Source organism: Choloepus didactylus, chromosome 13 (genome assembly GCF_015220235.1).
Source record: "Choloepus didactylus isolate mChoDid1 chromosome 13, mChoDid1.pri, whole genome shotgun sequence".
Taxonomy (NCBI): Eukaryota; Metazoa; Chordata; class Mammalia; order Pilosa; family Megalonychidae; genus Choloepus; species Choloepus didactylus.
In genome coordinates, this window is record NC_051319.1 from 96,263,124 (window position 1) to 96,407,302 (window position 144,179).

Genomic DNA, 144,179 nt, shown 5'->3' on the forward strand with positions numbered 1-144,179 from the left:
TATGGATTTCTGAAAACCTGCCCGCTTCAGCGAGGCAATAACAAGGCTCACCTACTTGCTCATAACCAACCCACATCCTTCTTTAAGGTCCGCTCCCCGGACAGGGGCATTCAGGTGGAAGGCGCAGGAACTAGGGTTTCCCGTTCCAGCTCACCACCCTGTGTAATCTTGGGTGACTGCCTCCTCTCTGGGTCTCAATTTCTCAGTATACGCTTGTAATCGTTGAAGCCGTTGCAACTCCGGCGTTCTGAAGCCTGGCTCCTAGATTCACTTCCTTTCGGTTCCGATTTCCTTGAAGGTCCCAGAAGCTGGGGGGATAGCGACGACTGGTCAAGCTGCAGTGCAGCCGAGGCACAACCAAGGGGCCCCAGGTTTGGGCAGGCTAGGGGCGGCGCGGCCACTTACCGGCATGACGAATGGCTGGAGGAGCGGAGTGTCCCAGACCTCAGGTAAGCTTGCTGGGACTGCGCTTCCGGGTGTGCGCGCCAAGAGGAGACGCCCCACTTGGCCAGGCCCCGCCCCCTCCGGGGCTGAACCGCCGTCTGGCTCCGCCTCTTCCGCCGGCTCGCGGCCGGGAGGCGCCCGACAGCAGCGTGGTGTGCAGTGCTGTCCTGACTGGCGGCAAACGCCGGGCCGCGTCTGGTTAGAAGCTCGCGAAGTGGTCCCTGGCCATTTTTACAACGCCTATTCCATGTCAGGCCCTGTAATAGGTGCTGGGAATGCCAAGGCATCGCAGTGACAGGACAGATCCCGTTCCTCTCTAAATACACGCATAATACACAATCTCATTTATTCATAATACATAATCTCATTTACTCAGTCAGTATTTTTGAGAGTACTAACCATGGGCCAGCACTGTGTTAGGCATCCAAGGTGCAGTGGTGGAAAACAGCGTAACGTAGTAGGGAGCGAAGGAAGCAGACAATGATATTGCAGCCGTGAAGGAGCTATGATGGGGCATCATGGAAGCACAGAGTAAAAGGTTCCTAATTTAGACTGGAGTGGGGGAGGGAGAGGTGGTTCTTGGAAAGGGGAGGCTTCTGGAAGATGTAATATCTGAGTTGAAGGGGAAGAGTACAAGACTGATGTGGAAGATGAGCTATTTAGGAGGAAGGAAGGTATGGGGAACAGTGTTTTAGGCACAGGGAACAGCATGAACAAAAACTAGAAGACAAAAGTGGCAGGCTTGGGAGGCAGAGATATTCAGACTGAGAGGTAGGCACGTATAGGCAAACTAGTTGAGAAAGACAAAAGAGACCTACAGCTGTATGTGGGGACATGGAGGCAGACGTCTCTAGGATACTTACAGAGAAACAGGAATGTGAAAACCTGAAACTTCACACACATACTCCCCTACACACAGACTACCAAGGTGGCTCTGTCCTTGGAAATATCCAAAGAGCTGCCAGAGGGCTCTCAGTCTAAGTTAGTAGTTTCAAAGATCTCTCATCAATAGAATTGCTTAGAAACTTGTTAAAAATTCAGATTTCTAGGCCTCACCCCAGATACGCTGCTGCCTCATTTTTTTTATCATCATTTTATTGAGATATATTTACATACCACGCAGTCATACAAAACAAATCGTACTTTCAATTGTTTACAGTACCATTACATAGTTGTACATTCATCACCTAAATCAATCCCTGACACCTTCATTAGCACACACACAAAAATAACAAGAATAATAATTAGAGTGAAAAACAGCAATTGAAGTAAAAAAGAACACTGGGTACCTTTGTCTGTTTGTTTCCTTCCCCTATTTCTCTACTCATCCATCCATAAACTAGACAAAGTGGAGTGTGGTCCTTATGGCTTTCCCAATCCCATTGTCATCCCTCCAACTGTCTTCGAGATTCATGGGTTCTGGGTTGTAGTTTGATAGTTTCAGGTATCCACCACCAGCTACCCCAATTCTTTAGAACCTAAAAAGGGTTGTCTAAAGTGTGCGTAAGAGTGCCCACCAGAGTGACCTCTCGGCTCGTTTTGGAATCTCTCTGCCACTGAAGCTTATTTCATTTCCTTTCACATCCCCCTTTTGGTCAAGAAGATGTTCTCCGTCCCACGATGCCGGGTCTACATTCCTCCCCGGGAGTCATATTCTACGTTGCCAGGGAGATTCACTCACCTGGGTGTCTGATCCCACGTAGGGGGGAGGGCAGTGATTTCACCTTTCAAGTTGGCTTAGCCAGAGAGAGAGGGCCACATCTGAGCAACAAAGAGGCATTCAGGAGGAGACCCTTAGGCACAAATATAGGGAGGCCTAGCCTCTCCTTTGCAGCAACCGTCTTCCCAAGGGTAAAACTTATGGTAGAGGGCTCAACCCATCAAACCACCAGTCCCCTATGTCTGTGGTCATGTTAGCAACCATGGAGGTGGGGTAGGCGAATACCCCTGCATTCTTCACAGGCTCCTCAAGGGGGCACTACATCTTTTTTTTTTTTCCTTGTTTTTCTTTCTTTTTTTTTTTTTTAACTTTCCCTTCTTTTTTAAATTAACTGTATAAAAAAAAAGTTAAAAAGAAAACAAACATACAATAAAAAAACATTTCAAAGAGACCATAACAAGGGAGTAAGAAAAAGACAACTAACCTAAGATAACTGCTTAACTTCCAACATGTTCCTACTTTACCCCAAGAAAGTTACATAATATAGCAACATTTCTGTGAACTTGTTCCTACTATATCCATCAGAAATTAACAGAGCATAGTCATTTCTGGGCATCCCCAGAACGTTAAAGAGGTTATCTGTTCTTCTTGGATTACTGTTCCCCCTTCCTTAATTGCTCTCTACTGCTAGTTCCCCTACATTCTACATTATAAACCATTTGTTTTACATTTTTCAAAGTTCACATTAGTGGTAGCATATAATATTTGTCTTTTTGTGCCTGGCTTATTACGCTCAGCATTATGTCTTCAAGGCTCATCCATGTTGTCATATGTTTCACTAGATCGTTCCTTCTTACTGCCGTGTAGTATTCCATCGTGTGTATATACCACATTTTATTTATCCACTCATCTGTTGAAGGACATTTGGGTTGTTTCCATCTCTTGGCAATTGTGAATAATGCTGCTATGAACATTGGCGTGCAGATATCTGTTCGTGTCACTGCTTTCCGATCTTCCGGGTATATACCGAGAAGTGCAATCGCTGGATCGAATGGTAGCTCTATATCTAGTTTTCTAAGGAACTGCCAGACTGACTTCCAGAGTGGCTGAACCATTATACAGTCCCACCAACAATGAATAAGAGTTCCAATTTCTCCACATCCCCTCTAGCATTTGTAGTTTCCTGTTTGTTTAATGGCAGCCATTCTAACCGGTGTTAGATGGTATCTCATTGTGGTTTTAATTTGCATCTCTCTAATAGCTAGTGAAGCTGAACATTTTTTCATGTGTTTCTTGGCCATTTGTATTTCTTCTTCAGAGAACTGTCTTTTTATATCTTTTGCCCATTTTATAATTGGGCTGTCTGTACTATTGTCATTGAGTTGTAGGATTTCTTTGTATATGCAAGATATCAGTCTTTTGTCAGACACATGGTTTCCAAAAATTTTTCCCATTGAGTTGGCTGCCTCTTTACCTTTTTGAGAAATTCCTTTGAGGTGCAGAAACTTCTAAGCTTGAGGAGTTCCCATTTATCTATTTTTTCTTTTGTTGCTTGTGCTTTGTGTGTAAAGTCTAGGAAGTGGCCGCCTAATACAAGGTCTTGAAGATGTTTTCCTACATTATCTTCTAGGAGTTTATGGTACTTTCTTTTATATTGAGATCTTTGGTCCATTTTGAGTTAATTTTTGTGTAGGGGGTGAGGTAGGGGTCCCTCTTTCATTCTTTTGGATATGGATATCCAACTCTCCCAGCCCCATTTGTTGAAAAGACCATTATGGCTCAGTTCAGGTGACTTTGGGGGCCTTATCAAAGATCAGTCGGCCATAGATCTGAGGGTCTATCTCTGAATTCCTCAATTCGATTCCATTGATCTATATGTCTATCTTTGTGCCAGTACCATGCTGTTTTGGCAACTGTGGCTTTATAATAAGCTTCAAAGTCAGGGAGTGTAAGTCCTCCCACTTCGTTTTTCTTTTTTAGAGTGTCTTCAGCAATTCGAGGCATCTTCCCTTTCCAAATAAATTTGATAACTAGCTTTTCCAAGTCTGCAAAGTAGGTTGTTGGAATTTTGATTGGGATTGCATTGAATCTGTAGATGAGTTTCGGGTAGAATTGACATCTTAATGACATTTAGTCCTTCCTATCCATGAACATGGAATATTTTTCCATCTTTTAAGGTCCCCTTCTATTTCTTTTAGTAGAGTTATGTAGTTTTCTTTGTATAGGTCTTTTACATCTTTGGTTAAGTTTATTCCTAGGTACTTGATTTTTTTAGTTGCTATTGAAAATGGTATCTTTTTCTTGAGTGTCTCTTCAGTTTGTTCATTTCTAGCATATAGAAACATTACTGACTATGTGCGTTAATCTTGCATCCTGCTACTTTGCTAAATTTGTTTATTAGCTCTAGTAGCTGTATCATCGATTTCTCAGGGTTTTCTAGATATAGGATCATATCATCTACAAACAATGACAGTTTTACTTCTTCTTTTCCAATTTGGATGCCTTTTATTTCTTTGTCTTGCCGGATTGCCCTGGCTAGCACTTCCAGCACAATGTTGAATAACAGTGGTGACAGCGGGCAACCTTGTCTTGTTCCTGATCTTAGAGGGAAGGCTTTCAGTCTCTCACCATTGAGTACTATGCTGGCTGTGGGTTTTTCATATATGCTCTTTATCATGTTGAGGAAGTTTCCTTCAATTCCTACCTTTTGAAGTGTTTTTATCAAAAAGGGATGTTGGATTTTGTCAAATGCTTTTTCAGCATCTATTGAGATGATCAATTGATTTTTCCCTTTTGACTTGTTAATGTGTTGTAATACATTGATTGTTTTTCTTATGTTGAACCATCCTTGCATGCCTGGAATGAACCCCACTTGGTCGTGGTGTATGATTTTTTTAATGTGTCTTTGGATTCGATTTGCAAGTATTTTGTTGAGGATTTTTGCATCTGTATTCATTAGGGAGATTGGCCGGTAGTTTTCCTTTTTTGTAGCATCTTTGCCTGGTTTTGGTATTAGATTGATGTTAGCTTCATAAAATGAGTTAGGTAGTGTTCCATTTTCTTCAATGTTTTGAAAGAGTTTGAGTAAGATTGGTGTCAGTTCTTTCTGGAAAGTTTGGTAGAATTCCCCTGTGAAGCCATCTGGCCCTGGGCATTTATTTGTGGGAAGATTTTTGATGACTGATTGGATCTCTTTGCTTGTGATGGGTTGGTTGAGGTCTTCTATTTCTTCTCTGGTCAGTCTAGGTTGTTCATATGTTTCCAGGAAATTGTCCATTTCTTCTACATTGTCCAATTTGTTGCCATACAGTTGTTCATAATATCCTCTTATACTTTTTTAATTTCTTCAGGATCTGCAGTTATGTCACCTTTTTCATTCATTATTTTGTTTATATGGGTCTTCTCTCTTTTTGATTTTGTCAGTCTAGCTAGGGGCTTGTCAATCTTGTTGATCTTCTCAAAGAACCAACTTTTGGTGATATTTATCCTCTCTATTGTTTTTTTCTTCTCTATGTCATTTACTTCTGCTTTAATCCTTGTGATTTCTTTTCTTCTACTTGGTTTAGGATTGGTTTGCTGTTCATTTTCTAGCTTCTTCAGTTGATCCATTAGTTCTTTGATTTTGGCTCTTTCTTCCTTTTTAATATATGCGTTTAGTGCTATAAATTTCCCCCTTAGCACTGCTTTTGCTGCATCCCATAGGTTTTGGTATGTTGTGTTCTCATTTTCATTCGTCTCTATATATTTAGCAATTTCTCTTGCTATTTCTTCTTTAACCCACTGATTGTTTAGGAGTGTGTTGTTTAACCTCCAGGTATTTGTGAATTTTCTAAGTCTCTGATGGTTATTGACTTCTAATTGTATTCCATTGTGGTCAGAGAATGTGCTTTGAATAATTTCAATCTTTTTAAATTTATTGAGGCTTGTTTTATGTCCCAGCATATGATCTATTCTGGAGAAAGTTCCGTGAGCACTAGAAAAGTATGTGTATCCTGGTGATTTGGGATGTAATGTCCTGTAGATGTCTGTTAAATCTAATTCATTTATCAGATTGTTTAGGTTTTCAGTTTCCTTATTGGTCTTCTGTCTGGTTGATCTATCTATAGGAGAGAGTGATGTGTTGAAGTCTCCCACAATTATTGTGGAAACATCAATTGCTTCCTTTAGTTTTGCCAGTGTTTCTCTCATGTATTTTGTGGCACCTTGATTGGGTGCATAGACATTTACGATTGTTATTTCTTCTTGCTGAATTGCCCCTTTTATTAGTATGTAGTGGCCTTCTTTGTCTCTCAAAACATCCTTGCATTTGAAGTCTATTTTATCTGAGATTAATATTGCTACACCTGCTTTCTTTTGGCTGTAGCTTGCATGAAATATTTTTTTCCATCCTTTTACTTTCAGTTTCTTTGTGTCCCTGTGTCTAAGATGAGTCTCTTGTATGCAACATATTGATGGTTCATTTTTTTTGATCCATTCTGCGAATCTATATCTTTTAATTGGGGAGTTTAATCCATTTACATTCAATGTTATAACCGTGAAGGCATTTCTTCAATCGGCCATCTTATCCTTTGGTTTATGTTTGCCATATTTTTCCCTTTCTCTATTAATATCCTTTATTGTACCCATACCGATTCTCTTTAGCACTGAACCTTTCTCCAAGTCTCTCTGTCCTGTCTTTGTTTCTCTGTCTGTAGGGCTCCCTTTAGTATCTCCAGTAGGGCAGGTCTCTTCTTAGCAAATTCTCTCAGCATTTGTTTGTCTGTGAAAAATTTAAGCTCTCCCTCAAATTTGAAGGAGAGCTTTGCTGGATAAAGTATTCTTGGCTGGAAATTTTTCTCACTCAGAATTTTAAAAATATCATGCCACTGCCTTCTTGCCTCCATGGTGGCTGCTGAGTAGTCACTACTTAGTCTTATGCTGTTTCCTTTGTATGTGGTGAATTGCTTTTCTCTTGCTGCTTTCAGAACTTGCTCCTTCTCTTCTGTGTTTGACAGTGTGATCAGTATATGTCTCGGAGTGGGTTTTTTTGGATTTATTCTATTTGGAGTTCGCTGAGCATTTATGATTTGTGTATTTATGTTGTTTAGAAGATTTGGGAAGTTTTCCCCAACAATTTCTTTGAATACTCTTCCTAGACCTTTACCCTTTTCTTCCCCTTCTGGGACACCAATGAGTCTTATATTTGGACGTTTCATATTATCTATCATATCCCTGAGGTCCATTTCGATTTTTTCATTTTTTTTCCCCATTCTTTCTTTTATGCTTTCATTTTCCATTCTGTCATCTTCCAGGTCACTGATTCGTTGTTCAACTTCCTCTAGTCTTGTACTATGAGTGTCCAGAATCTTTTTAATTTGGTCAACAGTTTCTTTAATTTCCATAAGATCATCCATTTTTTTATTTAGTTTTGCAATGTCTTCTTTATGCTCTTCTAGAGTCTTCTTGATTTCCTTTATATCCCGTACTATGGTCTCATTGTTCATCTTTAGTTCTTTGAGTAGCTGCTCTAGGTGCTGTGTCTCTTCTGGTCTTTTGATTTGGGTGCTTGGGCTTGGGTTATCCATATCGTCTGGTTTTTTCATATGCTTTATAATTTTCTGTTGTTTTTGGCCTCGTGGCATTTGCTGAACTTGATAGGGTTCTTTTAGGGTTTGTAGACCTATTGAAGTCCTTATCTCTAATTTATCAGATCTATAGCTTCGTGGAGTACACTTTCTCTAACTAACCAGCAGGTGGCGTCCACGAGCCACCTGTCCTCCACAAGCCAGTTCTCCCCTGCTTAGCCTTTTTGGTGAGTGGGGGAGTGAGTCTTGTGGGGCCCAATTGGTGTACCAAGCTTGCATGTGTAGTTGGTGTTGCCTGCCCTGTATGTGGGGCGTGTTTCTGGGCAGTCGGGGAGGGGGGGTGGCCCTAACAATCAAATCTCCCTGGTGATCCTAGAGTTTTAAAGCTGCTGCAATAGTCTAATCCTTCAGTTCAGTCCTGCCACAGTTTGTCTCTACCACTGACCCACAAGTCCTTGGTATTGGCATATGGCTTCTGAGACTTGCAAGTGGGCCCCTCTTCCAGGCTGTGCACCCCGGGTCCTCTGTTGAGGGATGACTGTGCTATGTCACAGGTGAGTGCCGTCCCCCCAGGGCAGTTCTGGGCTGCTGGGCTGTGTAGGGAGGCTCCCAGTCTGCTCAAATGATGGCTGAATGGGGCTTTGTTAATTCACACTGCTCCACCTTCCCAACTCTGGGACAATCAGCTGAGGTTGCAGGGAAGGCTAATGTCTACGCCCAGTTTTGTGGTGTGTGCCTGTTATTTGAAGCACTTCCGTCATACTGGGTTCTCTGGGGCGGCTCTGGGCTATGGGGCTGGCGATGGGCAGGAGTGTTTCCTGTCCACCAGGATGGTGGCTGTGAGCGGACACCCCCCTTTTCTTGGGAAGTTGTGGTGTTTAGTGAATTTTCTCAGCCACTGGATTATTGCCTTTTGTCTCAGAGCTCTCTTAGTTCTGCTCTTGACTTGACCTGCCCAAATTGAAAGTCTTTGAAGCTTTCTGTATTGGGCTTCTTAGAGTAATTGTTTTGGAAAAAGAAAAAAGGATTAAAAAAAAAAAAAAAAAAAAGGGCCCTCCTCAGAGATCTAATGGGTTATTGAAATGCTAAGAGACAAAGCAACCAGGGCCATTAAGGAAAGGTCCACAGGGCAGAGAGATCAGCTTTTCTTCGGGATTTACATATGCGCCTCAGGGCCCTTCCCCTTTCTATGTTCACCAGAACTCCAAAAATCCTCCGCTTTTATTTTGGGGTTTTTCGTGTTGTTGTTTTTTTTCTATGCCTGTCTCATCTCTGCTGGGCTGGCTGCTCTCAGATTCTCTGGTGTCTGGTCTCAGTCTATCTATGGTTGGAGTTTGGATCAGTAGAATGAGTTTCCGATAAGGGCTGCCACTGCAGTTCTCCCTTCTCCTTCCCGGAGCTGACAGCCCCTCCTCCCATGGGACTGAGCCTGGCAGGGAGGGCGAGGGTCCCCTGGCCGCAAAAACTTACAGATTTCGCTGATCTCAGCAGTTCGACATTTTCATGAGTGTTGTATGAAGTATGCCCAAAGACAGATTGCTCTGTGGTGTCCAGTCCATGCAGTTCCTGGCTTTCTACCTACTTTCCTGGAGGAGTAACTAAAATATACAGCTCACCAGTCTGCCATCTTGCCCCGCCTCCCTGCCTCATTTTAAGGCATATTTTTAGTCTGCCTCCTCCCTTTTGTTTGGTGAGCCCCTAGTATAGGAAAACTATAGTTTAATACAGGAAAGTTTTTTCAGGGAGTATGCTGGTTATTGATTTATTGCCACTTAGTTCCAAATTCATCCTTTTTGTCTGCTCTGTGAAAACAGATATGGGCCATTTAAATTTATTTTGTCCATTTCAGCTGGCAGGATGCTAAACATTGTCAGAGAAGGCTCTGGAGAGACGCTGGAGGAAGAAAGCGTTTTCCTTCCTGTTCCCGCTGTGCTGATTCACCAGGGTCCTGCAGTATGTGTGGCTCTCCCAGCTCTTGAGATTGGCTTCTTTGGTACCAGGATCCTGCTTGTACCCCTAGGGACCAGCAGCAGCTGGCAGTTGGCAGTGCCCCACCCATCCCACCTCAAACCCTGGTAGAAGTGGTTTGGTAGCAGAGTGCCTCCAGTGAAACACCTCTTGGTAAATAGTTTTCTTCAGCACCCTAGACAGTAGATTCTTAGCAAGTTCCAACAGCACGGCAGCAGAGTGACTTCTCTGTCATTCAATGGACCACAGCTGTGCCATCTCCAACATGGGCTGGAGCTCAGCCTGAGAGCAGGTGGGAAGGGAGGCAGCTCCTCCTTGGGTGCACTATCTCAGCCCTATGGTTAACAGCTGCTCCTTGTATCTGCTATTCTTATATTTTTTAGAGTTCTTTTTGTTTCTTATTAGCCAATCCCTCATTACTACAGCCTCCTGTTATAATAAATCTTAAAACTTTCCCTGTTCAAATTACTATGTGGTTTCTCTCTCCTGATTAGACCCTGACTGATATAGGGAGTGACAACAAGCTACCTGCTCAGGTTAGGGAAGAGGATAATGGTTGCACCCTTGGCCCAACTTCAAGGAACACAAAACTTCAGAAGGGACAGTCTAGGCCGGGACTTGATGGGGCTGAGTTTGAATCTCAGCCGTATCATTTACCAGCTGTGTTACTTCAACTCTCTAAGTCTCAATATGCTCACTTATAAAATGGAAATAGTTAAGGTGACTTACAATTTTTTATTCAAACCTTTTTTTTTTTTTTGAGACTGAAAGAGGATGTCATTAGTGATTATGCCAGGACAACAGGCATATGCTATGACAGTTGCAGGCAATCAGGACATATGTTACTTCCAAGGAGACCTACTTTGCAGCATCATTGGGAGGAATAAATAATGTATGTAAACTGCCTTGTACATTGGTTGGCACATGGTAGACAATAAAAAATATTAAAACTCTTTTTCCAATTCTAGAGCCCCTGCTGGCCTACCCGGCATGGGGTCTTCCCCTATTGGCAAAATGCTCACCCCTTAACCCACTGCGCTCTCCCCACCTGTCAGGCCATTTCATAAAGCCAAAAGGTCCTTTTTCCTACTCTCTCTAAGGAGGTCTCAGACTACATGTTCCTATATCCATTCTTCTGTAGGAAACATGTGGATGTGGGATGGTGACCATCATTTTACTCCAAAAGGAGATTTTTGTGTCTTTGTGGGAGGAAGGGAGAAAAGAAGAGGGAAGAGAGTACTACAGGACTGGCAACCTCAGGTCGCAGAAGGCAGGGCTGAGAATCTTGGTAGCACTGGGGGACAGACATGCACTGGGACTGGGGATGGTGAGAACTCTGTGGAGGGGGGGGGCAGGGAGAGGAAATCCTTCACAAAAACAAAAGCAACAGTGCCAAGGCAAGCCATCCAAGGCAGAGAAAGAGTGGGTAGCTCAGAAAATGGGGCAGTGGGGAGTTAAGCAGAGAGAAAGCAATTTAATAAAGCAGCAGCATCATGGAAACCCATTAGAAGTGGCAGATGAAGGCCTACCACAGGGAAGAGGAAAATGTACAGGATTGTAGTTCCTATATAAATAAACACATATATTCCATGTATTTGAAATAAAATTAGACTAAAGATGAACTATTTCAAGTGTTACTAGAGGTTATTTTGGACAGGTACAGGATCAGAGGCAAAATTCCAGTGTACATACTGTTTAAAAATTTTCAGATAACACAAGAGGAATCACAGTGAAAAGTAGGTCTCCCTCCTACACTGATCCCCCCCTTTCTTAAACAAAAGTCATAGAATATATATTGTTTTGCACCCTGATTTTCTTACTTTCCAATTAATCTTAGAGATTGTTTAATAGTACCAATCTCCTTCATTCTTTTTAGTATCATGTAGTGTTCTATTATTCAGTTGTCCTATAATTTATTTTGCCAGTCCCTATGGCAGAAACCATTGGTTGGTTAATCCAATACCTGTTACCAATTTTTCCTCTCAGTACTATAGATGCCGAAGTCTCTAAATATGCTTTTCCAGCCTCCATTGCAGCCAGGTGTGTACATTTGCTATGGCTCTGGCCAATGAGATAAAAGTAGAAGTCTGCCAGGAGGCTTCTGGGACAGCTCTTGCTTTCTTCACAAAGGAAACAGAAAGCACCCCTTTCTCCTTTCTGCCTAGAACACTGATGCAATATCTAGAGTGGTGGCCACCATCTTGCAACAATGACAGAAACACCAAGAGGATCACAGAGATGCTAGTCCTGACAGGTGGGCACTGAAGCAATGCCAGCTCAGCTTGTCTCCAGGTTTGCTATGTGAGAAATACAAGCTCGTCTTTGTTTCTGCCACTGCTGGTCATGCTTTCTGTTACTTGCCCCTGAAAACATTCCTTACTTGTGTAGAATTCATTACTGATGAATGTATATGTTGCTGCCAGTCTTTTACTGGTATTAATAAAGATGCATTGACAATCTGTATACATACATCTTTGCTTAAAATTTTATGTAGGGTAAATTCCTCAATATGGAATTGCTGCTTGTTTTTAGTTTTGATAGCTATAACCAGATTTCCTCTCAAAGAAGTTTTATCAATTACATTCTTACAACCCAATATCAAGCATCCTTATCTTCACCCATTACAATATTACAGGTGATTTTTGTTTCCTTTTTATACTTGGCCATAATTTCTATAATGAATATGTATTAAGAAAAGAATCACAAGGAAAAATATTTTTAAGGGACAAAGTTCAGGAATTTTGAGTCCCAGCCCTGCCCGGCGGTCTCATTAATAGCCTTATATTCTTGGGTAAAGTCATTTCATCACTAAGCCAGTGGACCTATGAAATGGGCAGATGGGAACAGAGCCCCTGCGCTTTGTGGCCGACAGTGTTGTGGTGAGGTTGGGAATGGATAGATGGTATGTTCTCAGACAGTGGTTGGTGCCTTCCTACCTGCCGACTCCTTTGGTCTACCCTTTGGCAGAAGCCGGGGAGGTTAGTCCTTTGCAAAGAAAGGCCTCTGTAGCTACTACTACTCACTTCAGGAAATCAGGTTTTTTTCTGTGTTGTAACAAATACATACTAGTTGCCTCACTGCACGCTCCACCAAGGGATCCTTATTCTAGGATCAAAAGTTCTGGGGGTGAAAGGGCTCTCAGAGAAGCTAAGACATGAGAAGAGAAGGGCTTCAAAGTCTAGAGCTTGGGCTACAGGCTTGAATGGACAGCATGTTATACAGAGCTGCAAACTAAGTCTGGCTTACGGGTATATTTTATTCAAAGCTCAGAGGCTTAAAACAACATTGTTTTACTTCTCATTCATGTCATATGCCCACTGCAGGATGGGCAAGTTGAAGGAGAGACTCGGAGCAAATTGTTTTTGCTCAGGGACTTGGGTGGAGGTAGATTTACCATATGGCATGACATGGAATTTGGTGGCAGTGGTGGGAGGAAAAGACCTCAGCAAATAATCACCAGCTCCTAAGGACTTCTACCTGGAAGAGATGTATCACTTCTGCTCATATTGTTTTGGCCAAAACACGGCACATGGTCTATCTTTAAAGAGGGCAGGAGAGTGCTCCCAGAAGGAGAAGAAATAGCAATGTCAGAAAACAGCTCTGACTGCCCCAGTGACACTTTAGACAAGGAATGCACTCTTCCCCTCCATCCCCCCAATTTTATTTGAGATATATTCACATACCACACAAACCAAAGTATACAATCACTGAAAGCATGCACTCTTTGGGCCACCATAGTCTCCAACAATTTTAAGTGGACTCCCAAAACTTCAACCAAAGGTCAAACATTTGTCACGCTGTCTTCTCATTCTTTTATTCTCTACCAGACCACTCTAGGCTTTGGGTTTATAAGCTGTATTTAATGAGACAACCCAGACCAACCTGAGTTCCATCCTAGTTGTTTTGGGCATTTAATGTCTCTGAATCTCAATTTCTTCACCTGTGAAATAAGGAAAATGATTAGCCCTAACTTACAGTGCATTTGTGATAAATAAGACAATGCCCATAAAGTATTCAGCTCAGTGCCTGGTACATAAATAGCACTCAGAAGCTACTCTCAGGGTTATGACAAGTTAATTTTTTTTTCAATTACATACTTTTTGAAAACTTTCCTAAGGTAAAATTTTTAAACAGTACAGATAAAGTCCCCTTCCTAGTCCTCATATCACTTTTTTTCCAGAGGTAATAACTGTTTTCAGACCTTTTTCTATGCAATTACAAACATTAAACACTGATTCATATATTTGTTGGTATCTTTTTAAATTCGGGTTTATTGAGATACATTCACATACAGTACAATCATCCACAATATACAATTAGTTGCTCACAGTACCATCATATAGTTGTGCATTCATCACCACAATCAATTTTTAAACATTTTTCTTACTCAAAAAAAAAATAAATAAAAATAAAAGTAAAAAAGAACACCTAAAACATTCCATCCCCCATCACACACTATTTTTCATTTAATGTTTGTCCCCATTTTTCTACTCATCTCTCCATAAACCGGATAAAAGGAGTGTGAGCCATAAGGTCTTCACAATCACACAGTCACACCATGTAAGCTACATAGTTATGCATTCGTCTTCAAGAATCAAGGCTATTGGGTTGCAGTTTGAAAGTTTCAGGGATTTCCTTCTAGCTATTCCAATACACTAAAAATTAAAAAGGGATATTTATATAGAGCATAAGAATGCCCTCTAGAGTGACCGCTCGACTCCATTTGAAATCTCTCAGCCACTGAAACTTTGTTTCATTTCAGTTCCCCCTTTTGATCAAGGAGATGTTCTCAATTCCATGATGCCGGGTCCAGGCTCATCCCCAGGAGCCATGTCTCGCATTGCCAAGGAGATTTACACCCCTGGGAGTCATGTCACACGTAGGGGGAGGGCAGTGAGTTTACCTGCTGAGTGGGCTTACAGAGAGAGGAACAAAGGGGTTCTCTGGGGAGAACTCTTAAACAAAATTATAAGTAGGCTTAACTTTGTTTTTGCAGTAACAAGTTTTGTAAGGGCAAGCCCCAAGACGGAGGGCTCAGCCTACTAAATTGGTAGTCTCCAATGTTTGTGAGAGTATCAGTAATAACCCAGGAGGGGAAATCTGTTGGTATTTTTTTAAATGTACATGATATCGGTACATAATTTGCGAGATGCTCTTTTTAATTAGCGACATGTTCTAGAGATCTATGTTTGATATATATAATATTGTAAAACATAAATGTGTAAATATACATATATACATATACACAAACTAGCTCAATCTTTTGTTTCTGCCTAAAATTCTCTAGTATGGATATATTCTAGTAAATCTAGCCATTCCCTCATTGATTTGACATTTAGATTATTTTTCAATATTACAAACAATGCTAGGAAGAACATCTTTGCTCTCTGTATGCATGTGGATGTGTTTAAGTGTGGATACCAAAAAGCAGAATTTCTGGCTCATAGGGTGTGCGGATTTTAAATTTTAATAGATGCTTTCAAATTGTCCTCAAACAATTGAGGTTTGGCCAATTTATATTTTCTACTAGCAATATGATGAATGATTATTTTTCCACACCCTTGCCAACATTTGACATTAGCAAACTATCATTTTTTGTAATTTGATGGATACAAAATTATTTTCTTTTCACCTTGATTTCTCCATCTGTTGAAATTAATTGTTGTGAGGATTCATATATTTTATTCTTGTTCCTTTCTTCTTCATTGGGCTTTGGGTTTACAGTGGTATAAACCTGATTTTAAATACTAATTCTACCACTGCCAAGTGATGTGATCTTGGGCCAGTCTTTTAACTTTTCCAAGCCATAGTCTCTACATCTGTAAAACAGAGCTAATATTTTACAGAATTTTGGAGAGGATGAATTGAAAAAAATGTGCCTAGCACAGTGGTGCTTGAGACATATTAATATATGATTGTTATCTGGGCTTCTGAACCACAGGAAGTGAGGCCTGCAGTATGCAGGTAGTACCAGAGTATGCTGGAAAAGCCCTTTGCAGAGCTTTGGCTGTAGATCAGGATTTGCCATGGGCTCCAGAATCCTAATATCACCTGGAAATTTGTGTATACAGCATTTCCCTGTGCCACACGAGAAGGCAGTAGCCTTGTAGAGGTTTCTGAGGAGGCAACACCTGTTTCTCTCCTATCCTTCCCTGGGTAGGATTGAGGAGTGGGTAAGAGAACATGAACTTGAGGTTAGAGTCACTGATCCATTCCTAACTAGGCAAACTTGTGCGAGTTGCTTAGCCTGTATCTGTACTTTAGAAATGGGAAATAGGGCTGTTGTGAAGATTAATCCTTGTTAAGAATATTAACCAAGGGCCTGGTTCATGGTGAGTACTCCACAGAATTTGAGGAAGTGATGCCTTCACAGACAGTCAGTGCCAGAGGAGGAAGGAATCCAGCTAGGCATGTATTTCTAAGCTAGTAGAGGGTCTCTTTGGATCTTGGTATGATTTTTGTACAGTAAGGAGTGAAGAGAAAAGATCTTAGTAGTCAGGGGTGGGAGGGAGGCAGATTAAAACTTTGATGCCTCATTTTTAGAACCCCTCATAAACATAATGAGAGGGTAATGTGGCATTCCACCTGGTTGGTTTGTTTTAAAGATCAAAGTTTCCATATTTGCAGTTCCTCATGCCAATAGTAAAATCAGTACTTAACCTTAAAATTTTTTCTTTGAAAAACATATGCACGTGGCAAAAAAAAAAGAAAAAAAAAAAAGAAAAAAAAAACTAACAAAATACACACAATAAAAACTTACCGTAACAAAGCTTATAGAATGAAAAGTGTTTCTTCTTCCCTGGCCCAAGATCACCTCCCTGTTAGCAATCAGTAACAATTTCTTGTGACTCCTTGCAGACATAACCTATGTAGGTATAGCAAAACCACAAAGGAATAAATAACTATAGTGATACAGTATATCTTAATAGAAACAATCACCTCATAGCTTCCTTCCCCTGTTTACACAAATGGTGGTGTGCTATTCTCATTTTTCTGTACTTCGTTTTCTTCATTTGTTGCTTTCTCTCGGAGATCATTCTATAACCATACGTATAGATATGCCTTGATTCCTTTGTGGTTGCATGACAGTCCATTGCAAGAGTGTACTGTATTGTAGTATTATATCTACACCAATAACACATTGCTAGACATTTGTTTTTTTTCTTGTCTCTTTCTACTATAAATAATGTTGCATTGACTGTTACACTGAGTTCTTACTCACAGGTGAGATTCACGCATATGCATGCACATTTTTTTTTTAAATGCAATTTTATTGAGATATAGTCAGACACCATAGAAACTACCCAGACACACATTTTAATCACCCTTAGCAAACTACCAGCTATGTTTGGGAAACACTGATCCAGATGATGTTCTACAGGTCATTCCTTGCTTAATATCTCCCACCACCCTTCCATTTCTGGGTCTTACACATACTTCCTTTTACCCTGATTTTCAGAGCTTTGGAGAGGACTGGCAGAAAGAGAAGGGTGAGGAAGTGTATTGGAAGGGTTTGTAGAATTTGCCTGGCAATGGAGAAAAAGACCTGAAGGAGGCTTGAGACCCTTCCTTAGATGATTTAAATCAGTCTCTTAGATGAGGATTTCTCAACCTTGGGCTCTATCCAGTAGACGTCAGATTGTAAATTTTTGCCAACGTGGGCTCACTAGAGTTTTCAGTTTGGAGTCATTTTTGTAAAACGCAAATCTTAGTCTACCCTTTTCAAAATCCTCCAGGGGCTCTCCACTGCCCTCAGAATAGTCCAAATTCCTTGGCATGAGTTACATGATCTTAGAAGTTCCTTACTCCAGAAAACTTTAGCCACTTCTCTCCTCTGGGCTGATTTCCCTCCTGTGCCCCCATAGCCCCGTGACGCCCATTCCTTCCTTTTGGGAGTCCCCGTACCAAACGCAGCGCCCCAGTCTGTTGAATGCATGAGGGTAAGCAGGGACAGCGACTTCATCATCTCTGACCCCCAGTCCATGGCGCTCAATAAATGCTGGATAAGCGAGGCTGATGCGGGAGTGGGCCCTTGGAGGACCAGACCCCCAAGGAGGGACCTTTTCACATATCTCCTGGAGCCTTCCCGAGTTTCCTTTCTTCACGGCCATGCCGGGCCCTGGAAGGTCGAGAGGGGACTGACCCGAGTCGAACAGGCTGCTGCGGGCGCCCTTTTCTCCTAGGCTCAGCTCAGCCTTCTTTCCTTCCACAGAGACGCCCAACGTGCTTCATTTCCAACTTTCTTAGCAAAACTTAACGGGAGACCTTCCTGGATGGTCATATGCCATCCAGGAATGAGAAAGGACCGAGGCGTGCCTGTGTTCAATGATTTGGAACCCAAGATATTTCCATATAAAATGCTCGTGGTGACCAACAGGGCACACAACAAAATACTAAGACACTCAGAATGGGACAGAACCAGGCTGGAGCGCCACTTAGCCCCTGAAGTACTCAGGGAGATCTTTGGAATGTCCATATAGGAGTCTGACGATTTATCTTTTAAAAGAGCACCGACATGAAGAAAAAATAAAAATTTCTCCAGCCCCTCCTCTCCTCGCCCCCCGCAATTAGAAAAGGAATGACAATGGTGGTGACGCACAGGATGTTGCATCAAGATCCCAACTTGATCGGAGAATTTGCAAACTACCGTTCCTCAGCAACGACAAAAAGGGAAAAAAATCTGATTAAAACACCCATGAGCCTCCTATTGGGCCGATCAACAACAGCACTTGCCAAGAAGCAACGGGGCAGAAATCTATGTTCTCAAACTTAACATTTTTCCATGTGACCTTTTGCATTATCTTACGTACACAACAGGAGTTACTTTCTTCTTGTTTTCCTTTAACTGTTGTCCAATAATTATGCCGACGCGTGTCCTTAAAGTGTAGCATGGAAATAAAAAAAAGTTGTAATAAAAAGGGAAAAAAAGACTTAACCAGAAACTTTATCACTTTGTTCCTCTACTATCGAATAGTGCGCAAAAGACGGAAGAGGAGACCTGGGGAACCGCACCGTGCAATGAGAAAGAAAGGAAAGAACTTAAGCCGGAGCCAGGAAAGGATTCCAACCGCGCCGGAGCGAACACACCAGCCCTGGGGCTTGGTCTCCTTGGAGCAGTCCAACCCCTACGTCAATCAGTTCCTTCCGGCGGTGCGATTGGCCGGGAGCTTCAGTGGCCTCCCCAGCGCCCACCTCCTAGTTGCTTGGGGTTTACTTCCCCAAAGTACACGGGCTCCACCTTGTGGAGCAACCGCTCCTGCCTGGAAAACGGATCTCCGCCCGGAGGAAGATGCTTTAACGAATGAGAGGAGCTCCCTGCATTTATTGGCTACTATGGGCATCGGTCAAATAAGTTCCCACCCTCCTTCCGACTTTACCTTTTAGTTATTGGTTTCTCTTAGTGCCAATCCGTTACTAGGGAAACGGGATCCTTACCGTCTCATAGGCCTGAGTTAAAGCCAATCAAGAGCCACGCCTTCACCCTGAGTTTGTACCCAATTGTGGTTCGAAGAGCCCAGAGGACACATTAAGGATTGGCCATCAGTTCGCCCGAGCTGGCCGCAACAAGTTAGGCTGAGTCGTGCTTATATAGACCGGCGGCCGAGCGCGCGTGTGTGCGGACGCAGTTGCGTGAGTGTTTTTTTTTTGCTATCTGTTCTCCTGTGGAGCAAAGCTTGTTCCTCTCCCACTCAGCCGCACAGGTACACCGGGGTGTGGGCGGGGCTGGGCCGCCCGAGGACGAGGACGAGCCCGGGCGGTTGTGAAAGGGAGAAATGCTAGTGGTGCTTGCGGCGGCCGCACAAGGCACGTCCCCCCCACCCCAACGGCCGCCGAGGCGGGCGAACGGGCGCGCGGCCTCCCCCCGGTCCCCCCCCCCCCCCCCGCCTGGCGCGCGAGGCCGTGCCCGCTGCGTGCGCGTGCCGTGACCAACGGCCACGCGAGGCGAGAGCGAGCCGCGGCCGCCGCCCCGGCCCAGGGCCATCTCGGGGGTCCGGGCCCCGCGCGGCCGGGGAGGCTCTGCGAGCCAGCGAGCCAGCCTTTCCCGCCCTCTCCCCCACGCGCTTCCTTTGGCCGCGGGGCACAAACTTGGCCTGGCCCGGGAGGAGGCTTTTCTTTAGAGGTAAGGGCGACGCTAAGTGCAGTAACCTGCGAGGCAGAAGTGCTGCTGCTCTTTGGTTTTATAAGGAATAACGAGGGAGCAGCCGCGTGTATGCACAGCGATCACAACTCGTATTCTTTGTAAGCCCTCGCTGTGTGCCAGGCACTGTTCTGAGCAACTCGTATGCATCTCGTTTAATTCTCACAACGACCCTCCGAGGTAGGTACAATTATATTCCGCAATTTAGAGCGGACTCTGAGACAGAGTGACACGGTCGGAAGCACATGGGTAGGTATTTATTTGAACCTAGGCTGTGTGACTCTTTAGTTTTGAGCCCATTTTATTCTTTGCCCCAGTGTCCTTTACGGTCCCGAGGCACCTTTGCCCCCAGTACACTGGTCACTGGGTGCAGCATCAGTCTCGAAAGGCCAGCTGCCGAGAAGGCTGCGGCGGCATTTTTTGCCAAGGCCGCTTGCGGGCTTTCAGGAAGACAGACGAGGGCTGGAAGTGGTATTATGACAAAGAAAAGGGGTCTGGGCCTCCTTGCTACGTGTGTTCGTACAAATAGCTGATAGGTGTACAGCCCTTTTTAGCTTCTGGAAAAAGTAGGAAAAAGTGAATAAATGCAAATCAAGGTGGCCTGTGTTCCTCATCAGGTATGAAGCGCATAACGTGGTAATGGGAAATTCCCGCCAGCAGGAAGTTAGACTGATAAGTAGACCTTGAATCCTTTTTTTTAAAGTCGGAGCAAACTTTTAAGAAAGACCTTGGAGAAGATAGTTTAACTTCCTCGTTTTATAGTTGAAGAAAATTACATTCAGAGCGATGAGTTTCAGATTTCACTAGCATGTGTTTGTTAAAATTTGAAATAGGAATGGAAAGAATGGCTCCCAGTGACAGGATGAATTTGAGCTCTATGGAGCTTATAATACTAGATGAATTACGGGTGATTGAGATGTGTTGAAAATCATACCCTTGTGGCAGTTGGGATTCTTGCCTGCCTCTGTTCAATTCAGTTATTTAGTATTTACCCTGCTGGGCTCGTATATATGCAAAAAAATAGAAGCCACCTTCCTTACTGTCTGGGACATGAATTTATATTTTTCTAGTAGATATCATATTTTAGATTTTTATTTTAAAGCCAATATACTCCTGGGCAATGAAAGAATAAATGTTCCTAAGTTGCAGTTCCAAATCATTACTTTGCATCAGAAATGTCTACTTAAGACAAAACTACAGTAAAAGTTTTGGGACTAGCTCTTCTGAGCTAGTTTTGAATTGAATGGCTTTCAAACTGTTCTGCTTGCTCGCTGTCTCTCTCGCTCTCTCCCTCTTTCCCTTTCTCTCTGTTTCCCTCTTTTATTATTCAAGAGATGTATGTATCTTGCTGTATTTGTCCAGATAGTTTCCGGATTGGCATTTTAAATAAAGGGTTTTTGCAGTCAGAGGGAACATATAATGCACATTCTTGTGAATAAATTAAAAGCAAGGAGGAAATTTAATATTTTTCTCCATGGAAATGGAAACTGTTTCTCATGTTTCTTAATAAAAAGTAGCAATAGATAAAGGATCAAAATAATACCTGGCAAGTTCTTTCCTTTCCTTGGTGTTGCCAAAAATAACAGATTGCCTTAGATTATAACATTGTTTTATTTGGAACTTGCTTTTATGTAGCAATGCCTATAACCTACATTTAGAGAGCAGTTAACTATGGAATCAGTTTTTTTAAGACAGGTTAAGATGTGCAATTTGAGTTTGTTATCCAATGTTAAAATACTATAATGACCTACATTTAAACTACTAAGTTTGAGTCCAGTTAATTTTATTGCTGCTTGAGATGAAATATATGAGACTGAAATTACATTATGCATTGAGGGGAAATTTTGTTAGTTTCTCCTTCAAGTATTAAAAATACTTGGCTTCAGATGAATGGTTGCTAGGTGGGCAGGAATTTAAAAAAAAATGTGATCTTTTACAAATTGGTACCCCAGTCAATCTGTTCTGCATTAATTTATCAAGGACAGGTGAATTGAAGCAAATTGTGATAATACAAGACTTGGGCCTCCCTATTTCCCAGTCAAGTCATAGGATACTGTTGAGAGTTAAAAAATCCTTTTTTATCTGAGCTTTTGTACCTCCTCTAACAGGTAGAAAAGTGTAGGCAGTTCTTTGTCCTTTATTTAACTCACACCTAGTTGCTGGTCTCAGCTGACAGCCTGCTAAGGGGACTTTGGGAGATTTGGTAATGTTGGTAACCTACTTAGCAGCATAATTTAGAACTCTTAGATGCTTTTTTTTTTTTTTGCAATTTACTTTTTTGTTTGTTTACTTGTTTTAGTATTTTGTGTAGAAAGCAAGGGGTTAGCATAAAAGGCAGAGGTTAGCTTTTGATTTTTATAGGTTTGGGAATTATATATGATTCTTAGGAGGGTACTTGGGGGCCAGTGTTAAAAGATGAAATTTAATATAAAGCCTGAGTTTGTGGTTTTTTTTTTTTTTTTGGTGCTAGTTTAATAAAACTGCTTATTACTCGGTCTTTTCCTAATATTTTGCAATTAGGGTGGTTTTTAAAAAATAGTATTTAGGAATTCTGATATGCATTGTAGGTTGTTCATTTAAATATGTTGTGCTTTAAGGCTTCCTAGAATCAAAAATATTATTAACTTGTCTTGAAACTATACAAAGGGGGATCATTGTCAAAAGTAGGTAGGTCTTTCTGAGTAATGCCTTTTGAAGTACAATACTGTCCTTCCAGGCTATGTGCCTAGACACCCGATCTGGCTTTGGTTGGAGAAATCTGACTTGCAAGGTGGGAGACAGGCTAGGAATAATCTGCAAGTGAAAACTCGAGAGTGGGCTTTACAAAGCAGAAAGCACTTTTAGAAAATGCTTCTTACAAACTGTGGCCTAGTAAGTGAGGTCTTTAGATGACTGTAAGTGATAGATTCCCCCTTCTGTCAGGGGTCATATTGTAGTATTAGTTAGCTGTTTCTAAATTTATAAAATTAATGATTCAAGATGGTTCATAGAAAGATCTGGCTTCCTGGGTGGGCCACACTTTGTAGGGATGCAATACTTGGTAGCTGGTAACTTATATGGATATATATAATGCATTATTTGTCTAGCCCTTTGCATATTTTAGGAGTTCTTTCACACATTTTAAGTATTCTCCTGTCTTTGCTGATAAAAGAACTGAAACCCTAAAAGCTTAAGTGATTTGCATGAGGTCACAAAGGTGCTGGGAACAAGACCAGACCCCAGATTTCATCTTTGTAATCTTTCCGAAAGATTAATCAATTTAAACAGCCTTGTATAAAGTTTGTAAAAGCATCTTAGTATGTTACTGTAGACAGATTTGTGTTATTTCCTTATTCAAAAAACTGAGGGATTCAGAATCTATAGAAGGCCTAAGTGTGACTTCAACCTTCCCTTCCATGCTTCTCCCATACTCTATATGCCTGTATAGGCTTTGGTTCAAGTACATCCCATGTTTATGGACCCTCTGACCCTCTGACCTTGCCTTTAGTTTCCTGTTGTGTATCCACCTGTGTCTTTTGGGATCTGAAGGATAGTAAATTCATGTTTTTAGGAATTTGATAGATGAGGTGTTGGTATTAACTGTAAAGTATCTTTTCATCTTGATTATAAAGAACATAGGCTTAATTATGTTTAAAGTCACTACTGACTGGCTTTTAACTTCGGGGCAGGGAAGGGATACCAAAAAACTTAGAGAAATGATTTTTAGACCCGTGTGTCAAATTGTATAGTATACTAGCGAATAGTGAATTTTGTTTTCCAATTCTTGTCTTGAAGTTTTTTTTCTTTCAGGAAAATTTTTAATTTTAAAATAATTTTACATTTACAGAAGAGTTGCAACAGAGAGGTCTTTTGTATACCCTTCACCAACATTAGCTTCCCTAATGTTAACATCTTAAATAATCATGTACATTTAAAAAAACTAAGAAATTGACATAGATAAAATACTTTTATTAAAGGAGAGACTTTATTTGGATTTCTTCAGATTTTCTGCTAATATCCTTTTTCTATTCCAGGATATGACATTACATTTAATCCTCATGTTCTAACATGTCTACTTAGTTTCTTATGATCTATGATAGTTTCTTGGTCTTTCATGACCTTGATACTTTTGAAGGGTATTTTATACAATGTCTCTCAATTTGGGTTTGTCTGATTTTTTTTTTTTTTTTTTAATGATTAGACAGACTGAGGTTATAGATTTGGGGAAGGAATATCACAGAGGTGATTTGCCTGTCTTAACACATCATATCAGGGGATACATAGTATCATTACCTGTTGAATTTAACCTTGATCACGTGGTTAAGATTGTGGCAGGTTAGTATTTTTCCCTTTCCGTACTGTATTCATTAGAAGCCAGTCCATATATACCTAAGGGGTGGGGAATTAGTTCTGCTTTCTATGGGGAGGAGAATTAAAGAATTTGTCAGTTGTTGAAATTAACAGGTATTTTTTGGGGAGGAGGAGGGATACTTTGAAGCTATGCAAATATCCAGGTTCCCCTTAAAGTTTCCCCCATCAATTTTAGCAAGATCAGTGGATCTTGCTTACAGCTATTATTACTGTGGTGTTATAATGATTCTATTTCCCTCGGTCCTTCTATATTTAAAATTTTTCTTGAAGGAAGATTTGTTCCTTTTTCCCTATTAGTTTTTTAATTCCCTATTATCAGGATGGACTCGTGGATGTTAATTTTATTGTTTGATTTGTAATCCAGTATTATCCTTATTTTGTTAAAATTGTTCCAGTTTTGACTCCTGTGTCTTTTTGATATGCCCTACCCTTTTTTTTTCTTCTTCTTTCTCTTTTGAAAGTATTTTTTTTCTTACGTTACTAGGTGCTCCAGCATCATCTTCTATTTTGCCTGCCATAGCCCTAGAATCAACCATTTCTCCAAAGAGCTATCAGGAAGAATTTTGAAGGGAGGGGACAGGTGCTAAATATGAAGAGTTTGGGAAACAGTTTATCTGCTAAGATCCAGTGATGATGATAAAGCTTTTGCTTTGATCACAGATATTGACTTCTGTATTACTCTTATAGGTTATTCAAGCCATCAAATGAAAGTTTCTCTGGTTCTATGAAAATGCTTCTGTTTCTCCATAATTTAAAGGACCTAATTTCATAATACATTTAGTGTCATTGGGAATGCTAGAAAAAACTGTTTAAATTAATAGAAGAAGAAAATTGTTTGAATACATGGATTAACCCTGACAATTAAATGTCTAGTTTTGGGACCTCAAGTTGTACACACAAACCCTTGCTTTTAATTTTTTCTTAGTGTTTTTGCAAATTTATAAAATAGAGCAAAAAGACCACTTAAATAACTGCACTCAGAATTGACAGTTAACATTTTGCATCATTTTTTTTTTTTTCTTTTTTTTTTACATTTACAAGTACAATGTTTACTCTATTACATCAAATTTAAAATACAGGTGCTCTAATGTTTTAGTTAATAAATGGCATGTACAAATTGTAAAATGAACAATTAATATCTAAGATTGCATCACTTTTTAAAGTTTCATTCCTTGTTTCCTACAGGTGTTCCCAATCCTCAGACAACCTTTATCCCAACAAGTGTGCTTTCCAGACTTTTTTTTCTTGCAATTTTATTGAGATACAGTCACATATCATAAGATCATCCAATGTGTACAATCAGTTGTTCACAGTATCATCATATAGTTATGCATTCATCACCACATTCAGTTTTTGAACATTTTTTCATTACTTTAAAATAAATAAATAAATAAAAATAAAAATAAGAATTGAAATAAAGGTAAAAACAAACAAACAAAAAAGAACACCCAAAACAACCGTTGCCCCCAATCCCTCTATTATTCATTTACTCTTTTGTCCCCATTTTTTCTATTTGTCTGTGCGTACACTGCTTTCTAGACTTTTAATGGTGGGTTTAAAAATTTTTTAAAGCAGATTTATAGAGGTATAACTGGCATACAATAAACTGCCCATATTCAAAGTTTGTGATCTGATAATTTTCATATTGTGTATATACCCATGAAACCATCACCGCATATGTAGTGAACTTATCAAAAGTGTTTAAATGCCCCTTTATGTTTCTGCTTTCCTACCCTCCCAATTCCTCCCCTCTATGAAGTCCTTAGTCTGCCTTCTGTTGCTGTAGATAAGTTTGCATTTTCTAGAATTTTTATGTAAATGAAATACAGTATGTGTTCTTTTTTCTTTTATCACTCAGCATAACAATTTGGGATTCATCCATGTCATTGTGTGGATCACTATTCAGTTTTATTGCTGAGTATTGACATTTTATAGCTATATCACAATTTGTTTATCCATTCACCTTTTGATGTACATGACGTATGTTTCCAGTTTTTGGCTATTACAAATAAAGCTGCTGTGAACTTTGTATGTAAAAAGTCTTTGTATGGATATATACCTTCATTCCTCTTGGGGGTAACTAAGAGTGGAATAGCTGGATCATGTGGTAGGTGTATGTTTAACTTTTTAAGAAACTGCCAAACTGTTTTCCAAAGTGATTGTACCATTTTACATTCCTACCAGCAGTGTATGGTAGTTCCCATTTTGAGTTAAATGTTATATATGGTGTGAGGCATGAATCAAGGTTATGTTTTTCTGCATGTGGATATCCAGTTGTTCCAGTACCGTTTGTTGAAAAGAGTATCCTTTCTCCATTGAATAGTCTTTGCGCTTTTGTTGAAAATCAGTTTCCCATTTATGTATGGGTATATATTCCTGGAGTCTGTTCTGTTCCATCAATCTACTTGTCTATCTTTGCATTCAGGCTAATTTTAAAAATATATTTATATTTACATATGTATCCATGCCTTGTGGATACAGCCAGACAAACATATTTAAAGGGCATCATACAGTACATATTCAGCAATTATCCTTTTTTCTTTTTAAGAAAACTGCTGACTTCTCTACTATACATAGGGTTGATTATATGTCCTGGTTTGCTGAGTATGCAGTCCCAATTCACTCAGTTAACTTGGTATAATAGATAGTGCCACTTTCCATCTCTGAAGCATCTGTATGGTTGTCCTAGGTATATAGAAGTTTCTATGATGTGAATAAACTTATCCATTCCCTTTTTGGTGGATGTGTAGGTTGTTACTGGCCTTAGATTTTAGAAATAGGACTTGCAATTAATTTTTCTTTCCAAGTCTCCTTGTGTATGTGGGTGAGTTTCTCTAGGATATTTACCTAGAAGACAATTGCTAGGTTGTTCATCAGAACATTTTTGATATCATTAGATAACTGCAAAATTGTGCCCCACCATGGTTGTACCACTTGACACTCCCTCCAGCAGCCTTGCAAGTTCTTTTCCCTTCTTTGATTATGTTTGGTATTGACTAAGATTTTAATCCTTTGGGATATTTTTTAGATGAGAAGTGGTTAAATTTTAACTTGAATTTTACTGGTTTCTTAGTGAGTTCAGCTATCTTCCATGTTTATTGTCCGTTTACTATTTTCCTGTGAACTGCCTGTTCTACTTTCTTTGCCTGTTTTTCTCTTGTATTGTTAATTTTTGTTTTAGTGGTTTGTAAAGGAGTTCTGCAAATATTCTGAGTACTAAACCTTCATTAATATGATGCTGTAGTTTTTCTTATTGTAAAACTATAGATGGGCTATTAAGGCATTTTGCTTTTTTGATTTATTAGAAAGAGTGTTCTCTATTAAAAATTCAGAGGGAGTGTGGTCTGCCTTCATGTTTCCCTGCCCATTGGCCTGTTAAAGTTGGAGCGTAAGTGCTCACGGCTCTTGAGACTCAAAGGGAGCATCTTGAAATTCTCAGTGAACTTCAGCAAAGTTATAGATGGGAAATTTCTTTAGAGTTGGCATGCAATCTGGAAATTTGAGATGAAGTGGGAAATTTGAAGGTAATGGAGTATTTCACAGCTTAAAAATCAGGGTCATTCCAGCAAAATTAAAAAGAAATCACTGATTGTGTTATTAAACTGTGCAATTGTCATTGACAGCATCTTCATGCCTTATGTTTTCTTAAAATAGCACTTAGTGAAGGTGTTATGTGCTTTTCAAGTTAGGTAAGAATAGTGTAACATATGACATTTCTTCTTTTTTTTCTGTAAAGTAAGCTACCTTAAATCCATATCATTCTTTTATTGTTGCTTGGAGGGGTCCTAAACTCAATGTAACATGATACTGTTAGAAAAATTACAGTATTAACAAGCCAAAGTGAATTCCTTCCTAAAATTGGAGGACTCAGAAACTATTCTGATATACTACTCTAAAAACACAGAGTAAGTAAATAACTTGGTTTAAATCAAATTTAAAGATGAAACTCAGAACTTCTTAGGAGGATTCTTAGCTTTAAGCCTAGACATTATCCCTAACAGTTGGGACAAAGTACCCAGACATAGAAAACTTTCTGCTACCATGAAAAAGTTGAAATTACACCAACCACACCTGCTGCTAATAAATACAAAGAGATATTTTATTGCCTGTGGATCTGTTTATTAGGTACTCTGCTTGTACTAATTAAAATCATACAGAGCAGGATTAATTCATGAAAAGTTACACATCTAAAAGGGATTTTAAGATTTCAGGAGAGCTAAAATTATTTGGTAACACTAGCTATTGGATGTTGATTCCCTTTGTTATGTTTTGTTTTTTCTTTCCATGTCTTTTATTCTAAACTTTTAATATATGTTCTTCTCAGGACATTTGGTATAGATTCTTCCAGACATTTTTCTAGTAATAATTAATCAAAATTTATGTGTTATGTTTTTCTTATAAAAAGTGGGCTCTCAGTATATATTGCTTTGCAACTTTTCCCCACGTAACATGTTTTTGTGTCTTTATAATTAAATTACTCTTACTCTTTTAATAGTTACATAGTATTCTCTTGTATAATGTTCCATATACATGATAAGGGAACATTATAATTTTCCATATTACAAATACAGCAACAGTGAATTTTTTGTATCTTATGTATAATTATATAATTTGTGTTTATTAAACATGTTTTCTATATATATTATTTTTGTATGAAATATTCCGTAATATAAAATTACCCTCCCCCCAAAACAAAACAAAATCAATGAAGTGGTCAGTTCCTGTAAGTTTTCAGGTTTCCAGTTCCTAGTGGTTGGAATAAAGCCAGTTAAACATTTGATTGATAATTTCTGTTTGCTTTTTCCAAATATGTTATAACCAATAAAAACTGTTTCAGAACAATGTACTTCAATTCAGCACTTATGTGCCTAGCAAAAAAATAAAAGACATCATTCAGCAGTGTTTAATAGAAAAGTAAAACTTTTATTTCACTTTTTTTTTTTAAGAATGCAGAAACTTTTATGAGAGCATAAACATACCTAAAACTATTGTAGCTCCATGATGTATCCATTTTAAGTGCTAATATATTGAGATGTGCACTGCAGTTTGGGCAGTTTACATTCTGTGGGCACACAGGCAAGGCAAGGGCTTCCTATGCACCAGTCATATGGGTGAACTGTTGCAGTTGTGACGTCAACCTAGAACTTATCTAAAAAGGTAAAGTTTTGTTAATCCTTGGGATTCTGTAGTCCAAGGTAGTCTGCAAATTTTCTTGTTCAGGAAATAATCCATATTTGTTTTGCTAGCAAAATAAATAAATACTCTTCTGGGTGATGGAAAAGGGTGGAATATGGAAATGCTTTCTTTTAATTTCTACTTAATTTTAATATTAATGGTAATAAAAGCAGCTGACTTATCCAATGCTTACTGTCTATGAGGCACTAAATTCTTGGAACAAATATGATTTTAATTTTACAGATAAAAAACTGAGGTGCAGAGAGGGATTGAGTTACTAGCCAAGCTGGTGAATGGTGTCAGAGACTTTTTCCTGGTAGGAATTGGCTGGAGCGATTTTTGGGGTTTCCTTTTGTTGCATTTCAAATATTCACTGCTTTAAAATGAAATACCCAATTTCAGAGTTCATTTGTTATATTTTATTTGTTCTGACAGTAGCCTGGTTAAAACTTTGTCTTAGATTTGGATGGTTCAGTTGGAACTTGTAAACTGAAGGTCATGTTTAATACGTTTTCCTCAAACTGACTGTTTTTTTCCTACCTTGCTTCTTCAAAAACTGTTCTGCGCTTTGTCTTTTCCTAACCTTAGCATATAGTAGCTTTTCACTATCTCTTGAAAAAATGTTAGGAAAATATACGGAAAAAACATTTTTAAGTGTCATTTTCTCTGTTCCTTTCATAGAGTACAATTTTTTGATGTTACAACAGTCTCAAATATTGGGGGGTATCAAAACTCGAATGTAAAATTTGAAGGTAAATGTTCTTCAGTAATGAGTGATTTTTATTTATTTATTTATTTACTCACCTTCCCACCCACCCACCCAGCCACCGTTCAATTATTTCCATGCCCCATTTCTTAAATCTTTATAGCCTGTAATGATTTCAAATTGGGCTAAGCTCTTTTAGGAAAGGAAATTTTGTGTTGGAACTCTTATATATAAAAAAGTGGAATTGGTTTGGTTTCAGTGAAGTAATAGGGGATCTGGAAATACAGGCTAGATGACTGCCACAATCCTCTGTTGTCTAGCTGTTGTCTTTAAATTCTGAAGAATCTAGAATCTTTAAGAACATCTGAAATTACCTTCTTTTGGACCAATATCCACGGAAAGAATACAGCGATTTTTATTCTACCTCACATAGTCTACTTTTAGTATATCAGTTATACAGGGTCTCAGGATCCTGATATATCCTCTTAACAATGTTTGCAGGCGGGTTACTCTCTTAGCATGACGGGGAAGCTCTTTCATATTGATCTAGTTGCTATAATGTGGGAAAAATGAAGAATACACCTTGAAGTAATTTCTTAGTTTTGAGCAAAGCAAGTGGTAAATGGGCAGGTATGAACGGGGGAGTTTATTCTTTTCAAAAATAATGCAAAATAGCACCAGGTAGACATGTCTCCACAAATTTCTTCTTTAGACATTGATCAGCCAAACTCAATCCATTTTGTCCATCCTTTAAAAAACTGTGAGGGGAGAAACTAAGATGGTGGCTAGGTGAGACAGGGCAAAAAAACACCTCTGTGAAAAAACACTAGATAAAAACCAGGAAGTGACCCAGAATACCGGTTACCGCGATGTGCCAGCTGGACGATGTCTGCTAGTACCACAGGGGCCGTATACTTGGTGAAACCGGGAGTCTGCATTCTGAAACGAGTGAGTAAGCTGGCTGGAAGACCCACAGCTGTGCGGCGGTGTAGAGAAGCCAGAGGTTCGCTTTTGGAGACCGACTGGTTCTTTTAAAAAAAAAAAAAAAGGGAAAAACCCAGGAGCGGCTGCAGTTGTGACAGTGGGAACCACGCAGTAAAACACAGCAAGAAGGGTCTGGGCCAGCCTCTCGGTGTCTGGCCTGGAGGATAGCCCGCTGCAGATACCCTTGGGGCCGGGGGAACAGAGGGGAGAGCCGGAAGCTGAAAGAAACCCCACGGCTAGCAGCTGGCTCCCTGGAGGCCTGGATAAACTCCTGCCCAGGGCCGTGCACACAGCCCAAAGCCCTGCCAGTTGTCCCTGCCAGTTGTCCCAGAGCTGGAAAGGAGGAACTGTGCGAGGAGGGGGGGATTGAGATGCCCCGTTTGGCCATCTTTGCATCAGGCTGAGAGTGCCCATGCACGGCCCGGCGGCCCGGGGCTTCCCTTGAGGGACGGCGTGTACTGGTGATGTAGCACGGCATTCCCTGGAGGATCGGAGCTGGGAGGAGGGGCCCTCTTGGAGAACCCAGGGATGCTACGCCAAGTCTGGTGGTTTGTGGGACAGCGAGAGAGAGGTCTGGGGCTGAACTGAAATGAAGACTTAGATTCTTGTGGCGACCTTGAATCTCTGGGAATCTGGGGAATTTCAGTATTAAAGCTGCCCTTCCTCCCTGGCCACCCGGACACACGCCCCACATTCAGGGCGGACGGCTCCAGTAACACACCCAAACTGAGTTCTCCAACTGAACCCACAAGAATCATTTCCCCACACACTGCGGGAACAAGGTTAAGAACTGACTTGAGGGGTATAGGTGACTCACAGATGCCATCTGCTGGTTAGTTAGAGAAAGTGTACGCCACCAAACTGTGTTTCTGAAAAATTAGATTGGTATCCTTTTTTTACGACTTGAAAGAACCCTATCAAGCAAAGCAAATGCCAAGAGGCCAAAAACAACAGAAAATCTTAATGCATATGATAAAACCAGATGATATGGAGAATCCAACTCCAAACACACAAATCAAAATACTGGAAGAGACACAGTACTTGGCACAATTAATCAAAGAACTACAATTGAGGAACAAAAACATGGCAAAGGATTTAAAGGACACCAAGAAGACCCTAGAAGAGCATAAAGAAGACATTGCAAGAGTAAATAAAAAAAATAGAAGATCTTATGGAAATAAAAGAAACTGTTGGCCAAATTAAAAAGACTCTGGATATTCACAATACAAGATTAGAGGAAGTTGAACAACATCTCAGTGTCCTAGAAGTCCACAGAACAGAAAATGAAAGAACAAAAGAAAGAATGGAGAAAAAAAAAATGGAAATGGATCTCAGGGATATGATAGATAAAATGAAATGTCCAAACTTAAGACTCATTGGTGTCCCAGAAGGGGAAGAGAAAGGTAAAGGTCTAGAAAGAGTATTCATAGAAATTTTTGGGGAAAACTTCCCAAACCTTCTACACAATATAAATACACAAAGCATAAATGCCCAGCGAACTCCAAATAGAATAAATCCAAATAAACCCACTCCAAGACATATTCTGATCAGACTCTCAAATACTGAAGAGAAGGAGCAAGTTCTGAAAGCAGCAAGAGAAAAGCAATTCACCACATACAAAGGAAACAACATAAGACTAGGTTGTGACTACTCAGAGGCCACCATGGAGGTGAGAAGGCAGTGGCATGACATATTTAAAATTCTGAGAGAGAAAAATTTCCAACCAAGAATACTTTATCCAGCAAAGCTCTCCTTCAAATTTGAGGGAGAGCTTAAATTTTTCACAGACAAACAAATGCTGAGAGACTTTGCCAATAAAAGACCTGCCCTACTTCAGATACTAAACGGAGCCCTACCAGCAGAGAAAAAGGAAAGGAGAAAGAGATACAGAGAATTTTAACAGGCATATATAGTACCTTACATCCCAAATCACCAGGGCACTCATTTTTCTCTAGTGATCATGGATCTTTCTCCAGAAGGGACCATAAGCTGGGACATAAAAAAGCCTCAAGAAATTAAAAAAAAAAAAAAAATTTGAATATACTCAAAGCACATTCTCCAACTACAATGGAATACAAATAGAAGTCAATAATTTTTGAATTGTAACTTCACTATTTACTTCCTACATGATATAAAATACATAAACTCTAATGACAAATCAGTGGTTTTGAACTCAATGTAAAATATGTAATTTTAGACAACTATATAAAGGTGGGGGAAAGGAGTAGTATAGGAACATAGTTTTTTATGTCCTATTGAAGTGAAGGTGGTATCAAAGAAAAACAAGATTGTTACGGATTTAAGAGGTTAATTTTAAGCCCCACAGTAAGCACAAAGAAATTATAAGAGAATATGACTATAGAGATGGAAAGTAGAGTTTGGGTTAAGAGAAATGGGGAAGGGGCAATGGGGAGTTAAGAAATGAGTGTGGGGTTGCTGTTTGAGGTGAAGGGAAATTTCTAGTAATGGATGGTGGGAAAGAGCATTACAACATTCTAAAGGTGATTAATCCCACTAATGGAATGCTAGGGAGGGGGTGGAATGGGAAGATTTAGGCTGTATATATGTTTCCACAATTGAAAAAAAAAAAAAAAAAGACAGTCTAAATAGATGACAATTGAATGCCAAGGATGAACCTGGATGGGATTGGAGGATGGAGGACAGGAGGCTCAAAGGGACACAGTTGAGACATAAGGAAAAGGAAATATAGAATATAAGCTTTGTATCATTGTTGAATCTCTTGTACTTCTTAGCTGTGCTTAATGGGATTGCATAAAAGAATGTTCTTGTTCATGGGAAGTGTATATGTGAATTATAGTGTTTGTTCAAGGATATGTGCAGCTAGCTCTCATGTGTTCAGAAGACAGAGCAGTTGATTATGGATGATGGATAGGGAAGGAGGGAGGGAAAGAAATAGCGATGTGACAGCATGTTAAAGTTGGTGGATTGGGCTATCGGGAGCGGGGTCAGAGTATGCTGGAGTTCTGTGTATGGGGTTAGTATTGTTTTTGCAACTGTTCCTATAACTTTGAATTTATTTCAAAAAAAAGCTGTGAAATAAAATTTCTCTACTTTTTCTTTTATAGTGTAATTAGATCTGTACATATTCCTCTGTTTGCCTTTATGGTTAAGTTCAGAATGGTTTTCTCTCTCCCCTCAAATGAGAAGTTGGATTATCACATACTAGATTTTATTTTCTCCAAAAAAATTTTGTGACAATGGCTAACAGTAATTACTGTGTGCCAGGTACCTTTCTTAGCATGCAAATGTATTGGCTTACTAAATCTGCATAATTTTGAGGTTTTATGGATTATTTTGTTGAATGTTTTGTAAACTTAATTTTTTCCCATCTAATTTTCAGATTATTTTTGGTCCTGTCATAAAATTAGCTCAGGATGTTTAGAATTTTTAGTTTTGTGTTTTCTTTTTTAAAGAGATTAAAATTTGCTCTTGGTTTCACTAAAAAAATGTTTTTGTGTTGTTGCATGTCAAAGCTGTATTTAAGATTCTTTATTCTTGAATCTTTTATTGCCATAAATAAGAATGTGTTTGTAATCCTTACAACAGGAACACTCTTAATTTTGTTTAATATTTTAAGAAAATTATGGGGGGTAATGATGAATTCTTTATAGTGATTTTTTCCCCATGTATTCATTCATCTGATTGCAATAAATTTAAATGTATAAAACCTTACCTGGGCCATGTAGATTTTGTTTGTTCTTACAGAGTTTATTCTTAAAACTATTGGTGGCATCCTTTTTTTTTTTTTTTTTGTTTTTGAGTTGGGTTCAGCTAAATGATTAAAATTTCCCCCCTTCTCTTCTCATTTCTCACCACCCCCCCCCCCCAAACCTCTGTCCCCATGTGTTATCCTTTTGGTTGGTCGTAACTGACTTTTTTTTTTTTTTTTTATTCCCAGGTTGAATTGACCAAAGCAATGGTTATGGAGAAGCCTAGTCCCCTGCTGGTCGGGCGGGAATTTGTGAGACAGTATTATACACTGCTGAACCAGGCCCCAGACATGCTACACAGGTAAAAATAGCATCATCAAATGCTGTGTTTTGGTATGAGGGTACTTATCTTCCAGTTGTTTTTTTTTTTTTTTTTAATGTAAACTTTGTTATTAGAAAAGTTGTAGGTTTATAATCATGCAGAGTTCCCATGTTCCCTTGCTGTTATTAACACCTTGCATCTGTACCTTTGTGAAATTTGATGAAGGAATATTATTATAATTGTATTATTACCCATAGTCCATGGTTTAATTAGGGTTCACTGTTTGTGTTATACAGTCCTATGCATTTTTTAAAATTTTTATACTAGCAACATTTATAGAACCTAATATTTTTCCCTTTTAATTCAAATATTTAATTCAGTGCTGTTGTTTACATTTACAATGTTGTCTTACCATCACCCCCATCCATTACCAAAACTTTTTCTATTATCTGAAGTAGAAATTCTGTACAATTAAGCATTAAATTTCCATTCCCTACCTTCACCCTGGCCCCTGGTAACCTATATTCTATTTTCTGACTATGAATTTGCTTATTCTAATTCATATCAGTCAGATAATACAATATTTGTCCTTTTGTGTCTGGCTTATTTCACTCAAACTTATTTTAATCACATGCCTCTTAGGATTGTTGCATAGTAGTGTTTTGCACATAAGTACCAATAAAGGATGATGCTACCATTGTGTAGTTATTTAAAGACTATATACAACTAATGTAAAACTTTAGACTTGTTATGTAAACATCTTCAGAAAATAATATCTGAAAATGTAAAGGTATAATATGCATCTTTAATTTTTGCTTTTTTTAGTGAATCATGCATTATTTGGTAAGAATGTTTTGTAGTAAATTAAGTCTGTTCCTGTAATAACATTGTACTTTTGTGTTGATGTGCTTAAAAATTTTAAGTATCTTTTTAATAGAAATGATGCATGTTTATTGTAAATTAAAATTCAGATTACAAGGCACATTTATGGATTGGAAGTCTCTAATAATACCACTTTAACAAATTTTTGATGTATATGCAAATATGCTTTTTTAATGTAATTTTATTGAGATATAGTCACATACCATACAGTCATCCAAAGTGTACAATCATTTGTTCACAGTATCATCATGTAGTTGATACTATATATCATCACAATCAATTTTGGAACATTTTCATTACTCCCTCCCAGAATAAAAATAAGAATAAAAATAAAAGTAAAAAAGAACACCCAAAACATCCCATACCTCCATACCCCCCATATTGTTCATTGACTTTTTGTCCCCGTTTTTCTACTCATCTGTCCATACACTGAATAAAGGGAGTATGAGCCACAAGGTTTTCACAGTCACACAGTCACACTGGCAAATACATTTTTAATATACTGTCTTTTGGCTTTTAATGTGGAGTCATCTTTCAAGGATAATACATGTACCACATAATTTTTTATTTTTTAAAGCAGCTTTATTGAGAAACATTCACAAAGCATACTGTCCATCCAGCGTGTACCATCAGTAGCTTTTATTGTTATAATTGTAGTTATAGATTCATTACCACAGTGAATTTCAGAACATTTTCATTACTCCAAAAAGAAAAGCCCACGCTCCTTAGCAGTCACCTCTCAATCCCTGTATTCTTCCCAGCCCTACATAACCAATAATCTAATTGTCTCTGTAAGTTTTATTTTTTTTTTAATAAGGTAGGTTGTAGGCTTAGAGAAAATTGATGTAAAAAATACAGCATTCCCACAAATCCCTTTGTTATTGACATTTTACGTTAGTGTACCTTTGTTACAGTTGCTGAAAGAATATAAAAATATTACTGTTAACTATAGACCAAAGTTTATGTTAGGTGTATATTTTCCATATACCACCCTATTATTAATACCTTGTAATAGTGTTGTACATTTGTTATAATTCACGAAAGAGCATTCTTATATTTGTAGTATTAAGTACATTGTCCACAACAGGGTTTAGTGTGTTATATAGTCCCATGTTTTACCTTCTAACTTTCCTTCTAGTAACATACATGACCCAAAACTTCTGCCTTTCACCCACTTTCACCAACGTAATTCAGTGCTGTTAGTTACACTCAGAATAATATGCTAGTATAGTCACTGTCCATTTCTCAATGTTTTCAATCAAACTAAATAGAAATTCTTCGCAAATTAAGGATGGGCTCCTGTTTCTCTACCGTGATGCTATCCCCTGATAACCTGTATTCTAGATGAGTTTGCTTATTATGATTAATTCTTATTGGTGAGATTTTACTTTATTTGTCCTTTTGTATCTAGCTTATTTCACTCGACAGAATTTCCTCAGGATTCATCCATGTTGTCGCATGCATCAGGGCTTCATTCCTACTTACAGCTGAATAATATTCCATTGTATGTGTATATCACATTTTGTTTATCCATTCATTGGTTGATGGACCCTTGGGTTGCTTCCATCTTTTGGCAGTTGTGTATAATGCCTCTATGAATATTGGTGTGTAAATGTCTGTTTGCGTCCTGGCTTTCAGTTCTGGCTATATACCTAGCATCAGGGTTGCCAGATCATGTGGCAGTTCTATACTTAGCTTCCTAAGGAACTGCCAGACTATCTTGCACAGCGGCTGCACCATTTTACATTCCCACCAGCAGTGATGAGTATTCCGATTTCCCCACATCCTCTCCGATACTTGTAGTTTTCTGTTTTTTTTTTTTTTTTTAAATAGTAGCCAGTCTAGTAGCTGTGGAAGAGTATCTCATTCTAGTTTCAATTTGCCTTTCCCTAATACTTTTGTTAAGCATCTTTTCATGTTCTTTTTAGCCCATTTATATTTCCTCTTTGGAAAAATGTCTACTCAAGTCTTCTGCCCATTTATTAATTGGGTTGTCCTTTTATTGTTAAATTGTAGGATTTCTTTATATGTTGTGGATATTAGAGCCTAATTGGAAATATGGTTTTTAAGTATTTTCTCCCATTGAGTAGTAGATTGCTTTTTCACTTTGTTGATGAAGTCCTTTGAAGCACAAAAGTTTTTAATTTTGAGGAGTCCCATTTATCTATTTCTTCTTTTGTTGCTTATGCTTTGGGTGTAAAGTTGAAGCACCCATTGCCTACACAGGATCTCGAAGATGCTTCCCTTTATTTTCTTCTGGAGTTTTATGGTCCTGCTTTGTGTATTTAGGTCTTTGATTCATTTTGAGTTAAATTTTGTGTAAGGTGTCAGACAGGGGTCTCCTCTCATTCTTAGAGTATCTGTCCCAGTTCAGTACTTGGTAGCCCTGTCAAATTGGCCATAAATGTGAGAGTCTATTTCTTAATTATCAATTCGATTCCATTGATGTATATATCTATCTTTCTTTATGCCAGTACCATGCTGTTTTGACCACGTAACTTTGTAATGTGCTTTTATTTATTTATTTATTTATTTTGGTCTTTATTTTATTACTTATCTGCCTGTACACTGGGTAAAGGGAGTGTCAGTCACAAGATTTTCACAATCATATGATCACACGATAAAAGTTACGTAGTTATACAGATATCAAGAATCAAGGCTACTGGATTATAGTTCAACAGATACAGTTATTTCCTTCTAGCTATTCTAATACACTAGAAACTAAAAGGGAATAGCTATATAATGCATAAGAATAACCTCCAGAATGTGATTTCTTGACTCTATTTGAAATTGCTTAGCCACTGAAACAGTATATATTTCTTTACACTTTTGGTCAAGAAGGCACTCTCAATCCCACGATCCAGAACCAGGCTCTTCCCTGAGAGTCATGTCCCACATAGCGGGGAAGGAAGTGAGTTTGTCTGCGGAGTTGGCCGAGAGAAAGAGGCCACATCTGAGGAAAAAAAGAGACACTCTGGGGGTGACTTTTAGGCATAATTGTAAGTAACCTTAGCTTTGTCATTGGAGAGGTAAGTTTCATAAGGACAAGCCTCTAGATTGAGGGCTCAGCTTATTAAATTGGGAGACCCTATTGCTTAAGAGAATGGCAGAAATTCCCCAGTTCTGGTTCATTCATATCTCTAATTGAAGTCTGATCTCTTTTTCAGCTTCTTTAACAATTGCTGTATGGAGTAATGCTGATTTTCAGAGCTGCAGAACTCTGACTCTTGAGTCTCAGGTGTTACACTGAGATACCTAAAGTTATACCCAAAGAGCTCAGCATCTGAGAATTTAGAAATAACAGTTAAAACTTGGAATAAATGTGACTGCTGTGAGAGCTTACAATCTAGGAACCTTTACAATGAGCCTTATTGAATATTCTGAACTCCTTAATCATCGTTTGCCCAATCCCTGCCCACTTTCTAGCTCTTGTTAACCTATGCTCTTGAATTCAATTCTCACAGTTTGCTTATTATAGTTAGTTTATGTTAGTTGAGACGATACAATATTTGTCCTTTTGCTTCTGGCTTATTTCATTCAAAAATAATGTCCTCAAGTCTCATTCACCTAGTTGCATGCCTCATGATTTCATTCCTTTCTGCAGCCACACAATTTTCTGCTGTATATAGACACCACCACAGTTTGCTGTTCCATTTATCAGTTGGCCACCTCTATCATTGGCACTTGTGAATAGTGCCACCATAAAAACCAGTGTGCAAATGTCTATTCATGTTCCTGCTTTCAGTTCTTCCAAGTATATACCTAATAACGGGGTTGCAGGATCATATGGCAGCCCTATGCTTAGCCTCTTGTGGAACCATCACACTCCCCTCCAGGGGTGCTGCACCATTCTACTTCCCTACTCACAGTTAATAGGTATATCTCTCTCTCTCCACATCTTCTCCAGCACTTGTATCTTTGTTTATTTTTTAAATAATTTTATTCAGACACCATACAATTCATCCTAAGTGTACAATTAGTGTCTCCTGGTATAATCACATAGTTATGCATTCACCACTAGAATCTGTGTGTGAACATTTCCATTTCTTCCACAAAGAAGGGGGGTGGATGAAAAAGGAGAAGAAACAACAACCCCATTCTTCTCCCTTATATCCTCCTCTTATTGACATCTAGCTTTGGTATATTGCCTTTGTTACACTTAATGAAAGAATATTACAATGCTACTATTGACTATAGACCCTAGTTTGGCTTTATTGTATTTTTCCATATACCTTCCTATTTTGAACACCATTCAGTGGTTACATTCATTTATTCTCCCTCATGTAAAAAGTTTCCTATATTTATACTTTTAATCACTATCATTGTCCACTCTAGGTTTCGCTAAGTTATAGTGCCAATTTTTATCGTTTATTCATCTTTCTGGTGTTATAATGCCCCCAGCTTTCCTCTTTCAACTATACTCACACTCTGCTTTCTTCATTGTACTTACAGTAATGTGCTACCATCACACAGTACTGTGCTATCCATTTCTGAAACTTTACAATCAATCTTGTTAAACATTCTGTACTCCTTAAGCATCAAATGCCCAATTTCTATCTTCTATCTCCTAATAAAACCTGTATTCTCAACTATATCTCTCAGTTTGCTCATTATAGTTAGTTCATATTAGCATTTGTCCATTTGTTTCTGGCTTATTTCACTCAACATAATGTCCTCAAGGTTCATCCACTTTGTTGCATATGTCATGACTTTATTCCATCTTACAGCTATGTAATATTCCATTATATGTATATACCACAGTTTGTTATCCACTTGTCAGTTGATGGACATTTGGGCTGCAATCGTGAATAATGCTGCTATAAACATAAGTGTGCAGATGTCTGTTCGTGTCCTTGCTTTTAGTTTTCCGAGTATATACCTAGTAATGGAACTACTGGATCATCCGGCAGTTCTATACTTAGCTTCCTGAGAGGGATTGGGATATCAGCAGCAGTTTCAACCTACAAGAAGCTGAACCCAGCCTGTCTCAGACATGCTCCCGGCAGGGAGTATGGGGGACTGTTTAAGAGTCCTCTAACATTTCCTGCTTGGAGGGGGCCGAAGAGTGGCCCCTCCCCTACTCCTCCCAAAAAGGAGGAGAGGGGGCAAGACCCATCACAAGCGGTCACTGTTATTTAGAGAATTCAGACCCCAGGAGCTGGAAAACAAACAGCTTAAACCCTCCTTTAGCCTCAGCCTCTGTCTCAACCACTGCCCTGAAAGGGACAGGGTCCATTGAGAATTAAAGGAACAGAATCACTTTATGCCTGTGGGGAGAGGCAGGCTGACAAGTGCCATTTGCTGGGGAGGACATGAAAAACACAGAATTAAGAGGCTTCATAGGAAAGACTGGCACCCTGCTGGGTCTCATTCCCAGGGAACCTTGATACTGATTACACCCCCTTTGTGAGTCCTAGACTTGTCTTATCTGGGAAAATCTGACTGGGATTGATCCTATCTGGGGAGTCCTTCCTCCCAGAGCCATACCTTCAGGCAAAAGTTGCTAGAGTTAATGAAAGGAATGTTAAAAACATAGAAGCAAACAATAAAACTAAACAAATAGCAGATCAACATTCCTTGAGGAGGAAGAGAGAAGAGAGTTTTTTCCTGGAGGTGAAACAACTGCACACACAAAAAAGGGCAATCTCAAAAAATTCCATATAGACAGGGCAAGAATCAGAAAAATAAAAGCTAAAAAATTCTAATCAGTTAAACAAGCTATGCTAGAGGTCTAGAATAAGATGAACTGAATGTCAAAGAACAGTTAGAGAACAAAGCTAACCAACAAGAAAACTCTAGGCAAAAGAGAGAAAATGACTTCCAAGATAAACTGATCAAGAAAATCAGATGCCTAGACTCCAGTAAAAAATCACAAGTTATACTAGGGATGGTCTCTTGTTGACAAACCCTCTCAATTCCTGTTTATCTGTGAGTATTTTGAACTCTCCCTCATTTTGAAGGACAGTTTTGCTGGGCGAAGAATTCTTGGGTGACAGTTTTTCTCTTTCAGTACCTTAAATATATGATACCACTGTCCTCTCGCCTCCATGGTTTCTGATGCAAAATCGGCACTTAGTCTTATTGAGGATCCTTTGAATGTGACAATTTGCTTTTCTCTCACTGCTTTCAGGATGCTCTCTTTCTTTGTCATTTGACATTCTGATTAATTTGTGTCTCAGAGTAGGTATATTAGGATTTATTCTATTTAGAGTACATTGTGCTTCTTTGACGTGTAAATTTACGTCTTTCAAAAGAGTTGGGAAATTTTTGGCCATTATTTCCTCAAATACCCTTTCTGCCCCTTTTTGCTTCTTTTCTCCCGGGACACCCATGATGTGTATGTCTGTGTGCTTTGTGCTGTCATTTAGTTTCCTGATGCCCTGGTCAATTTTTTTTCACGTTTTTCTGTTTTGTCTGTGAGATTTCAATTGTCCTCTCTTCTATTTTGCTGATTCCTCTCCCTGTTCAAATCTGCTGATGTATGCCTGTAGTGTATTTTTAATCTCATCTGTTGTGCCTTTCATTCCCATAACTTCTGTTATTTTTCTCTTCATACTTTCACATTCTTCTTTATGCTCACCCAGTGTCTTAATATCCTCTATCTTTTTATCCTTCTCCCCTTTGAATTGATTTAGATTTATTTGAGCATCTTTGATTAGTTGTTCCAAGTTCTGTGTATCCTCTGAAATTTTAATTTGTTCCTTTGAGTAGACCATATCTTCCTGTTTCTTAGTATTGCTTATGATTTTTTGCTGATGTCTAGGCATCTGATTATCTTTATGAGTTTACTCTGAAGGTCACCTCCTCTCTGCCCTAGATTTTTATTGTTGATGGGCTTTGTGTTGAGGCTCTTCTTTGACACATGGTTCAACTTATTCTAGACCTTTAGAATTGCTTGTGTTTCACTGATCACGGTTTTCCAACTCTTCTTCACCTGATTCTTGTCCTGAGTATGCAGTACAGTTTTTAAGATTGCACTGTTTGTGCAATTGTTTCACCACCAAGGGAAAGTTTTCCTTCTTTTGTTCCTTCTTCAGGAATCTTGACCTGTTCTGTTTTTGTTTTGCCTCTATAATTTTTTTTTCACTTTCCTTTCATTTCCTCTAGCTGCTTTTGCTTGGAGGGCACTGTTGGAGGAGTGCTGCTCTGGAGAGGAATTTCTCAAGTTAGTATTTCCCAGCCAAAACAGGGTCGGTGACCCAGGAAGGGAGCGTGGTCGCTCTGTCTGGGGTGGACTGAAAGAGTGGCTCAGAGCTGGGATCCAGCAGTCTAAACTCATGGATCAAGAGCCACGATCAGTACTCAGTCTTGTCCCCTCTATCTTTGGGGAAGAGGGCTTCCAAGTCCTTCTTTATCCTGAGGAGCCAGCTAGGAACCACACTCCAGGTAGCTAGCCTTGAGAGTGGGGGATGGGTGCTGGTGGTTGCCGCTGAGTGATTTCCTCAGTTTTTTAACCACAGTGTCTCAGCCTCTTTGCCCCGCTCCTCCCTGGATGCTGTACAATGCTCCCCTGGTCTCTGGAGCTCCAGAAGAGTTGTTTCAGACAGTTTCTGCCCTTCTGCAAGCTGTTTTTGGGGAGTGAGTAGGAGTTCCCTACTCTGCCATCTTCCCTGGAAGTCATACAAATACCATATTAATTTTAGTGGCCCCAAAGTTTTTTATTGTATAGTGATACAGCATATTTTAATTCACTAATGACAGATATGTAGGTTGCTTCCATTATTTCCTCTATTACAAGTAATGCTGCATTGTACAAAGCTTTATTTATATGGACTTGTCAGGATAATTCATGGAAGTTACAAAATGTGTAATTTCTGGATCAGAACTATTTTTTACTTTGGCCATATTGCATATTGGGGACCATGTACTTATTAGGTGAAAAGAAAATTTATAAATTCTTTTTTTTTTTTTTTTTTTTTTTTGTCACTCTGTCTCTGTGTGATTTTTTTTTTTTTTTTTAAATTCAGTTTTATTGAAATATATTCACAAACCATACAGTCATCCATGGTATACAATCAACTGTTCACAGTATGATCATATAGTTATGCGTTCATCACCACAATCTATTTCTGAACATTTTCCTTACATCAGAAAGAATCAGAATAAGAATAAAAAATAAAAGTGAAAAGAGAATACCCAAACCATCCCCCCATCCCACCCTATTTGATATAAATTCTTTTTGAGTACAGTATTTGGTCTTGCTCTGAAAATGGAAAATATCTTGTATTTTTTTAAGGCTTTATAATAATTTCCAGAAAACACTTTTACATTTGTTTCGTCTGTGTAACCTTACAAAAACCTTTTAGTAAGGCATTGCAGAAGAGTTAACTTCATTTTACGGATAAAGAAACTCCGAGATTAAAAATTTGTTGGTATTCATATGGCTTTTAAGTGGTTGAATAAATGTAGAGTTTTATTCTTTGCCTTTAGAAGTTAGATCAATTTGGAAATTTAAAAGGAGCAAGAGTTGAAAAACTACCAAATGAAATAATGTATTTCTTGTCAATATTGTTATTCATTGATCTGAGACTTCTTTTTTTGCATTTTATCATCTGCAGTTGAGGTGCACCTTAGATATAATGAAAAATGGCTTAGCCAGCAGTTAACTGAATCTGGCTGACTTGCAGCCTTTCAATAGCTTTAAATAGAAAGACCGACTCAGGTTTCTTGTGTACCAGTTTTCTTTTGAGTGAGGTAGAATCTGGATTAAAAAAACATGTATGGTCTCATTTGAGAAAAAATGTTTCTGTGGAGGACAGATAACAAAAAGCCCTAATAGTGCTTATCCTTAAGTTGGGTAATTTGTATGCATTGTGTGTATGCTGATTTCCCGATCAAATATTGTTTTAATCAGAAGAAAATAATTGAGAATAGTGATGAATTAAAACTAAGGGGGGAATTAAGCTATTACTGCACCTGCATAAATGCAGAAATTGTTAAAACTACTCCATGAGTTACTGGGTTTTTAATGGGAACTGCTCACATGCGTTCTCAGATACAAAAGAATTCTGCATCTGTATGGAGAATATAGATGTCCCTCATGTACGTTTTTTTTCCTGAGTGAAAAAGGATCTTTTGTTTTACTTGAAGTGGTCTTCAAGTACAGGATGTTTTCCGACATAAGGTCATTCCATCCTGAAACTTAGATATTGTGACTCTTAATAGGTGTTTGGCCCCATTGACCAAATTCATTCCCATTCTGCAAATGTTGACTTAAGTGCTAGTAGGGGATGGGTAGATTATGGAATACAAAGATGAAAAAGGAAACACATTTCTGTCTTCAGGAGTTTACCAGTAAGTCAGATAGTACCAAGCATGAAAAATAGATACCTGGTCTTATGATACTTGAAGATGACAAGTAAATTATCTTCTTGTTTTACAGATTTTATGGAAAAAACTCTTCTTATGTACATGGGGGATTGGATTCAAATGGAAAACCAGCAGATGCGGTCTATGGACAGAAAGTTAGTATGCTAAACTTTATTTAGGCCATTAAGCAGCTAGACAATAACCCATAAAATGAGATGAGTGCCTGCTTTTAATAGATTTGCTGATACTTAAAAATCACATTTTCAATTTCTTTGTGGAATTTTAGGTAAGCAATTACTATTTGGTTAAGATAAAATGATATATGTTGAAAAGCTTGTGTGATGCCAGTTACTCTCATTTTGCATAATATATTTTGAAGCTTTTGTTAGGAGATAACTGGTTTTAGCTTGGAATTATCGATTCCAAAAAGTTTCTTAAGTGTATTAATTCAGGTGAATTAGTTTAAAAAGTTCAAGTGTAGTCACTGGGAATGGAGTATACTAGGACATATTGAAGTAGGGTTTCTGTAATTTGTAATTTAAGCATGCAAATTCTCTTTACCTGTGTTGTGTTTGAAGAATTTTTTTGTTGGAGTTTATATAAATTTTAAGGTAGTAACTCTTGCCTTGATTCCTTAGGAAATCCATAGGAAAGTGATGTCACAGAACTTCACCAACTGTCACACTAAGATTCGCCATGTTGATGCTCATGCCACTCTAAATGATGGCGTGGTGGTCCAGGTGATGGGACTGCTCTCTAATAACAACCAGGCTTTGAGGAGATTCATGCAAACTTTTGTCCTTGCTCCTGAGGTATGTGTGGGGATGATAGTTTGTGCTATAATACTCAAATACGGGAAGAAAGAATCATTGAAAGGTCATGCCTGTCTTGTTTTTGTTGTTGTTCACATACTCATTCAGTACCCATTTTATTCTCATATAGTATGCCTTCTACCCATACCCAACCTCACCATATATGTATATATTTTTAAATTCAGTTTTATTGAGATATATTCACATACCATACAATCATCCACAGTGTACAGTTGTTCACAGTACCATCATATAGTTGTGCATTCATTACCACAATCAATTCCTAAACATTTTCATTGCTCCAACAAAAAGATAAAAATAAGAATAAAAATAGAATTATAAAAGACCACCCAAAACATTCCATACCCTATCCCACCCACCCTGTTTTTCATTTAATTTTTTCCTCCATTTTCCTACTCATCTGTCTATACATTGGATAAAGGGAGCAAGGTTTTCACAATCACAGTCACACCGTGTAAGCTACATATTTATACAATTGTCTTCAAGAATCAAGGCTCCGGGGTTGCAGTTTGACAGTTTCAGGTATTTCCTTCTAGCTATTTCAATACACTAAAGACTACAACGGGTTATCTATATAGCTCATAAGAATACCCTCCAGAATGACCTCTCAACTTCATTTGAAATCTCTCAGCCACTGAAATTTTATTGTTTCATTTTGCTTCCCCCTTTTGGTCGAGATTTTCTCAATCCCACAATGCCAGGTCCAGGACCATCCCCAAGTGTCACGTCCCGCATTGCCAGGGAGATTTACACTCCTGGGAGTCATGTCCCATGTAGGAGGAAGGGCAGTGGGTTTATCTGCCGAGTGTGCTTATAGAGAGAGGCCACATCTGAGTAACAAAAGAGATTCTCTGTGGGAGACTGTTAGGCACAATTATAAGTAGGCTTAGCCTCTCCTTTACAGTAACAAGCTTCATAAGGGCAAGCCCCAAGATTGAGGGCTTGGCCTACCAAATTGGTAGTCCTCAGTGGTTGCAGAAACATCAGTAATATACTCAAGTGGGGAAGTTTAATATTTCCACATTTTCCCCAGTTCCTCAGGGTTGCCCTGCAAATACGTTTTTATTCTCTGCCCAGATTATTTTGGGATGTATCAGAATTTCATACTAACTTGTACAAACCTTGAAGACCTCACTTCCTATTTAAAGTTCCATGTAACTATGGTGTTTGAATAAACTGACCATACAAGTTAAATTATTTAGTGTGCTACAGAAAATACAGATCCTGCACCAAACAAACATCTCTTCCCTTGGTCTCACATAGAAGTTGAAATTTTTAACACAGTCAATATTGTCCTTTACCCTTTGGCTTGATTTGCCTTAGTCTTAACCAGATCCACTTCATTCATATCTCTAATTGAAGTCTGATCTCTTTTTCAGCTTTTTTAATAGTTGCTGTATGAGGTAATACATTCATAGCTGCTGAACTCTAGCACTGAGTCTCAGGTGTCACACAGATACCCAAAGTTCCAGAGACCAACCAGGTTATACACAAATAGTTCAGCATCTCAGAATTTAGAGATAACCATTACAACTCAGGAATAGACATGACTGCTGTAAGAGCTTACAATCTTGGGACCTTTACAATAAGCCTTCACCTGATAACCTGTGCTTTTTTTTTCTTTTTTTTTTCATTTTTATTGAGATTGTTCAGATACCATACAATTATCCAAAGATCCAAAGTGTGCAATCACTTGCCCCTGGGTACCCTCATACAGCTATGCATCCATCACACTTAATTTTTGTTCAATTTTTAGAAACTTTTCATTACTCCAGACAAGAAATAAAGTGAAAGATGAAAAAAGAAAAAAAGAAAAGGAAACTCTAAACCTCCCCTATCCCTAACCAACCCCCCTCAATTGTTGACTCCTAGTATTGATATAGTATGTTTGTTACTGTTTATGAAAAAATGTTGAAATACTACTAACTGTAGTATATAGTTTGCAATAGGTATATAGTTCTTCCCTATATGCCCCCCTATTATTAACTTCTAATTGTATTGTCATACATTTGTTCTGGTTCATGAAGTGATTTCTAGTATTCGTACAGTTGATCATGGACATTGCCCACCATAGGATTCAGTTTTATACATTCCCATCTTTTGACCTCCAACCTTCCTTCTGGTGACATATATGACTCTGAGCTTCCCCTTTCCACCTCATTCACACACCATTCGGCGCTGTTAGTTATTCTCACATCTTGCTACCAACACCCCTGTTCATTTCCAAACATTTAAGTTCGTCCTAATTGAACATTCTGCTCATACTAAGCAAGAGCATCTACATTTCTTCCACAAGGCAGGAGGGAGAGTCAAAGAAGGTAGAGAGGCAAAAGAAAGAGGAAACAAAAAAAATGACAGCTAGGAAGCAGCAAAAGGAAAAATAACCTTAAATCAAAGTAGAATAAAGAATCAGACAATACCACCAATGTCAAGTGTCTAATGTGCCTCTCCTATCCCCCCCTTACCTGCATTCACCTTGGTATATCACCTTTGTTACATTAAAGGAAGCATAATACAATGATTCTATTAGTTACAGTCTCTAGTTTATGCTGATTGCATCCCTCCCCCAGTGCCTCCCCATTTTTAACACCTTGCAAGGTTGACATTTGCTTGTTCTCCCTCGTAAAAGAACATATTTGTACATTTTATCACAATTGTTGAATACTCTAGATTTCACCAAGTTACACAGTCCCAGTCGTTATCTTTCCTCCTTTCTTGTGGTGTCTCACATGCTCCGCACCTTCCTCTCTCAAACGTATTCATAGTTACCTTTGTTCAGTGTACTTACATTGTTGTGCTACCATCACCCAAAATTGTGTTCCAAACCACACACTCCTGTCTTCTATCACCCTGTAGTGCTCCCTTTAGTATTTCCTGTAGGGCAGGTGTCTTGTTCACAAAGTCTCTCATTGTCTGTTTGTCAGAAAATATTTTGAGCTCTCCCTCATATTTGAAGGACAGCTTTGCTGGATACAGGATTCTTGGTTGGTGGTTTTTCTCTTTCAGTATCTTAAATATATCACACCACTTCCTTCTTGCCTCCATGGTTTCTGCTGAGAGATCCACACAGTCTTATTAAGCTTCCTTTGTATGTAATGGATCGCTTTTCTCTTGCTGCTTTCAGGATTCTCTCTTTGTCTTTGACATTTGATAATCTGATTATTAAGTGTCTTGGCGTAGGCCTCTTCATGTCTCTTCTGTTTGGAGTACGCTGCGCTTCTTGGATCTGTAATTTTATGTCTTTCATAAGAGATGGGAAATTTTCATTGATTATTTCCTCTATTATTGCTTCTGCCCCCTTTCCCTTCTCTTCTCCTTCTGGGACACCAATGATACGTACATTATTGTACTTTGTTTCATCCTTGAGTTCCCGGAGAGGTTGCTCATATTTTTTCATTCTTTTCTCCATCTGCTCCTTTGCGTGTAGGCTTTCAGGTGTTTTGTTCTCCAGTTCCTGAGTGTTTTCTTTTGCCTCTTGAGATCTGCTGTTGTGTGTTTCCATTGTGTCTTTCGTCTCTTGTGTTGTGCCTTTCATTTCCATAGATTCTACTAGTAAGTTTTTTGAACTTTTGATTTCTGCCGTATACATGGCCAGTGCTTCCTTTACAGCCTCTATCTCTTTTGCAATATCTTCTCTAAACTTTTTGAATTGATTTAGCATTAGTTGTTTAAATTCCTGTATCTCAGTTGAAGTGTACGTTTGTTCCTTTGACTGGGCCATAACTTTGTTTTTCTTAGTGTAGGTTGTAATTTTCTGTTGTCTAGGCATGGTTTCCTTGGTTATCCAAATCAGGTTTTCCCAGACCAGAACAGGCTCAGGTCCCAGAGGGAAGAAATATTCAGTATCTGGTTTCCCTGCAGGTGTGTCTTAGAAAATTGCTCCACCCTTTGATGCCTCAGGTCACTGTGCTTTTCTGCCCAGCAGGTGATGCCTGTTAGCCTATAATTCTTGACTGGTGTGAGGAGGTATGGCCGTGTTCCCCCAGGCTGTGGGGTCTGGTTCCGAATGGAAAGGGCCCCACCCCTTTCCTTCTAGAGAAGACAGACCCCTCAGGTGGAGGTCATTAGCATTTCAATGGTCTCACTCTCTGCTTGTGCTGTCTCCACCCTTCCCCAAGTCACAGCACTGGAAACTGAAAATGGCTGGGGCTTTCTCCTCTGAGCCAAAAAAGAAACAGATAGTCCCCTTCAGACCCAGTCCAAGGCAACCCTCCGGCTCTCCCAGGTCAGTCATCACCCAAAGCCTCTGTCTGTTTTTTGGGGCTGTGTACTTGTAGTGAGCAGTTCACACTCACTACTTAAAACCCCAGTTGGAGCTCAGCTGAGCTGTATTCGCTTGCTGGGAGAGAGCTTCTCTCTGGCACCACGAGGCTTTGCAGCTCGGGCTATGGGGGAGGGGTCTCCCGACCTGGTTCCGCAGGTTTTACTTACAGATTTTATGCTGTGTTCTCGGGCATTCCTCCCAATTCAGGTTGGTGTATGATGAATGGATGGTCTCGTTTGTCCCCCCGCAGTTATTCTGGATTATTTACTAGTTGTTTCTGGTTTTTTGTAGTTGTTCCAGGGGGACTACTTAGCTTCCACTCCTCTCTATGCTGCCATCTTGCCCGAGAATCTAACCTGTGCTTTTAAGATTCCATTCTCAGAGTTTACACATTATAGTTAGTCCATATTACTGAGGCATTATAATGTTTATCTTTTCATTTATGGAGTACTTCGCTCAAAATGCTGTACTCAGGATCATGTGTGTCTTTTAAAACACTTTTATTTTGAAATTTCAAACTTTTGCAGAAAAGCTGCAAGAATAGTACAGGTAACTCCTATGTACTCCTGGCCTAGGGCCACTGTTAATACTTGCTCACATGTTTATAATTCTTTATTGTTTTTTCTTCTAAACTTTTTGAAAATGACTTGGAAATCTCACGCCCAATCATCCTCAGATACTTTAATGGACATTTCCTAAGGAATTCCCTTTTATAACCGTAGTACAGTTGTTAAATTCAGGTATTATTGATATAGTACAGTCCATAGTTAAATATTGATAAATGTCCCAGTAATGTCCTTTATATTAATTTTTAATTTCCTGGTTTGAGATTCAATCTGGGATTACACATTGCATTTTTAGCAATTATGTCTCTTTAGTGTTTTTTAACCATCAATAGTTCATTTGTTTTTTATTTTTATTTTTTTAATCTTCATTTTATTGAGATATATTCATATACCACAGTCATACAAATCGTACATTCGATTGTTCACAGTACCATTACATAGTTGTACATTCATCACCTAAATCAATCCTTGACACCTTCATTAGCACACACACAAAAATAACAAAAATAATAATTAAAGTGAAAAAGAGCAATTGAAGTAAAAAAGAACACTGGGTACCTTTGTCTGTCTGTTTGTTTGTTTCCTTCCCCTATTTTTATTTTTATTTTTATTTTTATTTTTATTTTTTTAATCATCATTTTATTGAGATATATTCACATACCACGCAGTCATACAAAACAAATTGTACTTTCGATTGTTTACAGTACCATTACATAGTGGTACATTCATCACCCAAATCAATCCCTGACACCTTCATTAGCACACACACAAAAATAACAAGAATAATAATTAAGGTGAAAAAGAGCAATTGAAGTAAAAAAGAACACTGGGTACCTTTGTCTGTTTGTTTGTTTGTTACCTTCCCCTATTTTTATAGTCATCCATCCATAAACTAGAGAAAGTGGAGTGTGGTCCTTATGGCTTTCCCAATCCCATTGTCACCCCTCATAAGCTACATTTTTATACAACTGTCTTCGAGATTCATGGGTTCTGGGTTGTAGTTTGATAGTTTCAGGTATCCACCACCAGCTACCCCAATTCTTTAGAACCTAAAAAGGGTTGTCTAAATTGTGCGTAAAAGTGCCCACCAGAGCGATCTCTCAGCTCCTTTTGGAATCTCTCTGCCACTGAAGCTTATTTCATTTCCTTTCACATCCCCCTTTTGGTCAAGAAGATGTTCTCCGTCCCACAATGCCAGGTCTGCATTCCTCCCCGGGAGTCATATTCCACGTTGCCAGGGAGATTCACTCCCCTGGTGTCTGATCCCACGTAGGGGGGAGGGCATCGATTTCACCTTTCAAGTTGGCTTAGCTAGAGAGAGAGGGCCACATCTCAGCAACAAAGAGGCATTCGGGAGGAGGCTCTTAGGCACAATTATAGGGAGGCCTGGCTTCTCCATTGCAGCAACCATCCTCCCAAGTGTAAAACCTATGGTAGAGGGCTCAACCCATCAAACCACTAGTCCCCTATGTCTGTGGTCATGTTAGCAACCATGGAGGTGGGGTAGGCGAATACCCCTGCATTCTCCACAGGCTCCTCAAGGGGGCACTACATCTTTTTTTCCTTGTTTTTTTTTGTTTGTTTTTTTTTAACCTTCCATTCTTTTTTAAATCAATTGTATGAAAAAAAAATATATATATACAATAAAAGAACATTTCAAAGAGACCATAACAAGGGAGTAAGAAAAAGACAACTAACCTAAGATAACTGCTTAACTTCCAACATGTTCCTACTTTACCCCAAGAAAGTTACCTAATATAGCAACATTTCTGTGAACTTGTTCCTACTATATCCATCAGAAATTAACAGACCATAGTCATTCCTGGGCATCCCCAGAACATTAGATAGCTTATCTGTTCTTCTTGGATTATTGTTCCCCCTTCCTTAATTGCTCTCTATTGCTAGTTCCCCTACATTCTACATTATAAACCATTTGTTTTACATTTTTCAAAGTTCACATTAGTGGTAGCATATAATATTTCTCTTTCTGTGCCTGGCTTATTTCGCTCAGCATTATGTCTTCAAGGTTCATCCATGTTGTCATATGTTTCACGAGGTCATTCCTTCTTACTGCCGTGTAGTATTCCATCGTGTGTATATACCACATTTTATTTATCCACTCATGTGTTGAAGGACATTTGGGTTGTTTCCATCACTTGGCAATTGTGAATAATGCTGCTATGAACATTGGTGTGCAGATATCTGTTCGTGTCACTGCTTTCCGACCTTCCGGGTATATACCGAGAAGGGCAATCGATGGATCGAATGGTAACTCTATATCTAGTTTTCTAAGGAACTGCCAGACTGACTTCCAGAGTGGCTGAACCATTATACAGTCCCACCAACAATGAATAAGAGTTCCAATTTCTCCACATCCCCTCCAGCATTTGTAGTTTCCTGTTTGTTTAATGGCAGCCATTCTAATAGGTGTGAGATGGTATCTCATTGTGGTCTTAATTTGCATCTCTCTAATAGGTAGTGAAGCTGAACATTTTTTCATGTGTTTCTTGGCCATTTGTATTTCCTCTTCAGAGAACTGTCTTTTCATATCTTTTGCCCATTTTATAATTGGGCCGACTGTACTATTGTCATTGAGTTGTAGGATTTCTTTATATATGCAAGATATCAGTCTTTTGTCAGATACATGGTTTCCAAAAATTTTTTCCCATTGAGTTGGCTGCCTCTTTACCTTTTTGAGAAATTCCTTTGAGGTGCAGAAACTTCTAAGCTTGAGGAGTTCACATTTATCTATTTTTTCTTTTGTTGCTTGTGCTTTGGGTGTAAAGTCTAGGAAGTGGCCGCCTAATACAAGGTCTTGAAGATGTTTTCCTACATTATCTTCTAGGAGTTTTATGGTACTTTCTTATATATTGAGATCTTTGGTCCATTTTCAGTTAATTTTTGTGTAGGGGGTGAGGTAGGGGTCCTCTTTCATTCTTTTGGATATGGATATCCAACTCTCCCAGCCCCATTTGTTGAAAAGACCATTATGTCTCAGTTCAGTGACTTTGGGGGCCTTATCAAAGATCAGTCGGCCATAGATCTGAGGGTCTATCTCTGAATTCTCAATTCGATTCCATTGATCTATATGTCTATCTTTGTGCCAGTACCATGCTGTTTTGGCAACTGTGGCTTTATAATAAGCTTCAAAGTCAGGGAGTGTAAGTCCTCCCACTTCGTTTTTCTTTTTTAGAGTGTCTTTAGCAATTCGAGGCATCTTCCCTTTCCAAATAAATTTGACAACTAGCTTTTCCAAGTCTGCAAAGTAGGTTGTTGGAATTTTGATTGGGATTGCATTTAATCTGTAGATGAGTTTGGGTAGAATTGACATCCTAATGACATTTAGCCTTCCTATCCATGAACATGGAATATTTTTCCATCTTTTAAGGTCCCCTTCTATTTCTTTTAGTAGAGTTATGTAGTTTTCTTTGTATAGGTCTTTTACGTCTTTGGTTAAGTTTATTCCTTGGTACTTGATTTTTTTAGTTGCTATTGAAAATGGTATCTTTTTCTTGAGTGTCTCTTCAGTTTGTTCATTTCTAGCATATAGAAACATTACTGACTTATGTGCATTAATCTTGTATCCTGCTACTTTGCTAAATTTGTTTATTAGCTCTAGTAGCTGTATCGTCGATTTCTTAGGGTTTTCTAGATATAAGATCATATCATCTACAAACAATGACAGTTTTACTTCTTCTTTTCCAATTTGGATGCCTTTTATTTCTTTGTCTTGCCGGATTGCCCTGGCTAGCACTTCCAGCACAATGTTGAATAACAGTGGTGACAGCGGGCATCCTTGTCTTGTTCCTGATCTTAGAGGGAAGGCTTTCGGTCTCTCACCATTGAGTACTATGCTGGCTGTGGGTTTTTCATATATGCTCTTTATTATGTTGAGGAAGTTTCCTTCAATTCCTACCTTTTGAAGTGTTTTTATCAAAAAGGGATGTTGGATTTTGTCAAATGCTTTTTCAGCATCTATTGAGATGATCAATTGATTTTTCCCTTTTGACTTGTTAATGTGTTGTAATACATTGATTGATTTTCTTATGTTGAACCATCCTTGCATGCCTGGAATGAACCCCACTTGGTCGTGGTGTATGATTTTTTTAATGTGTCTTTGGATTCGATTTGCAAGTATTTTGTTGAGGATTTTTGCATCTATATTCATTAGGGAGATTGGCCGGTAGTTTTCCTTTTTTGTAGCATCTTTGCCTAGTTTTGGTATTAAATTGATGTTAGCTTCATAAAATGAGTTAGGTAGTGTTCCATTTTCTTCAATGTTTTGAAAGAGTTTGAGTAAGATTTGTGTCAGTTCTTTCTGGAAAGTTTGGTAGAATTCCCCTGTGAAGCCGTCTGGCCCTGGGCATTTATTTGTGGGAAGATTTTTGATGATTGATTGGATCTCTTTGCTTGTGATGGGTTGGCTGAGGTCTTCTATTTCTTCTCTGGTCAGTCTAGGTTGTTCATATGTTTCCAGGAAATTGTCCATTTCTTCTACATTATCCAGTTTGTTGCCATACAGTTGTTCATAATATCCTAATTTTTTTAATTTCTTCAGGATCTGCAGTTATGTCACCTTTTTCATTCATTATTTTGTTTATATGGGTCTTCTCTCTTTTTGATTTTGTCGGTCTAGCTAGGGGCTTGTCGATCTTGTTGATCTTCTCAAAGACCCAACTTTTGGTGATATTTATCCTCTCTATTGTTTTTTTGTTCTCTGTGTCATTTATTTCTGCTTTAATCTTTGTCATTTCTTTTCTTGTACTTGGTTTAGGATTGGTTTGCTGTTCATTTTCTAGCTTCTTCAGTTGATCTATTAGTTCTTTGATTTTGGCTCTTTCTTCCTTTTTAATATATGCGTTTAGTGCTATAAATTTCCCCCTTAGCACTGCTTTTGCTGCATCCCATAGGTTTTGGTATGTTGTGTTCTCATTTTCATTCGTCTCTACATATTTAGCAATTTCTCTTGCTGTTTCTTCTTTAACCCACTGATTGTTTAGGATTGTGTTGTTTAACCTCCAGGTATTTGTGAATTTTCTAAGTCTCTGATGGTTATTGACTTCTAATTGTATTCCATTGTGGTCAGAGAATGTGCTTTGAATAATTTCAATCTTTTTAAATTTATTGAGGCTTGTTTTATGTCCCAGCATATGATCTATTCTGGAGAAAGTTCAATGAGCACTAGAAAAGTATGTGTATCCTGGTGATTTGGTATGTAATGTCCTGTATATGTTTAGGTTGTTTAGGTTTTCAATTTCCTTATTGGTCTTCTGTCTGGTTGATCTATCTATAGGAGAGAGTGATGTGTTGAAGTCTCCCACAATTATTGTGGAAACATCAATTGCTTCCTTTAGTTTTGCCAGTGTTTCTCTCATGTATTTTGTGGCACCTTGATTGGGTGCAGAGACATTTACGATTGTTATTTCTTCTTGTTGAATTGCCCCTTTTATTAGTATGTAGTGGCCTTCTTTGTCTCTCAAAACATCCTTGCATTTGAAGTCTATTTTAACTGAGATTAATATTGCTACACCTGCTTTCTTTTGGGTGTAGCTTGCATGAAATATTTTTTTCCATCCTTTCACTTTCAGTTTCTTTGTGTCCCTGTGTCTAAGATGAGTCTCTTGTATGCAACATATTGATGGTTCATTTTTTTTGATCCATTCTGCGAATCTATATCTTTTAATTGGGGAGTTTAATCCATTTACATTCAACGTTATAACCGTGAAGGCATTTCTTCAATCGGCCATCTTATCCTTTGGTTTATGTTTGCCATATTTTTCCCTCTCTCTATTAATATCCTTTATTGTACCCATACCGAATCTCTTTAGTACTGAACCTTTCTCCAAGTCTCTCTGTCCTGTCTTTGTTTCTCTGTCTGTAGGGCTCCCTTTAGTATCTCCAGTAGGGCAGGTCTCTTGTTAGCAAATTCTCTCAGCATTTGTTTGTCTGTGAAAAATTTAAGCTCTCCCTAAAATTTGAAGGAGAGCTTTGCTGGATAAAGTATTCTTGGCTGGAAATTTTTCTCACTCAGAATTTTAAAAATATCGTGCCACTGCCTTCTTGCCTCCATGGTGGCTGCTGAGCAGTCACTACTTAGTCTTATGCTGTTTCCTTTGTATGTGGTGAATTGCTTTTCTCTTGCTGCTTTCAGAACTTGCTCCTTCTCTACTGTGTTTGACAGTGTGATCAGTATATGTCTCGGAGTGGGTTTATTTGGATTTATTCAATTTGGAGTTCGCTGAGCATTTATGATTTGTGTATTTATGTTATTTAGAAGATTTGGGAACAATTTCACAACAATTCCCGAACAATTTCCTTGAATACTCTTCCTAGACCTTTACCCTTTTCTTCGCCTTCTGGGACACCAATGAGTCTTATATTTGGACGTTTCATATTATCTATCATATCCCTGAGGTCCATTTCGATTTTTTCAATTTTTTTCCCCATTCTTTCTTTTCTGCTTTCATTTTCCATTCTGTCATCTTCCAGGTCACTGATTCGTTGTTCAACTTCCTCTAGTCTTGTACTATGAGTGTCCAGAATCTTTTTAATTTGGTCAACAGTTTCTTTAATTTCCATAAGATCATCCATTTTTTTATTTAGTCTTGCAATGTCTTCTTTATGCTCTTCTAGGTTCTTCTTGATTTCCTTTGTATCCCGTACTATGGTCTCATTGTTCATCTTTAGTTCTTTGAGTAGCTGCTCTAGGTGCTGTGTCTCTTCTGGTCTTGATTTGGGTGCTTGGGCTTGGGTTATCCATATCGTCTGGTTTTTTCATATGCTTTATAATTTTCTGTTGTTTTTGGACTCGTGGCATTTGCTGAACTTGATAGGGTTCTTTTAGGATTTGTAGACCAATTGAAGTCCTTATCTCTAATTTATCAGATCTACAGCTTCGTGGAGTACACTTTCTCTAACTAACCAGCAGGTGGCGTCCACGAGCCACCTGTTCTCCACAAGCTAGTTCTCCCCTGCTTAGCCTTTTTGGTGGGTGGGGGAGTGAGTCTTGTGGGGTCCAATTGGTGTACCAAGCTTGCGTGTGTAGTTGGTGTTGGCTGCCCTGTATGTGTGGCATGTTTCTGGGCAGTCAGGGAGGGGAGGTGGCCCTAACAATCCAATCTCCCTGGTGATCCTAGAGTTTTAAAGCTGCTGCAATAGTCTATTCCTTCAGTTCAGTCCTGCCACAGTTTGTCTCTGCTACTGACCCACAAGTCCTTGGTATTGGCGTATGGCTCCTGAGATTTGCAAGTGGGCCCCTCTTCCAGGCTGTGCCCCCCGGGTCCTCTGTTGAGGGATGACTGTGCTATGTGACAAGTGAGTGCTGTCCCCCCAGGGCGGTTCTGGGCTGCTGGGCTGTGTAGGGAGGCTCCCAGTCTGCTGAAATGATGGCTGAATGGGGCTTTGTTAATTCACACTGCTCCACCTTCCCAACTCTGGGACAATCAGCTGAGGTTGCAGGGAAGGCTAATGTCCACGCCCAGTTTTGTGGTGTTTGCCTGTTATTTGAAGCACTTCCGTCACACTGGGTTGTCTGAGGCAGCTCTGGGCTATGTGGCTGGCGATGGGCAGGAGTGTTTCCTGTCCACCAGGATGATGGCTGTGAGCGGACACCCCCCTTTTCTTGGGAAGTTGTGGTGTTTAGTGAATTTTCTCAGCCACTGGATTATTGCCTTTTGTCTCAGAGCTCTCTTAGTTTTGCTCTTGACTTGACCTGCCCAAATTGCAAGTCTTTGAAGCTTTCTGTATTGGGCTTCTTAGAGTAATTGTTTTAGAAAAAGAAAAAAGGATTAAAAAAAAAAAAAAAAAAAAGGGCCCTTCTTAGAGATCTAATGGGCCATTGAAATGCTAAGAGACAAAGCTGCCAGGGCCATTGAAATGGTAAGAGACAAAGCAGCCAGAGCCATTAAGGAAAGGTCCACAGGGCAGAGAGATCAGCTTTTCTTCAGGATTTGCATATGCGCCTCAGGGCCTGGGCTCTGCCCTTCCCCTTTCTATGTTCACCAGAACTCCAAAAATCCTCCGCTTTAGTTTGGAGTTTTTCGTGTTGTTTTTTTTCTATGCCTGTGTCCTCTCTGCTGGGCTGGCTGCTCTCAGATTCTCTGGTGTCTGGTCTCAGTCTGTCTGTGGTTGGAGTTTGGATCAGTAGAATGAGTTTCCGATAAAGGCTGCCACTGCAGTTCTCCCTTCTCCTTCCCGGAGCTGACAGCCCCTCCTCCCGCGGGACTGAGCCTGGCAGGGAGGGGCGCGGGTCCCCTGGCCGCAAAAACTTACAGATTTCGCTGATCTCAGCAGTTCTGCGTTTTCATGAGTGTTGTATGAAGTATGCCCAAAGTCAGATTGCTCTGTGGTGTCCAGTCCATGCAGTTCCTGGCTTTCTACCTACTTTCCTGGAGGAGTAACTAAAACATACAGCTCACCAGTCTGCCATCTTGCCCCTGTTAGTTATCTTTACAATAATTTGCTACCGTCACCTCTATCCATTTCCAAACATTTATAATCAACCTTGTTAAAAATTCTGTACAAATTAAGCATTGGCTTGCCATTGTCTTATCCTGTTTCTATCTCCTGGTAACCTGCATTCTAGATTTTAGCTGCAAGAGTTTGCTTGTTATTATTAGTTCGTATTAGTGAGACCATACAGTATTTGTCCTTTTGTGTCTGGCTTGTATTTTATTGACATTTTACTGTAAAGAACTTTCTTATTTATTACCACCATTGCTTTTTAGTTTATTGAATAGATTGTGATACATTACTGATTATTTTGATGTGTAAAATATCCAACATCTGGCCAATGTGAACCCCTTCAGGCTGGCTTCAGTGTCTTTTTGTCATGTCCTTGTTTGTCTTTGAGCTCTTTGACACAAGGTGTTCTGGGCTCATCTTGTACTGTCTCTACTTCACTTCTGGAATCTGCCATTTCTTGAAAAAAACCTTGGTTCTGTTATTCGTTATGCTTACCTTGATAGGACCATAGGCTTATGATGAACAATTGGATTTGTATTGATTCATAAACTGGTCTAGAGTTAAAAGGGTCAGGAGGCCTACCTGCTAAACACATACCAGTGGCTTAGTATGGACTTGCTGAATAAAAGTCCTGTTGTTTTCTCTAGCATTAATCTTCTGTTTAAGACCTTTCTGTTCAAAATATTGAATCCTGTCTTTTTACTATTTGAATGTAAAGTAACTTGATTGTCTGTTTGAAACATTACACAAAGTCATTTTGGTTAATTTAGAGGGAGTTTTGATTAGAGGAAGACTTAGATTTTCTGCATTGTGAAACTTGATGAACTTTAAAGTATGCAAAGAATTACATGCTGTATAATGATCAGCTCTTATAGGTTTAATTATAGGTCCTTTTTTCTTTAAAGGGAAGGATCTAACGTCATCTTAGTATAATGCATTGTTTAAACTGTTTCATTTAATATTCATAGCTTTGTAGTATATATTGATATCCCTTTTTTTTTCAGATCAGGAAACTGAGCTTCAGAAATTTAATAGCTAGTAAATGACGTAGTTGGATTTGAACTCAGATGTGTCTTGTACCTAACATGATTGAGCATTTTCTCCTGCACCACCCATGTGTGCTTGTTATCAATGTCTTAGTTACAGATTTAGGGAATTTGAAATATCTGCTGAGATAGGAAATGATTGTTAATGATTTGAGGTTTGGGCTGTCGCATCTTACGTACTTGGAGATTTAACAATTGTTGAATATCATTCTGGTGGTGAAGATAAATGTTTTGAACATACAAAATATGTTTGTGTGTAGTCTTTTTACAACCATACTGTGGCACAGGGTTTTTCAGCCTTAGCCCTATTGACCTTTTTGGTCAGATAGTTCTTGCAGGGAGCTGTCCTATGCTTTGTAGGATGTTTAGCAGCATCCCTGGTTTCTATTTGCCAGTAGCCTGCCTATTCCCCCCAACTTGTGAAAATTGAACTATCTTCAGACATTGACAGTTGTCCCCTGGTGGGCAGAATTGCCCATGATTTAGAACCACTGGTTTATAGTGATTTGACCTTTTAAAAGTCTGCTGAATAAATGAAAACTTTTTGTTGGCATTGCAGGGCTCTGTTGCAAATAAGTTCTATGTTCACAATGATATCTTCAGATACCAAGATGAGGTCTTTGGTGGCTTTGTCACTGAGCCTCAAGAGGGTAAGTAGTGAAAAGAACACTGTAAGTTCCTTGTACACATTTTTTTTTTTTTTTTTAAACATCATCAGACTGCCCCTAAGAATCTGGGTTTCTTGAATGTTTTGTTACACTGTTTATTCACTAATTTTTAATTGTCATATTTGTGAAGGGCTTGAGGTTTTACCCTACTTGCAAGGCTATGCCACAGTTTCATGGATATGGTAGAAGGCACCAGATTCCTGAGTCAAAAATGGACATGTTATTACTCACATCAATTAAAGTGGCATTTTTGCCCCAGTTCTCACAGGATGCCATAGAGAAGTCCAAATAATACCTAATAAAGCAGTGGGTTGCATTATATGAGTCGATGGAACCCTGGGTGGATGGAACCTTCCAGGGCTATTTGCTATACAAATGTTCTTGAATAGATAGTCTGAAACAAAGAGTAGCTCTTGCCTAATTGTAAGATGTACAGAAACACAGAGACCCATGAAGAATTGTCTCGCAATATTAATAATAGTTATTATTTGATGAAGTATTTAGCAGAGACTGTCCTAAGTACTGTATATTTATTGTGTGGTACCATAGACTTAATAGATAGGTACTTTAGGTACTGTTGTCACCATTTAATAGATAAAGTTGCTGAGCTGCAGGAAAGTGTAATTTGTCCAATATCATATAACTAGTTAAGTGATGGGGCCCGGATTGGGTTACTGACGACAGGGCTTTAGAATCCATGTTCTTAACCAGAATACTACAGTTACCTTAATTCAGTCTTTAATACTTATGCCATGACTTCACCACATTGCCTTGTTTTTATTACTTTTATGTGTTTGGGTTTTTGTGGTTTTGTTGTCTTTTTGATCATAGTGAACGTTGCGAAATTGAATATATTTGTGAATTAAGTAAGCACAAGGTACTTTACACTGCTTTCCCTGTTTAGAGTCTGAGGAAGAAGTGGAGGAACCTGAAGAAAGACAGCAGACGCCGGAGGTGGTACCTGATGATCCTGGAACTTTCTATGATCAGACTGTCAGGTAAGGAAAAAAGGGGTCTTGGATTGTCTACTCTTTTCTCTTTGTTGGAGGACAGTCATATATTCTCAGAATTATCTCAGAAAATAATGATAATTTCCCAGAAACAAGATTTTGCTCCTGATATCTCTGAGCTAACAAAAATATATAACTTGTTGAGCAACAGATTGTACCATAGAGGCTATTTAAATAGTATCTATCGTTGTGTTTTAGTTTATCTTAGTGATAAAAGAAAAATAGTATTGATTGGATTTCTGTGCTTGGGGAATAGAAAATGTATAAAGACTAGACTTAATTTTATTTAATTATATTCCAGGCAATAAATTGATAGAAATTTATATGCATTAAGTACAATAAAGAATTTCATTAATTACGTCAGGCTGTAAGTGAGAGATTGTATCTTAGGTTGTTTTTTTTTTTTTCCCCCTATTGGAATAGAAATGAGTATATACTATTACTACATGACATCCTTAATGTTTATATGCAACTCTTGAAAGATATTTTCAGCATTGTTTCTCAAGGTGTGGTTATGGACTACCCATATCACTCATCTGGGTTGCTGGTTGAAAATGAAGATTCACCTACCACAGACCTACTGAATTAGAATTTTGGGGAGTGGGGGTTCAGGGAGGACATCTGCAATCTTAAGCAACCCCAGTGTTTTATGAGGAAGTTTAAGAACCATTGTCTCAGAACTACTGACTCTTTTTGAAGACCATTGACTCATAACTACTGTCTTTTTCCCTCAAATTCTTTGTATATTTTTATTATAAGTTTTTTTTGTGTGTGGTGTTTGTATGGTGGGTAAATCATAATAATTTTGAGATTCCAGCAATGGTTTGGTTCATTTTGGTAATTTGGTTCCTATAATTATCAGAATTTTAGCAAAATAATCTCATTCCATTTGAGATTAGCACATTGAGTCATTTTTTAGAACATTGCTTGATTTAATACTCAGATATATGAGTATAATTGTTAGATCTTTTTTGGAGAGAGTGAGCTACATTTGGGTCCAGGTCGCCACAGTTAATAAACAGATGTGAATTTCTTGCTAAATCAGCAGAGACAGAATGAAATTTCTCAAATTTTTCTGTAAAAGCAATGACTTGGAAGAACATTTAGAGGAACCTGTTGCCGAACCAGAGCCCGATCCTGAACCAGAACCAGAACAAGAACCCGTATCTGAAATCCAAGAGGAAAAGTGTGAACCAGTATTAGAAGAAACTGCTCCTGAGGATGCTCAGAAGAATTCTTCTCCAGCACCTACAGACATAGCTCAGACTGTACAGGAAGATTTGAGGGTATGAAACATATGTCTTCATTTTTATATTATTTCTAGTTTATTGTTTAGTTGAATTTTCTAGGTACATTTTTATATTGGTAGTTCAGGGAAATTTCTTGCATGTTAAGCCATGCTTCAGACAAGCAGTAAGGTGTATATTGCCTTATAAAATCCAAAGTAACTTTTTCTTCCCCAAGGAAATTTGGATACCTCTTAGACAAGAAATTTTACATGCTATTTTATCACCATATCAGGAGGGCTTTGTGTTTTTAATATTTTATCAATTAAATTCAAATTATTACATGCTTGTTAAAACAAACAATACAAATGCATATCGTCTTCTGTAAAAAAAAATGAATAAACAAAATGGCAGAACACAGGCTTTTTCCTGCCTTTTTCTATGAAATCTAATTGAAGATAATTTCACAGTAGACATGCAAACAAATTGCTGAAGTATATCTACTTTTCCTGAGTCACATTAGGTCATTGTGATAATTGAACTCATAGTACCTTTACATTTGATGCTCTAGGTAGGGCTATTTTTTAGTGCTGTATTTATGGGGACAGGGTTCTTATATGGTTGTTTAGTCAGTTAATTCAAGTGGCTGTTATGTGCTAGGCATTGTCCTAAGTATGGGGACTAATTGGTAAAACAAAGGGTTTTTGCTCTTGAAAAGCTAATAGAATAGTTGAGTAGGAAGAGAGATTCATTTACTGTTGTGTTAAGTGCCAGTAATAAATGATAGTTGTCTTGAGAACATATAATGAGGTATCTAACTTACTCCTGATATCCAGGAGAGGCTTACCTTCAATTAACAGGACAGAAAAGAGTGTGTGAGATGGGAAAAAAGGCTCAGAAGAGAAACCTGTGTGATTGAGTGAGAATTGAGAGGGAGATAGAGTCATAGAGGTGAGGCAAAGGTAGGTGGAGGCTAGATCATTGTGGGCTATCAATATTACAGAATTTGGTATTTATTCCAAAGGAAGTAAGAGGCCATTAAAGGGTATGACTGTTTAAAAATTTGTCCTGTGAAGAGGGTGACTAGCTTCCAGGTGGAAAAGTGGTTTGGCTGGGTCAAGGATGAATGAGCAGATATGCAGCTGTTATATTGGTCTTGGTGAGATATAATGATGGCTTGGATTAGGTTGGTGGCAGTGGAGATGGAGAGGAACTAATCTAGAGGTAGAATAACAGAAACTGGTGATTTTGATATGGATTGAAGAAGATGTTCAAGATGATTCTGAATTTGGTGTAATTGGGCTGATGTTTGTACTGTGGATGGGGGAGTTCATAGAAGTAAGAGCTGGTTTTAGAAAGAGAGTATTTTCTTTGATGCACAAATTTAAAATTGGCTCAGAGTAGCTTCCTTGACCTTAAGTCTCATATGTGACTGATAACTTTGACATGGCAAAATCATGTAATGTTGGTATTGTTCTTTAGACATTTTCTTGGGCATCTGTGACCAGTAAGAACCTTCCACCCAGTGGAGCTGTTCCAGTTACTGGAATACCACCTCATGTTGTTAAAATACCAGCTTCGCAGGTAAGTGTCTCATTAAATTTGAACATTAGGCAAATTTACTTGCATTTCATGTAATGTGGTTTCACAGAGATTTAGAGAATGTGGGACTTGGTATATAGGGCAAAGGAGAAGGATAATAGAGGGTGACTTTTATGACTTCTTGCAGTAAGTAGACTTGTCCTTTTCTGGTTTAAACCTTATTATTAGCTGATAAAGTTCACAAGGAAAAAGGTAAGCCTGCTTTGTTTTTACACAGAAGTTAACTTATAAATTTTTCAGCCCCGTCCCGAGTCTAAGCCTGAATCTCAGATTCCACCACAGAGGCCTCAGAGGGATCAAAGAGTGCGAGAACAACGAATAAATATTCCTCCACAGAGGGGACCTAGACCAAGTAAGAGCTCATAAGTGTGATTTCCCTAGTTTGAGGGATATTGAGGTGAATTTGTTTTTTGGGGAGATGGGTTGATGTTTGTCTACTTAATTTTTTTTTTTTCTTATTATGCTAGAGAGAAAATTATTGAGTGGAACAGTTACTGAAAGGTGTCTTCTTTTTCTCTTTCCTTGCTGTTTTGTTTCCTTTTAAGTCCGTGAGGCCGGAGAGCAAGGGGATGTTGAACCCCGAAGAATTGTGAGACACCCTGACAGTCACCAGCTCTTCATTGGCAACCTGCCTCATGAGGTGGACAAATCAGAACTTAAAGATTTCTTTCAAAGTAGGTCATTGATTGTTTATAAGTAGGTTATCTAGTGTACTGTTTCTAAGAGAAATAGAAGGGGACCCACATATTTAATTTTAAGCTTTCTAATAGTCATGTAAAAAAAGTAAAACAACTGGAGAATTTAATTTTTTAACCATTTTTTTTTATTGTCAAATATATCATATACAAAGAAGTGATAATTTTCCAAGTGCAGTTTAACAAGTAGTTAGAGCACAAATTTCAAAGAATATTTTAGGTTGCAGTTCCAGTTTGTTATTTCCTTATTTTGAAATACAACATATATCCAAAAGGTTTTATTTTTCAAAGTATGATTTAACAACTAGATACATAGGAAATTTCTGAAGTTGTTATGAGTTATAGTGCCATAGTTTCAGTTATTTCCTTACTGTGAAATCTAATATGCAAAAAACTATAGCTTTCATATTAAAATTTACCAAGTAGCTATGGAACAGATTTCAAAGGATGCAATGTGGTACAGTTCCACCATTTCAGTTCTTTCCTTCTAGCTGTTCTAATACCCTATCAACTAAGAAAAAGAAAATTATACAAAGATTCAGTATTCATAATCCTTTGTTAAATTTCATCTTGTCTGTTGCTACCCCTTCCTCTAGTTTAATCACTCTCCCGATATTTAGGGATGTCTAGGCAGTGACCACCCTAACCTGTTCATGTTGAAATGGGGTATCAACTTTATGAGCATAGGGGACAGACACATCTAGTTGATGTTCTTGAAGATGCTCTTGCTTCTGGGTTTTGGGATTTAGCTTGGCATAGGAGCACTCTAAAGGATTTAAGTTTCTGAAGAATAAACTTAGTGAGTGAAACTTCTATAGAGTCTCAGATAGGACCCAGGTATTCTTTAAGGATTTCAGGACTGCTGTTGACTTGGGCTTATATTGTGGTTATTTGGCATATCTAGGTGAAGCTTGCATAGGAGTAACCTCCAGGACAGCCTCTTGAATCGATTTGAATTCTCTTAGCTACTAAAACCTTACTTTGTTGCCTTTCTTTTTCCCTTTTGGTCAAAAACGTATTCTCAATCCCTCAATGCCAGGGTCAGGCACATTCCCGGAATCCATGTCCCACATCGCCAGGAAGGCTCATTCTTCTTGGGGATTCTTTCCCTCATTGGGGGGAGGGTGATGAATTAATTTCAACAGTTCAACTTAGAGAAAGTCCACATTTGAACAACAAAAGGTTCTCTGGAGTTGATTCCTAGGCATAATTATAGGTGGGCTTAGCTTCCCCTTTACAACCGTAAATTTCACACGAGCAAGCCTCAATAGTGAAGACTTGACTTATGAAGTAGGGCATTCCTAAGTTCACACAGCATATGCTCTATGCAGGATAATCCATCCATATCTCACAGTATCATCCTTAGTTGTACAGTCCTCATCACTCTCCATTTTAAACAATTCTCATGACCCAAAACATCTCGTAGCTCTTGTCAGCCCTTAATTTGTCCCTAGATTTGTGTAATACTAGTATGGCGTTCCTATTAATTATAGTCCCTACTATGCAATATGTAGCTTTTTCCCATATATCTTTCTGTTGTCAACTCTCAACTCTCTGCTAGTGTCATACCTTAGAAGTATATCATGCAAGCACTGATCTGTATTTGTGATGCTGCTGTGTGGGAAACATGCCTTTAAACAACTCTTTCAATCCTATTTGCCTTCAGTACAGATCTGATGCTTATAATCATATTAACAGTTGTCAACCCTGTCCATTACCATACCTTTGAATTCACTGTCATTAACATATCTGAATATATTAGATTACCATTCCCCCTCACTAGCTATTGTGTATCACTAGGTCCCCAGTATTCTATTTTATAAGACATTGGTTTTACTTTGTTCAGATAGTTCATAGAAGAGACATAAAATATCTCTCCTTCTGTGTCTGGCTTATTTCATTCAGAACTATATCTTCAGGGTTCATCCATGTTGTCATGTATTTCATGAACTCATTCCTTCTTACTGCCGCATACTATTCCATCACATGAATAAACCACATTTTGTTCATCCACTCCTCTTTTGAAGGGCACTTGGATTGTTTCCATCTCTTGGCAGTTGTGAACAATGCTGCTATGAACATCAGTGTGCAATACTTATTCATGTCACTGCCTTCAGATCTTCTGGGTATATACCGAGAAGTGAAATGGCCAGGTCATAGGGTAACTCAGTATCTAGTTTTCTGAGGAACTGCCAAACTGTCTTGCAGAGTGGCTGTACCATTATACAGTCCTACCAGCAATGAATAAGAGTTCCAATTTCCCCGCATCTTCTCCAGCATTTGTAGTTTCCTATTTGTTTGATGGCAGCCATTCTTACTGGTGTGAGATAATATCCCATTGTGGTCTTGATTTTCATCTCCCTAATAGCTAGTGAAGATGAACAATTTTTCATGTGTTTTTTTTTAGCCATTTGTGTTTCCTTTTTGGAGAAATGTCTTTTCATATCTTTTGCCGATTTTATAATTGGGCTGTTTGTGCTATTGTCATTGAGTTGTAGGATTTCTTTATATAATATGTAAGATACCAGTCTCTTATCAGATACATGGTTTCCAAATATTTTCTCTCATTGCATTGGCTGTCTCCTCACCTTTTTGACAGATTCCTTTGACGCCCAGAAGCTTTTGATTTTGAGTTCCATTTATCTTTTTTCTCTTTTGTTGCTTTTGCTTCGGGTGTAAGGTCTAAGAAGCGACCTCCTAATACTAGGTCTTGGAGGTGTTTCCCTACATTATCTTCTAGGAGTTTTATGGTACTGTCTCTTATATTGAGGTCTTTGATCTACTTTGAGTTCATTTTTTGTATAGGGTGTGAGGTAGGGACCCTCTTACATTCTTTTTTTTAATGGCTATCCAGTTCTCCAAGCCCCATTTGTTGAAGAGACTGTTCTGTCCCAGTTCAGTGGATTTGGGGGCCTTATCAAAAATTAGTCAGCCATATATCTGGGGGTCTATTTCTGAACTCTCAGTTAGATTCCAATGATCAATATGTCTATCTTTATGCCAGTACCATGCTGTTTTGACCACTGTAGCATTATAGTAGGCTTCAGAGTCCTCCCATTTGTTCTTATTTTTTAGGATGTTTTTGACAGTTTTAGGCCTCCTTCCCTTCCAAATAAATTTGTTCACTAGCTTCTGCAAATCTGCAGAGTATGTTGTTGGAATTGCACTGCATCTGTAGATCAGCTTGGGTAGAATTGACATCTTAACAATGTTTTAGTCTTCCTGTCTGTGAGCATGGAATATTTTTCCACCTATTTAGGTCCTTTTTTATTTCTTTTAGTAAAATTTTGTAATTTTCTGTGTAAAGGTCTTTTATGTCCTCCATTAAGTTTATTCCTAGGTGCTTGATTTTTTTAGTTGCTGTTGTGAATGTATTTCTTTTTTTAATTGCTTCTTCAGTTATGTTATTACTAGTATATAGGACCATTATCGACTTATGTGCATTAAACTTATATCCTGCCACTCTGCTGAATTTATTAGCTCAAGTAGCTTTGTGGTTGAATTCTCAGGATTTTTCAAATATAAGATCATATCATCTGCAAATAATGACAGTTTTACTTCTTCCTTTCCAATATGGATACCTTTTATATCTTGGCCTTTGCAAATTGCTCTGGCTAAAACTGCTGGCACAGTGTTGAGTAATAGAGGTGACAGTGGGCATCCTTGTCTCGTTCCTGATCTTGGGGGGAAGGCTTTCAGCCTCTCACCATTGAGTACTATGCTGATTGTGGGTTTTTTATATATGCTCTTTGTCATATTGAGGAAGGTTCCTTCAATTCCTACCTTTTGAAGTGTTTTTATCAAAAAAGGATATTGAATTTTGTTAAATGCTTTTTCAGTGTCTATCAGGATGATTACTTGATTTTTCCCCTTTGATTTGTTAATGTGTTGAATTACATTAATTGATATTCTTATGTTGAACCACCCTTGCATGCCAGGAATGAACCCCACTTGGTTGTGGTGTATAATTCTTTCAATGTCCCTTTGGATTCGATTTGCAAGTATTTGTTTAGGATTTTTGCATCTGTCTTCATTAGGGATATTGGCTTATAGGTTTCCTTTTTTGTAGTGTTTTTATCTTGTTTTGGTATCAGAGTGATAATTAGCTTCATAAACTGAGTTAGGTGGTGTTCCTTTTTCTTCAGTTTTTTGAAAGAGTTTGAGCAGGAATGGTGTCAATTCTTTTTGGAAAGTTTGATAAAATTCCCCTGGAAAGCCGTCTCATCCTGGACTTTTATTTGTAGGTAGATTTTTGATGACCAGTTGGATCTCTGCTTGTGATTGGTTTGTTGAGGTCTTCTGTTTCTTCTTGGGTCAGTCTAGGTTGTTCATGTGTTTTTAGGAAACTGTCCATTTCCTCGGTATTGTCTTGCTTGTTGGCATACAGTTCGTAGTATTCTCTTATGGTTTTTGTTTTATTTATTTATTTTTATTTCTTGGCGATCTGTAGTAATTATCCCTTTCTTGTTTCTGATTCTGTTTATTTGGGTCTTCTCTTTTTGACTTTGTCAGTCCAGCTAAGGGTCTGTCAATCTTGTTGATCTTCTCAAAGAATCAACTTTTGGTTTCATTTATTCTCTATGGATTTTTTTTGTTCTCCAGCTCATTTTTCTCTGCTTTAATTTTTGTTATTTCTTTTCATCTACTTGCTGTAGGGTTAATTTGCTGTTCATTCTCTAGCCTTTTCAGTTCAGTTAGGTCTTTAGTTTTAGCTCTTTTCTTGCTTTTTGATATATGCATTTAGAGCTATAAATTTCCTCTCAGCACTGCCTTTGCTGCATTCCACAGGTTTTGGTATATTGTGTACTCATTTTCATTAGTCTCTAGATATCTACCAATTTTTCTTGGAATTTCTTCTTTGACCCACTGGTTGTTTAGGAGTATGTTGTTTAACCTCCATATTTTGTGAAAGATCTGGTGTTTTGGTGGTTGTTGATTTCTGTTTGCTTCCATTGTGGTCAGAGAATGTGCTTTGAATAATTTCAGTCTTTTTAAATTTATTAAGACTTGTTTTGTGCTCCAGCATATGGTCTATCCTGGAAAACGTTCCATGGGCACTAGAGAAGAATGTATATATATCCTGGTACTTTGGGATGTAATGATCTATATATGTCTGTTAAGTTTAATGCATTTATCATATTATTTAGGTTCTTAATTTCCTTATTTGTCCTCTGTCTAGTTGTTCTGTCTATAGAAGAGAGTGGTGTATTGAAGTCTCCCACTATTATTGTAGACGTGTCTATTGCTCCCTTTAGTTCAGCCAGTGTTTGTCTCGTGTGTTTTGGAGCTCCTTGATTGGGTGCATAAATATTTATAATTGTTATTTCTTCTTGGTGTATTATCCCTTTTATTAATATATAGTGTCCTCCTTTGTCTCTTATGACATTTTTGCATTTAAATTCTATTTTGTCCAATATCAGTATAGTTACCGCAGCTTTCTTGCGATTGCAGTTTGTGTAGAATATTTTTTTCCATCCTTTCACTTTCAGTCTCTTTGTGTTGCAGGATCTAAGATGAGTCTCTTGTAAACAGCAAGTCTATAGGTCATATTTTTAAATCCATTCTACCAGTCTGTATCTTTTAATTGGGGAGTTTCATCCATTCACATTCAACGTTATTACTGTGAAGGGAGTTCTTGAAACAGCATCTTATCCTTTGGTTCTTAACAGTTAGATCTATTTTTTGTCCCCTCTCTTTTTTTTTTTTTTTTTTTTTTTCCCTTTAAGTTACCCTTACTAATAAGTCTTCAGTTCTGTGCTCTTCTCTGGACCTCTCCTTTCTTTTTTTCTCAGCTGGTAGAGCTCCCTTTAGTATTTCTTGTAGGTCAGGTCTCTTGTTAACAAATTCTCTCAGCATTTGTTTGTCTGTGAAAATTTTAAACTCTCCCTCAATTTTGAAAGGAGAGCTTTGCTGGATAAAGAATTCTTGGCTGATAGTTTTTCTTTCAGAATCTTCAATATGTCATACCACTGTCTTCTTGCCTCCATGGTGCCTGCTGAGTAGTCAGTATTTAGTCTTATGTTGTTTTTCTTGTATGTGGTGAATGGCTTCTCTCTGGCTGCTTTCAGAAGTTTCTCCAGCATTTGCGAATCTGATCAGTATATGTCTCAGAGTAGGTTTATTTAGATTTATTCTGTTTGGAGTTTGTTGGGCATCTTTGATTTGCATATTTATATTGATTTGCGTATTTATGTCATTTAGAAGGTTTGGGAACTTTTCCTCAACTATGTCTTGAAACACTCTTCCTAACCCTTTACCCTTCTCTTCTCCTGGGACAGCAGTGATTCTTACATTTGTCCGCTTCATGTGGTTCATCATTTCTCTGAGATCCATTTCAAAGGTTTTGATTTTTTTCCCATTTTTTTGTGTGCTCACATTCAGTTACTCTGTCCTCAAGTTATCCTTATGCCTCTTCAAATCTGCTATTGTGCGTCTAGTATATTTTCAATTTGAGTCACAGTGTCTTTATTTCTATACATCTGCTATCTTTTAATTTATTCTTTGAAATTCTTTTTTATGATCTTGTCAAGTCTTCTTGATTTCCTTCATGTCTTTAGCCATCTCATTGAAATTGTTTTGGAGATTTGTTTATACTTTAATTAAGTGCTCCAAATTTTGTGTCTCTTGCAGCTTTTTAATTTGTTTGTTTGGCTTGTGCGTATCTTCTAGAGCCTTCAAGTGCTTTGTAATTTTCTGTTGGCTTCAGGGCATTTGCTTATCTTGATAAGGTTATTTTGGGAATTTCAGAATTATTTGAGCATTTGTATATAATTTGGTTTGCTTGAGTGCAGTTTCCCTAACCTACCAGCAGGTGGCGCTCTCAAGTAGGTCTTCTCTGAACTTCTCCTGTGTGGTGGGTGGAGTCCAACCAGTTGGGGAACTAATCAGTGCACGTGTTGTCTGTGTGCACTGGGGAATGCCTGTCCTGGGGCTGCAATGTGGGCCTTGAGTCAGGTAGGCAGGGAATCCCATCAAGGCACCCCGCAGATTGAGCGTGAGTCCTGCCTGCCGGTTCTCTGCCTGCCAGTTCTCTGCCTGCCTTTCACCTGTGAGTCTCTGGGGTGTGGGAGGGGCTCCTGATCCACGGCCATTGCACCTCCACGGAGCAGACTATGTCCGCTGGGTACCTTCATGGGAGCTCCCTGCTGTTCAACTGTGGAAGATCACCCCTTAGCAAACTGTCAGGGTTGGTGCATGGGAGTGGAGAGCTACTGCTCACTCCCTTGCCTGGTGGTGATTTTGGAGCTGCTGGCCAGCAGATGGTCCAATGGGAACACACTCATCATATCCCTCCAGCCACTGTCTCTCCTCCACATACTGTAGGAGACCCTCTAATGGCTGCTCACGCCCTGAAACCATGGTCTTTGGTGTTCTCTAGCCCCTTTCTAGTTAACTGTGATTGAGGACAAGCCCGTTACGCCTCACCTACTTTGCCATCTTCCCGAAGTCCGAGAATTTAATTTTAATAGTAATTTATTTAACATAGCATATTGAAAACACCATTTCAACGTGCAAAAATATTAGCTATTTAAATTTTTGAACACGATGTCTTTGAAATCCAGTGTGTATTTTACACTTTTGGCACATATCATTTTGGACTAGGCTTTTTAGTGCTCAGTAGTCACCTGTGTACATAAAGGAAACTTTCTAATAGCTTTTCTGAAAATCTGTGTTTCACTTGCAGATTATGGGAATGTGGTGGAGCTGCGCATTAATAGTGGTGGAAAATTACCTAATTTTGGTTTTGTTGTGTTTGATGACTCTGAACCTGTTCAGAAGGTCCTTAGCAACAGGGTAAGCATTTTTTCATCTTGATTTTTTTTTTCCCTAAGGACATATCTTATCTCTTTAGAATGTATTTATTCTTATAGCTAGATCTTATATGTAAAATGTAATTTTATACTAACATCTTCAGATAACTTATTCCATCATGTTCAGCCATTATTATTAAAATACCTGCCTTGGAGTTAGGAAAACAAAACTTATGTCTAAATCACTTGCAATTTTTGAATAAGTGAGTGAAAAGACTAATAGCTAGTGCACTGAAATTTATGCAGTTCCTTTCCTTCGTGGTAGCTCCTGTTGTAGAGATAAAATACAATGTTACTTTTAAGATGAGGTAAGGCCAGTTTGCATCATCCCAAAAGGAAACCCCATATCCTTTAAGCAGTATACCCAATCCTGTCTCCATCAGCCCCTGGCAATCACTAATTTGCTTTCTGTCTCTCTAGATTAAAACTATGCATTTTAAAGCATGTAACAAATTTAGTAAATCAGTATTTCCCAGGGGAAGATTATGATGTTCTCCCGGATGTTGATGGGTATACTACAGAGTTTAGTGTTGTGGCCATAACTATGTAAACCTTAATCTGCAAATGTGCATGAATTTTTCAGATGGTTTGAACACTTTTTATCTCTTGAAGAGCATTGGTTGAGAAATGAGGAAGGAATGGTGGCTTACCCACCAGGGCCACAGAAGTTTTATTTTTAATTCAGTTTTATTGAGATATATTCACATACCATGCAGTCACTCACAGCGTGCAATCAGTTGTTCACAGTACCATCCCATAGCTGTGCTTTATCACCACAGTCAGTTTGCGAACATTTTCATTATTCCAAAAATAAAAATAAAAACAAAATAAAAATAAAAGTAAAAAAACAAAACAAAACAAAAGAAAGTTAAAAAAGAACACCCAAAACATCCCATCCCCCTCATCCCACCCTATTTTTCTATTAATTTTTGTTCCCATTTTCCCACTTATCTGTCCACACACTGGACAGAGGGAGTGTATGTGCCACAAGGCTCTCACAGTCATACAGTCACACCATGTAAGTTACACAGTCATACAGTCATCTTCAAGAATCAAGGCTTCCGGGTTGCAGCTCAACAGTTTCAGGCATTTCCCTCCAGCCATTCCAATACACTAAAAACTACAGAGATATATGTATACAGTGCACAAGAATACCCCCCAGAATGACCTCTTGACTGCCTTCTAAATCCCTCAACCACCGAATCTACCTTGTTTCATTTTGCCTCCCTCTCTTGGTCAAGAAGACTGTCTCAATCCAATGGTGCCAGGTCTAGGATATGCCTGGGAGTCATGTCCTGTGTTGTCAGGGAGATTTACACTCCTGGGAGTTAACGTCTCACGTAGGGAGGAGGGCAGTGAGTTTACCTGCTGAGTAGGATTAGGGAGAGAGAGGTCACATCTGAGCAACAAAAGAGATTCTTTGGGGGAAACTCCCAGGCACAGCCACAGGTATGCTTAGCCTCTCCTTTGCAGCGACAAGCCTCATAAGGGCAAGCCCCAAGATTGAGGGCTTGGCCCACGAAATTGGTAGTTACCAGTGCTTGCAAGAACATCAGTAATTCCTCGGGTGGGGAAGCTCAACATTTCCACACCCTTCCCCAGTTCTTTAGGGGGGTCCTGCAAATATGTGTTTATTCCCTGCCCAAATTACTATAGGATGTATTGTGGTTTCATACTAATCTGTACAAACCTACCAGGTCTCACTTTCTTTTCTAAGTTCCATGTAATTATTGTGTTTGAACAAACTGACCATGTAAGTTAAATTATTTAGTGTGCTACAGAAAATCCAGATCCTGTACCAAACAAACATCTCTTCCCTTGGTCTCACACAGAAGTTGAGGTTTTCAAACAGTCAGTATTGTCCTTTACCCTTTAGGGCCACAGAATTTTGAACCCAGCAATGTCCAGTAGGCTTTATGGACAAATGGGTTTATTCATCATTCAGGGTACATACTCTAGTGGCTAATCTTTTTGGTGTGGCTTTGAATTCATATTTCCTTAGAGAGTATGATATTCCCAATGGGCCAAAGGAGATAAAACTTGCAGACTGGTTTCCCAGATAATTGTCGAAGATTAGGGGGTTTGTTCCATTTAATGCACATGGTTAAGCCATGGCATTTTTTTTTTTTTTTTTTTAAGTCATTATATTTTTGTGTGAAAGGATTGCTTTGAAGTAAATTTCCTCAGATAGGGGCCATGAGTATGTCTGGTACTGTCTTTCAGATATCTTCTATTCTTGTGATAACTCCTCAGCAATGTCTTCTGTAGCCTTTTTTTAAAATATTTTTTTGAGAGCCAAGGTTTTTATTTTTCATTTCTTGCATTTGAAATTTTCTTTGATGACACCTTTGACCTATGATTCTTTGCTATACTCCTTAACAACCACATAACTGTAACCAGCCACTTTACCGGGTTTTCCCTCTCTGTTGATTTTACAGAGGCCTACCCAATCCCTAGTTTCTTGTCACCTTAATTAGGTTGATTCAATGTTCAGCACAAAGGACTTCTACCAACCTTACGTACATAAGCTCATCACAGTTGGATGCAAACACACAAAGATGGGCTTGGCACTTGTCTAAGGTTTTGGCAGCTTCATGCTTCCATATGCCAGGCATCATGGATGAGGGCGATCATCAGCACCTCATGTAAAGCATGTTAAGGTCAGTATACCTCCAGCAGGAATGCCTGCCTTGGCCATGGCAGTGAGTTACCAGTGGAGCCAAATCTGGAATGCATCCAAGCCTTCACTTCTGTGGTACCCAGCACTGGCAGGGAAAGAGCTGTAACCACCTTTTAAAGCATTCTCAGCCCCAGCCCTTATCCCCTCATTTTTTAGACTTTAACATGGTTTTATTTTTCTTCAAAGTACTTCATGTTATACTGTAGTTTCGTTTACATGTATGTTACCTTCCTTCCCCTCTAGAATGTAAGGCCTTGTCTTTTCCATTTCCTGTTACATCTGGAGCATCACATCTGAAATGGTTCCTTAAATTAATGTCTGGAATGGCTGGTGCAAAATACATATATATCTCTCTCTATATAGATATACATATATTTTTTTAAATCAGAATTTTAAATAGATTTTAGAATTAGGAGATCAAAAGAGGTTTTAAAACTATATGCACGTTTCCCCATCTGTACTTTCAGATCTCTCCTTTGTGTTTTGGGAACTTGTATTTCTCCCATCTCACTGTATTGGGTGAAGTCTTCCACACTCCCTTCGGTATTTTTTTAATTATTATTATTCAGTTTTATTGAGATTTATTCATATAACATATAGTCACCCAAAATGTACAATCATTTGTTCACAGTACCATCATATAGTTGTGCATTCATCTCCACAATCAGTTTGCAGCTTTTTTTTTTTTGAGTACAGAAATAGCTTATAAAAGAATGATGATCAGGATGTAAGGGATAATGTTATGTAGCATGGTGTTTTAAAGCTCATACTTTGCAGTCAGGATGCCTTGCTTTACATTCCTTTTCTACAGCTTGATGGCTTTGTGACCCATGGGGCAAGTTTCTTAACTGTTTTGTCCCTTAGTTTGCTATTACCTGAAACAGATATAGTGACTTACCTCAGAGGATTGTTACGAATATTAAATGAGTTAATGTGAAGTATTTAGGACACTTTCCTGGCACATAATAGTAAGTATTGATAGCTGTTTGTTAAAAATATAATAATTCAGTCAGGAAGTCACACTGCCAGTGAGGAGTATAAATTGAATTCACTGGAATCGGTCTTTTCTGCTTTAGCTCTGTTAAGAGTGTGGCTGTATCTTTTTTTTTTTTTTCTTCACTAAGATCTGTGATCTAATTCTAATAAGGTGAATAGCATTTTGTTATATTTAGATCAAATTATGTTTTTATTTGAAATGTATGTGTACTTTGCATAGAATATGTATAGTACAGTCTTTCCACATTAGGTGATTATGCAGTTTTATTTTAAGCTTTTAAATCCATGGAGAAGGTTGGTAATTCTTATATAATTCTATGGGAAAATAATATTTGCATTGTGGTGGAATTTCTGAGCGTGTTATATGTACAATGAGAACCTAGTTACTTATGTTGCTGTGCTGTTTAAATTGGCATTTTTGAACTAGCCTGCATACCTGATGACCTTTCGACATATTTGTTAATGGGAAAATAATGTGAGTTTGAAACAAAAGCTCAACTATGAGAACATAGCAGATTTGTAAGCTGCTGGCTCTTTGTAACTGCTTCATTTTACCTTTGGTAGCAGTACCCATAACATTTAATAAATCTGGTCACATTGATTCTTACAGCCCATCATGTTCAGAGGTGAAGTTCGTCTGAATGTGGAAGAGAAGAAGACTCGAGCAGCCAGGGAAGGAGACCGTCGAGATAACCGCCTGAGGGGACCTGGAGGCCCTCGAGGTGGGCTGGGTGGTGGAATGAGAGGCCCTCCCCGTGGAGGCATGGTGCAGAAACCAGGATTTGGAGTGGGAAGGGGGCTTGCTCCAAGGCAGTGAATTGCTCTTCGCTGATCTTCACGCGGCAGTACAAACCCTAGGTCTGCAGAACAGTGAATTTCTTCAACCAGCCTTTGGTATCTTGGAGTATGACCCTAGTCTGTTATAAACTGCTTAAGTTTGTACAACTTTTACTCCTTTTTGTGTTAATGGTGTGTGCTCCCTCTCCTCGCTTTCCTTTCCTGACCTTTTAGTCCTTCACTTCCAATTTTGTGGAATGATATTTTAGGAAAAATGGATTTTTAAAGAAGAAAAAAAGAGACTGAATTTCCTTGCTTATTTTGCATATACGGACTGGATTTTTTTTTTTTTTTTTTTTTTTAACAGCCATTTCCCCAAAGGAATGTGTCTTGCTTATTACTGACATTTGGTATGTTTTATTCATTGGAATATTTCTTATTTTCTATGTGTTTCAAAAGCCTGTGAGAAAATGCAGGATTTGATAAACATTTTGAAGGCAGGAAAAATCCAAATTGTTTCTTCTTTGAGTCATGCCTACCTTCTGGTGTGGAGCAAATTGCCTTTGGAAAAATTGAGTTTTGATTGTCGCTGTTGTGGTTTAAAACTGAATAAAAGGTGTTAAGAGTTTTTTTTTTCCTTCTGATATATAATCACAAGCAATTCTAAAATCTGTTTTTAGCCTTGAAATTTAAATTGTGAAAGATTTTGGATGTCTAGAGTGCAACTGATGTTTTTCTTGAACTGTTAAATTTTTTTTGAAGTAGAGTTTTTTCATGTTTAATTTGAATTTGTAAAGAACAACAAAAACAAAACAAAATCTCCAAAATCCAAGAAAAAAAATAACCAGAGCAAAACTGGTGTGCCTTCTATTTATCTTTGATTTCCATCTTGGCAAGTGTTTAAAAAAATAATAAAAAAAAAATCTGGATTTGTTTTATCAGGTTCAGAATATATGGGGAATTTAGAGTCCTTCTTTTACCTTTTATGTCTTCTGTTAACATTTGTTATGCCTTATTCTGAAGTTGAGTCTCAAACTGGAATGCCTTTGAGGTCAGATGCTTCTGTAGAGGTCCTTTGACCTAAATAATTCAACATTCGTAATAAGTTTTATTTTGGTCTGTATTCAGATTCCTAATCATAGCCCATAAGAAGGAATGTGATTTTAATATTGGATTTTGTTGATGTGCTTGAGTGTCTGCTAGTTTTTTTTCCCCCTTTAAATCATAGCCATATGGTAAATTTTCTGTTTTGTTATGGTTTTCTTTTATTTGATGGGCATGCAGTGGGTGTTTCTTGGAATGGCCAATTTTTATTAAAATATTTCTGGAAGAAAATGTAATCTGGCAATATAGACTAATACTCGCTTTCATAATATGTTATTTGTTGAGTGCTGTGTGTGATGTGGATGAAGGTTTTGTTTACACATTTGTGAAGCAAGCCTTTGTGTGATAACTTGAAGACATCCATATTGACAAATATAACTTATTTATTTTATTCTTTAACAGTTGTCATCTTGAGGACTGTTGTTTGAGGATAATATAAAATAGGAGTGTTTGTTTTGCTGTTACTAGGAAACTGTTTGCTGAGGGGTGTAGTTTTAAACTGAAGACTAAAATGAAGTTGATCAGTTTGGTCCTCAGTACCTCAGACATTTGAAACTATCAGTATCTCCTCCATGTAAAGAAGTTTATGTAACTGAGTCATGTAACTGTTCTTAGGGTCAGTTCAAATAACTACTTGGTAACCACTTCATTTGGCCCAGGGCAGTGATAATTGGAAGAAATTCAGCTTGTACTTTTATAGCTTATATTAAGCTTGTTGTGGAAAAAAAAAAAAAAAGTTAGTTTGAGTTACTTTTGAAAAAAAATTTAAATTGTAGGAACTTTAAATCATAAATTATGAATGACTTAGAAATTATTTTCCACAAGTGAATTTTAAACTGTGTATTTCAAAACAGGAATTCTTATCACCTCCTAGATGGCTTTTGGAAATGTATGGGTTTTTTGGAGGTTTAAGGTGAGACATCACATCTGGCATTTGATGGGTGACTGGCCAAGGATGCCAAATCTTCTATAAAATGAAGCAACCCCATTGAGAAACATTGGTAGTCCCTACTCTTGTTTTGAGTGGTGAGGAGAGTGGTGGGATTAGGAGAACTGGAGTGAAGATTAATTCTTTTGAAATACAGCTTCAGATAAATAAAATGAACTAATTAGGAAATGGAGCTCTTCTTTGAGGAATTACCGTAACATCTACTATCAAAAATTATTAATTTCAGTTTCCATTATTTGCACCCAATGTATCTTTTTTAAGTGTTGGGAGGTAGTATGCTAGATGCTGTTTGTTACTTGTTGTAGGAAATCACTGCATGGTCTCAGAAACCAAAAGGTAACCCCCCCAAATTTCAAATAATCTGAATTGGACCTGAGAAATAGGATTTAACATCATGGTTAACACTGTTAAGAATCCTGATACCATTGTTTATGTTATTACTGATGGAATGAATTTGAGACCCTATACATTCACACAGCTAGAAAGTGGAAATAACCGTGGATACAACTGGTATAATAACCTTTTTCAATAGTTATTTTTAGCTTCATTTTTTTCCTTTGAGAACTTTGTCTCATTGATTTGCTTAAATATTTACTATTAGCTTTTTAAAATAGGTTAGGGCAAGATTTTCTATAAGCAGCACCAGTTCATCACATTCAACTTTTTCAGGTTTTAATGTACAATTTCTCATCTATAGGAATGGCCCAGTGTACAGTTCTTGACTATTGAGCTTAAAACTCCTGACTTGTGAGTATTTTAGCTAGGTAAGTTTAGCTTAGTTCGTTGTGGCTCAGTCTTTTGAGACTTGTTAGAAATAAATAGATCTTGAGCCTTATAAAAATATTTTTGTATGCTTTTATGGCAAAGTTGACTCCATTTGTATATTCCTGTTGTTCTAAACTTTTTGAGCTATTGCTGGGGAGCAATGGAATGGATAATTCAAAAAAGTAATTATTTGGCTTTGGATGAGTAGGTTACTGCCACAGAGTTAGTTGAATTGCACTTTAGTTTTAGGTTAGAAAACTTTAAATTAATTCTCACAACTACCCTGTGGATTAGGTAATATTGTCCCAGAAACAGACAAAAAAGGAATAGCATCAGAGCAGTTAAATAACGAGGCCTCCAGGTCACACATGTAGCAAGTAGTAGATTGGCCCCCTAAACTGCTGCTGTTTCTATGGAACCATAATGTCCATCTGTTTACATTTGGATGACTTTTTTAGATACTAGCACATTACAGTAATGAAACTGCTACTGTATGGAGACCTGAGTCTGGAAAACAGGGTTAGCATTAATGTTTTCCATATCCTATAGGTTAAACAAGATAAACATAGGTTTTTGGTTACAGATTCTAAATGGTAATACAATAATGGCAGTTTGTTCAGTTCTTTCCTCATCTGTGACAATATATTTAGTATGAACTTGAAATCTGGATGTGGATAACAATATTTTTATTATAGCATAATCCAAGTTAGTTTATAGCAATTGTTATGTGCTTTTAACTGCCATCTCCTAATACTTTTCTTTATCACTTTCAGGAGTTAATGATTTAGTAGAAAATTTGGCACTTTATAGAAAGCAATTTGTTAGAAGCTATATGGAAATAGTCTTATGAAGTTTAAATTTGTAGACCATTGTTTATGTTAAGTGGCTTATTTCTTTTAAGTAAATGCATTTGTCAAATCTACTGATCTAAAGATCTCTTCTATATTGAAGTTTTATTTTTGTGCTACTTAAAAGAATCTCTGTAGGAACTGCATACAAATGAGATAATTGTTGACCTTTTAGTTCAGCAATTTTTAACCTTGTAAAAGAAGCAACTTCAACATTTATTTGAATATGGGGTTCTAGTTATAACTGCCTAATGTATCAAAAGTGGGCAGTGGACAATTAGAGGTAAGCTTCCACAAATGTTCTAGACACCTAAAGAATTCTAGACACTTAGAAATTGTCTTGTGGGATAAGGGAGGGTGGGTTAAAGTTGCTAATAAAGTAGTGGCCATGCACTGCACTAGTTGGTGGCTAAATTAAGGATTTCTGGTTTTAAAATGGTAATGTCTTTTTGAGGTTTGTATTTGTTTACTGTGATGTTGGGATTTGAGGGACCATAGGTAGGTTTGTGAACTCTTCTAGACTATGGTAAAGGGGAAATGGTGGCATACATGAGATAAAACTTATTTCTATTTACATTCTTCTTAATGGATATGTATCTACTTGAGGATAATATTAAAATTAGGTTCCATTGGTCATGCTTTCTTGTAACAGTCTCAAATAATGACCTAAATGAGTAAAAAGGTGATTAGAGGTAGCCTAAAACCCTTAACCACTTTTGGTTTTGATCGTTTATGTATTGGTTTAGAATTGGGGTTGTTCAAGTTTTGTTTATATGACTTGTTTGGAAAACTTTGGACAGTCTCCCATCTTCCCCAGTCTTCAACCTGTTAGGTTTTTTTAGTCCCCTGGGGGTTAGAGAAAGAAAATATTGGGATCAGTTCCACTGTTATTTCCTTAGAACATGTGATCTGGCTAATTAACAAAAATTCCAACAATCAGTACTTTGAAATGTGCTCACGTTATCAATTCCTAAGAGATATGTATCCTGTGTCTTAATTTATTTAAAAAAAAATGCAAATTAAGGAATGTTTACCAAAAAATTCACCACTGAATTACTTTTAACAATTATTTCTTTAACAATTATTTATTTTTCAGGAGCCTACTTACGACAAGTTTGTCTTTATGTTAGGTAGTAAATAGTAGGAAGATTATATCCTGTTTAATCTGGATAAAAACCATTTTAACTATTGCTGTAACTAAACAGTTTGGTTATTGCCACTATACCGATGTTATGATGTCACCTGTTCAGCTTTGGATTTGATTTAAATTCTTAAATGTTTTTAATGAAGAGTGTATATACACTAATTTGACCCTTTTAAATGATGATCTTATACCAAGTAGCTGGCATAAGGAAGCAGGAGAGAATAGAATTTCCCTTTTGTGTGTGATTCAGTGCATACTTTAGATTATAGAACATATCATGTTAATAAATTCTTTTAGGTAGATGTTAAGATTTAGAAGAAGGGTGGGGTGGAAGTGGAATTTAGCTGTGGAATCATTTATGATTTATATGGAAAAGATAATTTTAAGGTGAGACATCAGAACATTTTCTTAAAGTTTTGCTTCCCATTCTGAATATTATCAAAAGGGACAGGAGAGACTCCTAGAATTCTTTGAATCATAGAATGTTAGCACTAGAAAAAATTTAAGAGGTGATTTATACAACCCCTTCATTTTACAAAAGAAAAATGGCTCAAAGAATTGATTAGTCCAGCGTCTCAAATTGACTTATTGAAGCAATATGGAGCATCTTCAGGGATCCCAGTTTGACCAAGGTTTACTGTAGAAAGCTCAGAGCTCAGCCCATAAATGCTTATCCATAGCTCAGTTTTCTCCATTTTCTTATAACTGTCTTAATGCCCAGTTCTATCAGGGCTGTCGTCTAAGGACATTAACATATGCTCCCTCAGGGATGGGTTTACTACTAGCTGTCAGAAAGCTATTGGGTATCCTCATGTTAATAGCTGAAACTCAGCTGTAATATTTCTTCTAAATCCTTTAGCATTTTTCATTCTGTACATTGTGGTGCTTATTCCACCTTGTATTTTAACTGTAAGCTCCTAGGGGGCAGCAATTTGGTCTTAGGCATATATCCTGTTTAGTGCCTGGCAGCACCATGTATGTATCCCTTTCCGGCTCTCTCTCCCCTTCATGGAAGTGATGTTCCAGCCAGGTGAACCACTTAACAGTTTCCCTAATAAGCCAGGTATTGCTGATCCTTCAGCTTCAAGTGCCCTTCTCTCTTTACTGAAGATACACTTGAATCTGTACAGTACTCCCCTTTTCCCCAATCTCTTGCCAGTAAAGTCTATTTTTTTTTACAAGACCCAATGTAAGAGCTCTGCCCCCCCCCCCCCCCCAAGAGACTAGATTTGTAACAGGAATGGAGAGTGGAGAGTCCCTTTTATTTGGATAGTCTTGCTTCCAAGGGGCTGGTCTGGTCAGAATTTGAATGGTGAAAAAAGTCCTTCTCGTTTGTTATTCCTTCCTTATGATATGTCTTATGTTTGAGGGTCTGCTTAAAAAATGTGTTCCTAGAGCACTTTATACCTTTTTCATAGTACATAACTTACATCTTCAACCTAGAATTGGAATTACCTGTATCTGTTTTCCTATCTTATTAGACTGTCAGCTCCTAGAAGATAAGGACGAGGATTAATTCCTGTGTTCCACCAGAAGGTTCAGTGAATTATATGAAAAGAGATCCTAAATGATAACTCATCAAGTTGAATAACTTTCATGTTTTTCTGTTTTCATTTTTACAAGGGAGGCAAGCCTGGAGATAGGCCTTAATTCAATAAATTTTGGTCGCTCTGATATTTCAGTGGAGAAGAGTGTTAGAAATTTTGGAGGGTAGGCAGAGGTGGGAGGAAGTCACTGGTCATTTTGAGGTACTTCCATTCCTGGTCTAAGTAATTAGCCATTTCTTTTTGATTGTGCCCCCTGTATCCCAGGCACTTTGTTTCTGTGCAGAAGAATTTTATGTTCTGATTTTCATTTCTTTTCACAAACCCTGCTCCTCCATTGTTTGCTGTTTCAGTTCATGACATCACCCATACAATTCTGAGTCATTTGTCTTCTCTGTCTTACTTCCTGCATCCAGTCTCCAGCTAAATCATGTCACTTCTACCTCAGCAGCCTTTCACGACTCTTTTCCTCCCACACTTAATTTCAGTAGCCTCTCAGCTTCTCTTCACCTCTTCTCATGCCCAACTTACTTAATATACAATATTAGATTCATCTTCCTGAACCATAGTTCTGACCATGTACCCCATGTGTGTGTTCTATCTCCCCTACTAGACTGTAAGCTCCTTATGGGCAGGATCTGTGTCTGAGTCATCTTTGTATCTCCCGTAGCATCTATCAATAAATACTTCTTGAATGAACAAATGAATTCTCATTTCTCAATATAAAGTCTTGTCTTAAGTGAAATATTTTCCAGGTTATACATAGGTTTCTCTCTGGAGTAATTGGAAGACCTCAGATGTTCTCTCAGGTGCAAAGGAGGGTAAATAGTAAAAATTAAGTGTTCACAACAAAGAAAATTTCAGAAAACTTTAATTTTTTTCCATTGGAATCAGCATGGATATGTGTATATGGGTGGTTCAATAAATATACTTTTATATATACATGTATCACATAAATTGTACATTCCATGTTCAAACTGCAGAAATAGATTTTTTTTTTTATAAGCCAAAAAATAACTGCCATAACTTTTATGACTTCATGCAAAGAAAGGGAGAAGGGTAAGGGGCCAAAGGGAATTTCTTGTTCAAGGTTAAGGGTTTGTTAAGAAGTAAAAATGTTACATTAAGGAAGCAATTGCTTAACACGCTGCTTAAGGTGGTAGCCAAACAAATTCTTAACTTCAGCATTAAGGCCATACCAAGTTTATACATATATACAAAGAAATTTCCATGTAAAAGACATACTATCACATTTTCTCCTGGGAAAGGATGAGGAGCTTGATTAATTCAGACCGAATTTTCCTGGCCAATTAGTTGTTTTAAGATGTCCACGGGCTGTTTCTTAGGAATCTCTTCTACTTTGGCTAGCTGTCAGGGTTGTTGCAATGTGAGCTTGTGACTTTGCTGGTCTTTCACATGGAGGTATGAATTATCTTGAGCCTCTTCCATCATGGATGATCAAGTGCTTTGTGGCTTAACTAACTCTGCCCAGCCAAGCATATTTCTTATCTTATATCCCCTCCCAAAAGTATTTGGAGTTACAACTTTCAGTTAACTTAACTAAGACTCCACTGCCAATGCTGGCATTGTGACCTGAAGAGATAAATAGTGCCCTTCCTATGTTCTTTGGGGTTAAAATAATTCCTTGTACTGTAACAATGAACCAACGGGTGAGGTTTCAGGAAACATTCTCTAGTTGTTGAAAGTTAATGTCTGATTTTTACCCTGCATGTGTTATGACACATTTAGGTTGGCAGCTATCATTTTGGAGAGAAGGAAATGTAAAATTATTTGCAAAAGAATTCATGATCTAGGATTGTTCTTCTGTCTAAACATGAAACCAGTTGACTGAGAAAGGGTAGATCTTTTGTGCGAATATCTAAATGGGAGAAATGGAGAAAATATGAAGGTCAAGTTCTTTGGAGACAACTTCCAGTTATGCAGAAGTCATTTACTTTGGCAAGGTTGGGGTGAGATTCTGAGATTGTACTCTGGCTCTATTGACAGAAACTGGCCCATCTTAAATTAGTGAATGAATCATAAGTAAATAAAAATAGAGAAATGAAATGTTACTAGTTCTAAGATAAATTATGTGAATAAAATAAACCTTTTCCCCAATGACTGATTTTGAGCATTTATAATTTATAACTCATTTTGGAATGTTATACAGCTTTTTCATTAATGTTTTCTTAGCTGTAAACTGGTTATCTGTTCATCCCGTTTTCCCGTGGGCCAGTTTCCAAATATGGCTCCAGCTTTTCACAACTATGGCTGCAAGGTAATTCAATCTCCTCCCGTAGATACCCTTTTTTTTTTTTTTTTTTTGAGAAATGGGGTCTCTGGAAATGATCTGCCTTTGGAAGAGAGGACTGCATATTTTGGAAGCACTTTAGTATGTTCAAACGCTTGGAGAGTTAGCAACCACTGTCCTCTCCAGTTGTGCACTAACCACTCTTTTCACCCAAAATGATGCTGTTTCTTTCCATTGCAGTAATTTGCATGAGTTCCGGATAGAGTGACATTAGCCTACAGGTCTATTTGTGATCCATACAGACGTGGATACTCTTTGGTTACCTTAGCTAGAGAGATCAAAAGCATTAAGGATTTTGTCTTGATCACTTTGTGGTTCACTTTGTCCATTTCAGGTCTAACTATAGCATCTGAAGACAGGTGTTCTGTCCAAATTTTTGAACTATTGTTCAGAGGTCCCTGCTATGTTTGTCTTGAAAGTCGAACTTTATTGTTTATTTTTTTGTTTGTTTGATTTTTGAGAAAGTTGCACTATCCGTTTGGCTAATAATGCACAAGAATCACATTGGGTATACATTTTATCAATGTCCAATGTGTTCAGTAGCAGAATTTCCCCTTTGGGATTTAGTCCCTTCATCTCATTAACTATTAATGGTGAAAATGTTAAGTCTTAGATATTGGAAGATTGAACCATTAAAATAAGAAACATTATGAATTAAAGTGTTCTGAAAATGCACTGAGAGCATCCAATTTTCTAACTTACCATTCTGACTAAATGTTAGGTTAAGCATGGTACACTTTTAAATGATATTGAAATATAATCCGGAAAACATTGAATTTAGCAAACTACTTGATCCGTAAGCACCACTTTAAAAATAGATTTGGGGCAACCTTTCATTTACTTTCCCCACAATACTCTTTCTAAAATTACTTTAGAAAGGTGAATCATTCTGTATCTATCCCTTTTACATCCTTACACTAACAATGGCTTGATAAAATATGTAAGAAATTGGTTTCATTTTTGTCTTTCTATTTTCTAGTTATATTTGGCTTTTTTCCTTGCTTCCATACCCATTTTTCTTTAGAGACATGATTTTATGATTTGAATAGAAGTGGCTTCTAGGTTGGGAGAAGTAATTTCAGATACAGCTGAGGATATAGAAGGACAAGCTAGATTATCTTTTTCCTCCAGGTTTTTTATCTTTTTAATATTTGTTAGATCAACAAATGTAACAGTTCTGGGGACAAAAGCCCCTTTTAAAAATACCTTTATTTTACTAAGTATATAGGCATAATAGTTGACAAAAGAACTCTAGGAGCAACTTTTTCAGAATCATTGTAGAGTATTGAACTTAACGTAGAACTTTACGGGAACTCTGTGTCCACTTTCTAGAGCCTACCTCACGTAAAGTAAATGGCTTAATACTTGGGCTGAATTTGTACCCTTTATTTACACAAGAATAATTGAGTTCTGGTTGGGATTTATTTCTAGGCAATCAGTTTTCTCCTGAAGATTTTTTTTTTTGCCAGAAATCTAAATCCCTATCATTTGATTATGTAACATTTACTCGATTACTTTTCAGCACCAGGGAATTCACTCTTCCTTCTGGAAGACTGAGATCCTTTGTTATCTACCATAGAGAGTAAAATAAAACATTTTTTTTTTTGAAGATGTGAATTTCTAGTGTGTACCATATCTACTTCTGAGATAAAGGAAAAGGTAAGTTCCCCCAAGATAAAACAAATACAGGAAAATCTGAACGGGTTTGGAGGTTTCAGCTAATAAAAGGGAGAGAATGAGCTGCCCTGCCAATGAAGGAATACTTTGTCTCAGAACTGCCATAGTTCTGACCCCTTAATTCTTCATTTAATCCATCTTTCCAAACATGCTCCCCATTCTATGCCTTGAAGGTATGCCTTGTTTTTTGCCTCCAAATTTTTGTTCATGCTGTTCCCTCTGCCTGGGATGCCCTTCTCCCATCTGTCAAAATTTCATCTGTCCCGTAAGGTCATTTACACCATGAAACTACCTCATTCATCTGCCCTCTCTTTGGTACCCTCCTTCCTCTGTTACGCTTCCTGAATTCCACTTCAGTAATTATTTTGATACTATTGTTATGTATGCTGTATTGTAAATGTTTTGAAGAAAGGGGAATGTTTTGTTCTGATGCTCTGCTTCATTTTAATATACTGCCTTACTATAATAGATTTAATAATAAATAGTAGGTGGAAGGATGACAGGGAGGTTAAAGAAAGGAAAAGCTGGAAGGAATATTGGAGCCAAATCTTCTAGTCTTGGCTATGCTGCTAGTTTTTGAGACCTCCTGGTTCAGCCTCTGTATCTAACTGGAATCTTAAAAGGCTAAGCTGCTTTCTCCAGGCTTGATGCATTTTGAAAAACCATCCAAAGGTAAGTACATAGCAGTTAGTTACCTGGATACCTCCACCTCCACCCCAGCCAGGCTTAGGGGTCACCAAATCACCAAATGAGACCCCTCCTTACTGGAACATTGGTCAGGCTGCCACTTTCAGTACTCCTGTTTGAATGGTATCATTATGAAGTGATGCTTTCTACCTGAACATCTGCTTGGGGGGAGTAGGTTACCTGTGTAACACTTTTAAAGATGATTCAGACCAAAAATGTGGTCTCAAAAAGTAAACAACTGCCATGGAAAGTAACCTTATGTTTTGAGTCTGAACTCATGTTTCATCCTCCAAGAGACTTTGGATTATAATTGTGAGATATGATTTCTCTCCTCTGAAATCACTGCCTCCTGTTACCACATCTCCCCCTGAATTAGTTATTCATGTCTATAACATCTTACTTCACTAAATTGGTTAGTGTTCATTTTTGGTTCCTGTGCCCTGCATTGTGTTTGTAGGTTCTTAATCCATCTTAGTTGGGTGAATAATTAAAGGGCTTAGGAAAGACTAACAGGAAAGGTCTAGTCATATCCTTGATTACCTACCAAATCCAAGCCATTCCAGGAACGCGGTGACCTTTCATGCAGGACTACTAAGACTGGTTTCAGTATCTTCTCAATAACACCTGTTCGCGCCCTGCCCTGTTGATTGGTCATTTAACTCTTCTGTTTCATAATTCTGTAGCCAGAAAATGACCCAAAATACTAACTCCAAATACTTTGTGCATCATACTCTGAGTTAGTTACATTCTTAACCCTTGAAGGCATGCTGAGAGATTCATATTGTTTTTGATCAAGTTTTGCGAAGAGGAAGCTAAGGACTTACCTTGTTTGGTCCTGATCAGGAAGATGTTTGATTTCCACTTGAATACAAGATGGTATTCCTTGGCATTTGATAAATTGCTAGGAGATTAAATTTTTGTGTATTGGGAAGTACCTAGGCAAGTGGTCCATACTTTTTATCAGCAGTTATAAGATTCATTTAAATTACAATAAACATAAAAGTTTCATCTGTATACTGCTTTTTAGTGATGAAGTAAACGGTGATATCAATTACTTGATTTTGTACTTAAAATTTGGGATAGGGCATTTATAGATGGTTCATAGAGGGTAAAATACTTCGTTAAAAATAAACAGATATGTGGAAGAGGTCAACTCATGTCTATTTTCAAAACTTAATAGCCTCCCATTGCCTATATAATGTCCAAACCTTTTGGACATCTGTAAATGGGAAATATGACCAGGACCTTTGTGGGAATTAAATAATTTAAAGAACCTGGCATACAGTAGATGCTCAGTAACAGCATTACTCTGACACTGAAGGTTTAGTCAGTCTCTTAATAGCTTACATGTGAGTGACAACTATTCTATTTGCATAACTTACTATGGTACCTTCCACTTAGTTGATATTCTGATGGTATCTTTGAGGAAACGAGGATGTGGGTGCTTGATAGAGGAGTCAAGGCTAGAATTTAGCTCTCCCAGTTCCTGTGCAAGTTCTGAGGCAAGCAGCGAGGGAATCCTTGGCGTTAATCATAAATGTCATTGAACTGTCTGCTCTCTAGAGTAGGTAGATTTGGCCATTTGGGAGGAGACCTCAGTTCTCAAAGAAAGCTCTGTGATGGCCTCTTCTGGCAAACAGAAAGAGGTGGTAAGAATTTCGGAGGATAATGAGAAAGCTTTACAGTTTACAGTGGGAGGGGTGGGATTAACATCATTATGTCATATTATATAGACAGTCGACATGTGATGTGGGCATTGTCCCCAAATACAAAGAAACAAGGTCTGAGAGGTTGTGTATTGCTCAATGTCACATGCATAAGGCCTTCTAACTCAAAGCTATACCCTTTCCAAGGCACTAGGAAAATCACAGATGGATTTAGAGGTAGAGAAGCTGAGAGGATAAGATGAAGAGCGGGACTGCCTTAGAGTCTGAGGGAAGTCCTCTTGCTTTATTCTATTAAAAGACAACTGGAGAAGTGGCTGTTAAAAAAAACTTGATGGCTGGGAATGCCCTTCAAGATCAACTAGTTTAATATTCCTGTTATACATTTGGAACTGAGACTGAGAGGGGACAAAAAATGAAAGCATTTTACAGTGAATGCCTCTATACTCACCAGCTAGATTTTATCATTAACATTTTACTATGTTTATTTTTTCATGTATCTAGCCATCTATCCATCATAGAGATTTTTTTTTTTTAATATTTGTGGTTTGAATCAGGTAAAGAAGGAAGTGGCTATATGGAGGTGGAGGCTAGGGGTGGGAAATAGTTCTATTTTATTATCTTAGGGGGAAATCTAAAATTGGAGATTTTTAAAAATCTATTTTTATTAATTTTTAAGCTTGAGGAAAAAGAAAGTTACAACTTGAAATATTTTCATTAATTCCAGGGCCAGATGAAGGGCAAGTAAAGATCATTTGTTATAATCTCACCCTATAAACATTTGAAGAAATTCCGTTGACATAAAACATAAATGCATCCTTTTTGGGAAAGACAGGAACAGTGTTTTCTGATCATAAGGAGAATTTGCTGGAGTTACAGGAGTGTGGAAGTGATTTCAGAAACAACATTGCCAGGACAAGGTTTTGTTTGGGTGAGGTGCAGTGATTGGCTCAATTCCGGCCTCACCTGCTATACTATTTTTATTAGTGCAGCTTACGAGTTTAGATGAACCTCCCAGTGGTCTGGAGTGTTCCCACTTTTTCTGCCTGTAACTGGAACTAAAGGCACAGGGACAAACAGGAAAATATTAAATCCCACTGGAAATTGCTTGCTATGATTAAATTATGTATGTGAGAGGAGGAGAGAGGGGGCAAGTAGGCTCAGAGGGTACTAGGAGTCATTGCAATTATTCCCCCAGGGATATTTCACAAGTTCTTCTTTGATGCTTTTCTCTTTGATTCTTCCAGAGAGGTTCTGGAAGAGAATTTGCACAACTGCCATGGGAAATGGGTTTCAGCATTTATAGGATACATATGCTAAAGTGCCAGAGTATAATTTTGTCCTGATGTTTGATGGACTTCTCAGGTGAGAAGCTAGTCTAAGAGGCAAGTCCATCAGTGCTGTGAAACATGAACTTCATGGAAAATGACTAAGATTGTGATCTACTTGAGGGCTAAGACTTGCTCTTAATCTCTCCCTACCTGCCTACTGGAAGGTCTGGTATGGAGTTCCAAGGCTGACAATGAAATGCGGAAACAAACCTTTTATAACACGCTGTATGCCCTTTCTTCTTTTCTCCAGCCTATCAAAACATCCAAAGTTGGGCCTTGAAAAGTTTCCTGCAAACTGCCCCCCCCCCTTTTTTTTACAGGGGAGTAAACAGGCCAAGAAAGTCCCAAATAGCTTACCTATGTTCCCATGGTGAGCCTGAGGTATTGCCAGAACAAGGACCCACCACCCACTGACCTCTTTTTCCACTTCAGAAGGCAGGTGAGTTTAAATAAGATACTGGACAATATGAAGTCGCATAAGAAAACAGTTGAATCTGAAGAAAGGCAGGACGAAAACAAGGCAACGTAGTGAATTGTAGAGCAGGGTGGGGGCAGGAATGGAGATATCCATTATGCTTGTTATCTGTATGCAGCAAGCAAATGTCTTTTAACCCTGGATTAGTTAGCTGCTATTGCTCTGTAGCTGGTTGATGTGGTCTTATGTAGAATGTAATTTCATCACTGGCCTCTCTGAAGGGTTTATTTTTGGCTTGCCATTCTCTATACTCTGACTTCTTGACCCAATGTTCCAATGAAAATTTTCCAGAACAACGAAATTTCAAACTGCATGGGCAAGAAGAGGAATAGAAATTGCAATCCTAAAACAAATGCGACTGGAGCTGCTGTGTCCATTCTAGCCCCATCCCACCCTCGGAAACAAATCAGTATCTTCTGGCAGAGTTTAGTTTCACAAAAAAAGATGCACAAACTAATGGAACAGGAAATGCCAACAGGGAGACAATGGGAGGAGGGGCAAGAGCAAAAGAAAGAGAAGTAATGGTCTGGAGGCTGAAGAAGTCTTAATGATCCTAAAAATTATTGGGCAATAAGTTTTACCTTGCAACTCATTTTGCTGCTCCAAAGAATGATTAAGTACCTTAATTATTGCTTTAAATAACCCCACGGCTCTATCAAAACAGCATGAAATAGCACCCACATATATGCAAACATATCTCCTGCCATTCCTGTCTCTACAGTTTGAGAAATCCTTAAGAAAGCAAAAGGATAATTGGTAGAGGCATCTTCTAACCCAGGCCCTCAGGATTCTAAATTCCTGAGGCCTAGAAGAGATGTTTGCAGAGTGCCCTTATCCGCCTCAACATTCTGGGATCCTCTGCTGGGACAGTCAGGAAAAAATTCTCTCCTTCATTTTCTTAATACTGGGCTGGGGTGGGGAGGGCATCAGTTCAGGATTTTAAAAAAGTTCTTTAGGTATTTCAACTTGCTCAAGGATGTTCTCCCTGTCTTTTGGGATTTTAGGTTACTTGTGAGACCAAGGCCTTGCAAACATGATTTTTGTTGCACTGATAAAAGTAGTTAGGAGAAAGTCAGCTTACTTAAAACAATGAGTTATTTCTTCTACTCCTTTTGGTTAGAGTAAGATGCTGTTTCTGGCTTCAAGAAAGAGCTGCAGGTAAACAGAGGTTCTTTTTTTTTTACAGAAAAATCTTGCAGAAAACAATTCCCTTATACCCCAACCCCCACCTTTGTGGGTTCTTAATTTAAATTTCTAGAGTTTGTTTCTGAGAGAAGGAGTTTAGTTGAGGGGAAAAAAGCTAAATTATATTTTAAGAATATGCTTTCTGCTTGGTTTGGTTGGTTTATGAATTAAAGATGCTGTCTATTAGATAGAGGTCCATTCACCCTTTCTCAGCAGACTTTACCAGGACCCGAGAGTGCAAACTTTCTAGCCAAACCAGGGAAACAACAGCCCACAGAGAAAGCCCAATCTTCCTGCTTGCCTCTTGAGAGTTGGGGTGGAGGATAGAATGTGTAGAACGTACTCGATGAATAAATATGATGGATTCTAGAGAGGTATTGTCCCTGGGCCTTCAGCTGGACTATGAAATAGCTACAGGTTTCAGCTCTCAACCCTTATCCTAAAGCTGATTTAGATTGCACCACTACCAAGCGCTCTGCCAGCTTCTAGGAAAGAGGCAGTCATGACAGACATAATGATGTCTCCTTCCAATTTCAGTGTACTGCAATTAACTAAGGAACTTAATTTTCACAAAAGATTGACTGTTACCAGTGATGGTACCAGCTCAGCCAGGCAGCAAGCTATTCTGTAATCTGATGTGGAAATTCACAAAACACCATCTCTTCTTTTTTTAATGATGCTCATAAAGATGTATTTTGAAGGAAAGGAAACATCATCATATGTTCTCCCCAGTATGAAAAATAAGTAGTCTATGAAAAATATCAGTGAGCTTCCTAGAGGGATTCATTCCTTATTTATTGGACAGCTAAGAGGAGGAAATAATTTGGGTCAAAAGATTGTTTTTCTTTAGATGTGAACTAAAAATAGAATTAAATCAAGATATCACACACACACACACACACACACTATTTCTATTCACACCTAGCCTTGGCATTCCCTGTAGCCTTAGCCAAGAATGGACTCTTGGATGTTTGAAAGGTCTGGAGGGTTGCAGAGCTGAGCCATTTATTTTGGCTGCTCTTGAAACAAATGTAAACATTGTGAACTGTGAGAAGTTTGGTATTACTATCTCTCTGCTTAATTGATACCTCCTAAATTTGGCTCCTGGGATTAACTGTAGTTTTGGATGTGGGCGAAATAATTAAATCTATGTCAGTATCCAATTCTCCCTCAATGCATAAAATATTGGGCTACATATGTAAAGGCTTTGAAATCCAGTAAACCATTTATTGCTCCTAAACCAGTTTCTCCCCTTATGGCACCACTTGACATGTGTAGTCCCAGGTATCCCCAGGTTCACACTGAAGAGGAAATTAAGAAAGTATTCCCCTGTTCATTGGAACCACCTAAAAATATTTAGTGTAAATTATCTGGTTTGATTTTTTAGAATGATGAAATCCATGCAATTTATTGCTGAATCCTTCATTCTATATTAATGATTGTGTTCTCTTTGAGCGTGTTTCCATTCCTAATACATGATGGTATTTTTGACTGTATGATAATTCATGTCCCTTTCTCACTACTGTTCACGTCTGATAAAGTGGGGCAAAAGGAAAAATGAGTCTACAAATTATCCAAAGAAGAAAGGTAACAAGAATTGTGTGGGCCTATGTATGTGTCCACATATATATGCACACACACACATACATATGAAGTGGATTTAGAAGTCAAAGTGACATTATCCTTTAAGTTGTATGAAATTCCTATAGATCAGTCCAAGCACAGATTCATAAAGCAGTTAGAGCTAGGAGGAATTTTAGAGACTATCTATACCATTCACCATGTTGTGTATTTGGAGAAACTAAAGCTTAGTAATTTACCCACAGTCATCCAGTATACTGGTGGCAAGGCTAAAATTCAGGTCCTCCTTTTTACTGCTGTAGTGCTTCCACTCATTTATTTTTCTTGAGAGCCACATTTGAAATAGTCTAAGAGAAGAATCCAGTGACAATCCTCTTTGTCTCAAAGAGAGTCTGTTTTCTATTGGATGCTGTCAACTAAACCTGGCAGTTCCCAGTGGGCCTAGAAGTTGAATATGGTGGCAGAAGTTTAAGGACCCAGCAGAGGCTGGACACACAGCCCAGTGATTTCTCTGGCTTAGAGTGATTCCAGATGCCTCAGATAGGGAGGCCCATTTGGAATCGGCAGATTTTACTGTTTGACTGGAGGCAGAATATCTTAGGACAACTGATACTATCTTAGTCTCTGATGGGCGCCTAGCACGTCTGTTGCCTCAGTCACCTAGACTTCAGACATTCTGAGTTTAGTCCAGAAATGTGTAGAGGGGAGAGTTTCTTTAAAATTTTTTTAAATTAAAAAAAAAATTTGGTTATACACATATAAATTGTTAGTGAAAAGGGCTAATAGCATCTCCAAAGACTCATGTACCACTTTAGGACTGAGGGTTTTTTCCTCCCTTAATTAAAGTGAATATAGTGCTAATGAAAGGTGCTAATAACAGTTCAAAAACTGATGCTCCACTCTTGGACTGATGGTTATAGTTGTTCAAGTTCCTCTTTTTAACTCTTTCTCCTTTGGGCACATGTTTGTTTTGGGGAAAAGAATGGTAGATGAAACATTACTACCCACTTGGCCCCCATGCCTTAAGGTTTCTTAGGAAAAAGGATTCTAGATTCTATTCCATATTATCCAAGGCTGGAAAGCAACTTAGCTTTTTGGTCTACATAGGCCAAGAGAAGGGAAGGCAATGATTCACTGACTCTGGAACCTGGATGTAAACAGTTTTTTCATTCAAGTGTCAAAGCCAAGTCTTTTTTTGGCTGTGTTGTGCCTTTTCTTTGCCTAAATCACTGTATACCCTTATCTTGGCCTGTTCTTTTGGGTTTGTGCAGGCATTAGCCATTTTCTCACACACAATGGGAGAAACTTCTTTAGCTAGGCTCCCAGTGTCTCATCTCTTCACACCACTTCCTCTACATCCTATCCCAAGTCGGGGATGCTCTAAAGACACAAATGAAACTTCACGTCATTACAAAGTGATTGTCAGCTGTCTCACCAGCCTACTTACTGTTTTGACACAAAGCTAAGACACAGAAGTGCAAAGAAAGAAATGGATGCCAGCATGCTGGCCAGGGGACCAAAGCAGGGAGGATGTCACGGACAATGGTGCCATCTTAGCACACCTATTTCAAGTGTAGTGGTGCTGGTGGAAAGTGGACAGAGGCCTGTTGGAGACAGCTTCCCTCTTTAATTCTGCCACCCTGGCTCACCTTGCAGACCACCAATCTATGAATATCTGTGTCTTTCAGTAGGAACCCCTGGCCCTCACAATTCCTCTCCTAATCCTTCTCCTATTCTGGAGTGTCCTTAGCTATCTTAGGATGTACAGTCCTGGCTCTTCAGAGTTAGAGGGAAAGAAAAATATTTATCTAACTTTCCTAAATATTTAAACTAAGCACACACAAAAGGAAAAAAAGACTTATAAAAATATAATGGGGTCATCCCCCCAAGCTTCCCACATTATTTTTGATATATGCAATGTCAAAATATAATGGACAGACTTGCTGAACATTACTCTTTTCCTACCCAATATATACCTAAGCTGCAGCAACCTCAGTATTACCCTTTCATTTCTTTAAAACTTCACTATATAGAATCATTATATACTAAATCTATTTCATTCTACTGACCCCATCTTCCCAAACATAAACTCACCAGCAATTCCCAAAAAATAGACATTTAAAAAAAGTGCATCTGTTTACAGTCTATCTGCATATTATTTCTCAAGATTATTACTCTTTTTTTTAACCATAAAAAAAGATTGCATATTGGCAATATAATAAGACCATGGCGGCCATTTCTGTGTGGCGGTGGTGGGGGAGTGGGGCGGGTGTTGAAGCAAGAAGCGAGAAGGCTCAGAGAGGGGCAAGTGTGGTTCTTTGCTTTGAGACATGAGGATTGAGGTGGGGCAATTTTGATGCTCAATCCTTGGGTCTCCAAATGTCCTATCTCTTTAGTCACTCCCTTCTCTCCTTTTCCCATTTTCACTGCCCATGCCCCATGCCACACAACCCTCTTGAAGCAGAGGTGGAATGGCTTTTTGGCATGTGTCCACGTGGGCTTAATTTGAAGAAAGGTATGGCATTTGGAGGGGTGTGTTGGACAGCTTATTTGTGACTGTTTCCACTCTGGGAAAAATTGTCCACCACTTCTGTGACTTTAAAAATTTAAGCAGTTACTAGGCTGATAGGTAAAGAAACAAATCATTTGTTCTTGTGGTTTTGCATTAATATTAAGCATGAATATATATCGTATATTACATTGCTTTCCTTCTGCTCTGGGGCAGTCTGTACCCTCCCTCGAAACAGAAAAACTGCATAGCCCGTGGACTCAAATTTTTGAAAGCTGTTATCCCCCTACCCTTAGCCCACCCCTTTCTCCCTACCCTCAGTTCCTGTATTAGAAAAGTCCCTCCCTCCCCACCTCCCACCAGCCCACCCGAGGTTAAATAGATTTTGCCACATTCTAAAATTCATGCATCGCTGCATTTTGCTATTGCACATATTGCAGAGAAAGAGAGTTGTGTATGTGTGGCCCCTCCCTCTCTTCTCCTTCTCTTCCTTAGGCTCAGATTCCTGTGCTATTCCTACCCTGTCCCCTCCCAACCTCCCCCCACAGCCCAGACACTTCACTGGTTGTGGACATCCTCCCTACGGACGATCTTGTAAATGATCCAGTAGAACATGTTGAAGATGAGGAAGGCCATGGGAAAGCCAATGCGGGATATTTTGTCGATCTTCTTGGCCCTCTGGATGAAGAGTTTTCGCATCTCCTCCGGGGACTTAGATGGCACAGGAGGGGGGTTGGTGGTGGTGGTGTTATTGGCACCCTTGACCGAGATGCCATCCTTGGCCTGCAGACAGGCTGGGCCCATCCCATAGGCAGAGAAGTTGAAGCGGCCCTCTCCGGCCTCATCCTCCTGGAATAGATTCAACATGGGGCTCTACTTAAAATAAGACAGGGGCTGGGCACCCTCCCTGCAAGGCACTCCCTTGGGTACCAGGCCATGCCCATCTGGTTTTCCCTGCCACCCAACTGCACCATTCCAGGTTCCTAAAGGCTGTGGCTGGTTGGGGAGTTCTGCCTTATAGAGGGGTGCCACTTGCACACTTAAACAGATGCAAACCAGGGGATGGGAATGTGGTTTAGAGTCTGGAGACCTGCACTGCTCAAATTTTGGCTCTGTCACTTGCTAGCTGTATCACCTTAGGCAATTCACTTCCTTCTCTGAGTCTCAGGGTTTTACCCCCCGGTGAGTATGGGATAAAATACGCTCCACTATCTCACAAGCGTCTTTTGACCATTTGAGGAAGTAATAGATGAGCAGATACTCTGAATATTGTACTGGATTTTTGTTAGAAATTCAGAAGACAATTTGGAGAGATCCCCTGCTTTGCCTCTGTTACTTCCATGCCCTCTTCCCCCTCCCAGTACCCCAATTAACGTCACCCCATGGGTGAGGAGGAGGTGAATAGCCCAAGAGGAATCTGGAGCTCTGGGCCTCTCCTCCATCTCTTAAGCCAGAAGCCCACAGCTTCTTCCTACCCCTGTATTCCCATATCCCTGGTGGTTGTGACCTCAGACAGACCTCTGGATTTTCAGACAAGTTATCATTCCAGGCCCTTTATCATTTGGCTCCAACTTACCTTTCGAAGCTTTTCCCCTTCTGTGCACCAATGCTTTGCATCCCTGCCATCTTTGTTGCACCTTCTTAGAAATGCCTTGGGTATTTTCACCTCCCTGTTTTGTGCCCATTTTACCAAAATGCCTTCTACCTGTATCCTTCTAGTTCATCACTTTCCCAACTCATGGTGACCTTGCCTGATCTGAATCATGAAGGCACTACTGTCGGCTCTCATCACGTCCATCTTTGTTATCTTCACATGTGAGCTCTGAGGGGGGCACCAAAAGTCCAGTGTTTTAGTCTCAGCTGAGCTGTTGACTTAATTCTTGGCCCGGAGAAGTTTCATCTGCTAACTTTGCCCTCCTAGATAGAGCTTTTAGGATAGGGACCTATCTTCTCCTTGTTCTCTGCAGGACAGGGCTAATAGAAAACAAGAAACTCAGCATAGGAGCCACTGATGCCTCCGCATCTGCACACTTGCCACCCTAGCTTGGGCCACCATCTCCCACCTGGACTTACTGTGACAACCTGTAGTTCCTCTGCTGCTTCCAATCTGGTCCCCAACCTATCTGTGTTGTTATAGAGCAGATCTTATTGGTCATCTTCTGCCTAGAACCTTTGAATAGGTTGCCTCTGTCTTTAAGGTAATTAATATCCTTCACATGGTAAACAGGCCTTAGATGGCCTGACCCTGTCCTACCTCTCTAGCCTCATCTTTTTTATTTATTTATTTTTATTTTTTATTTTGAAATAAATTCAAAGTTATATGAACAGTTGCAAAAACAATACTAGTCCCATACACAGAATTCCATCATACCCTGACCCCCCCTCCCCGGTAGCTCAATCCACCAACTTTAACTTGCTGTCACATTGCTATTTCTTTCCCTCCCTCCCTCCCTCTCTCCCTATCATCCATCATCTATTGCTCTGTTGTCTGAACATATGAGAGTTAGCTGCACACATCCTTGAGCATTCACTATAATTCACGTATACACTTCCCACAAACAAGAACATTCTTTCATGCAATCCCGTTAAGCGCAGCTAAGAAGTACAATACATTCAACAATGATAAAAAGCTTACATTCTATATTTCCTTTTCCTTGTGTCTCAACTGTGTCCCTTTGAGCCACCTGTCCTCTATCCTCCTGTCCCATCCAAGTTCATCCTTAGTATTCAGCTGTCATCTAGTTAGACTGACTTTTTTTTTTTTTTTTTTCAGTTGTGGAAACATATATACAGCCTAAATCTTCCCATTCCACTCCCTCCCTAGCCTTTCATTAGTGGGATTAATCACGTTTAGAATGTTGTAATGCTCTTTCCCACTATCCATTACGAGAAATTTCCCTTCACCTCAAACAGCAACCCTACACTCATTTCTTAACTCCCCATTGTCCCTTCCCCCATTTCTCTTAACCCAAACTCTGCTTTTCATCTCTATGGTTATATTCTCTGATAATTTCTTTGTGTTTACTATGGGGCTTAAAATTAACCTCTTCAATCCATATCAATCTTGTTTTTCTTTGAAACCACCTTCACTTCAATAGGGCACATAAACTATGTTCCTATACTCCTTCATTCCCCCACCTTTATATAGTTGTCTAAAATTACATATTTTACATTGAGTTCAAAACCACTGATTTGTCCTTAGAGTTTGTGTATTTTATATCATGTAGGAAGTAACTAGTGGAATTACAGTTCAAAAATTATTGACTTCTATTTGTATTCCATTGTGGTTGGAGAATGTGCTTTGAGTATATTCAATGTTTTTTTTTTTTTAATTTCTTGAGGCTTGTTTTATGTCCCAGCCTATGGTCCCTTCTCAAGAAAGATCTGTGATCACTAGAGAAAAGTGAGTGTCCTGGTGATTTGGGATGTAAGGTACTATATATGTCTGTTAAAATTCTCTATATCTCTTTCTCCCTTCCCTGTCTCTCCTCCAGCAGGGCTCCCCTCAGAATCTGAAGTAGGGCAGGTCTTTCATCGGCAAAGTCTCTCAGCATTTGTTTGTCTGTGAAAAATTTAAGCTCTCCCTCAAATTTGAAGGAGAGCTTTGCTGGATAAAGTATTCTTGGTTGGAAATTTTTCTCTCTCAGAGTTTTAAATATGTCATGCCAGTGCCTTCTCGCCTCCATGATTGCTGCTGAGTAGTCACTACTTAGTCTTACGTTGTTTCCTTTGTATGTGGTGAATTGCTTTTCTCTCGCTGCTTTCAGAACTTGTTCCTTCTCTTCAGTATTTGAGAGTCTTTTCAGAATATGTCTTGGAGTGGGTTTATTTGGATTTATTCTATTTGGAGTTCGCTGGGCATTTATGCTTTGTGTATTTATATTGTGTAGAAGGTTGGGGAAGTTTTCCCCAACAATTTCTTTGAATACTCTTTCTAGACCTTTACCCTTCTCTTCCCCTTCTGGGACACCAATGAGTCTTAAGTTTGGACGTTTTATTTTATCTATCGTATCCCTGAGATCCATTTCGATTTTTTTTATTTTTTTCTCCATTCTTTCTTTTGTTCTTTCATTTTCTGTTCTGTGGGCTTCTAGGACACTGAGATGTTGTTTGGCTTCCTCTAGTCTTGTATTGTGAATATCCAGAGTCTTTTTAATTTGGCCAACAGTTTCTTTTATTTCCATAAGATCTTCTATTTTTTTTATTTACTCTTGCTATGTCTTCTTTATGCTCTTCTAGGGTCTTCTTTATGTAGCTTATGTCCTGGGCCATGGTCTTCTTGATGTCCTTTAAATCCTTTGCCATGTTTTCATTCCTCGATTGTAGGTCTTTGATTAATTTTGCGAGGTATACTGTATCTTCCGATATTTTGGTTTGTGTGTTTGGATTTGGATTCTCCATATCTTCTGGTTTTATCATATGCATTAAGATTTTCTGTTGTTTTTGGCCTCTTGACATTTGTTTTGCTTGATAGGCTCTTTCAAGTTGTAAAGAAAAAGGGATATCAATCTAATTTTTCAGGAACACAGTTTGGTGATGTACACTTTCTCTAACTAACCAGCAGATGGTGTCTGTGAGTCACCTATATCCCTCGAGTCAGTTCTCAACCTTTTTTCTGCTTTGTGTGGGGAAATGATTCTTGTGGGTTCAGTTGGAGAACTCGGTTTGGCTGTGTTGCTGGAGCTGTCTGCCCTGAATGTGGGGTGTGTGTACGGGTAGCCAGGGAGGAAGTGCAGTTCTAATGTTCAAATCCCCCAGGATCCTGGAGATTCAAGGCCGCCGCAAAAGTCTAAGCCTTCATTTCAGTTCAGCCTCAGCCTCTCTCTCTCGCTGATCTATAAACCAGCAGACTTGGCGTAGCGTCCCTGGGTTCTCCAAGTGGATCCCCCCTCCCAGCCGCGCTCCTCCAGTAGCTCAGCCAAGGGAAGGCTGTGCTACGTCATCAGTGTGCGCCATCCTACAAGGGAAGCCCCAGGCCGCCGGGCTGTGCAGCGGTGCACTCCCAGCCCGAAGCAAAGATGGCCAAGCGGGGCGTCTCAGCCCCCTCCTCCTCGCACCGTTCCTCCTTCCCAGCTCCGGGACAACTGGCGGGGCTTTGGGCTATGGGCACGGCCCTGGGCAGGAGTTTATCCAGCCCTCCGGGGGCCAGCTGCGAGCCGCGGGGTTTCTTTCTGCTTCCGGCTCTCCCCTCCGTTCCCCCGAACCCAAGGGTATCTGCTGTGGGCTATCTTCCCGGCCAGACAGCAAGAGGCCAGCCCAGCCCCCTCTTGCTGTGTTTTACTGCGTGGTTCCCACAATTGCTACTGGAGCCGCTCCTTTTTTTTTTTTTTTAAAACAGCCAGCTGGTCTCCATACGCTGAACCCTGGCTTCCCCAGCCTGCCACGTGGCTGCGGGTCTTCCAGCCAGCTTACTCACTCATTTCAGAATGCCGACTCCCGGTTTCACCAAGTATACGGCCCCTCTGGAGCTAGGAGCCCTCATCCAGTTGGTGCATCGCTGTAACCAGTATTCTAGGTCACTTTCTGGTTTTTAGCTAGTGTTTTTCACGGAGGCGTTTTTTTCGCCCTGTCTCAGCTAGCCGCCATCTTAGTTGGGTCTCTAGCCTCTATCACTCTTTGCTTGGTATTCTATGCTCCAGACACCCTGAGTATTTCCATTCCTTGAAGGTGTCATGTTCCTTTTCTTGAACTCTGGGCCTCTGTTCAAGTTGTTCTCTCTGGAACATTCTCCCAAACCCCTGCCTGTGACTGTTCTTTCTCCTAACTAATTTTTACTCAGGAAACCTTCCGTGAGCTCCCAAGTATAGGTTTGATGTACCTGCTGTGTGCTCTAGAAACTCTTTGTACCTCTCTCTTTTTATTATTTTTATTTTAAAGCTCATCTCTCTCTCATTAGACTGTAAGATAATGAAGGCAGAGGAAAAGTGTCATGTGCACTGCATCTCAACACTGAACATATGAACATAGTGCTTGGCACTTAAGCTCAAAACTCAGTAAATATTTGTTGAATAAATAAATGTTTACTTTTTATCTTTACCAGTTCCATCCTTCTTCTTCTTCTTTTTTTTTAAAGAAGGTATATTCCTAGCACCAGGAAGTTGCAAGATATATGGTAAATGTTTAAGAAATCTTTGGCAAACGAATGAATTTTGTTCAACACTCATTGCAGAAGTAGCAGGAAGAGGATGTGCTACAGTGCGTGGCAAATAGATGCTCAAATATTTGTGTATGAGGAGGGGAGTAGTAGCGGGTTTGGGCCAGGGCCAAAAAGAGTGAGGAAGCTGGCCAAATTACTGGACCTGGAATCTGGAAGGGGGCCTGTGCTTGCCTATCAATATAAAAAATCTGCCCTTGCTGGGGTAGAGGGAGTGGAGGGCTGAAAATGTTTTCTCACCGGGCCCTAATTATACAGGGGGAAGCACTATATTAAAATTCTCTGTGGCTTTGGGTGAATTATCCCCTGCCACCCTCATCTGTTAAACACAGGAGTGGAAGGGGGTGGAGATGTACACTAGATACAGGTTTGAACTATCAATTTCACAGTGTATCTGGGAGAAAGGAAAAAGACTTGCTATTCATATTCCAACCAGCAGGTGGCAGGAAATGAATGTCCAACTGCATCTGGAGCTGTCTGGGGGTGGGGTGGGGAAATCTGGTAGTATACGCTAGAACCCAGGGAGGGTGGTAGTCTGCCTGCTGCATCTGAGGCTCACAGAGGCTTCCTAATAATCTGCCTAATGAGGCTGGCCAGCTGAGGACCAGATGCTTTCTGCCCAACAAATGAGGTAACATGGGAAAGGTGGTGGAAGTTGGGGAGCCCGGCCAAGATCACAGGCTCTGAAAAACTCAGGCATCTAGCTAGTTCCTCTCCACTCACCATCTGGGGCTTAAAATTCCCTCTTCAACCTTTCTGCCAAGGAGGTTTTGACATCCAGAGTGGCTTAATCCAAAGGAAGCTCTTCTTTATGGTGAGCCCTATTCTGCACTATTGTAGTTCCTGACATTTGGGCTAAATTCAGAGCCCTTAGGAAAGAGGTCACAAATTCAAATGCACGTCAGGGATCAGGCAAGAGAAATGAGAGTAATGAACCTAGCTGGGGCTGAAAAAAATCACCAGTTAGACAAACAGTAGGGAATGTTAGGGACTTGGATATATTGGAGAATGCCTTCCCTACCTAAAGGCAGTGCCAGGGCACTGATGTGAATCCATTGTGGAGATGTGAATCCAATGTGACCAGATGCTGGTGATTTTTCAAATGAAGCCAGAAGTGTGATTTTTAAATGTTGGCAACTTATCCTGATTTTTTAAAACACTGTCCTGACCAAACTAAAGATGTTTTGCATGCCAAACTTAGCCTCTGACTACTAGTTTTTGACTTCTGCCTTGGGATAAACCTTAGTTCTTATTTAATATCTAATAATGCAATACTATTTTTTTTTCCTGCTTTAGTGTGGAAACTTTGACTAGCAGGTAAGCAGTTCTTGGTGTATGGTCAATGTTATGAGAAGAGCTATGGGTCCTGCTTTTGCCTTCAGTGCTCTTGGTGACCCTGGTGACTTTCTCTACCTCTCTGGCATCAGCCTCCCCACCAGTTGCATGAGAGGAGCGGGCAGGGTAATCGAGATCTTTTCCAGCACTAACATGGTGTTGGAGAGTGAGGAGGGAACTGAGCAGGAGAATCTATCTGATCATATTTGATGTTGGCAAAACTAGACAGATTTGTGGAGAGGCCCAAATAGACTTACTTATTCACACTTTACCTGGCCAGGGAGAAAGCTTTTGTTTTCCTCTAGTGTGTAAAACTAGTGAGGATTTGGGGAGGGTATAAGCAGCCCTTTGAAAGTACTAAAGGCCCACAGTACTATACATCTGCAGAGGGCTCCATTCACAATGTAGTCTATGCTAATGGCACCCCCTGGAGTTGTGCAGTGGACAATCTGCTATTATATAGACAGCCTGATACTAGCCAAATAATTTGGACATACTTTCCCAAAGCAGTGTCTCCCTGACAAATGTATTAACCTTCTTGCAGCAAAGGGGAATGTAAAAAGCAGTTAATCCAAGAGGAAAAAGGGAAAAATAAAAAATAAACCCCAAAGATAGTTGTGTTTGGCAGTTTCTTGCTTACATTTTTTTTTTTTTTTGAGTCAAAATCTAGGTATCCAATGAACAATATAGAAGGGCTAAAACTAGGGATCATTTAAGAAGTTCTGTCTAGCTTGCTACAAACAAGATAGTTTTTTCTTCCAAAGCAGGTTTGGAAGCGTGATGATAGCTTAGCTTAACCCCCATGGACATCTTCTGTCTGGGAAAGACTGCCTCCTGTCTATGGTAAATCATTAGAAGTTAGTCGAATTAGATTGCTGATCCTTAAGAAATATACTGATGAGGCGGGGCAAGATGGCAGACTGGTGAGCTGTATGTTTTAGTTACTCCTCCAGGAAAGTAGGTAGAAAGCCAGGAACTGCGTGGACTGGACACCACAGAGCAATCTGACTTTGGGCATACTTCATACAACACTCACGAAAACGTGGAACTGCTGAGATCAGCGAAATCTGTGTTTTTGCAGCCAGGGGACCAGCGCCCCTCCCTGCCAGGCTCAGTCCCGTGGGAGGAGGGGCTGTCAGCTCCGGGAAGGAGAAGGGAGAACTGCAGTGGCAGCCCTTATCGGAAACCCATTCTACTGATCCAAACTCCAACCATAGATAGACTGAGACCAGACACCACAGAATCTGAGAGCAGCCAGCCCAGCAGAGAGGAGACAGGCATAGAAAAAAAAACAACACGAAAAACTCCAAAATAAAAGCGGAGGATTTTTGGAGTTCTGGTGAACATAGAAAGGGGAAGGGCAGAGCTCAGGCCCTGAGGCGCATATGCAAATCCCGAAGAAAAGCTGATCTCTCTGCCCTGTGGACCTTTCCTTAATGGCCCTGGTTGCTTTGTCTCTTAGCATTTCAATAACCCATTAGATCTCTGAGGAGGGCTCTTTTTTTTTTTTTAATCCTTTTTTTCTTTTTCTAAAACAATTACTCTAAGAAGCCCAATACAGAAAGCTTCAAAGACTTGCAATTTGGGCAGGTCAAGTCAAGAGCAGAACTAAGAGAGCTCTGAGACAAAAGGCAATAATCCAGTGGCTGAGAAAATTCACTAAACACCACAACTTCCCAAGAAAAGGGGGGTGTCCGCTCACAGCCATCATCCTGGGGGACAGGAAACACTCCTGCCCATCGCCAGCCACATAGCCCAGAGCTGCCCCAGACAACCCAGTGTGATGGAAGTGCTTCAAATAACAGGCACACACCACAAAACTGGGCGTGGACATTAGCCTTCCCTGCAACCTCAGCTGATTGTCCCAGAGTTGGGAAGGTGGAGCAGTGTGAATTAACAAAGCCCCATTCAGCCATCATTTCAGCAGACTGGGAGCCTCCCTACACAGCCCAGCAGCCCAGAACTGCCCTGGGGGGACGGCACTCACCTGTGACATAGCACAGTCATCCCTCAACAGAGGACCCGGGGTGCACAGCCTGGAAGAGGGGCCCACTTGCAAGTCTCAGGAGCCATACGACAATACCAAGGACTTGTGGGTCAGTGGCAGAGACAAACTGTGGCAGGACTGAACTGAAGGATTAGACTATTGCAGCAGCTTTAAAACTCCAGGATCACCAGGGAGATTTGATTGTTAGAGCCATCCCCCCTCCCTGACTGCCCAGAAACATGCCCCATATACAGGGCGGGCAACACCAACTACACACGCAAGCTTGGTACACCAATTGGACCCCACAAGACTCACTCCCCCACTCACCACGAAGGCTAAGCAGGGGAGAACTGGCTTGTGGAGAACAGGTGGCTCGTGGACGCCACCTGCCGGTTAGAGAAAGTGTACTCCACGAAGCTGCAGATCTGATGAATTAGAGATAAGGACTTCAATTGGTCTACAAATCCTAAAAGAACCCTATCAAGTTCAGCAAACGCCAAGAGGCCAAAAACAACAGAAAATTATAAAGCATATGAAAAAACCAGACGATATGGATAACCCAAGCCCAAGCACCCAAATCAAAAGATCAGAAGAGACACAGCACCTAGAGCAGCTACTCAAAGAACTAAAGATGAACAATGAGACCATAGTACGGGATACAAAGGAAATCAAGAAGACTCTAGAAGAGCATAAAGAAGACATTGCAAGACTAAATAAAAAAAAAATGGATGATCTTATGGAAATTAAACTGTTGACCAAATTAAAAAGATTCTGGACACTCATAGTACAAGACTAGAGGAAGTTGAACAACGAATCAGTGACCTGGAAGATGACAGAATGGAAAATGAAAGCATAAAAGAAAGAATGGGGAAAAAAATTGAAAAAATCGAAATGGACCTTAGGGATATGATAGATAATATGAAATGTCCGAATATAAGACTCATTGGTGTCCCAGAAGGGGAAGAAAAGGGTAAAGGTCTAGGAAGAGTATTCAAAGAAATTGTTGGGGAAAACTTCCCAAATCTTCTAAACAACATAAATACACAAATCATAAATGCTCAGCGAACTCCAAATAGAATAAATCCAAATAAACCCACTCCGAGACATATACTGATCACACTGTCAAACACAGAAGAGAAGGAGCAAGTTCTGAAAGCAGCAAGAGAAAAGCAATTCACCACATACAAAGGAAACAGCATAAGACTAAGTAGTGACTACTCAGCAGCCACCATGGAGGCAAGAAGGCAGTGGCACGATATTTTTAAAATTCTGAGTGAGAAAAATTTCCAGCCAAGAATACTTTATCCAGCAAAGCTCTCCTTCAAATTTGAGGGAGAGCTTAAATTTTTCACAGACAAACAAATGCTGAGAGAATTTGCTAACAAGAGACCTGCCCTACTGGAGATAATAAAGGGAGCCCTACAGACAGAGAAACAAAGACAGGACAGAGAGACTTGGAGAAAGGTTCAGTACTAAAGAGATTCGGTATGGGTACAATAAAGGATATTAATAGAGAGAGGGAAAAATATGGCAAACATAATCCAAAGGATAAGATGGCCAATTCAAGAAATGCCTTCATGCTTTTAACGTTGAATGTAAATGGATTAAACTCCCCAATTAAAAGATATAGATTCGCAGAATGGATCAAAAAAAATGAACCATCAATATGTTGCATACAAGAGACTCATCTTAGACACAGGGACACAAAGAAACTGAAAGTGAAAGGATGGAAAAAAATATTTCATGCAAGCTACAGCCAAAAGAAAGCAGGTGTAGCAATATTAATCTCAGATAAAATAGACTTCAAATGCAGGGATGTTTTGAGAGACAAAGAAGGCCACTACATACTAATAAAAGGGGCAATTCAGCAAGAAGAAATAACAATCGTAAATGTCTCTGCACCCAATCAAGGTGCCACAAAATACATGAGAGAAACATTGGCAAAACTAAAGGAAGCAATTGATGTTTCCACAATAATTGTGGGAGACTTCAACACATCACTCTCTCCTATAGATAGATCAACCAGACAGAAGACCAATAAGGAAACTGAAAACCTAAACAATCTAATAAATGAATTAGATTTAACAGACATCTACAGGACATTACATCCCAAATAACCAGGATACACATACTTTTCTAGTGCTCATGGAACTTTCTCCAGAATAGATCATATGCTGGGACATAAAACAAGCCTCAATAAATTTAAAAAGATTGAAATTATTCAAAGCACATTCTCTGACCACAATGGAATACAATTAGAAGTCAATAACCATCAGAGACTTAGAAAATTCACAAATACCTGGAGGTTAAACAACACACTCCTAAACAATCAGTGGGTTAAAGAAGAAATAGCAAGAGAAATTGCTAAATATATAGAGACGAATGAAAATGAGAACACAACATACCAAAACCTATGGGATGCAGCAAAAGCAGTGCTAAGGGGGAAATTTATAGCACTAAACGCATATATTAAAAAGGAAGAAAGAGCCAAAATCAAAGAACTAATGGATCAACTGAAGAATCTAGAAAATGAACAGCAAACCAATCCTAAACCAAGTAGAAGAAAAGAAATCACAAGGATTAAAGCAGAAATAAATGACATAGAGAACAAAAAAACAATAGAGAGGATAAATATCACCAAAAGTTGGTTCTTTGAGAAGATCAACAAGATTGACAAGCCCCTAGCTAGACTGACAAAATCAAAAAGAGAGAAGACCCATATAAACAAAATAATGAATGAACAAGGTGACATAACTGCAGATCCTGAAGAAATTAAAAAAATTATAAGAGGATATTATGAACAATTGTATGGCAACAAACTGGATAATGTAGAAGAAATGGACAATTTCCTGGAAATATATGAACAACCTAGACTGACCAGAGAAGAAATAGAAGACCTCAACCAACCCATCACAAGCAAAGAGATCCAATCAGTCATCAAAAATCTTCCCACAAATAAATGCCCAGGGCCAGATGGCTTCACAGGGGAATTCTACCAAACTTTCCAGAAAGAACTGACACCAATCTTACTCAAACTCTTTCAAAACATTGAAGAAAATGGAACACTACCTAACTCATTTTATGAAGCTAACATCAATCTAATACCAAAACCAGGCAAAGATGCTACAAAAAAGGAAAACTACCGGCCAATCTCCCTAATGAATATAGATGCAAAAATCCTCAACAAAATACTTGCAAATCGAATCCAAAGACACATTAAAAAAATCATACACCATGACCAAGTGGGGTTCATTCCAGGCATGCAAGGATGGTTCAACATAAGAAAATCAATCAATGTATTACAACACATTAACAAGTCAAAAGGGAAAAATCAATTGATCATCTCAATAGATGCTGAAAAAGCATTTGACAAAATCCAACATCCCTTTTTGATAAAAACACTTCAAAAGGTAGGAATTGAAGGAAACTTCCTCAACATGATAAAGAGCATATATGAAAAACCCACAGCCAGCATAGTACTCAATGGTGAGAGACTGAAAGCCTTCCCTTTAAGATCAGGAACAAGACAAGGATGCCCGCTGTCACCACTGTTATTCAACATTGTGCTGGAAGTGCTAGCCAGGGCAATCCGGCAAGACAAAGAAATAAAAGGCATCCAAATTGGAAAAGAAGAAGTAAAACTGTCATTGTTTGCAGATGATATGATCTTATATCTAGAAAACCCTGAGAAATCAACGATACACCTACTAGAGCTAATCAACAAATTTAGCAAAGTAGCGGGATACAAGATTAATGCACATAAGTCAGTAATGTTTCTATATGCTAGAAATGAACAAACTGAAGAGACACTCAAGAAAAAGATACCATTTTCAATAGCAACTAAAAAAATCAAGTACCTAGGAATAAACTTAACCAAAGATGTAAAAGACCTATACAAAGAAAACTACATAACTCTACTAAAAGAAATAGAAGGGGACCTTAAAAGATGGAAAAATATTCCATGTTCATGGATAGGAAGGCTAAATGTCATTAAGATGTCAATTCTACCCAAACTCATCTACAGATTCAATGCAATCCCAATCAAAATTCCAACAACCTACTTTGCAGACTTGGAAAAGCTAGTTATCAAATTTATTTGGAAAGGGAAGATGCCTCGAATTGCTAAAGACACTCTAAAAAAGAAAAACGAAGTGGGAGGACTTACACTCCCTGACTTTGAAGCTTATTATAAAGCCACAGTTGCCAAAACAGCATGGTACTGGCACAAAGATAGACATATAGATCAATGGAATCGAATTGAGAATTCAGAGATAGACCCTCAGATCTATGGCCGACTGATCTTTGATAAGGCCCCCAAAGTCACCGAACTGAGCCATAATGGTCTTTTCAACAAATGGGGCTGGGAGAGTTGGATATCCATATCCAAAAGAATGAAAGAGGACCCCTACCTCACCCCCTACACAAAAATTAACTCAAAATGGACCAAAGATCTCAATATAAAAGAAAGTATCATAAAACTCCTAGAAGATAATGTAGGAAAACATCTTCAAGACCTTGTATTAGGAGGCCACTTCCTAGACTTTACACCCAAAGCACAAGCAACAAAAGAGAAAATAGATAAATGGGAACTCCTCAAGCTTAGAAGTTTCTGCACCTCAAAGGAATTTCTCAAAAAGGTAAAGAGGCAGCCAACTCAATGGGAAAAAATTTTTGGAAACCATGTATCTGACAAAAGACTGATATCTTGCATATACAAAGAAATCCTACAACTCAATGACAATGGTACAGACAGCCCAATTATAAAATGGGCAAAAGATATGAAAAGACAGTTCTCTGAAGAGGAAATACAAATGGCCAAGAAACACATGAAAAAATGTTCAGCTTCACTAGCTATTAGAGAGATGCAAATTAAGACCACAATGAGATACCATCTAACACCGGTTAGAATGGCTGCCATTAAACAAACAGGAAACTACAAATGCTGGAGGGGATGTGGAGAAATTGGGACTCTTATTCATTGTTGGTGGGACTGTATAATGGTTCAGGCACTCTGGAAGTCAGTCTGGCAGTTCCTTAGAAAACTAGATATAGAGCTACCATTCGATCCAGCGATTGCACTTCTCGGTATATACCCGGAAGATCGGAAAGCAGTGACACGAACAGATATCTGCACGCCAATGTTCATAGCAGCATTATTCACAATTGCCAAGAGATGGAAACAACCCAAATGTCCTTCAACAGATGAGTGGATAAATAAAATGTGGTATATACACACGATGGAATACTACGCGGCAGTAAGAAGGAACGATCTGGTGAAACATATGACAACATGGATGAACCTTGAAGACATAATGCTGAGCGAAATAAGCCAGACACAAAAAGAGAAATATTATATGCTACCACTAATGTGAACTTTGAAAAATGTAAAACAAATGGTTTATAATGTAGAATGTAGGGGAACTAGCAGTAGAGAGCAATTAAGGAAGGGGGAACAATAATCCAAGGAGAACAGATAAGCTATTTAACGTTCTGGGGATGCCCAGAAATGACTATGGTCTGTTAATTTCTGATGGATGTAGTAGGAACAAGTTCACTGAAATGTTGCTATATTATGTAACTTTCTTGGGGTAAAGTAGGAACATGTTGGAAGTTAAGCAGTTATCTTAGGTTAGTTGTCTTTTTCTTACTCCCTTGTTATGGTGTCTTTGAAATGTTCTTTTATTGTATGTTTGTTTTCTTTTTAACTTTTTTTTTCATACAGTTGATTTAAAAAAGAAGGGAAAGTTAAAAAAAAAAACAGAAAAAAGACAAACAAGGAAAAAAAAAAAAAAAGATGTAGTGCCCCCTTGAGGAGCCTGTGGAGAATGCAGGGGTATTCGCCTACCCCACCTCCATGGTTGCTAACATGACCACAGACATAGGGGACTGGTGGTTTGATGGGTTGAGCCCTCTACCATAAGTTTTACCCTTGGGAAGATGGTTGCTGCAAAGGAGAGGCTAAGCCTCCCTGTATTTGTGCCTAAGAGTCTCCTCCTGAATGCCTCTTTGTTGCTCAGATGTGGCCCTCTCTCTCTGGCTAAGCCAACTTGAAAGGTGAAATCACTGCCCTCCCCCCCTACGTGGGATCAGACACCCAGGGAAGTGAATCTCCCTGGCAACGTGGAATATGACTCCCGGGGAGGAATGTAGACCCGGCATCGTGGGATGGAGAACATCTTCTTGACCAAAAGGGGGATGTGAAAGGAAATGAAATAAGCTTCAGTGGCAGAGAGATTCCAAAACGAGCCGAGAGATCACTCTGGTGGGCACTCTTACGCACACTTTAGACAACCTTTTTTAGGTTCTAAAGAATTGGGGTAGCTGGTGGTGGATACCTGAAACTATTAAACTACAACCCAGAACCCATGAATCTCGAAGACAGTTGTATAAAAATGTAGCTTGTGGGGGGTGACAATGGGATTGGGAATGCCATAAGGACCAAACTCCACTTTGTCTAGTTTGTGGATGGATGTGTAGAAAAGTAGGGGAAGGAAACAAACAGACAAAGGTACCCAGTGTTCTTTTTTACTTCAATTGCTCTTTTTCACTCTAATTATTATTCTTGTTATTTTTGTGTGTGTGCTAATGAAGGTGTCAGGGATTGATTTAGGTGATGAATGTACAACTATGTAATGGTACTGTAAACAATCGAAAGTACAATTTGTTTTGTATGACTGCGTGGTATGTGAATATATCTCAATAAAATGATGATTAAAAAAAAAAAATGTAGCTTATGAGGGGTGACAGTGGGATTGGGAATGCCATAAGGACCAAACTCCACTTTGTCTAGTTTATGGATGGATGAGTAGAAAAGTAGGGGAAGCAAACAAACAGACAAAGGTACCCAGTGTTCTTTTTTACTTCAATTGCTCTTTTTCACTCTAATTATTAGTCTTGTTATTTTTGTGTGTGTGCTAATGAAGGTGTCAGGGATTGATTTAGGTGATGAATGTACAACTATGTAATGGTACTGTAAACAATCGAAAGTACAATTTGTTTTGTATGACTGCGTGGTATGTGAATATATCTCAATAAAATGATGATTAAAAAAAAAAAAAATCAAGTACCTAGGAATAAACTTAACCAAAGATGTAAAAGACCTATACAAATAAAACTACATAACTCTACTAAAAGAAATAGAAGGGGACCTTAATAGATGGAAAAATATTCCATGTTCATGGATAGGAAGACTAAATGTCATTAAGATGTCAATTCTACCCAAACTCATCTACAGATTCAATGCAATCCCAATCAAAATTCCAACAACCTACTTTGCAGACTTGGAAAAGCTAGTTATCAAATTTATTTGGAAAGGGAAGATGCCTCGAATTGCTAAAACACTCTAAAAAAGAAAAACGAAGTGGGAGGACTTACACTCCCTGACTTTGAAGCTTATTATAAAGCCACAGTTGCCAAAACAGCATGGTACTGGCACAAAGACAGACATATAGATCAATGGAATCGAATTGAGAATTCAGAGATAGACCCTCAGATCTATGGCCGACTGATCTTTGATAAGGCCCCCAAAGTCACTGAACTGAGTCATAATGGTCTTTTCAACAAATGGGGCTGGGAGAGTTGGATATCCATATCCAAAAGAATGAAAGAGGACCCCTACCTCACCCCCTACACAAAAATTAACTCAAAATGGACCAAAGATCTCAATATAAAAGAAAGTACCATAAAACTCCTAGAAGATAATGTAGGAAAACATCTTCAAGACCTTGTATTAGGCGGCCACTTCCTAGACTTTACACCCAAAGCACAAGCAACAAAAGAGAAAATAGATAAATGGGAACTCCTCAAGCTTAGAAGTTTCTGCACATCAAAGGAATTTCTCAAAAAGGTAAAGAGGCAGCCAACTCAATGGGAAAAAATTTTTGGAAACCATGTATCTGACAAAAGACTGATATCTTGCATATATAAAGAAATCCTACAACTCAATGACAATAGTACAGGCAGCCCAATTATAAAATGGGCAAAAGATATGAAAAGACAGTTCTCTGAAGAGGAAATACAAATGGCCAAGAAACACATGAAAAAATGTTCAGCTTCACTAGCTATTAGAGAGATGCAAATTAAGACCACAATGAGATACCATCTAACACCGGTTAGAATGGCTGCCATTAAACAAACAGGAAACTACAAATGCTGGAGGGGATGTGGAGAAATTGGGACTCTTATTCATTGTTGGTGGGACTGTATAATGGTTCAGCCACTCTGGAAGTCAGTCTGGCAGTTCCTTAGAAAACTAGATACAGAGCTACCATTCGATCCAGCGATTGCACTTCTCGGTATATACCCGGAAGATCGGAAAGCAGTGACACGAACAGATATCTGCACGCCAATGTTCATAGCAGCATTATTCACAATTGCCAAGAGATGGAAACAACCCAAATGTCCTTCAACAGATGAGTGGATAAATAAAATGTGGTATATACACACGATGGAATACTACGCGGCAGTAAGAAGGAACGATCTCGTGAAACATATGACAACATGGATGAACCTTGAAGACATAATGCTGAGTGAAATAAGCCAGGCACAAAAAGAGAAATATTATATGCTACCACTAATGTGAACTTTGAAAAATGTAAAACAAATGGTTTATAATGTAGAATGTAGGGGAACTAGCAGTAGAGAGCAATTAAGGAAGGGGGAACAATAATCCAAGGAGAACAGATAAGCTATTTAATGTTCTGGGGATGCCCAGGAATGACTATGGTCTGTTAATTTCTGATGGATATATTAGGAACAAGTTCACAGAAATGTTGCTATATTATGTAACTTTCTTGGGGTAAAGTAGGAATATGTTGGAAGTTAAGCAGTTATCTTAGGTTAGTTGTCTTTTTCTTACTCCCTTGTTATGGTCTCTTTGAAATGTTCTTTTACTGTATGTTTGTTTTCTTTTTAACTTTTTTTTCATACAGTTGATTTAAAAAAGAAGGGAAAGTTAAAAAAAAAAAAAAGAAAAACAAGGAAAAAAAGATGTAGTGCCCCCTTGAGGAGCCTGTGGAGAATGCAGGGGTATTGGACTACCCTACCTCCATGGTTGCTAACATGACCACAGACATAGGGGACTGGTGGTTTGATGGGTTGAGCCCTCTACCATAAGTTTTACCCTTGGGAAGACGGTTGCTGCAAAGGAGAGGCTAGGCCTCCCTATGGTTGTGCCTAAGAGCCTCCTCCCGAATGCCTCTTTGTTGCTTAGTTGTGGCCCTCTCTCTCTAGCTAAGCCAACTTGAAAGGTGAAATCACTGCCCTCCCCCCTACATGGGATCAGACACCCAGGGGAGTGAATCTCCCTGGCAATGTGGAATATGACTCCCGGGGAGGAATGTAGACCTGGCATCATGGGACGGAGAACATCTTCTTGATCAAAAGGGGGATGTGAAAGGAAATGAAATAAGCTTCAGTGGCAGAGAGATTCCAAAAGGAGCCGAGAGGTCACTCTGGTGGGCACTCTTACGCACACTTTAGACAACCCTTTTTAGGTTCTAAAGAATTGGGGTAGCTGGTGGTGGATACCTGAAACTATCAAACTACAACCCAGAACCCATGAATCTCGAAGACAGTTGTATAAAAATGTAGCTTATGAGGGGTGACAATGGGATTGGGAAAGCCATAAGGACCACACTCCACTTTGTCTAGTTTATGGATGGATGAGTAGAAAAATAAGGGAAGGAAACAAACAGACAAAGGTACCCAGTGTTCTTTTTTACTTCAATTGCTCTTTTTCACTCTAATTATTATTCTTGTTATTTTTGTGTGTGTGCTAATGAAGGTGTCAGAGATTGATTTAGGTGATGAATGTACAACTATGTAATGGTACTGTAAACAATCGAAAGTACGATTTGTTTTGTATGACTGCGTGGTATGTGAATCTATCTCAATAAAATGAAGATTAAAAAGAAAAAAAAAAGAAATATACTGATGGAAATCGGTGCATAAATGATGATTTAAATTCTTGGCACTTTGTGGCTAGAGCAAAATTTCAAACTATTTTGGCATCCCCTGATTTAATCATCACCACAAGCCTCATTATGCCCATTTAATCCATTTTACAGATGAAGAAACTGGATCCAGAAAGCAGCTAGCTTGAAGTCACATGCCAAAGAGGGCTCAAGAAGCAGAGTCCTTTGTCACAGCCTATTGCAGCTGGGTAGACAGCTATTTTAAATAGGTCAATCTAAAGCTTATAGGGCCTTGGCATGTGGCAGGTGCATGGTGGTGTGTCCTGACAGGTCACACCCTATGAGTCCTTGGTTGCTGTAATCTGTTACTGGAAAGACTTGAGGCCAGGCTCTGTGGCTGTAAGACCTCCTCTTTTTAAATTAGTTTGTTCATTCTCACTTCCATTTGATAAACAAATGTGTATTGCAGTTTTACTGTACGTCAGACATTGTGTTTGGCACCAGGGATGCAGCACTTAGCAAACACAGACATGGTCTTTGCCCTTATGGAGCTTATAATTCAGTGGAAGACACAAGCATTAAAAACTACACCACTGAATGTATAACTGTAAATCAAGGCAAATGTTCAGATGGAAAGAAACCTAGTTCAATTAGAACATGGCCTTTGCCAGCACACACAGTGCAAATTAGGAAATGGTATCCCCTTCTCTGAGCATATGGATTAGAAAAAAGAAACCCTTCCTCTGGGCTTTTGCAGCCCATGACGGGGCGTGGCTTAGAGAGAAGAGTGCTCCCTAACCAGGTGACCTCGGAGAATATAACCTGCAAAACCACACCTGACAGCTTTGCAGGAGAACCTTAATAAAGGTCCTGGAGCTCAGCTAGAATATCAGGGAAAGATGCCGCAGCTGAGCAATGGAAAATGAGAGGTACTGGTAGAACGATCTAGGAAGAGAGAACAAGAAGTCTAAAGTCCTGTGTGTGTTTGAGCTATGAAAAAAAAAAAAAAAATAGTGTGGTTGGTGTTGAGAGAGCAAAGGGGAAAGTGATGTGAAGATGAAGCTGGAAAGGAAAGTAGGTTCTCTGATCCTCAGGAGAAAGATCTCCTGGGAAAATAGATATGCACCAGGCTGTGGAGCCAGCTTGCTGCCATCAGCCAAACATCTCTGATGGCATTTGTTGATTGGAACACAGTCTCTGAGTCAACAGAGGTTGGTCACTTTTAAGAGGTGACCTGCCAAATATTCCTTTATTCAATCCCTCATTAGGTGAGACAGCTAATTCTGGTAGAGGATCTTGCTCGTTGTTTCTTTCCTGGAGGCAGGAAGCAAGGAGGCCTGGAACCTGGACATTCTACTTTAAGATCCCACCTTTTGTGGTGAAATTCCCTGTTTTAGTTTCTAGGCTGCTAAAACAAATACCATGCATTGGGTTTGTATAAACAATGGGAATTTCTTGGCTCTTGGTTTTGAGGCTAGGAGAAGTCCAAAATCAGGTGTCAGCCAGGTGTTGCTTTCTCCCTGAAGACTGTTGCCTTCTGGGGCTGGCTTCCAGAGATTCTTAGTCCTTGACTTTTCCATCACATGGCAATGTGCATGGCAGCATCTTCTCCCTTTTCTTCTGGATTCTGTTGATGTCCAGCTTCTGGCTGCTCCCCATGGCTTCTCCATCTGTGTCTGGTTTCCTTTGCTTATAAGGACTTCATTCATATTGGGCTGAGGCCCACTCTCATTCTTTGGGCACACCTTAACTAATAACAGTTTCAAAGGTCCTATTTACAAATGGTATTCACACCACAGGACCAGGGGTTGGAACTTGAACTTGGCTTTTGTGGGGAACATGATTCAATCTACAACATTTCTTTTTGGAACCAAACCCATTGAAATAGTATAGACTTGGGGAAAAAAAATGATAGATTCCTCTTAGCCTGCCATTTTTGGATTTATCAGCTAGTTATTATCTTGGTCCCACCAGCGTCTGCCCTATCAGTTCTGTCTTCAGGTGTAACTGGATAATTTCTGTAGTGTTTTAATGTTGGAAGAGTGACTGCCTATAAAAGCAACCAGGGCATTATTTATAGGAGGGGAAGCTTGGACTTTAATTCCTATTTCTTGTATTACAAGTCAAGGTTGCTTGAACTCTTTTGTATACCACCAGCTGTCCCTCCTTAGGCAGTGACCCAAAGGCCTACCTTATGATGTCTCCGCTTCCTCCTGAATCGAAGCAGCTCTTTGTGCTGCCGAGACACAAAATTGACAGCAGCATACTCAAGCAGGGCTGAGAACACGAAGAGCAGGCACACTGCCATCCAGATGTCGATAGCTTTCACGTAGGATACCTGAGGTGGGGGTAGGTGTGACACAGGGAGGTATTGGAAGGAAAGGAGAATGAAATATTGCATATGGTGGAGTGTTTTCCATTCTTCATTACAGCCTCCATCCCCATCACCCTCTGCTGCTCCTCTCCTGAGTTGGGATGCTGGGGTATGGTGGGGGAGGGGAGGAAAATAGAAGAGAAATGCATCAAGCAGACTTGACAGAATATTGAAGAAAATAGAATGTGGTACCTAGAAGAGTACTAAAGAGAAGAGGATGATTTGTTTAGCATTATCAGCTAATAGAATAAAATGTTGTGTTTAGTCTAAGGATGACAGGAGCAAAATGCTGCTCCTAGTGTTAAAAGGGAAAGGAGCACATCAGCAAAAAGTGGCAGAGAATGGACCCCAGAAAGTTCTCCTCACCAAAAAAGCAAAAAGTTGTCAGAGTTTTTCAGAACTCTGTTAATTAACCAAAAGCTTATAGCAATCTGGTGAGTGTTTATTCAAGAGACATGGCAAACCTCAGTAGGAACAGCAAGCTCTGTGGTATTTTAACTTGCCCTATTTCCATCCTTCCCTCTCCAGCTCCATGGTAACATTGATAACCAGCAGCCCACAGTCACAGAGAAAACCAGTAGACTGACAGCCACTGAATAGGGCAGAATAGAGTTGGAGCTCCTTTAATGCCCCACTCCTAAACAAATGTCATTATTTGACTTATCTGGTGTTTCCACTCATAAGATTGTATTTATCTAACCTGACTAATTCAGTGCTAACAGTGTTTTCCACAAGGGTGTTTGTTGAAAACAATTGGAAGCAATTGTTTAACACCACAGCTGCCTGAGGTGGTAGATAAGAGCTGACACAAACAATAGGTTAACCATAAAGCTTAAAAGGAAAAGCTGTGGAATAAGATATCCATAAGGGCTTTAAAAAGGTCCGACATCTTCTTGGGATCTAGGAGTCTACACATATGGTCAGGGCTGTGTGCATGCCTAGGAAACTCCTGAGAAGGCCCTAAGTTCTCACCTCTGGATAAACTTGAGGCTTTCAGTAAACAGAAAGTGAAGCAGGAGTTATAAACTTCGTAGCTGAGCATTGAGTGTATGTCCTAACATGTAGATAGAGTCCTGTGGTAAATCCTGGAAGTATAGATTCCATGCATCTAAGAAAACCTCTATCCAATAATCGACTGACCATTAGGCTAACTAGAGACTTCAGTGGCCCCACACAACAAAGCATACGGACTCTACAGATTAGCTCAGAAAATTCACTAAACAAACAATAACAACAAATCCTGAGGTGGGGGAGGGTACGATTTCCAGAGTTGCCAATTTAAATTATGTAACATTTTCAGTTTTCAACAAAAAAATTACAGGACATGGAAAGAAACAAGAAAGTATGGCCCATACATGTGAAAAACAAACAGAGTCAAAAGAAGTTTTCCCTGAGGAAGTCCAGACATTGGGCTTACTAGACAATTAAAAATATGCTCAAGGAGTTAAAGGAAACCATGTGCAAAGAACTATAGGAAACCTTAAGAACAATATCTCACAAACAGAGACTACCAACAGAGATAGCAATTATAAACAGGAGCCAAATAGAAATTCTAGAGTCAAAAGTATAATAAATAAATTCACTAGAAAGGCTTAACAGCAGATGTGAGTAGACAGAAGAAAGCATGATTGAAAATGAAGAAGAATCACCAAAACTGACATGAGCCACTCTGAGGAATAGAATGAAGAAAAATGAACAGAGATTCAGTACCTGTGAGAAACCATCAAGTATACCAACATATGTATAATGGGAGCCCCAGAAGTAGAAGGGAGAGAGAAAGGATCAGAAAGAACATTTGAAGAAATAATGGCCAAAAGCTCCCCACATTAAAATGCTGACGAAAAACATTAATTTACACATCTAAGAAGCACAATGAATTCCAAATAGGATAAACTCAAAGAAATCCACACATAGACACATTTAAACCAAACTGTTGAAAGCCAAAGAAAAAGAGAGAATCTTGAAAGCAGCAAGAGAGAAGTGACTTATCATGCATAAGTGATCCTCAATAAGATTAATAGCTTGGTTCTTATGAGAAATGATGGCCAGAAGGCAGTGAGATGACATATGTAAAGTGCTGAAAGAAAGACTGTCAACAAAGAATCCTATATCCAGCAAAACTGCACTTAAAAAATGAAGGGGGAATACAGGGGAGATGGCAGCATAGAGAGGAGTGGAAGCTAATTTATCCCACTGGAACAACTAGTAAATAATCTGGAATAACTGCGGGGAGACAAACATGACTGTCCACTCATCATACACCAACCTGAATTGGGAGGAATGCCTGAGATTGCAGCATAAAATCTGGGATGTATTTTCCCTAAGAGGAATAAGGTGGTGCTAAGTTCTACTACCCACTTTCCATTCAGAACCAGACCCCAGAGCCTGGGGGAAAAAGGCATGAGCCACACCTCCTTACACCAGTCTGGAGCTACAGGCTGACAGGTGCCACCTGCTGGGCAGAAAAGCACAGTGACTTGAGGCCTCACAGGGTGTACCAATCTTCTAAGACACACCTTCAGGGAGATGTAATACTATTGCCTCCTTCTGAGACCTGAGCCTGTTCTGGTCTGGGAAAACCTGATTGGGGTACCCAAGGAAATCAGATGCCTAGACAACAGAAGACTACAACCTACACTAAGATAAATGAAGTTATGGCCCAGTCAAAGGAATAAACTTACACTTCAACTGTGATAGAGGAATTTAAACAGCTAATACTAGGTTAATTCAAAAGGTTTAGGGAAGATATGGCAAAAGAGATAAAGCGTATAATGAAAACACTGGGCATACATAAGGTAGAAATCGAAAGCTTGAAAAAACAACTGGCAGAATCTTTGGAAATGAAAGGCACAACACAAGAGATGAAAGACACAATGGAAACATACAGCAGCAGATCTCAAGAGGCAGAAGAAGACACTCAGGAACTGGAGAACAAGGCACCTGAAAGCCTACACAGAAAAGAACAGATAAAGAAAAGAATGGAAAAATATTAGCAATGTCTCTGGGAACTTAAGGACAAAATGAAATGCAGGAATGTATGTCACTGGTGTCCCAGAATGAGAAGAGAAGGGAAAAGGAGCAGAAGCAATAATAGAGGAAATGATCAATGAAAATTTCCCATCTCTTATGAAAGACATAAAATTATGGATCCAAGAAGTGCAGTGTATCCCAAACAGAATAGATCTGAATAGGCCTATGCCAAGACACTTAATAAACAGATCATCAAACGTCAAAGACAGAGAGAATCCTGAAAGCAGCAAGAGAAAAGTGAACCATCACATACAAAGGAAGCTTGATAAGACTATGTGTGGATTTCTCAATAGAAACCATGGAGGCAAGAAGGAAGTGGGGTGATATGTTTAAGATACTGAAAGAGAAAAACCACCAACCAAGAATCCTATATCTGGCAAAACTGTCCTTCAAATATGAGGGAGAGCTTAAAATATTCTCTGACAAACAGACAATGACAGAGTTTGTGAACAAGATAACTGCTCTACAGGAAACACTAAAGGAAGCACTACAGACAGAGAGTAAAAGACAGGAGTGAGAGGTTTGGAAAACAATTTTGGGAGATAGTAGCACAGCAATGTAAATACACTGAACAAAGATGACTGTGAGCTGTGAGCATGGTTGAAAGAGGAAGGTTAGGACCATGTGGGACACCAGAACGAAAGATGAAAGATAAAGACTGGGACCGTATAACTCAGTGACACCTAGGGCGCTCAACAATTGTAATAAAAGGTACAAATATGTTTAAAAAAAAATGAAGGGGAAGTTAAGACATTCCACCCTCAACTTCTGTGTGAGACCAAAGGAAAAGATGTTTGGTGCAAAATTTGTTTTCTGTAGCACACTATCTAATTTAACTTATATGGTCAGTTTATTCGAACACCATAATTACATGGAACCTTGAATAGGGAGTGAGATCTTGTTGGTTTGTACAGGTTAGTGTAAAGAGAAGACTGTTGAGTTTTGTTGTAAGGGTGAACAGAGGAGAGTGTGGTATCTAGGGTTGATAGTAAATGAAACAGAACGTCTTGTCTTATGTTAAATGTTAGTGGAACAGGCAATGTCATGAGAAACAAAATACAGTAGGGATGCTGTTCTAGATTAAGAGACAAAATATAGAAAGCATATGCAATATGAATCTTGATTGGATCCTAGTCTGGATTCCCTCACCATAGCTATAAAAGGCATTTTTTTTTGACAATTGGGAAAATATAAATATGAACTGCATGTTAGATGATATTCAATTAATATCAATCTTTTAGATGTGATAATGTCATTGTGGCCCTTATTCCTTTTTCAGGGGTAAATTATCATGATGTTTGTAGCCTTCAAATGATTCAGCAAAAATTGCCTGTCCTCCCTCTCCGTCTGTCTGTCTGTCTATTTGTCTGTCTGTCTATCTATCTATCTATCTATCTATCTATCTATCTATCTATATCATGTATCTATAGATCAAGTATGACAAAATGATAACAACCTAGGTGAAGGGTATTAGAATGTTTATTGTATATTCTTTCACATTTTTTGTATCAAAATAAAAATGAATGGAACAGGATGGTAAGTGCAGCATTAATTGGAAATGGCATAGAAATAGCCGTCTGTTGTGTAGAGTGAAGTTGAGTATGGTTTCTGGTGTTAATAGAAAATGGAGCAGAATGTTGATTCTGTTGAGTGAATGGAAAAGAATGTGGATCAAATAATAATAGTGAATGTAGTAGAAATCAGTGCCTAACATTAAAAGGGACTGAAGCAGAATGAGTTATCAAGTATTAACAGCAAGGAGAACAGAAAGTTGCACCTCAAATATGGGTGAATGGAGGAGTATGTTGTCTCTGGTATTAATAGTAAAGGAAGCAGTCTAGTGTTAAAAGTAAATTAAGCAGAATGTGAGGTCTAGGAACAGAATGTTGCATTTGTTGTAAGGGTGACTGCAGGAGAATTAGTGTCTAGTGTTAGTAATGAATGAAATGGAGTGCTGTGGCTGGTGTTAGAAGTGAATGGAACAGAACGATGTGTCTAGTATAAGGGTGAATGGATCAGGATGTGGGACTTGCATAGTGAATGGAGCACAATGCTGTGTCTAGTGTTAATGATGAATGAAGCAGAATATGGTTCAAGAATTAAGACTGAAGCTACCATTAAAAGTGAAAGAATCAGAATGAGCTAAAGTGCAGAAAAGAGTTACTATAGCAGGCAGGAGTCTGCTATCTTTATAAGGATCTTCTTCAAGGCTGGCCCTTGGCTGGCATCTGGGAACTTGGGTTTGGGGAGGTGTTGCCATCCTTCCCTAACTGATGAGGGTCACTCCATGTGCCTAGACTGTTTGTGTAAACAATATGGTTTATGTGAGTGAGTATCTGCTTTCCTTCAAGGAGTCTGGAATTTTGGTCCATGCTAGGGAGAGGGTACCTATGTGAACAGCACCCAATAGAAACCTTGGGTGCTGAGTCTCTAACGGGTTTCCCTGGACGGAAACATCACACATATCAGATTGCATTTTCATTGCTGGGGGAAGAGTGTGCTCTGTGTGGCCCCTCAGGGGAGGGAGAGAACAAGGAAGCCTGAACATGGGTTCCCCCAGTCTCTGCTCATGACTTTTCCCCTTATGATCCATTGTATATCCTTAAGATGTCACTGTAGGGAATCTTAACTGTAAGTACAACTAAATGCTGAGTCCTGTGTGTCCTTTTAGTGAGCCTCCAACCATGGGGAATTACTTGGAGACCTCCAATACAGGGCATCAAAAATCAGTGGTGAAAGGAGCAGGATGTTGTATCTAGCATTAGAAGTGAATGGAAGAGAATGTGGAGTTGAGTGTTAACAGTAAATGAAGCAGAATGTGTGTCTAGTATTGGTAGAGAATGGAGCAGAATGTGGTATCTGACACCCTGTGAACATAATGTTGAGTCTGATGGAAGGTTTGATGGATCAGAACGCTGGATGCTGCAGAGGGTAGATAAAGAAATACTGGCTAATTCCTTGTGCTCCCCTTACCCAAGGCAGAGTAGGGAGATGGATACCCTTCTTATCATTCAGGTGCTCTTTGCTCTTGGGTTGTGGGACTTACCTTAGGCAAGGATGCTCGAGAGCCAGAGCTCTGGGTGGTCATGGTGAGCACAGTGGTGATGCCGAGGCCCACACGAGCTGGTGCCGCATCCATGTTTATCCAGAAAGAAATCCAGGAGAGGATGACGATGAGCAGGCTGGGAATGTACATCTGGATCAGGTAGTAGCCCATCTGTCGCTCCAGGTGAAAACGGGCCTCGATGCAGGTGAATTTACCTGCAAGAAATTATAGTGAGAAGGTGAAGTAGCCTGGTGGGTAGGAGCAAGAACTTTGAGTTCAGGACAATCGTGGCTCGAATCTTGGTTCGGCCTCATACTAGCTGTGTCCCTGGGCAAGAGTTTGGACTGCTGTGTCTCATTTTCCTCATCTATGTTAAACTGGGGATTAACTAGTACCTACCTCATATGGTTAGTGTGAGACGATGCCTGGAAAGCACTTAGCAATGTGCCTCACACATAATAAATGCTCAGAAATGTTATCGCTATCATCATTATCATCATCATCATCATCACTATTCTGTTGTCAGGAGTGGGCCCAAGTGGACCTTTCTCTACCCTTCTGGCAGTTATCATCCCAAAGCCTTACTTGATTCTGTTAACTTCCTCTTGTAAAAACCTTTCTTTCTTTCTTTTAATCTTCGTACAAGGATGTCCCGTTACTCATAGGGAAAAGTTCAAACTCCTTAGTCTGCCTTTCACAGTCCAGCTCTAAGTTATCTCTTCACCTTATTATCCCCTTTTTCTTCATTCTATTCATGACCTCCTACAAGCCATCTCACTAAACTGCATCTTTTGCCCTTTCACACTTCTGAGCTTTTGATCCTGTTGATCCTCCAGTCTGGAATGCCCTATTCCCTCCCACAATCAGCCAAAGAAATCCTCCTCCTCCTTCATGGGAATTTAGATGTGAAAACTCCCCCAGGCAGAATGCCTTTTTTTTTTTTTTTTTAATCTGTTCAGGTGACCCTCTGAATCTTTAAGGGATAATGTAGTGAATGAGGAGTCAAGTTGATCTCTTTCTCTCTCCCCCTCTCTTCCTTCCTCCCTCTCCTATCTGCACTTGACTGTGGGCATCTTATCTCCTCCCTGCCTGTGAATCTCTGTTCACTGTGCGTCATCCTGTCCACTGAAGCATAGTTACTAGGGGATTTCGTAGAGCTCCCTGAACTATAAGCACCAGGTGGGCAGGGCCTGGCATGTCTTTTCTCCCTGTGTACTTCACAGCCTAGCATAGAGGTTGGCTCTCACTAAATATGAGTGGCAAAGAGCAAATGAGATAAAGAATGAGGAACTGCTGTGTAAACAACAAAGGGCTGTGCTATGTGAGGCTCAGTGGTGATCATCTGATTGATAGGGAGCTATTAGTCTCATGGCTGCTGTCAGAAGTACTGTTATCTCTGAGTTTCCACTTGTCCCAGGGATGAAGAGAGTATCTTTGGAGGTTCTGAGACATCTCCGAGGTCACCCAGAAAGGGGCAGCTGTTCCAGACAGACCAGAGCCCAGGCTGTCTGACATTTCACAGGTCCTTCTATTTCCATCAGCACCCACAATGGTTTCTTTCAATCCCTCTCCTTTACCTCCTCCTCTCCTTGGTTCTTATCACCAATATATTTCATGCCTACACTCATGCTTCCTATCCACCTTCCAGGTGGCATACCAATTGACTGAATTTCTTCCACAATGCTTCCATGAGCTCTTGCCCAGCCTGAGACAAGGCTTGCAAAGCCAGTCTTGATGGGGCCCAGATCATTTATGTATTAAATCATCCAAAAAATACTATGTGAGGCATGGGAGATAGAGTGTTGATCTACACAGTTGTGTTTTCCCCAACCTGTAGCTTATAGTCTAGTGGATTCTTTCCAACTTCACAATTTGCTAATCTTTAATCCTATCTCTCAGCAACATCTTGCTGAGGTCTGACCTGAGTATTTCCTTCTGTGTTTTTACCCTTCCAGAAATGCCTCTTTGGCAGAGACTGCTAGGTGGCTTCCCAATATCAGTTCTTCCCTTTTGCCTTGGGAATACGACCCCATTTTAGTCCTATTGGGTATATTGCTACCTGGAATACAGACTATAAATTCCCATCTTCCCTTATAATTAGTTGTGGCCTAAACTTAAGTTACTCACCCCAGGACTCACAGGAGAAAGTATCAGAGCCACTTTTTGGTTTCTCTGAACCACTAGATAGTAAATACAGAGCTGTGCCTATCCTGGGTACTTCATATGATCTATTGAATCATTGACTGAATGAATCTTTGAAATGACCTCTGGCCCTGGTTGGGGGGCATATGAGGTGGGTGGCCCCTTGTACCTACCTGTGTTGTAATGCTTGGTGCAGTATCTCAAGTCCTTCTCCTCCTTCAGGATAAACTGGGGGAGAGTTAGTCCATCTGCCACCTGCACAGCTCCCTGCTCCTGCCACTCAAAGATGAGGTCATTCATGGTGTATCCAACTGGGGTGGGATAGGTAGAGGGAGTAATTAGTACCCAGAGCACTTATGTAAAAGCATGTGGGTTAGGGTTAGGATCTCAATGGAAATCATGAGACCATGTTGCTTCCCTCCCTCCTCCCCACCCCCAAATGAGATTAGAACTGGCTTAATTACTTAGCTTCTCCTGTTGGCCCCACCCACTACCTCCATGGTTAAATGCAGTTGATATTAACTGTTTTTTGCTGCACATCATCCATATGAGTCTCCTCTTTTGCTTATAGCAGATGTTCCTCTGGGGAACACTCTATTGCATGCTCCCTTGGTGAGAGTAACAGTTGGAGGTCAAGGTGTGGGATGGTGCCTCAAGCTAGTCCAATCAGACTCTCTCTTCCCCAGGTCGTTGCCTCTTGAGTGAAGTGACAAGAGGTTCAGGACTGGTTGGTGCTGATTCTCCTTAGAGGTGATGCTCCAAGGAAATAGTCCGTTAGTTCTTGCTGCCTAAATCCACTTCCCTGGTTCCTGCCCTTTTAGCTTTTCCTTCCAGTCCATAAGTAACCCCTAGGTCCTTCCATTTAACTCCATTTTTAATTTAGATTGATTTCAGTGTTTGTCATAAAAAAAACTCAGCTACCCCATATGTTAAAATTCTAGTTTACATGTGATCTCCTCTAAAAAGCCTTCTTCACTACCCTCTCTGCTTCTCAACCAGAAACAAGCACACCTTCTGCCAAGAGAACATAATGTTTTGTACACCTAACCACACACTCACCACTTGCTGCCTTAGTTCAAGTTATTTGTACAGTCGTCTATCTCCCCTGGTTGAGGTGAGCATCCCTGTGAGTTCCAGGACCATGATTTATTGAAACTATTTCTTATATGATATTGTGAGGACATTCGCAAGGAATATGAACGTGTTTCTTTGGACAATGCTGCAGATTTCACAGCTTAGGCCTCAGTCTGACAATGTAAGGGGGGTAATAATATTTCTAATGAATTTTCTAAAAGCAAAGCCCCTCATCTAGTATTTTGGGCTATTACAGTAATCCCCTGGGGTCCAGCAGGTAGGAACAGCTGAGTGGGATTTTATCCCAGTCCTGTGGGTAAATGGGAACCTGATTCTTTCTAGAAGCCTGATGCAGGGGACTCACAGCTTTCCAGTTGCATGATACATGTCTGGACATCCATGGGGAAATTCTTCAAGTCCATGGGGCAGGCCAGCGTCAGAGTGATTCTGGGAAGAGAAGGGAGTTGAATGATGCTAGATCCACAAACCAGGGAGTCTCAGCCTACATTCTAATTACTGTCAGAAAAATCAATTGTCCAGGAGACGTCAAGGTCAGGGAACTAGTGTTTATTGAATATGTATTTCCATGTTCAGGATATGAAAATGGAGGCTCAGAGAGGCAAAGTACGTTGCCTAAGGTCACATAGGTCCCATGAAACTTCTGGGTTTCTTTGGAGTCTGGCTTCTAGATTCCTGAAGGCCTGGTGCTTCCCCCGCCCCCACACTTCTGCAGAGCCCTCAGGTACAACCAGGGCCTGAATGTTCAACTGAGCAGCAGCACCAGGTCTCAGGAATCCCCAGGCACCCTGGCAGCAGGTGCTGCAAGTGTTTCTTGGCTGCCTCTCTTCACAAACTAGGCTCATCAAAAGTTATTTCAAAGAGGCCCCCTGCCTTCTAGGTGTCCAGACACAGCTGATTCATGTCTGTGGGCTCATGCTGGAGTCGGTTGGGAAGTGGTGGGTGCCCCAGGCTTTTGGGCTGGTTGTTTAATTTGTATTGTTCAACTCTTGCAGAAGCCACAGCCTCAGAACCAAAGGGAGCCTTCTTAACAGAATCCAGGGCCAGCAGCTGAGGCTGGGATACAGGCTTCAGCTTGAAGGGCTTGGCCAACATCTGAGTGCCTGTTTCAGGGAACATAGAAGAAAGTCTCTCAGAGTCACAAGATCATCAAGCCGACTCCCTCATTTGACAGGTAAGGAAATGGGTGCAATGAGGGATAAGTAGGGGCTTGCCTAGGGTCACACAGCAATTTGATGGATCAGCAGGGATCAAAACCATGTTTCCCAGCCTTTGGATTCTGACTCCCAAAGGGGTCAGCTCATGTGCTTGCTGGCTGGCTCTCCAGCACTGCGCTCCTGAAAAGCCAGCCCTGATACCCTTAGTGGCACTGAGCTGCTGACACCTCAGCTGCACATGGTGAGGCACACAGTCCTGCATGAACTTTACCCCTGCAGCTCACACCACAGCTCTGGATGTGGGTCCCTTTAACCCTATAAGCATAAGGAGGAAGCAAGAGGAGAAGAAGGGAAGGGAGAGGGAGGGAAAAGAAGGCAGTGGGAGGAGGGGGCAAGTGAACACAGTTGAATTTCTGAAGATAAATGCTCCAAAGTGGGGCAGCTGTCACACCAGGTTAATTTCCTGAAGTTGAATGACCTTGGGACATCAGTTTCTGCTGATTTGTCCTTCTATCATGCTGCCCTGGGGCTTAGCTTCCCAGAGATATGAAACTAGCCTGGCAGCAGAAAAATCCAAGCAGGGTGACCCTCCCCACTCACCCCAGCCACTAGAACCTTGGTAGTCATTTCCTGAGCCTATCACCATCACCCTTCCAGTCCTGATGTGCACCGGTGCTGAGCCTTTCAGTCCTGATGTGCACTGGTGGTGGGGGAGTGCTCCAGGGTGAGGAAGGTCACATCGGTCTGGTGCCTCCTCTTCCCTACTGAAGTCCCTCAGGCTCATCTGCCCAGCCTGCTCCCAGGAGAGTGCTGAGTTCCACCACACCTGAGATAAGGACCTGCACAACCTCTCCTATGGGCCTGGGTACTTAAGTCTCATTTTTTAATGGAAAATAAAAAGACTTATTCCCCTGAGGAAGTAGGGGAGGGGAAGGATGAATCATGTAGGACCAGTGCTGTTTTTCAGCCCTTTGAAATAAAAACATTGTTCATTTGTAACCAAGAAGTTAGGATTTAAGGGATGATTATGATAACTGAATCATTATATAGATATTCTTTTTTACTTTCTGGTATATTAGAGTAGACAGAGGGAAATACCTGAAGTCTCTGAACTGTAACCCAGCTGCCTTGATCTCTGAAAATGATTGTATAGCCTTTATCTTGTGCCCTTGTGATTATAAAACCTTGTGACTAACCTTCACTTGTACCCTTTTATCTAGTTTTTTGACTTTGGAGTCTTGTGATCACTAAAGATAGCCCCTAATGTTTATTAATGAAGGGCCTTGGGTTAGCCCAGAACTAGCCCACCCCAAGTCCAAAGTTATCTTGATAACCAAAGCTGGGTCTAACCAAAATAGGCCCACCTGACTTGCACAGTAGCTGAGACTTTAACCTACAATCAACTATACTTCATTATAATACAAATCATGCCCACCATCATATTAAGGCCACCATTTTCTTACATATGTTCCGTGACTAAGCATGTGATCCATCTGCGCATGCTCAATAATTAGATCATCTCTAATTATATCACCTTGGGCCATTGTGTTCATTATCCTAAAATCTGCCCATCTTTTGATACTATAAAACTGTCAGAATTACTGCTGTTTGGGGAGACAGATTTTGGACTGATAGGCCATTTGCCCTCCTGCTTTGTGCTTAGCAATAAACACTTTCTCTCTCTGAAAACCCAATGTCCAGGAATTGGTCATTTGAGCACATCCGGCAAAGAATCCACTGCCTTGGTCTGGTAACACATTCATTAATTGAATAATTGAGTGCTTATTGAATGCCATGCAGAGTTCTTTAGGTTCTGAACAGTCATCAGATCCACACTAACATAGAGTCTAGGCTTAGCAGCTCACTAGCTGTGGGGACTTGGGTAAATTACTTAAACTTTCAGATCCTCACTTGTATAATCTGCAAAATGGTTATAATTAAACCTTCTTCATGGGGTTGTTAGGAAGATTGGAAATAATATATGTGAAGGGCCCATCCCAGTAAGTAAATTCTTAATGAGTGGTAGCTGTTATTTTTACATGTGTAAGTCCACTTCTTTACCTTAGGGACACTGGTTATTTTCCCCATGCCACTGGAAGGAAGCTGGGGATTATGGGAGGAGGGGTGGCTGGAGACTCTGGAAACTTTGTCCCCCCCCCCCCACTCCCCTGCCTGAGGAAGGGGTACCCAGCCTTCTAGACTACTGAGGAGCAAGAATGAGGGATAGAAAGTGCTAACAGAAGTGACAGAGCAGTCCTGGCTCATTACTTGTGGTCAGCACCGTCCACCTGGCAGGACCAGTTATTTCCTGAAGTTGCTGTGATTTCCCAGGCTTTGTGTTTTTGCTCCTGCTGTTGGTTATCATCTTTGAGTACCCTTTTCTCACCTTATTTTCTTGAAATGCTGGATAACCTCAGGGGCCTAACTTAAACCCAACCTTCTCCAGGGAAGGTCTCTTGTTCTAATTAACTGCTCCCTCCTTCGACTTTCTATAGTATTTTATTCTTACTTGCCGAATGCTGGTTACAGAGCTGGGCCTGCCTGAAGGCAGATGTGTTGGGCCAGAGCCTCTTCATGGCTGTTTGGCCCCCTTCTCAGAGTCTGTTCCCGAAGGCAATGGGGCAAGGCCTGTTCTGAGGATGAAGGGGGAGACCCTGCACAGAACTCACCTGATGCTGTAGAGGACATTTCCATTCCTGGAGATCCTCAGCAGTTTGTTGTCTGTGGTGATCTCATGGAAGTGGGCCCCCTTCTCATTGGCGAAGAACAGGTCAGGTTTCCAGATGGAATCCAACATGGATGGGTCTAGGTCCAGAGAATCGTCGGGGTATTCATTGTACGCCAGCCGGGGGTCGTTCCACTGCTGCCGCAGGAAGATGTTGACCCTATAATCCTACAGCCAGGAGGTGGAGACAGGGTGAGGTCCTGGGATGTCAACTTTTGATCAGTACTCCCCAAAACCCCTTCTGGAAGATATTATTAGAGGGTGCTGTGCATCTTACATGGGGGATTGGGGTGAGAATCACAATTAACCTTGATAACTCCTCAAATGCCCCTTAAAGTGCATTTAACTCTGAATTGAGGTTACTTAAATGTTGTTCTTTCTTTTGAAAGATTAAAAATAGAGAAAAATTCAAAGACTGATGTAAGAAATCCCTGTTTTCACCACCCTGTTAACGTTTTGCCATGTTTTCTTCATTTTTTAAGATAAAAAAATAAAACATTACAGATGGATTAAAGTCCCCCTTTTATCATCTACCCCGTCTGTGAAGTAATTCATACACATACCAGGGTCCCAGAGTCAAGGTCCAGAAGGACTGAAGGAACAAAAGGCAAGACAAAAGCTGATGTCTGAGCATTCAAACTATTCTGTCTAAAGAGAACAATTGACTTCCTAACAGTGATGGAAGAATGGAAGGGGAATTCTGTCCAGTAACTGCTTGTCCCAGTGTTCACATATCATGTTGTTTTAATACCAATTCTCTATAACCTTCATGTGTGTTAATAGTTTGGGGACAATTAATACTAAACTCAATTCTAAACTCAGTGCTAAGTTAAATACTTCTCTGATGGGACTGTAGTGTAGTCATTCCACCGAAAAAGGATTCATGGATTAAATGACTTAGGGAAATGCAAGATTAAACTAAATGGAACAGGTTTCTTTACTGCCGGATTTCTCAGAGACCTTAATATGCTAGCAAGTTCTCTGACTCTCCCAAGAGGGAAATACGATATGCAGCATTTCCCTGATTTATTTTGATTATGGAACTCTTATTTTGTGCATGATACTCAACTTCTACGGAACATAGATCGGGAATGCTGTCCTAGTCAAACTTCCTCCACCCCCCCCTCCCCCCAAAGATGGAGAAAGTGAAGTCTAGAGGGAATTGAGACTGGCCAGTGCCACTCTGCAAAGTCATGGGCAGGGTGGATTCTGGAACCCAAGTGTCTTGACTCCTAGCTGAGGGTTTGTTCAATTGCCCCTACTGATCAGAGGAACCGAAAGAGTCTGTTCGGTTGCCATTCACAGCTGGAGAAGCAAAATAATCATGTGGGTAGGTCTCAATGGCAGGAAACTAGGTAATACAGCTAAGTAATATTTCTATTAAGAAAAGTTGTTTTTTTTTTCTTTTAGTTTTGTTGGAGAGGGATAGTAAGCCTGGGGTCCATGAAGGTTATGACATTGCAAGTAGAATTTGGGGTATATTTGTGTTGTCCTGAAAAGGCCTATAGCTATCTATGTTGGATTCCCAAAAAAGGTCTATGGTTCCCCAAAAGAATAATTACCCCAGCTCAAGTCCAACTTTAAATGCTTTCCTTCAAGGATCATCTCCACACATGAGGACCTGCTATTGTTATTTCCCTGAGGGTGCTGGATAAATGAGGTCATACTCTATTTCATTTTGGGATGCTACTTCTAAATCTTGATCTGTCACCAGCAGAGAGGAAGTAAAACACCCTCCCCATCCACCCAACTCCTTTATAGCACATGCCTCATTCAGTTTACCTACAAAAACATCCATAGCTTCATGAAATGTTCCAAGGTATTTTATAGGATTGTTCCATAAGTTCATTGAAGTCTCTCCATCCAGCCCCATAGAAAATGACATTTGGTCTCATAATCCCATGGCTTATAAATCTCCTGGTGGAGGGAGAATTCAGGCAAGGCCTGGATGTTGGCTCTTTGTATTTTCTGCTGGTAGTATTGGACAGCTTCCAGTTAGCCCCATCTAATCAGGGTGTTAGAAACAGTCTCTCTTTCTTCCTTGGATTTTTTTTTTTTTTTTTTTTTGAGGGCTAGAGGGTCCATATGAAGTATTTTATTTAACATCATGAGTTTCTGGTGTGAAATCCAGCTGAAGATTTTCCTAACTTGACTTTAGGATTGTTGTTTCCTCAGTGTAAGAATATTAATGCTAAGGAATGAGTGATCACTCTTCCTTGTATTTTTTTTTTTTTTCATTTTTATTGAGATTGTTCAGATACCATACAATTATCCAAAGATCCAAAGTGTACAATCACTTGCCCCTGGGTACCCTCATACAGCTGTGCATCCATCACACTTAATTTTTGTTCAATTTTTAGAAACTTTGCATTACTCCAGACAAGAAATAAAGTGAAAGATGAAAAAAGAAAAGAAAAGGAAACTCTAATCCTCCCCTATCCCTAACTAACCCCCCTAAATTGTTGACTCCTAGTATTGATATAGCACATTTGTTACTGTTTATGAAAAAATGTTGAAATACTACTAACTGCAGTATATAGTTTGTAATAGGTATATAGTTCTTCCCTAAATGTCCCTCTATTATTAACTTCTAATTGTATTGTCATACATTTGTTCTGGTTCATGAAGTGATTTCTAGTATTTGTACAGTTGATCATGGACATTGCCCACCATAGGATTCAGTTTTATACATTCCCATCTTTTGACCTCCAACTTTCCTTCTGGTGACATATATGACTCTGAGCTTCACCTTTCCACCTCATTCACACACCATTCGGCGCTGTTAGTTATTCTCACATCTTGCTACCAACACCCCTGTTCATTTCCAAACATTTAAGTTCATCCTAATTGAACATTCTGCTCATACTGAGCAACCACTCCCCATTCTTAAGCCTCGTCCTATATCTTGGTACCTTATATTTCATGTCTATGAATTTACATATTGTAATTAGTTCCTATCAGTGAGACCCTGCAATAATTGTCCTAATGTGTCTGGCTTATTTCACTCAGTATATTGCCCTCGAGGTTTTGTCATCAACCCATTTTTTTTTAATATGGTTTTGTTCACTCACCATACATTCCATCCCAAGTAAATAATCGATGGTTTTCTGCATGGTCATACATTTATGTGTTCACCATCTTCACCACTATCTATATAAGAGCATCTACATTTCTTCCACAAGGCAGGAGGGAGAGTCAAAGAAGGTAGAGAGGCAAAAGAAAGAGGAAAAAAAAAAATGACAGCTAGGAAGCAGCAAAAGGAAAAGTAACCTTAAATCAAAGTAGAATAAAGAATCAGACAATACTACCAATGTCAAGTGTCTAACATGCCTCCCCTATCCCCCCCCTCTTATCTGCATTCACCTTGGTATATCACCTTTGTTACATTAAAGGAAGCATAATACAATGATTCTATTAGTTACAGTCTCTAGTTTATGCTGATTGCATCCCTCCCCCAATGCCTCCGCATTTTTAACACCTTGCAAGGTTGACATTTGCTTGTTCTCCCTCGTAAAAGAACATATTTGTACATTTTATCACAATTGTTGAATACTCTAGATTTCACCAAGTTACACAGTCCCAGTCGTTATCGTTCCTCCTTTCTTGTGGTGTCTCACATGCTCCCCATCTTCCTCTCTCAACCGTATTCATAGTTACCTTTGTTCAGTGTACTTACATTGTTGTGCTACCATCTCCCAAAATTGTGTTCCAAACCACACACTCCTGTCTTCTATCACCCTGTAGTGCTCCCTTTAGTATTTCCTGTAGGGCAGGTGTCTTGTTCACAAAGTCTCTCATTGTCTGTTTGTCAAAAAATATTTTGAGCTCTCCCTCGTATTTGAAGGACAGCTTTGCTGGATACAGGATTCTTGGTTGGCGGTTTTTCTCTTTCAGTATCTTAAATATATCACACCACTTCCTTCTTGCCTCCATGGTTTCTGCTGAGAGATCTGCACATAGTCTTATTAAGCTTCCTTTGTATGTAATGGATCGCTTTTCTCTTGCTGCTTTCAGGATTCTCTCTTTGTCTTTGACATTTGATAATCTGATTATTAAGTGTCTTGGCGTAGGCCTCTTCATATCTCTTCTGTTTGGAGTACGCTGCGCTTCTTGGATCTGTAATTTTATGTCTTTCATAAGAGATGGGAAATTTTCATTAATTATTTCCTCTATTATTGCTTCTGCCCCCTTTCCCTTCTCTTCTCCTTCTGGGACACCAATGATACGTACATTATTGTACTTTGTTTCATCCTCGAGTTCCCGGAGACGTTGCTCATATTTTTTCATTCTTTTCTCCATCTGCTCCTTTGCGTGTAGGCTTTCAGGTGTTTTGTTCTACAGTTCCTGAGTGTTTTCTTCTGCCTCTTGAGATCTGCTGTTGTATGTTTCCATTGTGTCTTTCATCTCTTGTGTTGTGCCTTTCATTTCCATAAATTCTACTAGTTGTTTTTTTGAACTTTTGATTTCTGCCGTATACATGTCCAGTGCTTCCTTTATAGCCTCTATCTCTTTTGCAATATCTTCTCTAAACTTTTTGATTTGATTTAGCATTAGTTGTTTAAATTCCTGTATCTCAGCTGAAGTGTACGTTTGTTCCTTTGACTGGGCCATAACTTTGTTTTTCTTAGTGTAGGTTGCAGTTTTCTGTTGTCTGGGCATGGTTTCCTTGTTTATCCCAATCAGGTTTTCCCAGACCAGAACAGGCTCAGGTCCCAGAGGGAAGAAATACTCAGTATCTGGTTTCCCTGCAGGTGTGTCTTAGAAAATTGCTCCACCCTTTGATGCCTCGGGTCACTGTGCTTTTCTGCCCGGCAGGTGATGCCTGTTAGCCTATAATTCTTGACTGGTGTGAGGAGGTATGGCTGTGTTCCCCCAGGCTCTGGGGTCTGGTTCGGAATGGAAAGGGCCCCACCCCTTTCCTCCTAGAGAAGACAGACCCCTCAGGTGGAGGTCATCAGCATTTCAATAGCCTCGCTCTCTGCTTGTGGTGTCTCCACCCTTCCCAGAGTCACAGCCCTGGAAGCTTAAAATGACTGGGGCTTTCTCCACTGAGCCAAAAAAGAAACAGATAGTCCCCTTCAGACCCAGTCCAAGGCGACCCTCTGGCTCTCCCAGGTCAGTCGTCAGCCAATGCCTCTGTCTGTATTTTGGGGATGCGTACCTGTAGTGAGCAGTTCACACTCGCTACTTAAAACCCCAGTTGGAGCTCAGCTGAGCTGTATTCGCTTGCTGGGAGAGAGCTTCTCTGTGGCACCACGCGGCTCCACAGCTCGGGCTATGGGGGAGGGGGTCTCCCGACCTGGTTCCGCAGGTTTTACTTACAGATTTTATGCTGTGTTCTCGGGCATTCCTCCCAATTCAGGTTGATGTATGATGAATGGATGGTCTCGTTTGTCCCCCCACAGTTATTCTGGATTATTTACTAGTTGTTTCTGGTTTTTTGTAGTTGTTCCAGGGGGACTACTTAGCTTCCACTCCTCTCTATGCCGCCATCTTGCCCCTCCTCCTCTCTTCCTTGTATTTTATATGAAATGTGATGTGATGTGATGTGTGTGTGTGTGTGCGTGCGCACGTGCGCGTGATGGCAAAGTGCTGGGCAAGTCACATAGGAGCAAATAGACTATGAATTATTGGGCAGAAAAAGACTCTAGTCCCCAAACCCCAGCTGCACTTGTGATGTTCTTGCCAGTGACATGTCAAGCCCATTTATGTAGCTGGAAGGAAGAAGAGAAAGCGACATTTCTTAAAATGGTCTCTTAGGCACCAGGTGCTGTTCTAGATACTGTCACATACATTTAATCCTCAAGAAATCCTGTAAGATAGATATTCAGATACCCATGGTGAGGTTGAAGAAACTGAGTTTGGAAAGGTTGAGAAACGTGTCTAAGGTGCAGAGCTGGGACCAGAATCCACATCAGCCTAACCCTCTAGTGAGGTCTTGTTCGTTATTATGTCACGCAAGCGTTGGTAACCAATTCCGTGCTGAAATGCTCCCTCTCATCTCCTCTTAGCCTAGGTAAATTCAGCCTGCTCAGCTTAAGCCTTATGTCCTGTAGGAGGCTTGATGCTCATAGACTTCCTTGATCTTTTCCTTTTCTGATCTCCTAGCAAGACTGAGTCTCCAGAAACTTTAATTTAGCACTTCCTCATTGTGTGAGTCTTCTCTCCTCACTCAGTCAGTGCAGAATATGAACTACCCAATAGCATAGAGGAGGCAAAGTCAGACAATGTTGGAGCAGGAAGGGCTTCCTCATTTTATAGCTGTAGAGACCTAGACCCAGGGAGGGAAGGTATTTTCTAAGGGCCCACAGCAATTCTGTAATGGACCTGGGATTAGAACTGGATTTGCTTCTCTGGGCCTCACAGTTAAAAGAAGGAATTAGTCTAGATGTCCCTACAAACCCTTCCAAATTTAATGGCTAATTAAAATAGTTTTTTTTTTTTTCAACAATATTTTACTGAGCATTTACGAAGTGCCAGGGAATCTACTGAGAACAAGAAAGACACTTATGTGGTCGTAGAGCTCACCATCCTGAGATAAGGGCTCTGAGAGGAGGTTAGTACAGGGTGCTGAGGGAACAGAGGATTGGTTCCCCATCTAGACATGGGGTGGTGGTCAGGGAAGGCTCCAAGAAGAAGTGAGTTTGAGGTGGTACGAAATCTGGTTGAAACAAAGAGGAAAAGCATTTTGGGCAGGTGGAACATCCTATGTGAAAGCCTAGAGGCAAAGCAAGAGCGTGGCACTTTGGGAAGAATCACAAGTAAATAGCAAGGGAGGGACTGGGAGGAGGCAAGCAGGGCCTTGCAAGACATAGTGAAGAATTTGGACTTCATCCTGAGGGTAATATGGGGACTGTGAACAGTTTTATGTAGGGAAGGAACATTATTATATGTGCTTTTTATTACTGATATTTTAAAAATATTTGTTCTTATTACAGAAAATAAGGCATGTTGATTATAAAAATACTAAAGTACATCATCTAAAAGAGGAAAAACAAAATAAAAACCATAGGGTCTAATTATGAAATGGCTAATGCAAATTTAGAACAGGAGACCTGGAGAATGTATCTTGGTATCCTCAGGCAGCCTAACTCACTGCCCACAAGTTGCCACCATTGATTTTCTCCTCCCTTGTTGATAAACAGCGTGGGGAATGCAGTTCAGATGGGATCAATGTAGTTGGTGTAATAGGCTGAAAACTAAATGCTGTTTTGCTTACTCAGCCCTACAGTTACATGGGGTGGTGTTTGACATGCTGAGGAGCTGTGTTTAGGCTCTGGGGCCAGAGGACCAACATTTGAACTTCCCCACCCTAGAACTTCAAGCCAGCGTCCAGTGGTTGGCTTCTTGTTCTCAACCCCTCAAGGGTGGACCATCCATTCCTGAGGTGGGAGGGATTTCATCTCACTCAGCAGTCTTTAGCTTCACCTCACCCACGCTGCCTCTGAAATTCCCTGACGGCCTGGTTTCTGGTAACTGGGCAACTGCTTTGCTTATAAGGCCAAGGTAGAGCATCAACTCATTCATTCATTCATTCTCTCATTCGACATTTATTGAGGGCCTCCTGTGTGCCACCTGCAGTTGGAAATGCCCCCATGCCCAACCCATTGTGTCTAATTTCAAATTCTAATGTCTCCCAATAAACTCGTTTAAACTCAGAATTGTGAAATAGAAAGCATGATATGCTTTAGTAGCGAAGGTTGTGTGTGTGTTTGTGTGTGTATCAATGTGTATGTGTGTTGGGAAGAGGTGTGGAGGGCAAGAGATGTCAGACTGTGGAGGGCAGTCAGAACCAAGGAACATTGCCCAAGAGGTAGACAAAAGGATCAGGCCCTCCAACCTTTCTAAGTCTCAGCATTCCAGCTCTCAAATGGGTAGGTATCTCTTCTCTAAAATCAATTCAACTCTATAAGCATGTATCAGGCAGAGCAGGGGTACAGGGATGGTGCAGACACAAGGTCTTGGTTTCTACTCTTACAGAACTCAAATTATCTAGCAAAAAATGCAAGATAAGGACACAAATATTTATGATAGGAAGCTGAAAGAGATAAGGGCCATAAGAGGTTCTAACAAATACGTATTTAGAAGTCAGAGAGATTACTTCTAGTCAGAGCAGGTGAATCTGGAGAAACTTTTGGAAAGAAGATGGCATTTGAGATGGGCCCCTTAGTTTATTTCATCCTCCTGAGGTCAGCATCTCTGGATCTGGTATTGTTCTGAGTTATGCAAAGGAGACCAGTACGTATAAGGACAGAGGACATACGTGAGGAGTATGGGCTTGGGGCAGGACATGAAGACAAGGGTATTTATGGTTAGACTGTGTGGAGTTGAGGGCAAAAGGAATCTCATGTAGAAGGACTAGCACAAGCAAAGGTGTATAGGCAGAAGCATTCAAACAGTTCAGTTTAGGTTAACCACTAGCAGCATAAATGATAAAAGTTCCCCCTTTTTGAGGGCCTACTGTATGCCAAGCCTTGTACTAAGCACACCACACACTTCTGCTCATTTCGTCTTTAAGAAAAACCCATGACATATGCATTTTCAACCCAATTTTATAGAAGAAGGAGGCTCAGGGAGGTTAAATAACATGTCCAAATTCACACAGTGAACAGAGGGGCTGGAATTTGAACCTGGTCTGTCTGATTATAAAGCTCATACTCCCACTGAAGACCTAGGCAGGGGAGCAATATGAACACAGTTTGGCTTCAGAAAGATCAGTGTGCAGGAGAAACCACGAGGTATTGGAAGTGAGAAAATTCAGGTATGGGTGACCTCTTTGAGACTGCTGCGACAGTCCAATTGAGAGGTAAGGAGGGTTGGAACTAAAATGGTAGGAATGGTGAGTAGGGGTAGATGAGAGAATTGCAGTTCTTTATCATCATCATCATCATCATTTTCATCATCAAATATTATAGTCTTTGAGGTTCCTTCTGTCTCAACTCCTTCATTTTACAGATGGCTCAGAGAGGGAAAGGGCTACCCAGTGCCACACAGCACATCAGTGACTAAGGTGAGATTTGCATGCAGGAATTTTGACGCAATTTCTTACACACATTGTACACCTCTGAGGACAGCCCCAGGGCCAGGAGGAAGAGAACTAAGTTGGATGTGCCAACGGGCAGGCAGCACTGTGGATGCTTAGCTCTCCCTGGAGAAGCTCGGATATTGTCTCGGCTCTAGACAGGGCTTGGGATTAGGATGCACAAGAGCTGGACCGGTTTGCTGAGGACAAGGGGCTGGGGGCCCAGGGCCCTTTCAGAGTAGGGGTGCCCAGGCTTGGATTATGAGGAGCTGTTTTCTCTCCCACCTGCTGCTGTTCTTCTCAAGCACATTCCCAGACCTCTGAGAAGTGCTGAGGAACCAACGAGTCATAGGTGTTGCCTGCAAATGTGAGATGGGTGAGCCCTGAGAGAGTGTGTACCTGGCTCAGCTGGCACATGAAGGTTTACTAAACCCTTGCTGAATGCCAGGTATGTGCTATATGCTTCATGTGAACCCTTTCACTCATTTCTCACAGGGACACCATTTTACTGACAAACTGAGGCCTGGGGATAGTAAGTGCTTTGTCTAAACTTAGTGACAGAACTGAGACTCAGGGCGAGGTCTGTCTGACTCAAAAATCCTATCCTCTTAGGTATAGACTGTTGGCTCCTCCTATTAATATCTAACATTTATTTACTGCATTTTACTTTTCAAAGCATCCTCACATTAGATTTTATTCTAAGGCTTGGTATGGAAGAAATTATCCTCATTGGACAGATATGGGAACTCAAGCCCCAAAAGCTCAATTTCCCACGACTAGTTACTGGTAGATCCAGAACTGATAATAACAGCGCAAATAATAATAATATATTGAGACTTTACCACATGCAAGGAACGATGCTAAGAGCTTTATGTGTGTTATTTTATCTTCAGAATAACCCTGAGACACAGGTTCTATTATTATTCTCATTTTACAGATAGGTAAATCAAGGAACACAACAATTAAAGTACCTTTCCTGACATTCCACAGCTAGTATGTGACAAAGCTGGAGGTTAATGCCAGAGCCCCAGCATCTCACCACCAGGCTCTCCCAGGATTGCTCTAAGTAACAGTTCCATGACCCTTCAATGCCATCAGATACTGCCTCTGGCTGCTGTTATGTTCCTGTTGGCTTGTAGAGGCCCACCGGTGACAGGAAGTATTAAAAAGGTTAAAGGACAAAAGCTTCAGCCCCAGGTCGTGCAGTCCACTCATTCCTGATTTGACCCTTGGATTTGACCCATTGTCTGCCCTATACTCAAGCCCAGCTCTGGCAGACTCCCTGCATCCCTGACCCATTGCCTCCTTGGCTTCAGATGTCTGCATTGTGACTTAACCTCTCCTAAGTCATCACCCTGCCTGGTGCAGTCTCATCTGGATATCACACAATCAGAGCAGCACTTGTAAAGAACTGTAAATAGTTTGGACCAGTGAAGCTGAGCATCTTTGTTTGTCTGTAGGGAATCATTAAAGCTCAGCATGAGTTTAATAATTACATAAAAATGTTAACATTAGCTACTTTTATTGGACATATAACATTTGCTAGAACTATATATATGGTATTGCTAAACCTTTCATCAACCCAACATACTGGTTTTTATTATATTCATTTGACAGGAGAGGAGACTGAAATCCGGAGAGGTTAAAGAGAGATTAAGTGTCTTGCCCAAGGTCACACGGCTAGCAGATGCTAGAGCAAGGATATGAACCCAGGATCTGGCCCTCAATTTCATACTCTTGACAATTTCGTGCTACCTCTCTATTTCCTTTTTTTTTTTTAACCAAGTTTCTAGATGGGTAGATAAAAGAATTATAGTAGACACAGTATACTGAGACTCCACTGAACCCATGTGATGGGATGGCTTGTAATTATTTTATAGTCAGTATCAGGTGGATAACTTTGGAATGGGACATTAAACAGTGAGGTGGATTCATATCTGGTTGCCAAAGGGTGCACATTGAAGGGTGGATATTAACCTGGAAAGAGAAAGAGGACAGTGTTGGCAGTCACAGGGCACAATAGTGAGGCAAACCACCAACAAACTTGGAAATATGGGGAATAAGATTGTCTTCTGAGAGTTAAACCAATGGAGGTGAATATGTGATAGAGGAGATTGGCGACTGCCAAGCACCAATCACAATGACCCATGGGTAATCTCAATGATTTAGGCCATGCCTTGTTTAGAAAACTGTTTTATAAACATATGGGAACATTCAGTCTGGAGTATACAAAAGGGCAGTTCAAGGAGCAGGAATCTGGTAGTTAATCTAGGATGATCCAGGGGATGGGGGCACTTTATTTGGGGGAACTCCCAACTTTATTGTTGCTTGAAAGAGGCTTTTGTAGGGTGAAGTTAGAATAGTTCCTTAGACCTCTCTGCATCCCTTTCCTCCAATTCCAGGTATGTCAAAAGCAGCCTTCTGATTGGCTTCCCAGGTATTCGGGTAGTGGCAAGGGGATGCTTTCATAGAGGATATGAACATTTTTATTCCACTGAAATCTGCATTGCAAATTAAAATTACTTGGCAGTCTGATTTACCCACTTCAGTCATTTATGGGCTTGACCATCGCGAGTCAGACTTTTTAGATCTGATCTGGCCAGATCCTAAGGCTGTC

The 144,179-nt window shown here is 39.7% G+C and overlaps 2 protein-coding genes, 1 long non-coding RNA gene and 1 pseudogene across 6 annotated transcripts in view; 1 reads left to right on the top strand and 3 right to left on the bottom strand.

The window, feature by feature from the left end:
• Positions 1-13,433: 13,433 nt before the first annotated feature.
• Positions 13,434-18,689, bottom strand: LOC119508560. Its single transcript, XR_005211486.1, has 3 exons — positions 18,447-18,689; positions 16,397-16,501; positions 13,434-13,576 (listed from the first exon to the last, which is right to left on the bottom strand). It is a non-coding gene; the product is annotated as an uncharacterized LOC119508560 (long non-coding RNA).
• Positions 18,690-19,217: 528 nt separating this feature from the next.
• Positions 19,218-78,440, top strand: G3BP1 (G3BP stress granule assembly factor 1). Of its 4 annotated transcripts, none has more exons than XM_037801344.1 (12): positions 19,218-19,266; positions 34,909-35,021; positions 45,247-45,328; positions 45,812-45,985; positions 60,905-60,995; positions 61,918-62,011; positions 63,108-63,309; positions 64,732-64,833; positions 65,092-65,203; positions 65,397-65,525; positions 73,231-73,340; positions 77,644-78,440. In XM_037801344.1, exons 2-12 carry the CDS (start codon positions 34,927-34,929, stop codon positions 77,848-77,850), a joined length of 1,398 nt encoding a protein of 465 aa, XP_037657272.1. In that variant the 5' UTR covers positions 19,218-19,266; positions 34,909-34,926; the 3' UTR covers positions 77,851-78,440. The 4 variants fall into 4 exon arrangements, with proteins under 4 accessions (XP_037657272.1, XP_037657271.1, XP_037657273.1 ...); XM_037801343.1 differs by having other exon boundaries at positions 19,266-19,337; XM_037801345.1 differs by lacking the exon at positions 19,218-19,266 and adding an exon at positions 19,585-19,756.
• On the bottom strand, positions 75,669-76,055 carry LOC119507977 (annotated as a pseudogene).
• A 19,702-nt stretch (positions 78,441-98,142) lies between the features above and the next one.
• GLRA1 (glycine receptor alpha 1) overlaps positions 98,143-144,179 on the bottom strand; it is a 63,663-nt gene continuing 17,626 nt past the window's right edge. Inside the window, exons 3-9 of the mRNA XM_037801562.1 lie at positions 132,485-132,708; positions 129,005-129,087; positions 127,740-127,877; positions 125,425-125,639; positions 119,166-119,312; positions 98,734-98,739; positions 98,143-98,433 (exon numbers count right to left, since the gene is read on the bottom strand). Of these exons, the coding sequence (XP_037657490.1) occupies positions 98,143-98,433; positions 98,734-98,739; positions 119,166-119,312; positions 125,425-125,639; positions 127,740-127,877; positions 129,005-129,087; positions 132,485-132,708 (1,104 nt within the window). The remainder of the gene's footprint in view (positions 98,434-98,733; positions 98,740-119,165; positions 119,313-125,424; positions 125,640-127,739; positions 127,878-129,004; positions 129,088-132,484; positions 132,709-144,179) is intronic.

What these genes read in the sequence shown, in the direction of transcription:
- G3BP1 (XM_037801344.1), top strand. Translation starts at nt 34,927, where the DNA reads ATGGTTATGGAGAAGCCTAGTCCCCTGCTGGTCGGGCGGGAATTTGTG. An exon ending in CTTTTGTCCTTGCTCCTGAG is followed by an intron (nt 45,986 to 60,904) that starts GTATGTGTGGGG and finishes TTGGCATTGCAG; the next exon opens with GGCTCTGTTGCAAATAAGTT. An exon ending in ACAGAGGGGACCTAGACCAA is followed by an intron (nt 65,204 to 65,396) that starts GTAAGAGCTCAT and finishes TTTCCTTTTAAG; the next exon opens with TCCGTGAGGCCGGAGAGCAA.